General features: G+C 42.5%; 7 protein-coding genes across 10 annotated transcripts in view; 4 read left to right on the forward strand and 3 right to left on the reverse strand.

Moving 5' to 3' along the window:
- Positions 1 to 5,289: 5,289 nt before the first annotated feature.
- On the reverse strand, positions 5,290 to 11,428 carry FAM89A (family with sequence similarity 89 member A). The gene is made up of 2 exons (XM_079298172.1): positions 11,037 to 11,428; positions 5,290 to 7,295 (listed from the first exon to the last, which is right to left on the reverse strand). The coding sequence occupies exons 1-2, from the start codon at positions 11,289 to 11,291 to the stop codon at positions 7,137 to 7,139; spliced, it is 414 nt and encodes a 137-aa protein (XP_079154298.1). The 5' UTR covers positions 11,292 to 11,428; the 3' UTR covers positions 5,290 to 7,136.
- A 36,930-nt stretch (positions 11,429 to 48,358) lies between these two features.
- On the forward strand, positions 48,359 to 82,096 carry TRIM67 (tripartite motif containing 67; the record flags this gene model as incomplete). 3 transcript variants are annotated; one of them, XM_079330732.1, is made up of 10 exons in its annotated part: positions 48,359 to 49,291; positions 54,521 to 54,616; positions 58,437 to 58,559; positions 59,807 to 59,917; positions 61,747 to 61,906; positions 69,460 to 69,605; positions 72,361 to 72,499; positions 73,466 to 73,769; positions 80,612 to 80,774; positions 81,739 to 82,096. In XM_079330732.1, the coding sequence occupies 10 exons, from the start codon at positions 48,359 to 48,361 to the stop codon at positions 81,802 to 81,804; spliced, it is 2,241 nt and encodes a 746-aa protein (XP_079186858.1). In that variant the 3' UTR covers positions 81,805 to 82,096. The 3 variants fall into 3 exon arrangements, with proteins under 3 accessions (XP_079186858.1, XP_079186857.1, XP_079186859.1); XM_079330731.1 differs by having other exon boundaries at positions 61,747 to 61,900; positions 69,448 to 69,605; XM_079330733.1 differs by having other exon boundaries at positions 61,747 to 61,900.
- Positions 82,097 to 90,965: 8,869 nt separating this feature from the next.
- FSAF1 (40S small subunit processome assembly factor 1) lies at positions 90,966 to 96,787 on the reverse strand (the record flags this gene model as incomplete). Its single annotated transcript, XM_079298928.1, has 7 exons — positions 90,966 to 91,095; positions 91,710 to 91,765; positions 92,764 to 92,850; positions 93,477 to 93,572; positions 94,572 to 94,628; positions 96,238 to 96,527; positions 96,655 to 96,787. 7 exons carry the CDS (start codon positions 96,785 to 96,787, stop codon positions 90,966 to 90,968), a joined length of 849 nt encoding a protein of 282 aa, XP_079155054.1.
- GNPAT (glyceronephosphate O-acyltransferase) lies at positions 96,702 to 116,097 on the forward strand. Of its 2 annotated transcripts, none has more exons than XM_079330764.1 (16): positions 96,702 to 97,022; positions 100,283 to 100,474; positions 102,853 to 103,029; positions 103,858 to 103,987; positions 106,106 to 106,233; positions 106,676 to 106,751; positions 107,334 to 107,485; positions 107,575 to 107,705; positions 108,368 to 108,591; positions 110,841 to 111,086; positions 111,474 to 111,553; positions 113,188 to 113,328; positions 114,227 to 114,326; positions 114,413 to 114,506; positions 115,467 to 115,528; positions 115,802 to 116,097. In XM_079330764.1, exons 1-16 carry the CDS (start codon positions 96,786 to 96,788, stop codon positions 115,843 to 115,845), a joined length of 2,214 nt encoding a protein of 737 aa, XP_079186890.1. In that variant the 5' UTR covers positions 96,702 to 96,785; the 3' UTR covers positions 115,846 to 116,097. The 2 variants fall into 2 exon arrangements, with proteins under 2 accessions (XP_079186890.1, XP_079186891.1); XM_079330765.1 differs by having other exon boundaries at positions 100,286 to 100,474.
- Positions 116,098 to 116,691: 594 nt separating this feature from the next.
- On the forward strand, positions 116,692 to 121,342 carry PDCD2 (programmed cell death 2). The gene is made up of 6 exons (XM_079333424.1): positions 116,692 to 117,107; positions 117,187 to 117,438; positions 117,797 to 117,973; positions 118,989 to 119,104; positions 120,312 to 120,428; positions 120,923 to 121,342. The coding sequence occupies exons 1-6, from the start codon at positions 116,807 to 116,809 to the stop codon at positions 121,085 to 121,087; spliced, it is 1,128 nt and encodes a 375-aa protein (XP_079189550.1). The 5' UTR covers positions 116,692 to 116,806; the 3' UTR covers positions 121,088 to 121,342.
- Positions 121,343 to 123,131: 1,789 nt separating this feature from the next.
- TBP (TATA-box binding protein) lies at positions 123,132 to 132,892 on the reverse strand. Its single transcript, XM_079333425.1, has 8 exons — positions 132,797 to 132,892; positions 130,970 to 131,206; positions 129,959 to 130,290; positions 128,816 to 128,903; positions 126,732 to 126,823; positions 125,403 to 125,570; positions 125,018 to 125,112; positions 123,132 to 123,836 (listed from the first exon to the last, which is right to left on the reverse strand). Exons 2-8 carry the CDS (start codon positions 131,021 to 131,023, stop codon positions 123,757 to 123,759), a joined length of 909 nt encoding a protein of 302 aa, XP_079189551.1. The 5' UTR covers positions 131,024 to 131,206; positions 132,797 to 132,892; the 3' UTR covers positions 123,132 to 123,756.
- A 1,729-nt stretch (positions 132,893 to 134,621) lies between these two features.
- Positions 134,622 to 141,484, forward strand: part of PSMB1 (proteasome 20S subunit beta 1) — a 6,901-nt gene continuing 38 nt past the window's right edge. The window contains exons 1-6 of the mRNA XM_079297748.1: positions 134,622 to 134,853; positions 136,079 to 136,186; positions 137,619 to 137,700; positions 138,150 to 138,279; positions 139,798 to 139,904; positions 141,242 to 141,484. The exon at positions 141,242 to 141,484 is cut by the window's right edge and continues 38 nt beyond it. Of these exons, the coding sequence (XP_079153874.1) occupies positions 134,750 to 134,853; positions 136,079 to 136,186; positions 137,619 to 137,700; positions 138,150 to 138,279; positions 139,798 to 139,904; positions 141,242 to 141,427 (717 nt within the window). The 5' untranslated portion in view covers positions 134,622 to 134,749 and the 3' untranslated portion in view covers positions 141,428 to 141,484. The remainder of the gene's footprint in view (positions 134,854 to 136,078; positions 136,187 to 137,618; positions 137,701 to 138,149; positions 138,280 to 139,797; positions 139,905 to 141,241) is intronic.

Consider the following 141,484-nt stretch of genomic DNA (forward strand, 5'->3'; position numbering starts at 1 on the left):
GGCATGGTGCATTGAGATCTCTGTTCCTGGAGAATAAATGCCTCAAACAAACTGCCTTCTAATTTGCATAAGAAGTTGTAGTGTAAATTTTCATTAGTGGGCACACTTTTTAGCAGATGTTTATACAAATAAATGTCTGTGGTAATAACGAGATATGCTTGGCTTCTCTAACTCTGATGTATTCTGTCTGTGCACACCTGCATTTGAAAGCACAGAAAAGAGTATCACTCTCTATGAGAAGGAACACTGAAAGTCTCAAACAGTCCTGCATCTGCAACAGAAATATAAAGGACTTTTTGAATGACTGGCTAGTGATAAGTGAAAAAAAAGCCCTATTGTGTAACCACACAAAGCACTGGAGACAAGACAAACCTATTTACATATGAGAACTCAGACCTCAAGCAAATCCTATAAGAAAGGACATGAGACAGGATAAAAGATATGCAAAATCAGAATTTCTTCTTCCCCACAGAGATTACTGCAAATTTCTACTTCTTTCATTTATCCTTAGAGGTTAATCCTGTATGTAAACAACTATGCAATGATGGTCTCCAAATATATACTAGAACTATGTTCATAAATGTCTTTCCTCTTCTAAAAATGCATACAAATTATACATTAAATAGGTGTTATATATTCCATTCTCTCTACAGGTTATATCTATGATGCAACGTATTTAAGGAAATGCTTCTCCAATTTGGGCATCATGACTAAGTATCAGTCAGAAAGAGCAAGGCTATTTTAAAAATACAAGTCAAGATTTTGCATGATTTGTCCAATGCTAACAGAAGAAAAAGGAATAGCAAGAACCTTGGAAATAATATAGATATGCTGTCTTCATATAGGACAACAACCAAATGGTAACAGAGCTTTGATATTCTAATGCTAGGAGAAATTAATTTTCTCTCTGATTTGATATACTATCTTTTTTGCTGATGCTGATAAAATGTCCTTCCCCTATACCAAACTATTTTAATGTTTCAGTCATTTACCTTTAGTGCAACATAGCATATAAGAAGTAATTTTATTCCACAATACAAACAGCTTTTGATGTTGTTTAGGAGTAATGGAACAGGTTAAAATGTGGTCCTGTTGAAGCTCATACTTTACCTGTTAAAAACTTCTGTTGTTAGCTCACCTTTGCATGCAATGTTTGAATTTTCCAATATCCATGAGACCTTTCAGTACAAATAATTAGTACTTCGTTAAAATCAAGGTTCAGGTAACCAAAGATACTGTAAAAGGTTGAAAGAAAAAAAGACCAACAAAATGTACTGTCCCTGTCACCCAAGTACTTTCATAACTGAAGCAACGACCTTATTACACCGCCTGCCTGTAAATGATTTAAAAGGTTCTGCTGTTTGACAAGTCAGAAGAGTTTAGGCAAGAGCTGGTAGGGCTCAGACAGGCAACTTCATTGCTTGTGACAGTGCCTGGTATCCTGAGCCACAAGGAGCTCACAAACTCCTGCTCATGTGTCTAACCAGATAATCACAGGGACGTTTCTGACCTGTGGAAGAAATGCTTGTGATTTCTGAAAGTGAGTATTTAGCACTGCAAGGAGGATTGAACTGCTAACACCAATTTAAGGCAGTGGTTGACATAGAACTGAACTCTCTATATGCTAACCATTCCAAACAGTCTGCTTCAGCCACTAAATTCTAACAATCCATTATTTGCATGGGATTTCTCATCTCATATTAAACTGAGGAATTCTGAAAGATTACATTATCCTGAAGACATTATCTTAATAAAGTCTTAGCACAAGTGCCTTTAGAATCTGTGGCAGAAGTTCAGAGAAGAGCCAAAATAGTCACAAGTCTCTGTATTTCAGAAGCAGATGGCTTTGTCTTTTTAACTTGCATACCAACCTTATCTGAAAAATGTAAATTCTACTGCTAAAAGCACATTCCTCTGAAATCAGATCTGGGCTTCATTACTTAGGGCTGGTTGTTTCCACATTCATTTAATAAAGTTTTGTGAATAGAACAGATGAAGGAGAGAGGGCCAAAAAACTAAGGGAAGGAGACTTTTGCAGTGACTACTCATCCCCTGCAAAGTTTCTCTGTCATCTAAAACCAAATAGCCAAACTCACTGCTGAGTGAGTCATCTCATGAGAACCCCTTGCTAATCCTTTCCATTGCTTACAAGATGCAATTGCCCCACAAGCTGCAGGTGCTAGTCCAGCACACATCCAGCCTCACCAAGGCTTTAATCCCCAGAGCACATCTGGGTTTTGTGGGGCCACCTTGGCTCTTCCAGACCACCTCAGCTCAGGAGAATGTGCCCCTCCCTGTGCACAGATCCCCCAGGCTCTTTCAGCCATGGCAGAACCCAGCTCTCACAGCAGACCCCGGGTGTTTGTAAAGCTACCTGCAGAATTGGAGTGGCCAGGATCACAGAATAAGCAGTTTAGAGGCTTTACCACATAGAGAGCTTGGAAGCTCAGAGAAAATGTTTAAATCAATAGAAGATGACTTTGCAAATAAGGGAAATCTTTTAATTACTTTGCTAAGAAAACAAACAAGTTATTTCCTTAGGTCATGCAGCATTGCCCAGAGTTAAATGTAGTAACTCCAAATAAACTAAAGATAATGGATGGAAAAATGTACTTCTGTGGAGTTGTTTTCTGAGAAAATGTATGTAGTATAAAAAAGGAATATGAACCTCAAACTGCTGTGGTAATGTATCCTGTACAGGCAGGCATCACAAAAACAGAGTAAATTCTTTCAAAGTGGCTGAAGGTCACAGAGCTGTACATTGTAGAGAAAAGACCTGTTGTTAGGGCTCCCTTTGGCATGTACCTGATTAATCCTTCCATTTCACATTCCTCCCCAGCAGCCAGCTGAACAGCAGAGTGGGGGAATTAGTTTCCTTTGCCCTCAGAGCAGTCTAATTTCTCCAGGAAAATAGATGGCTTTAGCTAGGCAGCTAAATAAAGTCAAGAAAAACATGCTCTTTCCAGTTAAGAAAAAAAGGTGTACTTGCAACAAATGACTGTTACATTCAAAATACAGACAAGTAGTGTAACCTCAGTCCCCAGAAGCTAAAAGGGCAGTTATACCTGTGATCCTGTCCAAGGAATGAGCAGCTAAGTCTCTCTACTCCTCCAGCTTCAAATTCTTACAAGGTTTCTAAGAACAGAGCAACTTCTGTCCTATTAAATCTAGTTTATAGCAAGCAGACTGACAGAAAATGCCTGGACAGATTTACTGCATGTACTTTGCTTCCTTAGGTTGAAGGCTAAATGTGGCACAAAACCCTAGGCTTGTAAATAAGTACTAAGTGGATCAATTATAAACACTATGGGGCCTTTGCTACTCTCTTCATTGCATTTAAAATTTTGCAAACTGTCTTAATTACAAGAAACTGTAAACACAGTTAACCAAAAATAAACTTATTTTAGAAGCCACATAAAATGATTTGGTTACCTATATTGAGGAACTAAATTAATTACAAGTACTACAATAATTTTTGCCTAATTCTTCCCCTAATCTTCCAATTTCACAACTGCACCAAATATTGGACCTAAAGCCTCAATTTTAACAAGCATCTAAACTATGCATAAATTGAGTGCAATTTTTCCCCACCTTTATTGGAAAACACGTCCATGGCAGCAACATTCATGCTTCTTGCAAGTTGTTCTAATGATTGCCTACTGCATTTCAGTGCATTAAAGCAGTACCTTTTAGTAATACATTTGTAGTGTGTATTTGAGTATCTCCTGTATCTTTGCATGCAGCTGTTCCATAGTCTTGGAAATAAACAGCAATTCTAATTTTAGGAGAAGATCCCTGCTTTGAAGTCAATTTGCACTAAAGTCAATAGTACTGACAGTGACTTCACCAGGAGCTGAAGCTGAACATAAATGCTCATCTGTTATATTAGCCATGGTATCAGCCACCCATTACTTTTTGGCACCCACTTTCTCCAAAGTAGAGCACTCCTTCCAGACATTTCTCTTTTTGTAGACTAAGGAAATTTCCAGGGAACTAAACTGTAATGTGATTATGACAGTATGACTCTGCTGTTGTCATAGCAATGGAATGAGGGTGATAAGCTGTTAAGTAAAAATAAAACTTCAAGTACAGCAAGTGGAAAACTAACAATTATTCCTAACCACTTTACCACATTTATAGGCCTTTTGGAGAAAGGCCAGTAAAGTTACCAAGGGTAGATTGCCTTCTGAACTGCTCAACTCAGAGTTTTCCACCTCTGGGCAACAGAGCCTGAGTGTTCTTGTTTCCTTGTAAACCTGTCTTTTTCTGGGCCTGTTCATTATTGCATGTGCTATGTGGGACTGGAAAAGTTCCATAGAGTTCACTGGGTAGAGAAATTTCCAAGAGTTTCTTTCATTATATATACGAGGTACCCTTAAAAACTTGGGAGTTCAGATGAACTGGGGTTACAGAGTCAAAAAGGGAAAGCTGTGTTGGGATGTGGTTTGGACCATGCATAGGAAGCTTTTGTAGTAACAGGACTCCATTCCATGTGTGCACACACAGACTTGCTGCCTGTAGCAGCTAACTCAGTATTTAAGCTACACTTTTCTACCAAGCACCTCCCTTTCAGAGCAATTTCCCTGCTTCATGCTGTTAAAAACAGCTGCAACACCAAGCATAGAAATCAGCCTCTGCAACAACTGCTTGTTGACTTGGTAACAAATTTCTTCTTTTTAAAACTTTCATCTGGCTAGCCAGCCCTTATGGAATTTGAGTTTTCCTTAGAAATATAATTTCTCTCTCCCACAAGATGGTGTTATTAAAGGGACAGAGTGATAAAAACTTGGCAAGTCCTTATAATCCATCCTGTGTTTCAGTCCACATTTTGTGGAGTGATGCTTTAGGACTTTTATTCTTACCTTGGTACGGGGAATACTAGACAATGTTCCATGTTGCCCAAATCATGAGCATGATGAGAAATTTAATATATAATTTTGCTTTTTAATTCATGTAAGAGAAAGTTCTGTGAATTTTGCTCAAGTCCATTCTCACCACAGAATGGCACTGTTAAGGAATGGCACTGTCTAAAGATCAGGATCAGTAGTTTTAGTTGTAGAAACAGATTTTCTTCTGAATTCAAAACCAAGTAAAATCCAGTTAAAAAAGAGGGGCAGGAAATTCCATTCCAAACAGAGATAGGTGGAACCCTTTCCAGTGTAATTTAAAAATTGCTTTCTTCAGTCTAGGGTGATGACTAGCCCTAGTTTTCTTATAGGAGGGCTGGGAAGGGGGGTAGGGTTTGTATTCACTGAAAAGGTAAATTAAAATAAACACAACATTAATAAGTTATGCTAAACATCATGCTTTTTATTTTTAGGGAAAGAGCAAGAAAATAGCAGTACTTCAACAGACTAGAAAAAGCCTCATGTAAATACTAAAAGCACAGCAAATTATACTAAAAGCTTATACATTCTTAAGTCAAAGCATAAAGTTGCATGTAAATATGTGTGTGTATATATATTAATACATGTATACACACATAGGCACACAACTTTTAAGTACACATGTAACAATCTGAATTATCTGTGTTTTCCTTATCATTCAGTTTAGTTTTGGGTGAGTGAAGCAATTAGACCAGAATTAACATTTTAAAAAAAATCCAACCACTGCCACAAACTAGATTAAGAACTTACACACATACACAATTACAGCACAGTCTTTACTCTTGCAGCCTTTGAATTCCACTAAAATAAGCCAATTTTAGAGGAAATGCACCCTGGAAGTCTCTTGGCTTTTATCACTGAAACATCCTAGCCTTTTTTAAAAACTAACAGAGGAGCTACCCCAGAATGTGATCTCCAATTCTTCCTGCAAACTGCATGCATGCCAGACATGAACCATGCAAAAACCCTTTGAGGTTTAAGCCCTTAATTATTACCTTGTGTCAAGATTCAGGCACTGTGCTTTACAGCAATCTTCAGAATTAAATTTAAAAAACAAAAATTGCACTGCGAGTTGATTTTACTTAAAATAGAGAAGGGTGAAAACTCAGATAGTTGGCAACTCTCAGCTGATTAAGCATTTCACACTATGAATTAATAAAAACTTAACCAAGTGCTTTAGCAAGTTCTGAAAACAAAAATAAGTTATATTTCAAAGAACAAGTTAGTATAAAAAGTTTTAACATACGCAAAGTATGTGCTCAAAATACTTATTTCGCATTTTTAAAAAGAGCTGTCAGCTACCTTACAGCAACAAAGTTCACCCAGTATAAAATATTGCAATTTGTCCCATTGTGTCATATGAGAGGTTTCCTTATTCTTCATATGATCAAGAACACTTGCACAAGAGTTCATGTTATCCAAGCCACATAGTGGCAGACAGACTATGTTTGAAAATGTGCTTTTACTATGCAGTGCAGTAAAAGCTAAGCAAACCATTTCAGAGCAGCGTTTAGCAGGTCAAAGAGCTACGTCAATGCAAGAAATCCAGAGAAGAGTATAAAAGTTAATGCCAAGTGGCAGTACCAAGAAAGTGAATTAAATCAACAGAAAAAAAAAACCAAACCTGCTGATTGCATTCACTATCACATGTACAGCTTGTAAGCTAGGAATAAATTAGTTTAAGGAGAAAAAAAAAATTAACTGTGTAAACAATTCACCCAGTACAAAACTGGATGCAGCCGGTAAGAGCAGAACTAGCTTAGTAGTGCTGAGGATGTGCGTGCATCCAGATGCCTGTTCAAACTGCATTTATCAATGCCACTGACCCCCCCAAAAAAACACCTAGAGCTATGTACACCACAGCAGAGGCTTCCCCCCCCCACTTACAAAGTTATCACAATTCAGGAAGTCACTGCTGTCTTCTACAATTAAAATTCCAGTTATAAGCTACCAATGTTTGCAATATGAAAACACCCACCTTCCATATTAAATTGAAAACTCTTGTCAAGCATGTCTGAGGACTCTTCAAAAGTTAAAGTACAGCACTTTGCTCAAGTGGTATTTGCATGAGTAACTTGTACTGACAGCCTGTTAAAATAAGAGAATTTAACACAACTCAGGGTAGCTGGGTGTTCCTCCTCAGAAAGAGGGATCCATACAAATTCCAGTCGTTCTTGCTGAGGTGTGTTACAGGGAGAGAAGGACAAAAGAACCTCAGTTCAATCAGCCTCGAGGGGAATCTTCCTGCTTCTAGAAGTATTCCTCCTCTTCATCAAAAAACCCATTTTCCAGGGCGTACGAGCAGTCTGCGTTAGAGTCAGCTTGGCAGGCACCTTTGTATTCTTGAATGGATTCGTACAGGGAGTAGAGCTGACACAGCAGTGACATATCCAGCTGCCGAAGGCCAACCTGCAGGGGGAACAATTCAAACAATCACTATTACAACTGTCTTCCAATGGCAGTTGTAATGCCACATATCTTTTGTTGCTAAGTGGGAGGATAAAGCTTTTTTCCACCTTAAACAGCTAGGAAATGTGGAAGTAAAATTCATTTTCTAAGGAGACAGATGTCCCACAGGACAAAGTGGACAGAAGAACAATAGTGTGATGCAATAGTACAGAACAAATGCAGTGTTCTTCAAAATGCTGTGTTACAATGGTGTACTTAACTTCCCATAATCACTGCTATCAGAACTATGGCAGATAAATTCATAAAGTCTATATTCCTCATTGTGCAAGGGAGGTATTTTTCCAGAAACACTGTGTGTCTTTCACACATCTTTCTGTCACACCATCACAGGCACTCTGTTTTTGTTTGAAATGGCCTGGAGTAAAAGTTTCAAATTTCCTTTTCTACATTGATGTACATAGGCTTCTGACAAAGCCAGGTATGTTTAGCACAATACAGCACACTACTCTCAGGCAGCAAAACTAAAGCAGAAGTGACACAAGGACAAATGTCATAGCTTGCAAATCTCCAGAGTATTTTCATGTGCCACTCAAGCATAGGCTTGATTATAACTAAACACCTAATATTTTAGTCCTTAAGCTTCTCAAGTATTAGTTACAGAGTGAATTTAAAATTTGAAGAACCACAAAAAACAAAAGGCTGCATCTTTATGTCAGGTACAAAATCAGTATGTTGCACTGCAAAGTGAAATAAACCTACTCATTTAACTCAATTCAGTCTCCCTCTCTGGCAACAGATGGAGAGCTCCCTTGACACTGTCACCTATCCAAGTCAGATCAAATTAAAACTAGGTTTTGTCTTGCAGCAATTAGAGATTTCAGAGAAACAGCCATTTCAGCCTTACTTTTCAAGGAAGCCTTATGCCAACAGACTGTCCTAGTGAGCCTCAGTTTCAACAAATAAAGAGTTTTTGCCACAACTCATGATAAGAGGAAACAAACAAATAAACAAGCAAACAAAGTTAGCAGCCTTTACTGCAACCTGAACACCAGGTTATATTTTACTCAGAATGAGAACTCCTACCTCTCCTTATGCTTCTGAATTCTCAGGACAATACACTCAGCAGACAAGAAAACCACAAGAAGCTAGCTAGCATGAAGACCTTACTTTGACATTGCTGAACTATCCTACGAGCAGCTCTTCCTGAAAGCTTTCAAGAACAACACAAATTACTTGGTGACATCATGAAGCCAAAACATGAACTCTTGCCTCAGATCTATGCTACTTTTCTCACCCATTTTCCTTTATAACCTAAACAAACTGTTCACCTAAAGTAAGAAAGGATGCTGTGAAGCTGGACTTAACACTATGATATACAAACATGAGATCCACCTGGCAGACCTGCATGAGAGCTAAACGTTTAAGGGACAAGAGTGCAGTCCAGAACTGTTTAAAAGCAATCAGGAGTGAGTTGAACCACAAAAGTCAACCTGGAGACAGGTGACCTTTGTCCCCCAAGGAAAGTGGGAGCATTTTCACTAGCTGCTCTCCTGTTTCAGCTCCACGAAGGACTTCAGCACTTTCTGTGAAGTTCAATCCTACTGACTGCCAAATACAAACTTTAAGGCAAAAACTGCTCAGCAGAATTAACATAACAGGTCTTTAAACCAAATGATTATGTTTAATATCTTATTTTTCTGTTGCTGCCACTAATATCAAACAAGTCTACTGAAAAAACTACTCTTCAAAACTTTCAAGTATGATCCCTGATGTAAGAAAAGCCTGAAGAAACATCCAACCCTGATAGCATTAGCACAGTTTTTAATGCCAGCCAAGCTGCTTTTGACTCTTGATAAGACAACCTATAGCATACAGTTCCATGTCTTAATTCAGTTCCTCACGATCACAACTCTGAAATGACCTTTCCTCTCTCCTTCTCCAAAGTATCCAAGTGCATCACTTTCTCATCTTTAAAATCTTACATACACAGTACCTTGCTTCATCATGCAGGGAAAGATGCTCCATCCATTCCTTCCTCACTCACAAAGGAAAATTTAAAGCAAACCTATTACCCAATAAAAAAAATCTTTGACTGCTGCCAAGAAAGAGCATTCAGTATCAGTAATAAAGTGCTTTTATCTTCTTGATGAAAGGCAGCCTATTAGTACACAAGAGCCTCTATAATTTGTACAGGCCACAAAAAAGTACATCTGGAACCAAGGAGCCTGTTGCTTGAAAGTCTTTGATGTGTTTAGAAGTATCTTTTTCTTCAGAAGTATTTTATCAAATTATCATCAAGGATAACAGAGTATTAAAGGAAAGTTTAAAGGGGAAGTCTGGTTATCAGACTTTGAGAAATATCTCATTTGATTTCCCATTAGGAAAAAAATAGGTTAGACCTGCCTAATGAGTTATCTTTGCTTTTTTGGAAAGGCTTAAGACGACTAAGACCATATGTCCTTGTTTCCTTTTCCAGCATTGCAAAAGGAAGCCCCGGCAGTCAACAGGCACCCATCATGAGCTTTAATGCAAACTGGCAATTCTAATACACAGTTTTAAGAATTATCTCTAACTGTTGAAACACTGGTGGCAGACTAAGATTTCAGTACAATACATTGTCCTTCTAAATCCACAGAAGGACCTTCCAAAAGAGCTTCTTGTCCTCAAGTATCTTTTTAGTCTGAGAAGAATAGTCTTGAACAGGGCAGATTTTCAGCAATATCATATTTTACATGCTTCACTGAGTTATTAGAGTTGGAAGACACCTCTGGAGATCATCCAGTCCAACCCTCCTGCCAAAGCAGGGTCACCTCGAGCAGGTGACACATGAATGCGATCAGGTTTTGAGTGTCTTCAGACAGGGAGATTCCACGACTTCCCTGGGCAGCCTGTTCCAGTGCTCTGCCACCCTCAATCTAAAGTTCTTCCTCGTGTTGAGGCAGAACTTGTGTTTCAGTTTATGGCCAGCGCTCTTCATGCGGCTGCTGGGCACCACGGTAGAGTCTGGCACCACCCTCTTGAGACTCACCCTAAAGATATTTCTATATATTGAGATTCTCTCTCAGTCTTCCTGTCTCTAGACTAAACAGGCCCACCTCCTGCAGTCTCTCTTCATAAGAAAGATGCTCCAGACCCCTAATTATCTTTGTGACCCTCTCCAACAGCTCCTTGTCTTTCTTCTACTGATTCTACAGAATCCTCAGCGCGCAAGGCTTAGGCTATTATTAGTCATTACAGCTGCAGCTTGCACCAGCCAAGCACCAACACCCAATTAGTGTTTAATCAAAAGGTGCGCCAGGTCGCCCGGAAGAATTTCGCTATAATAACGCCTCGCTACAGGATCCAAACAGAGTCCTGGAGAAAACTACGCCGAATCACTGCCACTCGGGCTGCAGGGATCAGTGCCGAGCCTGGGGTTATTTTTTAACGCCTGCCTTTGACCGTGGGTGCCGGTCCCGGTGGGTGCCGGTCCCGGTGGGTGCCGGTCCCGGTGGGTGCCGGTCCCGGTGGGTGCCGCAGGGCGCGGTGAGCGGCTCCCCGTCCGCTCCGGGAGCAGCCCTGCCGACACCGGCCCCAGCCCTCCCCCGCCGCCGGCCGGAGCCGGGTAACGGGGCCGAGACAGGGGGCAGCGCCCGGGGCCGGGTAACGGGGGCTGCACTCGCTCTGGCCCGGGGAGGTGGCGGCGCTCCCGCCGCCCGCCACGTCCGCCGCCCCCGCCGAGCCCCGGCCCGCCCCGCTCACCATCTCCTTGCGGAGCAGGGCCAGCGCCGCGTCCAGGTTGGGAGGCTTGGGCGGGCGCGGCGAGCCCCGGCCGCCGCCGTTCAGCTCGTCTTGGATGCGGGACTTCTGCGCGTAGAGCCGCTCCAGGTCCCGCCAGCGCCCGCCCTGGCCGCCGCCGCCGCCCGAGGACGAGGAGTTGAGCAGCCCGCTGAGGCTCTTGGGCAGCGGCGGCAGCCCCGCGCCGCCGCCGGGCCCCAGCAGCCCCGGCCCGCTCATGCTGCAGCCGCGGCCACCGACGGAAGGAGCCGCCTCGGCCCCGTCGCGGGAGGCGCCGCCCGGAGCCCGCCCCGCCTCCGGGCCGGGCGGGGGCGGGGGAGCAGCGCGGGGCCGGCGGAGGGAAAGGAGGGCAGGGAAGGGAAGAGAAGGGGGGCGATGGAGGGGCCGGGCCGCGCCGCAGGTGCCCCGGGGCCGCGCTCGGCGACTGCACTTCGGCCGCTTTGTCTGGTGTGCGGCGAGGCCGTGCGGGCGCGGCCCCTCAGGAGCAGCGCCGCGGCAGCAATCGGTCCCCGGGCAGCGGGAGGCAGCAGGGCCCGGCGGCAGCGGGGCTGAGCCTCCGGGCGCGGCCCGGGGCCGGGGGAGGGATGAAGCGCAGTGAAAGCAGGATGAAAGCAGATTAACTGCTGCAGGAGGAGGGTGACCAGTTCTTCTGTGGCCATGGTGTTACAGCAGACGCTGCCCTCCCTTGCCAGCAAGATGTTTCTTTCTGCCCCGCTTTGGGCTGGGATAGGTGTCTTCTCAGTAGCCTGTGCAGTGCCGTGTTTTTGATTCAGAATGAGAATAATGTTGATAATACGCTGATGCTTTGATTTTTGCTAAGTCGTGCTTATCCTAAGGGCCCTTTTTTGCCTCTGTGTGTCTGTCTCACGTTCTGCCGGGGAAAAGGTACGCAAAATAAACTGGAGGAGAGCATAGCGGTGACAGGTGACCCAAACTGGCCAAAGGGATATTCACCTTTTTTATTTGTACTTTGTTTTCAATTATTAAACTGTTCTTATCTCGACCTACATGTTTTACTTTTGATTCTTCTTCCCATTCCACCGGGGGGACGGCGGGGGGAGGTGGATGAGCGAGCAGCTGTGGTACTTAATTTCCGACTGGGCTTAATCCACGACACTTTCACACCCCCAGAGCCACGTATTGTGCCAAAAGTGTTTTATCTCCAAGCATTGCAACTACACAAACCTGGGTCTATCTGCTTTGTGAGACAAATTTCTCAATCTGGGAGTTGGCTTAGTGTCTGTCTTCCAGCGTTATTCTCGGAGAGGATTATTGCTCTGCTTTAGAGAAATACCCAGATGCTTTCCTGAGAGAACTGTGGAGAGGGAACCATGCTCCAGGCACGGGAATCCCCAAAACTGCCAGTGCAGCCACAGCTCTGGTGCCACAGCAATGCAACCTCAATGTGCCAACTCTGATTTTGTGCCTTTTATGTTTCCCCCTTTCTCTTTGACATGTTTGCATCTCTGGAGTCTCTTAAATAAAAAAAAAAATTAGGGCAGTTTTGGATTATACAGAATCCAAACGAAAGCAGGGTATAAAATTGGAGTTCTGGGAATATACTGCCATTGCAAAGCCAGATTGTTTAGAGGTGCATTCCTATTCCCATGACCCTGCTTTGTTTGTAGAGTTTTCAAGAAATACCCAGATATGGTGATTTTGACTTAAGCCTCTACATACTTTCAGTTTTGTTTGCAGACTCGCATGGCTTTTCCATGGTTTAAATGTCATCAGGCTCTGTTGACAATTGTTTTCAAACTACTTACAGTTGAGGAAGATTTTGCAAATCTTTGTTGATGTTTACATGCCACTTTAGGGATTGATTTTTCAGACAACCTGTTGTGCTTTTCAATGCTTTCTGCCCTGGAATGAAGACTTTTTTTTTTTTTTTTTTTTTTTTTTTTTTTTTCCTATTAGGCATGATGCTACCTCTGGCCAACCTGACTGTGAAAAATAAAATTGTGCACATAGCTTTTATGAAACTAAAGGCATTTTAAACCATCTTTATTGTAGATTAACAGTATCAACCAAGTGTGCCTGACTGCAAAAACTTTGTTGCTCTATGCTATCTTTCTGCTTATTAGCAAATACATTTACTTGTTCTCCATTCAACACCCTCCTTTTTTCTCCCAGATGATAGCTATTTGAAAAAGCTTGTATTATTTTATCTAGACCATCTTATCTTCATTTCTTGTTCACTTTACCTGATCTCGTTAAATTCTGAGTACATTTTCTTCATACTTGTGTCCTTTAGGCACCTTGTTGCCATGTTTACCATAGTAGAGACCTTTATGCTGTCTTACTGCTCAGCTTTGTAATCTGAAAAAGGAAAAAAACCCACTTTTTTGGGTGTTCAGTGACCCTTCTCTCAACTGGAAACTTTATCTAGCCTTCATTCATATTAAATTCGTAATTACCCTTTAAAATCTAAGTCTGCTGCTTTATTTATTCTAACCTAGTTATAACAGGGTGATAATGGAAGCTGGAGTCTTTTACAGTTATGTCTTTTGGTTATGAAGCAAGCTTTTGTTAGCTGTATAGTCTTCTCAGTCTTTGTTGGCTCCCAGAACTGAACTGCAGAAACATGTTACTTGTCAAAACTGATCTTTGCTAAGGACGTTACCTCAAAAAACCCCACATTAAAAATACATGTTGCTATGTCATAAAAAATTAGGAAGTTCCAGAAGAGCGGTGTCCCATAACATCTCCTTATGGAAATGCATTACAGCGTGGATTTAATTTACATTTTCATGTGTGGTGGTTTTCCTTTCCTAATTCACTGGGAGGATACACAGTGCCTGTTCATCATTTGTGCATCATTTACTAACAAGCCCCTCTCCAAATGTGATGATCTGTATACATTATAGAGTACCTTGAACTGATACATTAAGACTGTTCCCTACAGCCTTTTCTCTGGTGCTTTCCCCTCTAATAACTGAGTTATCCACAGATGTTAATGGAATTCCTCATTATGACAGCCCTGTGTTAGCAGGTAGTATTGTTATCCACATTGGAACGAGGACACGGGGAGCTGAAGGTAGGTCGAGGTAAAAAACATCACTAATTTTAAATGCATGGTTTGTGATTCCTAGAAATGATTTTCCACCCAACAGAACTGACAAAAGGACACGTGCCTCTGCTTCAAGCTACCCTGCACAGAGCAGCACCTTTGCTTAAAGATACCTTCATTAGAAATTTAAAGTAATACTCCAGAGTTTGCAGCAATGTGGCACGTCACATTTGTCAGCTGTGCATCAGGGATATCTTAAAACTTGTTAAACAAGAAGCACCAGAGCTCATGTGTCAGTATCCTTTTTGTGTTGGGAAGATGTCTCTCATTGGGTTAACTTGCAGTCAGAATTACTTGTCACAGGCCAGTCAGGATCCAGGTATCACAAACTGGGTATAAGCAAGACAAATTAATAATTTGTTGCACATGCTTTACTTTTCCATTTGCCCCTGTAGTTAGAGTGCCTGCACACACTCTGTTTCTCATGAGGCCTGTGGCTTTTATCACTAATGTGGAGGAACAGAGATCAGACTGTTCTGTGGTGCTTTGGGAATGATGCAAATCTCAGCCACTCCGCAGAAGAGAATTTAGGATTTGCTGGAACCTGATATATGATGCCATATAATGGTATATCCCAACAAAAATTAGATTTTCAGCTAAAGATCATCCAATTCTTAGGCATAATTTTTCATCAGTTTTAAATAAAAATTGTCAAGTCAAAATTAAGACACTTTTTTCTCAGGTATATTTTTATATCTCTGTCAGAAAGGTGAAACCTCAAGTATATTCTAACACATATCACAGGGGCTTCCAACTAGGCCCCTAGCAAAGTGGTATACTCAGATCTAGAGCAGAGATCTTCCTGTTTAGCCTGCCTGAGTAAACAGGAGCAATAGAGCACTCTTACCTTCTTTATAGGTCTGCTACTTCATAGTTACCCAAGAAAGACACTTCAGCCTTTGCAGGGTTCAGAACAAAGTGCTAAAAACACAAATATGCAGGTTTGGGGATCCAAGCTCCAGTTTAAAGTTCTTGATGAAGTGTATTCTTGTGGCTGTGAACCCTGGTACACACCACTTGCTCTCTCAGCCTGCTGCTGTTGCCCTTGTTGTTGGTTTTTCACCAGATCCTGTCCTTGTCCTGACACAGACCCTGTTCCAAATGTCCTCTAGCTATGGTCTCCAATGCCATCGTTCCTATCCCTGCCTTTTCTTGCTTCAGCTGCCACACATGGATGCTCAGTCTGTGTCTGGAGAGGGATCCTTTATGCCCTGACAGTTCATGCACCAGATCTTCACCTGCCCTGCTCCTCTGGGTCTGTTGGCAATTCATGGGGTTCACCAGCACCCCGTTGAAGTCTTTCTCCATGCCCATGTGGGCAGCTCTTATCTTACAGATGGGCCAGCCTTGGGGCCCTCCAGGGTCTCAGCCTTATCTGAAGATAACCAGTCTTTGTATATCCTCTGCTTAGCCATTCATGTTAACAAACAGAACTCATTTAGAGTTCACCTATGCTAATTTGTGAGCAGGACCCACTCACACTAAGCTGTAAGCAAGTTACAATTAAACTTATGCTTACACAATTAAATTCTAATATTCTACACTTCAGCACTCTTGCAGCTGCCTTCCTCAGCTTCTCTGCCATATCTGACACTACCCTTTAGCCTGCTACAGTGAAGTCAAACTGCTAATTCTTCCTTTTTCATGGAGAAACAAACAAAAAAAAGGAAGAAAGTTTTGACAACAGGAGAGAGAATGTGCTTAGGGCATGGGGGGTAAGTGTGACAGAAAGGTGGTTGGCACTGGGCAAAGCAAAGGCAATAGATTCAACAGGAATCAGAGGTTACAGTGAGTGATCTGTAGAGATCTAATAGTGTGTGTTAGTAACTGTTTCATCACTGATGGCAACTCCCAGCTGGCAATAATGCACGTGTAGGGTTGTGTTTTTCTTTGTTTGGATTTTGTTGTTGGTTTTTTTTTTTTTTTTTTTTTTTTTTTTTTTTTAAGTGGTAGCAACTCAAAGCAGAGCTTTCTTTCCTCTCTCCTTTTCACAATGAGAATGGTATGGATTTTTGAACTAACTTACGCCCACCAGTTAAAGAAATGACAATCAGTATGGAAATCTGAAGAGCACGTGAATGGGCAAATAGGGAGTTACATTTCTGCAATGATGAGTGGTCTAATTCTCTCTCACTGTATTTTCTTTACACTGTTCAGTTCCAAGTGCTGCTGTTTTTTGTTGTGAAGGGGAAAAAAGGCTCAAAGTGTGCACTTTCATATGAAAAATTCTGGTTCAGGATTACAGGAAGGATCATGCTAAGGGGAAATAAGGACTGGATTGGAAAGGCAAGTTGATGGGACCTCCAGCTGAGGTATCCAACTATTTGTTTTCCTGATGATGCCAAAATATGTTTTTTTTTCATATCTCTGTTTAACCTTATATCAAACTACAGGTCTTCTTCACAGTACATCACTCAGTACACTCCAACATTGGTTTTAAAATCTCCTTATTCTGGGCTCACACTTTATTGAATTACATGTAGTGGTATCAGTCTTTTCTTTCCCTTACATCTCCAGCCTCATAGATTCTTCCCCATTATGTAAACTCTAGGAAAAACAAGTTGTGATTTAGACCACACCAAATTCATAATCTTATAATGTATCCTTGTTTTCAGCATTTCTGTTGTAATTAAGAAACCAAGCCATTTCAGTATTTCATATCAGCTGGTAAAAGTAAATTCCCCAAAATCAAACAATGGCAGGCTGTAGGAATTTATAATTTCAGTATTATATGAAAAGTAATAGCCATGAGAGAATCCAGCAGAGGTTGTGAGGTAACTGTATAGTAAACTAGCCTCATGCTCAAAGCTCTTAGTGGCTTTGAACATCTTATTACCAGTCTCTGTGGTTAGCTCAGTTTGTTAGCCTCACAACAACTCACTTCTTACTCTCAACAGTCCAACTTGACTTACAGTAACAGCTTTCCTGAATCTGATTACTGAAAGCAGATCACCAAGGGATCAGAGCTACAGGCTTTAAGGGTATTTGTCTTATTATCCCAGTGACACTGAGCAGACCCTTTCCTTTAGTGAGATCTGCATTGGGGTCAGATCTGGAGGATGCTGTCTAAGCTGGGCTGAGGTCACCTGAGGTGAAAATGATGGGAGTTCTAAATCTGCAGGCAAAACAGCACAGTGGGAAGCAAGCTGCTGAGCAGGAATGGCTGCGGGTGCAGAGTAATGGGAAGGACTTGTGCTTGCAGAGCGAAATAAATTGCAGATTCTCTAGCAAATTGTATCTGCCTCAAAGCCTTTTTGAGTGAGGAATGGTCATTGCTAATATTTAAAAAAAGAATTCTTTATTTCTCTGCAAAATGGTCATTTGCAACAAACATGGAAGTTTCTATGTACTGTTATGTCAGCTGATGTTAGCAAAGAGATCATATTTCTTGCTCCTTTCTTCTGTGTTCTCTCTTAGCAAATGTGTATATGAGATTTTTTTTCCAGGCTGAATATATAAATTTGTTGGATAACATATTTTCACTGGATAGATGTAGATTACACTGCTCAGTAGATAAACATTCCTCTTCACCTGTAAATGGCTATAATGTTGGCTGGGGGGTCATACTTTTATATTCAGATGTACCTGTGTTCTTTTAAAATGACCTTTCCCCTCCTTCAATTCAAGTAGACAGATTTGTGCCTGAGCTAAGTTTCTGAATAATTAAGTGCAAAAGTGAGCTTGTAAAAAACCCAGCTTGTCCCCTTCAGTTCAGCTGTGCCAAATGCCATTGTCCCACACTGCCTGCCTGGAGCTCTGCCAGCTGGTGCAAAAAGGCTGCACTCCTCTGCACCCCCTAAGAAGGGAGAGTGATGAGCAAATTTCAGCAGGGCCTCTTCCTCGCAGCAACTGGGGCTGCACAGGATGGCTGAGGCTGTGGGAATGCCTGAGAACACACAGCCAGCCAAACTGAGGCCAGGCCAGTGCCTGAGGAGAGGGAGCATCCTACTGTGGACCTGGATCTCCTTGTCTTGTGCTGAAATGGAGCCACCTCTGAGGTGGGACTGGGGAAATCATTTAACGGTGCATAACATTATTTCTAAGCAGTTTAGAGGAGAAAGGTACTCTATGTAATTGAAAGTTCATTTAGGTAGAGAGGATGTAATTACCTGGCACAGTCAGAGGAACAAAGTTACTATGAGTCTCTGATGAAAACTGTCATCAGTTGTTTAATGGCCAACAAGTGACTAGAATTTTCTTTTCATATTTCATAATAGAACAGCACATTCAGCAGCCCCAGTGACCCCTAAATTCAGTGCAGGGACACTCAGCAATTACTGACTCAGAGGCAGATGTTCTACTAGTTGAACTATGGTCATTGCTTCTTTAGTATGTAGCACCCAATCAGAAATAAGTTTGGGTCTTATTTCGTATGGGCAACCTACTTTTGTAATGGCACAGACAAAGGAATATCTTTGAAATACTGTCAGTATTTAAAAATTAACTACATTCTATGCAGCAAACATAATGCTTGAAAATAACTTCTTGATCTAAGAACATGATACCAGATTTTTACCTGGCATGAACCTGGCAGAAATATTTTATCAAAGCAGTTTACTTTTCTAACAATCTACCCCTCTTTTTTCTCCTTCTTCTCTATTAGAAAAGCCCCTCTCAGGCAGTGCAAACTGTGTGGTTGTTTCTCTGTCTCCTGCCCAAGAACTGTATGTGCCTGCCAGGAGGGAGGGTGATCTTTATCAGCATGTAGTGAGCTCATGTGCCTCTCAACACAATCCTGCTTTTCAGTTCATTGCAGACAGACATGATTGTCCCAGGTTGACACGTGGACTGAGAGAAACCCATCCATCTCACCGGAGGATCCAAAAGTTCAGTTTATCTTCCCTCCTTGAAGTTCCTCCAGCTTTTCAGAGCTGTTCTTTACTGGTAGAGAAATTGAGGAATAACTGTAATGGCAACTGCTGTCATTGCCAGGTGGGAATTGTGCTGGAGTGCAACAATTCCTGCACACACCTTAGCTACCTGCTGTAACATTGGAGACAACTCATGTGACAGGATCAAACCATATAATAATCCAGTCAGTTCTTTGTCATTTTACAACTTGGTGCCATCTGGAGCATGGCACAGACAGAGCCTAACCCAGAAAGCAATCAACAGTAAATGTTGAGGCTGCAAAAGGAAACGAAAACTTAAAGTAAAACAAAAGACTAAAACCCCTGCAGGGGGAAATGCGACAGCAAATATCCGCAAAGAGGGGAAGCTGTAAGTCCAAACATCAATGCTGGAAATGAGATCAGATCAAGCTGATCCCTAATCACTGACAGGAACAAACAGGTACACAAATGAGTTGGAGGGACAAACAAGGATTTATGAAGTATTTTTGGCTGGTCTGGAAAAATAAGTCATTCCATTTGGCAAATGTAATCTAAAGGCTTCTTTGCTTTTCTCTGCTGAGTTGTCCAGGGAAGATGGAAGCCTAGAGAGACTGCCTGAATAGGAACCATCAAAAATAGGATTGCTATCAAGTTTATTTATTCATTTTCACTTGTCAGTTTTAAGGCACATCAATCATTTTATTTCCACTCACATCTCTAAAGGAGATAGAAGATTCTATCTCTGAGGAGATAGAAGTGGATCTTTTGAAGATCTTGAGTTTACAGGTTGGACAGGCAAAAACAACTTCTTCCTTCTTAGTCTCCTCTCTCTCTTAGCTTCTTTTTTAAAACTCTGACAGGATAAACAAAATGTAATTTATACAAGGCCACAAACCCCTATACATGGGAAATATAATGTGGGGTGCAAGGTATGAATGCTTTGAGTCCAACTTATTGTTTTTATATCACTTTCAGAGTTCAATTGCTCTTTAATTAATTATGAGTTTTCAGAATACCAGTGACCTGGAATAACTTAGATATCTCACAATTATTGTCAATTTTCAACTGTAAGAAAAAAATATCAAGAACCATCTCTTTTATTTTTCAATGATTATGAAAACTTTTTTTAATAAAATGAACATAATTTTGTTAGTGCTTCGAAATTAGGTTACTTGCATCCTGTGGCATTCTTTTGATGAAAACATTTATATTTACCAACTTTATTCTTCTCAAGTCACACTTTTCTCTGTTATTGCTTTGAGGTAGAGAGAGAGAGAGGTAAAATGATAATGTGATATCACTTTGGTGAACTATCATAGATCAGAAAATAAACAGTAACTCATAAATACCATGATATTTTAATAATTTCAGAACTGAAATATCTTGCTGTCTCTGCTCTAGCCTTGATTCTGAAAATGAATTGACCTCTGGCATTCCTAGAATAAGCCCCATGAGGCTTAATCCAAATCTCATGGAATTCAGTGTCAGTCTGCCCACTGGCTTCAGCTGTAAAGAGAATTGGGCTACAGCCTGTGTCTGAAACAACAGGAGGCCTGTGGTGTTTGAATGTTGGGTGTTTCAGAGGAGAACTGACAACCTTGCTGTCAAGCTTTTCCTCAGGGGATCTCAGTCTTCAGAGCAATACTGATTTACCAGATAGACCTGGGGAGGTGCACTGTAGTTACATAAACAAGGATGAAGAAAGATGGTGTTATTTGTAATACAAGCCTGTGTAAAGGACACAGTCAGTTTCACAAGAGAAAATGTAGGGAACTTGAAGAAGGCTTTCATTAAGCAGTGTTAATAGCAAAGGTTTATCACATTTCACAAACATTTCACTAAATGTGTGGGGTTTTTTAAGCTGAGGGCAAAAACTAAATGTGATTTACAGACGCTACTTTTAATACTGGCAATGATATGAGAGAATGCAAAGAACTGCAAGTGACCATGTCCTGGGTTACTGATGTATGAGAACATCACTGTTTCACTGCCCAAGTTGTGCAGGAAAGGTGTTTTTCACTCTTGTCCTCACTGGTTTTCACACCATTTCTCCATCTTGCTGATACATTTCAGTGTGGTTCAGCCTTTCTCAGTTTTAATCTTCATCTTCTCAGGAGTTTGTTTTGGGTTGGTTTTGGCTTTCTGGTTTGTTTTGTGGGGATTTCCTGCTAGGTGTTTGTTTGTTTCTTCTGAAAGCCATATAGTAATACCTTTACCATCACAGACTGAAAGGCCTGGTTTTATGTAATCACTCCTTTTCCTCAAACATCTCCTAGAAGTGTTAAGTGCACTGCCATACTCATTTGAACCTCAGCATAGCAGCTAGGTTGCATAATGCACTTCTCTAAATCAACTTGAGCAGATGGGAAGGAAAATAGCTTGAGCTAGTGCAGCACTACCCCTGGGCACTTTTCAGATGGCAGTGGAAGTGCAGCCTGGCAATGCCCTACTGGCTTTATTTTGTCCTCTTGAATGACAGAGGCAGCCTAGCCTGAACCAAGAATTATCCCCCCTGGCTCTCCCTCTCCTCCCAGTTTATACTGAAAGCACTGTACAACTACACTCTTTTAAATATTGCTTGTATGGTAATTTTTCTCTGCCATCACACATTGCTTCATTTCTACTGGTATTTAGGCAAAAAAGAGAGAAGATAAATAAAAAATTTAAAAAGTGAGATATAAACTAGAACAATATAGGTTAAAAGGTGATTTAAAATAGTGGCATTAATAAGTCTTTTTTAAATGCTTATCAGGTAGGAAGCTCACAGGCATAAGAGGAAATTAAACCTTGTCTGTTTATTAAAACTCCATGATCATCACTGGTTAATTTATCAAAAACAGAAGGAACGGAACACTACCAAGCAAGGCTAAATGCATCACTGAATTCAACCTCACTGTAATCAGTGAAGTAATGAATTTGTGTTTAGCTGGCATCATCTGCTCTCTGGTGTAGAAGCAAATGGTTATATAAAAACAGTTCAAAAATCAAGTTAGAACTGACTGTTTTAATGAACTATTATAGAAAACAGGCTCCACGTTAAGACTGTTGTAACAGAATCCACTGGTTTTGAGCAAAAGCTTCACCTGGAAAATTTGTTAATGTGAAATTAATTACATACATAAATGTCAGTGGTGATGTCACAGGTTTTAAAGTACCAGGTCAGCTATTCAGTGAAGGAGGGACATATCCATGACCTGACCAGAGGTGCTGCTTGTTCATGGTCCCTCATGAGCAGGAAGAGCTCAAATCTGTAGTTTAGTACCCTTGCCCCAGAGTAAACCACAGCTGTACCTCAGAACCTGCCCAAATAGCCACAAGATCAGACTTTTCTCCTGCCCTTGCTCTGATAAGCCAACAGAAGTGCCTGTCCTCTTTTTCTTGTACTTCATCCAGAATTTAGTTCACTTCCAGCCTTCTTTCCTCATATAATTTATTGATGTCAGTGGCTGGAAAATTGCTAACTACTTTAAGCTTTTACAATTTTTAAAAGGACTACAGCTCTGTGGGCAAGAATATTCCCTTATGTACGTCCTCTGCTACTTAAATTGCTCTAGACCCAGTTTAGGATGACAGCAAAATGGGCCAAAGAACTGAAAAAGCTACAGAGAGTTTAAGTTATCGAATTCTTTCTAGTGTGGGGACAAACCCTGTTAGAAAGAACCCAGAGCAGCAAGGTGCTGAAACAGATTTAAGTCTTTCTAAGATGACTTGGTCCTGATTTTCCATATATGCAACAGTTGGGTTAACTAGGAATTCACTGTCTCCAATTCCTCCCAGTTCCCTTCTTTTTCCTTGAAGATTCCTAAGTTTTACACCACCCTGCTCTGTATCACACTTGCATCTTAACCCAGCATTGTCTATTTCCTTCACATTTCACAAACTCTTTTAAGTGAGTCATTCTGTAACATTTTGCTGTGCTTCCTTGCCTTGCAAAGGTTGAATGTATTTCTTCCTACCTTTTTGAAGCTTCAGTGTAATGTGAGGCACCAGGGGAGCCCTTCCAGCTTTCATTTTCTCTACAGGAGTCTGTGTTTGGTTTACTGTCTTTGCAGCGAGCAGCAGAGTTCACAATCGATGTGAGAGGCTCAATTGTGCTCCCACTCTCAGCACAGGTAGAGCCAATGCATTTTTCATCATTGTGGCAGGGGTTTCTACGGGTCTTGTGGTTGTTGCAGGGTTCCTTATGGGAAATTCAATGAGGAAAGTCATGGGAGATGTTGGAAGGTGATAAACACAGGGGCAGCTTTGAGGGGGTTGTTTTGGTTGAGGGAAAGAGAGATAATGACATTGAAAACGAATCAGTGAAATAAGAAAAAAGAGAGAAGAAAAGCCTCTTTTGAGGCTAGGTTCTCAGCAGGGAAAAAGGAGCTCAGTTTAAAGGTCATTTAAAGGGCCTTTGCTGGAGCAAAAATAATGAGGAGGAATAGGCAAATTTGAAGTGTGTTTTTGGGGAACACTGCCTCCGTGTTATAGTGAGGCATGTAACCAGCGAGACAATAAAGAAAGCAATAAAAGAAAAATATGGCAAAAGGAAATAAATGTTTCCTGGAAACAGTGCTGAGAAAAGCAGCATCCTTAAAACAGTTAGTGAAATTGTGAACATGGTGAAAAAGAGAAGTCAAACAAAGTGGGAACAGAAAGAAACAAGAATATCTATACTGAAATGCATGTAGGGGAGAGGGGGTTCTGCTTCCTGGTTTTTTCTCAAGCTTCTATTAATGTATGTAGTGAAGAGCTCTTATTTTTCCATTCATCTTTCTTTGCACCTTTCCACATAACTTTTCTATGTTTATGCATATATATCACCTAACCACAGTTGGAAGGGACCCTCAAGGATGATTGAGTCCAACTCCCAGCCCAGCACTGGACATCCCCAAGAGTCACACCATGTGCCTGGGAGCATTGTCCAAACAATTCTTGAACTCTGTCAGGCTGGTGCTGTGACCACGTCCCTGGAGAGTCTGTTCTAGTGCCCAAACACCCTCTGGGTGAAGAACCTTTTCCTAACATACAAGCTAAACCTCCCCTGACACAACTTTCAGGCCATTCCCTTGGGTCCTGTCACTTTTCACCATGGAGCAGAGATCAATGTCTGCCCCTCCTCTTCCCCTCACAATGAAGCTCTAACTGCAGTGAGGGCTCCCCTCTGTCTCCTCCAGACTGAACAGACCAAGTGCCCTCAGCTGCTCCTCAAGGCCCTTCACCATCTTCACTGCCCTCCTTTGGACACTCTCTAAGAGCTTGATATCATTCTTCTATTGTGGTGTGACTTCCAGATGGGATTGTGCCATTTTACATCACTCTGAGGTTTCCAGAGAAGTCACAGCCCCAGCAGAACACAGCTGCATCTCATGCATCCCACAGTTTGGTGTGAGCTGATGATGGGCAGTAGCAGATGGACATTGCTGCCACTCTGATTCTCACCTGTTGGACAGGTTTCTTGTTTTCTTCAGCATATGCCTCTGCATATACCTCAGCATTTGATTTTTGACTGCTGCAGAGTCAAATCTTTCATTAGGAACTTTTGGGGATTTACAGACCCTGGCCTCAGTCTGATGTGCCACAGCTGTGCAACATTTCAATGAAGACCTCCACTGTGCCCTGTCCTAGACAGGCAAGGACTTTCAGTGCCTTTCAGGGAAAGATTACAATTTCCTCTCTTTTCCCTAGGTGTTTGTCTGCAGCAACATGGAAAGATTGGATAGATGGGTACTGTGTTTATTTGGGGAAATACCGTCTCTTCTGCCTCTGGGCTGAGAGGGAATACATTTGGCTGTGAGTTATTGTTAAACTATTTACATGCTCTCTGGAGAGAGACTTGTACACAGGGTACTGTGTCTGTCTGTAGGAGCAATAAACAGACACATGCTACGAATTCTGTAGCAAGAACTCCACTCTTCATTGATAAGGGAAGTGCAAGGGAACATTTACTCAGAACTTCACAGTAGCTGCTCACAAAGTATTACACAGAGAGAGAAAAAACATCCCCTGAAGAAACAGATGAAGATGCATTCCTCAGGGATTACTGTGTGATGAGACTTCAGGAACAGTGGTCAGCACTGGTAGCCAGTGTCCCAAGAGCAATGACAGTTCTTCTGCCCCAGGCACAGCCATCACAAACAGGTAGTTTGACATTCTAAAATTGTGCAGGGGAGGGAGACAGTTAAAGGCAAACTCTGACATTTGGAAATCAGTCAGCCACCCTGTCTTACTCCTGCTTGCCTGCCTGTTTGGCAGCAGAGCTGGCTGGGGAAAATGTTTCTCTGATCACAGACAGCTTGGAAGCAAACTGGCAGATCTACAACTGGAGCATGTATCAGCATTGACTTCAATCAAAATTTTTCACTAAAGAATTCAGTGTAGTGACACAAAAATAAAGGCTTGGGTTAACATTTTGTCCTTCTTGGCCTTGTCTTGCTTTTTCCCCTGGATGAACCTCACACACACCCCACTGAAGGGAGAGTAGTTTAGCAGTAATTTAGTAATAGAACAAGCTACTTACTAAGGACACACCCCTCCACACCCCTCCCAGAGCTGGTACCTTCCTCCCCCCTGTTCAGTCCCATCCCACGGTTCTCCAGGGCATCCAACTATCTGTTCAGGATGAATTAATTCCAATCCCAAAATCTGATTTATGTCCTTCTGTAGCCAAAACATGAACTTGAGGCTTGCCCTTCTTCAAGTTGTGCCTACCTCTATGTCAAACACTGCCTCTGCAAAATTCTCCAGTTAATCCCCTTTCCCTTCTTCCTTCCTGCCTCACTGTTGTCTCTCTGCCATGCCACAAGTGGCTCAGGCTGTTGTTCAGCCTCTTTCCCTGCAGAGATTGCAAGGCTTTAGGATGGAGAAAGCTGCTGCTGAGAGATGAGGAAGAGCTGAGAAACAGTGAACCCCCTGCAAATGTGGGCTGGGGAGGGCCCTTCTCAGTTTTCTGCTCGCTCTCAGACTTCTTGTCAATCTCACAGCTCTTGAAAGAAAGTGGCAGAAGAGCTCTTTTTGTCTCAGTTTCTCTTTTTTGTCTCAGGCAAACAGTCAGTCAGGTAGGGGTGCATAGCTACAGAGTAAAAAACAAGTATCTGAAGACACTGGAATAAAGTTGAACAAAGCCAGTGATTGTAAAACAGAGATTTCAGACAGCTTTGCTTTGTGGTAACCTGAATGTTGAAAAACAGCTTTTTGCTATTTTTGCAATGGAACTGTTGGGTTTTGACAAATATGTCTTTCAACTTCTTGTTTCTTCTTCCTCTGACAGAGCTCTTTTTCAATAATTCAGATAAATTCTCTTTGCATTTCTGTACTGGAACAATTAAACTCTGAGATTATTCCCCTAAAGTGTGGGACCGTGTGGCACCAATCACATCTGCCAGCAAGACTTTGCTGTAGCAGCAGGAGTATTGGCTCAGCAGTGGTCTGTGAAATAAAAACAGGCAACATGGGTAGGGAGACACAGCACCTGTTATTACACCAAGTGACAGAGCTGAGGAAAGACTTCTGTATGAAAAGTTGCTAATTTTCTCCAGTAGTGTGTGCTGGTCTAATAAAGGACAGGATTTCTTCCTGCTAGCCTTGTGTGCTTACATTACCTGTGCTTTGATCAGGGCCTGCAGTTCACTTCAAACACTTCCCCAGGACATTTGCTTGTTTTAATCACCACTGGCTGTTTCTCTTGCTATCAAAGGAACTACTTTTGCTAGCTTGTGATATGGAGAATTCACCATTCTGTAATCAAAGTGATGTTTAGCTCATCCCTGAGCATCTGGAGAGAAACCTTGAACAGCAGTTACTGGCTAAATTTAAAATAGATATTTAGCAGCTGTGCAGACTGAGGGTGGGGTGTATATATATAGTATATAGTACATATAAATATATATTATATGTGTATAGGATATATACATATGTATTATGTATATACATATATATTATATGTGTATAGTTTGTTGTGCTGTGTTTGCATTGCTGGAAGGTGAGGTCAGCTCCTTTTTTTATATTACAGATTCAAGGCATACTGTCTTTTCTTTATGCACAGATGTGAAATTTTAAAAAAAGCAGAAAAAAATTAACTTATTATTTTATTATACCATTCAACTAATGGAGTGTCTTAGAACATCACAAACCCACAGTTTAAGGCTTACAGTGATCTTGTGATTGTCATTGTAATTATTATTAGTGGACTGACAAATAGCTTAGTAAAAATATTTGAAATTTTAAATATTAAAGAGCAAGAGGCAGGCAGAAGGTGAGTGCCTTTATCATCTCACTAGGATCACATCAGAAGCCTCTTCCAGAATTCCTGAAGACTTCATTCACGCCTAATTCCCTTACACCCTCTCTGGGTTGTGATGGAAATACAGAAAAGCAGGCTGTAATTACTCAGAGCTGATCAACAGGTATGTCTTATGTATATACATCCACACAATAAATTGACATGTATAGAAAAAATTCTACTCCTAGTTTGAGACCTCTGTTGTCTCAAATAATGATTTCACTGATGATGTCACTACCCACAGGTAAGTAATACAGGCCAACCTGTATTAAGGTTTTAAGGTTAAAAGTTTTAAGGTTAGGATGCCCAGTCTTTGGCTTGAGCAGGGGATGTTTGTCATGGGCACTTGCACCTCAGATTAGGATATTGGTAGTTATGGCTTCCACTGAAGAAATGGTTGAACACACTGCCCTGCACAGCAATCCACAAGGTGATCCATCTGGTGTTAGTGAGGTACTGAGAAGATGAGGAACACCAGGAGAGAGTTCATCATCATGCAAGAGGCAATGGAGAGGACCAAGTGCCCACAATGGGCCAGTGCTGGGCCATCTCCATGTGCAGGGAAAGGCTTCTCCTGGCTGTGTGCCTGGTGTAATGAATGTAGCAGGGCCAAGGCCTTTATTAAACAGCTCTTTATTAATGGGGGGTCACAGGGAGTAGGCCCTACGCCTGCTGCTGCTGCTGCCAGGCAACGCCGGGAGGAGGTCCTGCCGATCCCGACGAACGTAGGGATGGGAGTCTCAGCCTCACGGACACGTCCGAGATCTCAATAGTGGCTCATTGGTCTGGGGGTGTCATTCTTCTTAACTGCCCTTTAGGTTGCGGTGATTAAACAGTTACGAAGGACATATTGCAGGTGACTTGGCTTGTTAGTTGAGATGATCTGTGAACTTGGGTTCGGTGTTGTTGACTATTTTTGTGAATCTTTTCTTCAACAACAACTTCCGGTAATGGTGGTACTGGGAAACTTCTGGAGATTTACATATAGGGTGTGGCTAACTTGATAGGCAGGCAGCAGCAGGCCGGAAATGAGGTAAGGGAAAGGGCGGAAATGGTAAGGCCGGAAATGAGGTAAGGGAAAGGGCGGAAGGAGGAAGTAACTGGGATAGGGGAAATACAATAAACCAGGGTTTGAATTACATAGGGACTACACATTTAACTGGGGAAAAGAACATAACAACTTGATCAAAGAACCAACAAACGAATGAGTGGATAGAACGATAAGGTAAGCAACAATCTTTTTAACTCTTCTAGCAATGTTGTTTTATGGTTTTCAGCTAAGACTTTTTACCACAATCCCCCCTCTTTCTCTTTGATCGGGTCTTTGACCCGCATCAAATCACAATTTTCGGTTTCTTGGGGGTATAATTTTTGTAGTTCTAGAAATTGGTTTAAGATTTCTTTAGCTGAATCATGTTCTGGGTTTTGGGTTCCGATCATCAAAATTTTAGCTCTCGTTTGATCAGTCATATTCTTTATGCTGGTTTGTATAGTGGTATTTATAAGCCTAATTAGGCATGGGAGTAGGCATGGTAAAAATAAAAAGCTTATGACTGCACTTGCAACTAAAAAGGCTACTTTTTTCCACCATTTAGTTTTTAGGGACCAGAAGTCATCCCACCAGCTAGTGTCCATTAGAGGGGTCCATTGTTGGTTTCCTACATATGCTATTTTTCGGATTTCTTTAGATATGTTTTGTATTACTTCGCTTTTATCATCAATTTCTAGGCAGCATTCGGATGTATTAAATTTTCCACAAATACCTCCTTCATCAGTCAATAAATAATCTACTGCAAGACGAATTTGATAGACCACTGCTCGGGTCTGAGTTAACTGTTCGGTAATGTGGTCTAATGCGAGGGCTGTTCGATTAGATATTATTTCTAATACTGCTTGGAGTCTGATGATTCGGTTCAGCATATAAATGGGAGTACGGTATCCCCACGACCCATCCTGTGCCCACGTAGCTGGCCCATATACTTCCATGATGCGTTCAGGTGTCCACACTTGTCCCTTCCATTTTTGAGTACTTCCTAAATTAATCATACTCCTTTTCTTTCGGTTAGCCTTTTTCAAATCATCGTACAAGGGAATTCCTAATTTAGACCCCGAATTTTTGGGAAGTAGGAAGAATGAAGGTTTTATAATCCCAATTGTACAGCTCCCGGCCCAATCTCCTGGAAGATTGGTATATGCAGTGTCTCCACATATCCAGAATAGATACTCGGGTGCTGTCTAAAAGGTTTGGTTGGTTTCGGTGGGACATGACCAATACTTGGATAATTCCTCTAATCCCCAAAAGGGGTTTATTTTCTTTCCAGCACATTCATGTAAATCATATCCTTTGTGATAAACACATCCTTTTTCCTTTTGGTGTATTGTCCAATATTTGTTTGGCTCCTTAGGTATCCACCTTATAATTGACTTTTTTATAGTTAGGTACCTTTTGCAGGGCATAGTTCCTACAAATGTTCTATATGGGTTTCCAACTCTTTTAATACATTCTTCTCCAATAGGTTTATATTTTAAATTCCATTGTTCTTTCTTTCATTTTTGCTTAGGTAATTGAGATGTTTGGTTAGTTTGCTTCCATTTTAGAATTTCCAATGGGCTTAAACTGATCCCTTCCCATGGCCAAATCTCAGACATTTGTGTATTACCGCATACCCAGCAATTGGTTATATTTAATTCTTTACTAATTCTTTCAACTAAATCTATGAATAAATTTTTCCCTAAAGGTATTTCCAATTTGTTTTCCTTTTTGGTATTTATTACTAATTGTTTTTCTTTGATCAAATCTATTAATTCTCCTTGATTATTCTCATGTTCAAAGCAAAACCAGGCTTCCCCTATAGGACATTCTCCGAGCAACCGCTGCCGAAAAGTGGCAGTATTCTTAGCAATCCAATACGTTTTTCCACTTTCTTGACAAGTGGAGATCTGGGAATGATTGAAACAGCTGGGATTCACGTTGGTGTGAATTCTTATTAGGGACTCTTGGGTCTCCCCATCATATATCAGATGGTAACACTTGCTGCATTTAACCTCTTCGCTGCTTATCAGGTTATTTGTTAGCAAGGCCAGCAACACTCCTCTCAAGAGTCCGGTATGAACTGCTTTCAGTCTCACCCGGGCTTGCCTCTTGGAGGTGGGGGTCCCCTTAGGTAAGATTTTACTTTCCCAGAGTTCTCTCATCCCCTTTGTATACTAATTTAGGTGTTCTTAGAAAGTGTTCTGTAGGGGAATTGGTCTTTATGGTTTGGCAAACTTCTAATTTGAGGATTTCGACAAGAGGATTGAATGATACTTAGAATCGGAGAAGGATGTATGATACAACAATTTTGTAACAACAAGAACTTTAGTGAACTACTGGGAACTTGAAAGACTACTGCAGGTATGCAACAACAACATTATAACAACAACTAGAGTTAACATAAACTGCGTACAGTAACACTTTGCTTTCAAATTGGAACTGTCTAAGTCTTTTCAGCTGTCTTTTTCTTTTCGCTTAAACTTAAGTTGGAGGTCTGTAGCTCCTTTTGTAATGGTCCATTCAGGTGCCTTTGGCTGAAATACTGTGGAGTCCGATTCACCAGGGGGAGGTGGAATTGGTCCTTTAATTTGTGATATGTGAGTCCAACCTTTTTCTTTTGTTCTTACAGCAGTGTGTGTAGTTAGGAGGACTAGGAAGGGGCCCTCATACCTAGGAGATAGAGATGTGTGACTTAAGGATTTAACAAGAACCCAGTCCCCAGGGTTGATCTGATGAGCATTTGAATCTAAGGGAGAGGTTTGGGGCAGGTATCCTTTTTTCTTTAGTTGCTCTATTGTTCTTCCAATGATTCTTAAATACTCTTGGGTGGCAGCTTCTCCTTCTAGATAGTTTGCAGAGCTAAAAGGGGTAATTAAAAAGGGAAGCCCAAACATCATTTCATAGGGTGAAACTCCTATGTCTGCACGCGGTCTGGTCCTAATGCGTAATAGGGCAAGAGGTAGGCATTTGAGCCAATTCATTTGGGTCTCTTCAATTAATTTTGTTAATACATTTTTCAAGGTTTTGTTCATTCTTTCTACTCGGCCGGAACATTGGGGATGCCATGGAGTATGCAACCTCCATTTCATTCCCAGTGCTTCAATGACTCGATGTAATATATGTGACGTAAAATGTGGGCCTCTATCAGAATCGATGTGGCTAATTAATCCATATCTAGGAATAATTTGTTCAAGGATTATTTTTATGACCACTTCTGAGGTTTCTTTAATAGTGGGGAAGGCCTCCACCCAATGGGTAAGATGGTCCACAATAACTAATAAATGTTTATATTTTTGAACTGGGGGCATTTCGGTGAAGTCAATTTGAACACTTTGGAATGGTCTTAATGCTAATTCCCTTCCCCCATAGCTTTTTGGCAGATTAAACACCCTTTAGTTATTGATTTAGCCAGATTATATATCCCAATACAAAAATTTTCTCTGAGGAAGTGGTCACATAATCCTTGAACACCCCAGTGGGTCAGTTCATGGATTTCTGCCAATACCTTTCTGGCTAGACTTTTGTTTAAAAATTTGCACCCATCTTTCATTACCCACTCTCCTTGATTTAACTCTTCTTAACTAAAAATGGGCTTTGTAATTTCTGATTTCTCTGGTGTCTCATTTAATTTAAAGACTTCTATAGGCCCTTCGGAACTTAATGAGACTTCTTTGGCTATTTTGTCAGCATACCGATTTCCTCTTTCTACTAAGGTATTTCCCTTTTGGTGCCCTCTTATGTGCACAACTGCAATTTCTGTTGGTTTGAGCAAGGATTCTAATATGGATTTTATTAAGGTTTTATGTACCAAATCTTTCCCCTTTGAGTTTAAATACCCGCGTTCTGCCCAGATTTTTCCAAATGTGTGGACTATTCCAAATGCATATTTTGAATCAGTGTAAATGGTTCCTGGTTTTCCTTCTAATGAGTCTAGACCTCTTTTTAACGCATAGATCTCACAACATTGTGCAGACCAATTGGATGGTAGCTTCCCCTTTTCTATCACTTCTAGCTCTTTTCCTTCTGCTCTTTTTACTACTGCATACCCAGATACCCTTTTTCCATCTACTACTCTAGATGAACCATCGGTAAACAATACTTCTCCATATGGCAACGGTGTACTTTGTAGATCTTCCCTTACTTTGGTTTGGAAATTTATAAGCTCCAGGCAATTGTGCTCTAGCTCTGGCAAGGGTTCCCCTGAGAGAAATTGAGCCGGATTAATACTTTTAGAGGTGGCCAATTCTAAATTACTTGCATTCATTAATATAATTTCATATTTTAGTATTCTGGCTTCTGTTAGCCATTGCTGGGCCCCTTGGCTGAGGATAGTCTTAATATCATGTGGAGTATATACTTTAAGTTTTCCCTGAAATGTCAGTTTTTGTGCGTCCTCTATCAAAATTACTGCAGCCGCAATTGCTTGGAGACATAGTGGCCATCCTTTTGCTACTGGATCTAATAATTTAGAGAGGTAAGCTATTGGCTTTCGACAACCCCCCCATTCCTGAGTTAGTACACCGTAAGCTACTCCCCCTTCAGTGTTCGTGAATAGTTCAAACTCCTTTGTGAGATCTGGTAAACTTAGGACTGGGGCCGAAGATAATTTCTCTTTTAATTCTTCTAATTGTTTTTCGTCTTGTGCAGTCCAATTTATGGGTTCAGGGTTTACTAATTTTTCATAAAGAAATTTTACACTTTGAGTATATTTGTCTAACCATAATTTACAGTATCCAAACAAGCCTAAAAGTTTTCGAATGTCATGTTTAGTTTTTGGGGTCGAAATGGCTAGTATGCCCGAAATTCTTTCGGGGCTTAACTTTTTGTATCCATTTCCAATTATATGACCAAGGTATGTCACTTCTGGTTCAACGAACTGCAATTTGTTCCGGGATACTTTTAGACCCTTTTCTCCCAGAAAGTTAAGGAGTTTTATACTAGTTGTTCTAACTAGCTGTTGTTCTTTTCCAGATATTAACAAATCATCTACATATTGGAGGATTCGTGTCTCATTTTCAGGGGTGAACTGGTCTAATAGTTCTTCTAGAGCCTGTCTGAAAAGATTGGGGGACTCAGTAAATCCTTGAGGTAGACGGGTCCACCTTAATTGTTGTTTTCTCTTCCCTCCTGGGTACTCCCACTCGAATGCAAACCAGTCACGGCATTCTTCTGCTAGCGGACACGCCCAAAAGGCATCTCTTAAATCTATGGTGGTGAACCATGCATGTTCCCTGGGAATTTTACTCAACAGAGTGTAAGGGTTAGACACCACAGGATGTCTAGCGATGATTTTTTTATTAATTTCTCTCAAATCCTGGACTAATCTATATTTTCCCTCTGCCTTTTTGACTGCTAAAATTGGGGTGTTATGGGGGGACATGCATGGTTCTAACACACCTTCCGCCAGAAGGTGGTCTATAATTGGGGCTAGTCCTTCTCTACCCTTTTCTGATATTGGGTACTGTTTTACCTTGACTGGGGTAGTTCCTTCTTGCATTTGCACTTTTATTGGCGTGATGTCTAAAAAGCCAGTTTTCCCTTCTTCTGCCCATACTTGGGGATTGATTTCACTTATATCTTTTTCGGTCAATTTCATAATACGCACAACCATCTTCCCATTTTCTGGAATAACTGCTATTCCTAACTTAACTTGTAAATCTCTCCCTAACAAATTCTTTTCTAAATGTGGTAAATAAATCATCTCTGCCACACACTGTTTAAAGTTTCCTTTTAACTCTACTCCTTCAATTATTGGTGCTTTGAAGGGTGTCCCTTCAGCTCCTATTACTTCGCACGTTCGATTACTAATATGGACTCCTACTGGAAGATCTTTCAAACTGGACCGATCAGCTCCCGTGTCAACTAAGAACTCAAAACTTAAATTCTGGGGACCAACATTGAGGTTTATCAAGGGCTCATCTAGATGTTTCATTGGGTCCCCTAAAGGGAAGAGCCCCTGACACCCCTAATCTTCCCCTCTCAGAATCTTTTCTAAATTTTCCTGTTCTTTTTCAATTGCTTCATCGATGGCAATCTTTTTACAGTACCTTTTGAGATGACCCACTTCACCACAGTAATAACATCTGCCCTGAAATTTTCCGACCTTCTGCCAAGGGTTGGCATTAGAACCTCCTGCGCCTGGCGCAATCTTAGGTTCTCCTTCTCTAGATCCACATGGCTTCTCTAGCTTATTTCCAGTTGCATTTATACATTCTCTAGCTATCGCTACCATCACTCGGGCGTTCGATTTCGCTTTCTCCTCTTCCCTTCTCAGATACACCCTTAGAGCCTCTTTAAGTAGTTCATTTATCCCTTTTTCCTGCCAGTCTTCCATCTTTTCTAATTTCCTTCGGATGTCAGGCCAAGATTTGGTGACAAAATGTACTCTTAATACTGCTTGGCCATCCGGACTATCAGGATCTATACTAGAGTACAGCTGAAAGTTCTTCCTTAACCGATTTAACCACGCGGATGGGGTTTCATCTTTTTCTTGTACTGCTCCAAAGGCCAATTTGGTGTTACTTTGGCGAGGAACAGACTCTCTTATTCCTCTCACTATTAAAGCTCGATAGTCAATCATATTCCGCCTCCCCTCTTCTTGGTTTGGGTTCCATCCCGGGTCTGTGAGAGGTAGTTTATAGTCACCCGGTGGTCCTTGCCGGTTTTCCCTCTCCCATATGCGTAGGCCGGCTTCTCTAATCATCCTAACTTCCTCTGGGTTGAATAGTATATTTATAACTGAATTCATTTCTCTCCAAGTATAAATGCTAGGTCCTAAGAACTGATCTACCTGTTTGGCAATGCCTACGGGATCTTCCACTAAATTCCCAATTTCTTTTTTAAATCCTCTCACTTCTGAGGCCGTCAACGGTGCGTCTACAAACCCAAGTCTGCCCTCTATTCCTCCCATAGGGACTTCCCTGAGTGGAAACATCCTTTCTGCTTTTGCTGCCCTTGACCTCGTATTATAATATGGTCCCTCTGCTTGTGCCGGTACAGGGTTCTGTTGATTACTGGAGGAAGAGCTACTGTTGGATGGAGATAGACTCAGTTCCCAATTGGAAGGAGGTGAAGGGACACCTATTGGTGAAGGGGCCTGAACCAAGGCAGGAGGAATTGGGGTTTGTGGAGATACTAGGGGTGAAGGCAGGTTGGGAAGTGGGCACATAGGTAAAAAAAGCTGATTTGGAATAGGGGTACTAAGGGAAGGTGGTGACAGGGGAGTTATGCTAGATGCTTGAGGAGGAGGAGGAGGAGAATTGACAAGTGGAACAGAAGAAGGAAAGTAAGTGGGGGTGTTGGTGGGTGGAGAGGAGGTAGGAGGAGAATTGACAGATGGAGCAGAAGGAAGGTTATTGGAAGCATTGGTGGGTAGAGAAACAGCAGGGGGTTCGAAGGAAGTAATGGACGGAAGAGGAGGAAGAGGAGGTTGAAGGGGAGTGACGGTCGGAGGAGGAGGAAGTGGGTAATCGGGGTTATTGACAGGCGGGGGAAGAGGGGGAAGATAATCAAGGGGGTCCCATTTACTTTTATTTTTCTCTTCCTCGTTCCTTTGTCCCTTTTTCTCTACTACTTTACATATCTTTATTGGTTCTTCTTTTGCTCTACTCCCTCTCCAACAAGCTGCGTATTCAAGTTGTTCCACATTTGATCCTCCCCAAGTCTTTAAATATTGATTCAGCATTGTACACATCCATGGATCTTGGGTACCGAACCATGGCCATGCTCCTGGTAAATCTAACTTTGGCCATACTTTAACACAATAATGGATCATTTTTATTTTATCTAACTTTTTAGTAGCTTCACAAGTATCCCACTTATTTAACATTATCGCCAAAGGGCTATCAGGAGGGATGTTCTTTACATTTTTGTTCTCTTTCGCTCTACTCTTTTGACTCATACAAGACCCCATAGTGATTTTTCAAACGGGCCTAACAGAAACTTACTGTGCCTCTACTCGAAAGGAAACAACTGACAGGCAACTAAAGACACACTCAACAAAAAATTTGGCCCTTTCTAACTTAACGTATAATTTCTTTCTTTAAAAAAAATATACGGTGCCCCTACTTCAAAGCAAATTTAATGACGGGCAACTAAAACAGGGCAAAGGAAAGAGCTGGTCACTACTGGGGTTTACCTATATCCCCCTCCCTACGCTCCTTCCTGGCCCACAGTTAAACTGAGATAGAGCCGGTCTCTAACGGGGCCCCGGTCGCCCCCTCCCTCTACTCTTCTCAGTTCCACCGGTGGGAGTCAGGTAAGGTCCCAGCGGGGCCCGGATACCCCTTCCTAAACCCTCGTCCCTGGGGGGGCTCGGTCCCAGCGGGGCGCCGGCTGCCCCTTCCTGCACCCCCCCTTCTTTGAAAATAAACACAGTGGTGGGTCCTAGTGAGGTTCTCTCCTCTTTCCCAACCGACAGAAACCTGGGTCCTAGCGAAGGTTCTCCTTCTTCCCCAAGCAAGAGAAAGCTGGGTCCTAGCGAAGGTTCTCCTTCTTCCCCAAGCGAGAGAAAGCTGGGTCCTAGCGAAGGTTCCCCTCCTTCCCCAACCGACAGAAAGCTGGGTCCTAGCGAAGGTTCTCCTTCTTCCCCAAGCTTGGGCCTAGGCCCCAAGGAGGCGCCTCTTTCACACTGTAGGCCTTGGTAGGCCTCACTCGCTTCCCCCTTTTCCCGGCCGGCCCCCTCGCGGGAGTCCGGAACCGCGGTACTCAGGGGTCCACACTCGCTTCGGGGGTCTGAGCTGCCAGCCCCCGTCTCATCCACACCACACTCGCTCGCCTCCCGTGCCCGCCACCGGTCTACTTACCGGTGCTCCAGGCGTTGTCCTGGTTCCGCGCAGCTCCGGGTCCGGGGTGGCCAGCTGTCCCAGAGGGCCTCTTCGGGGTGGTGCCTCCCCCTCCGACGTCCTCTTCTGGGCGTGGCCTATCCCGGACGAGCCCCCAAGTTGTAATGAATGTAGCAGGGCCAAGGCCTTTATTAAACAGCTCTTTATTAATGGGGGGTCACAGGGAGTAGGCCCTACGCCTGCTGCTGCTGCTGCTGCCAGGCAACGCCGGGAGGAGGTCCTGCCGATCCCGACCAACGTAGGGATGGGAGTCTCAGCCTCACGGACACGTCCGAGATCTCAATAGTGGCTCATTGGTCTGGGGGTGTCATTCTTCTTAACTGCCCTTTAGGTTGCGGTGATTAAACAGTTACGAAGGACATATTGCAGGTGACTTGGCTTGTTAGTTGAGATGATCTGTGAACTTGGGTTCGGTGTTGGTTGACTATTTTTGTGAATCTTTTCTTCAACAACAACTTCCGGTAATGGTGGTACTGGGAAACTTCTGGAGATTTACATATAGGGTGTGGCTAACTTGATAGGCAGGCAGCAGCAGGCCGGAAATGAGGTAAGGGAAAGGGCGGAAATGGTAAGGCCGGAAATGAGGTAAGGGAAAGGGCGGAAGGAGGAAGTAACTGGGATAGGGGAAATACAATAAACCAGGGTTTGAATTACATAGGGACTACACATTTAACTGGGGAAAAGAACATAACAACTTGATCAAAGAACCAACAAACGAATGAGTGGATAGAACGATAAGGTAAGCAACAATCTTTTTAACTCTTCTAGCAATGTTGTTTTATGGTTTTCAGCTAAGACTTTTTACCACACCTGGGACAGGCACCATGGAGAGCCTGCAGTGCCACTGAAGCCCTGGGCAAGGTGCTGGCAGGGGAGATGAAGGGCTCTCCAAACGAGGGTGTGTGGCCTATTTTGGGGTATTTATAGCATAGCCCTCCTTTGTTCTGCTCTGTGTCCTTGAGGGGGGAGAGTCAATTATGACTGTCAGAGCTAACACCACTGCCCACAGTCATCACAGGAACAGAGAGGGCTGTCAGCAAGAAACAACCTGGCACCAGGAGCAGGTGGGGCAGTGAGAGGGGCTGGGGACCTGTAGTGCAGCCTGGCCTTTTGCTAAAGGAGTGATGCCCCCACCCTTCTCTGCAGCTCCCCTCCAACCCCTCACTGTCAGTGCTGCTGTCACTTCAGGAGCAAAGTCCCTGGAGGCAGCATTTCCCACTAAAGCCAGCCTGACCCACCTGAAGGTGTGATAACCTTGCCAGCTGCCAGTGGCTCAGGCAGTGGGCAGCAGGTCCCTGCAGCCAAAGGCACCTGTCCTGTGGAGGGATGAGCCACACTCTCCAGGTGGAATTAATTCCAATTCCTCCATTTCTTGCTTGGGGACTGGTGCTGTGCACAGATCATGGATGGAGACTCCATTTTACCAAGCCAGAAAAAGATAACCCAACTCAGTGGCGTTTGTGCTGGAGAAATTCCAAATATCAGGAACAAATAGGAATCACAGTGCTTTACTTGTACAAAACATTTGTGGTGCAATTAAATGAGCTGCTGCAAATGTTCCACTGATTCTTTGTTACTCAGCAACTACTGTGGTGGTTGAGCACTGGATAGACTAAGCTGAGTTTTCCTAGCAGAAAAATAATGAAAGAAAATTGCAATGAAAGAGACTGATGAGACTGGTGACACAGCAGGAGGGAAATGAGGAGCAAATGGAAGTTTGGCAGCCTGGAAAGGTTAGGTTTCAAGCAGAGCTCCTGGGAAGAGGTCAGAGGTTTACCATCCTATTAGGAAATCAAGGGAAGGCAAGTTGTGAAGCCAAATGGAATAATTTAAAGGAAGCTAGTGAGAGGGAGAGATGGGGACAGAACAACACCTCTGGGGAAGAGATCTGCCTGGTTTGGGACAAAGGAGTTTGGTAGGACTACTATAATCCTAATTTTCCCATTAACTGAGCAATTACAGAAGACACCAACACATACTTTGAAGATACATAATTTCAGCTTGAAATTAAAACTGGTTGAATCTTAGGGGCACTATCTCAAGTTAAAAGGAAAAGCAAATTAAAAATGAACGTTTGGCCAAATCCCTGTGGCTCTGCCTGTGCAGGCAGGACAGCTGATCTCACTGCTGCCATCAGGTAAGGGAGCACTCATGCACAGCCCAGAGCACTGCTCCCTGTGAGCACTGATCCTGCTTGGAGCTGCCTCTCTGGAAACCCATGTGTGCTCATCCATGGGAATACAGCCTTGCTCTAACTAAGGGAATTATTTTAGTTCCTCCACCTGCTTTAACCTATTTTTCATCTTCCTCAAATTCTCCTTAGCATTTTTTTCCCCATCTGTTCTTTTTTTTTTCACTTCTATTTTGCACTTCCCCATTCCCTTTATTGGCTGCTGTCAAAGATAAGGTGGATCAGGTTCATTGTTAGGCTGATCCGATATGGCCCTTTTTAATGTTCTTCCTTGGATAACAGCTTGCTAAAATTAAATCATTTAGTGAAAGGACAAATTAAATCATCAGCTGGAGTTCTTTTTTTCTGTGGATAACATAAAAGGATGTCTGTTGCATTTCATTTGAATTAAGGATATAATCATATGCACATTACTGAAATTATTATGTTTCATAAAGTGGTCTTATTATTTTCTGCATATTTTTCTTTGTGTGTGGAATCTTTTTTCTTTCCTATTAAATTGCATATCCATGGAGGATTTGGGGGCACTCAGCCAGTCAATCCAATTTGGAGTTGGATGGTGGCAGTAGTGGACTAAGTCCCTTATCTGTTCCCTTCAGCTGTTTTACTCCTCTGCTATTGATGGAAACATAAAATTAGAAGTGGAATCAACTCATAGGAAGCAAGAGCCCAGCAAGAGACTTAGGAGGGAAAAGTTGAGGAGGGAGATTCTGGCTAATCTCTCTACAGCTGGGGTAATGTGCTGACAGAATTGATTTTAAATACACATGCAGTAGATTGGGTATTTCACAAATATTGCCATTTTATTTATCTTAGTGGGCATCAAAGCAAGTACAAGAAGAAAATTGAAATCAGATTGGTAATGGTTTGGGGTTTTTTTTAGGAATGTGATTTATGGAATTCTGGTTTCCTGTGTGATGTGTACTGGGAAATTATGAAGTTTGAGGAATGAACAGGAGGTCTGAAAGTGGATTAGCCATTTCTACAGGATGATAGCAGAAGCATGTAGAGGCACTAGGTAGTGTTTATACATGATTCTGTGCATGCTTCATGTCATGTACAGGCTATGATGGAAAAGAAGCTCAAGCACTTGAAATCAGTGGTCGCAATGGTACAAAATTTGATGGTAATTAGAATTAGAATAAGATGGACCAGACTGCCTGGTGTGTCTGTGGGATTCATAGTTCTCTTTGTACCTTTTGATTCTGGACCAGAGAGGGCCTTGCATTTCTTCTACATTGGTATTTCCCAGTAGGCTAAATGGTGACAGCTTCCTACAACCCCCCATGACCCAGATTGCTGGAGCTGCACAGGATTTGAGTGATGTTGCTTTCTTTATCTTTATACAAACCTCTCTGCTGTGCTTCTGTTTTGGGCTGGCATTTAGCACACTGACAAATGCAATCTCTTATGTAAGGGGTTCTCCCCAGGGAGGATGCTCTGCCTCTTGTATCACAGTGACGTGACAAAGAAAACCTCACAGTCAGCATCATACCCATCAGCAGGCTGGTCCTTCTGCAGTGAGGGCAGGAAAAGGACAATCCTTTGTGCTCAAGGGACAGATAAGTACATCTTCCTTCTCTTGTATAAGGGTTTCTTGCCATAGCCAGTACAGAGGACTGATGGGGTAAGCACCACCTCTTGGTAGGATTCATGTCCTTCAGGTCACTTCCCTCTTGTCCATGGGCTAACAAAGATACTCCTAGGGCTGAATTTGCCCAGGTGGGGAACAAGCAGAGCTTTGGAAGGAGGAGGCCAGCAGGGAAGGAGGGAAGCAGAATCTCTGTACTTACATAAGAATGTTAAAAGATGCTGTCATAGATGGAAGGAAAATGTAGCAAAGGGAAAGAGAGGACAAAAGCAGAATGTAGGTGTTTTTCAATTCAGGAAATGTAATACTGAATGAAGCAAAAGAACACGTTGCTGGTGTGAGAGTGATTGATTTGGTTGACTCTGTTTGCTCCCTCCTACTGGGCAGCTCAATGGGCTGCTGAAGAGAAGGCCACATAAATCTCCTATAGGTGAGGTGTGTTGATGAAAAAAGTTGGCATCTTGTGGACTTGCCTCCTCACTTGACTGATGCTGATGTCTCAGAGCACAGACATGGCTTTTTGGATCTTGTCCAAATTCTCAGTGGTGCTGCGAGGGGCCATTTCTCCCCACTCCTGCACTTGTGCAGGCACGGGCACCTCTGAATCACGATGCTGATGCTGAAAGCTGATTGTCCTGGTCTGGATTAATGCCTGTGGTCTGAAAAGCTGCCTGAAAGCTGCCATAAGTGCAGGAGAGGTGATGAGAATGGGCAGCTGGGGGTGGTGTCAGAAAGAACCTTCCTGTACAGTGGTGACACAGATTTTTGCCGGATTACAGCGCTCATCTCATCACCAGCTGGCAGGACACGAGTCTCCATGCTCACAAGAGGCCTCTCCTGTCTTGATTCTCTGGTGCAATGTGGGAGTTCTTGTTTATTTATCAGAAACAAAGCTGAAAAGGGAAGGGGAAGCTCATGGCAGCCTCTGTTTCTGCAATCTGTCAATCTGGTTAAAACTCACCAGTTATAATATCCTACATTTTTCTTGGTTCCTTTGCAGCTTCCAAGGCTGCTCATTTTCATGGTCCTGTACTACATAGAGGAGGCTGTGGTCAAACCCACTAGAACTCCCCGAAAATTTTGTCCCAGTGCCTAGAGTGAAGGCAGATTTCACTGGTCTCTTGGTCTTTCAAAGTACACAAAATATACATTCAGGGTTCACTTGAGCTGCTTGCAGAATAGAAGAGCAAAGCCCATCTCTCAGGGTATTTATAGATCCCTCATTGCTCAGGGAGATTTACTCGCTAGGATTTCTCTCTTGCTAAATAAGGACTGCACTTTTTGCCTTTTATTATATATAGTAAAGGAGAAAAGCTGCTTGGGCCTCCTTTCTTGAAAAGAGGCCTTCTCAGTGAGTTGCCCTTGGATCAGTTCCTTAGCCCTCTTGATAGAACTCTGCCCACCCTTTCAGGGACAAAACTTCACTACCCCCTTTGTGGAAGTATTTTCTTTACATGGGAAGAGATTGCCACATGGTGGCAATTTACCTCCACTTTGCAGTTGTATATACAAATGCCCAGCCCAGTCTAGATTCTTTTCCAAATATGTTTTCCTCCAGCCCTTCCTTTGTCCTTAAGAAGCACTGGTGCTTCAATGTTGAGATTACTCACTCCTTGTTTGGTTTTGAGGGGGTGTTTGTCCCTCTTGTCTATTCCCTTCCACTCCACAACACTTATGATGCCAATACTTCTTTCTTCCCCCTTCCAACCCTCCTACCAAAAGAGGATATTGGGATAGGTTTGGGTTTTATGTAATCTTGACTACTTTCTTAAAAAGCCATGTAAATTTTTCTCTACAGGCACGAATGGGATGACCATAGGAACAGCTGAGGGAGCAGGGAACCCTGTCAGGACAGGTGCAGAGGGTTGAGGCAGACTGCAAGCCCAGAACAGCTTCCCATGACTCTCCTCAAGCTGGCCCAGGGAATAAATGAGGAGCCCTAACCCAGTCTCTGCTGAAATACCACTGAAACCAAATAATCCCTAGGAGAAGTTTGCACAGGTACTTTTTAGAAAGGCAGCAAATGAGACATGAGTGCTGTGTAGCAGTCACTCTGTGAGGATGTTAACCCTTTGGTGCTCTGAAATGTCCAGAGCAGAGCCCCATTCCCTGCTGTCCCTCACATGCAGCTGCTCAGGGTCCAGCGCTCTCATCCTCTCCTCTCAAAAGAGCAAGCACCCCTGAGGATGCTGCTTGCGAGTTGATCTGTACACTGAAGGAAAAGTGTCTCACTCCACTGCATAAAAACAGCAAGAAAGAGAGGATTCCTGGCACAGCAGGAAAGCCAAGATGTCCCTGGAGTCATTCCAAAGTCTTGCAGGCCAATGTATTTTTACAGCATCACAGAAACATGAGATCTTATTTTTCAGGAGTTCTGATTATAGGTTAGTGCCTTTTGTACTTCCTTTGTGCTTTCTTTTAGATATGGATTTGTTAAGAAGTATTGAAATTGACCTCTTACTGAAATTTTTCTGTGTCAACCTACCACTTTTTGTTGGCATATATGTTTAAAGCACTATTTTCCTCTGTTTTGAATTTCATTCTTGGCTGAAATAGATTTAGAAGTGTATTTGTTGAGCAATGTTTAGGATCAAGCACCATATTTTGCTGTTTAACCATTATAACAAGCATATACTCAGCAGACATTCTGAATAAAATTCCATTGTATGGAATTGTCCTTAGCTGTGAATTATATTTTTCATGACAGATTTACTCCTCTGACAGAGAAAATTCAGTATGTAGCTGCATTTCTATTACAGATACAGTCTTCTGCTAGCCAACAGATAAGCTTGTTATCAGCAGCCATGCTTCTGTGGCACTCTTTTGGGCTGCTGCCAAGCTTTGCCATCCTTCCTTTCATGAGCAGATCAATGTGCAAATATTTGAAAATCCTAAATAATATAATAGCGACTTGAATTCATGCTTGAAAAACCCAAAAAAAACCCAACCAAAACAACACAGAACAAATCAATTTCAAAACTCTTACACCAACATAATGTACCTAATACAAATGTAAAGGAAATTAACCCACAAGCACCAGAGGTTTATGTCCAAAAAGGAGACAGAGGAGTCCTTTTTGCTTTATTGGAATAAAGAGAGAGGCCATGGGGCATTCCCCTGGGATCTCTCAAATTTTTGGAGGACGCAGCCTCCCTTTTTATCCTAATTTCCCGACCACTTTTCCCTCTCTCTTTCCCCATTGGCTGAGGTACTCGAGAGGCACAGACTTCCCGGAACGCCTGACACCTGACATTCCCCTCTAATGTATAACCCTCCCTTTTAATTTTTAATTCTTGTAGAATTCAGTTTTCCCCCTCCCCGTTGCTTCTTTCATCTTCTGTTACCCAATTTTATTTACCAGCAAACCTACAGTTTGTTTGTAAAGGCAAATCTCTTTTTCCATTCATCAATCAGTGTAATCCCTCCCATTGTTTCTTTTATCTATAGGTGCTAACTTTACCTACCAACAGATTTACAATTTGTTTGTAAAGACAAATGTAACATTCCTCTCACAAATATACAAAACCAAGAAGCACAGCTGCCATTCCCAAAGCTCCCTGACCCATGGATCATGTAGATCAGCTTTTCCTTCCACAGTGGAAACCAACCTTCCTTTGCCTCATTGCCACATCAGCCCTCAGAACATGCAGTGCAAATGCTGGGAAGAGGAGTCTGGGTAAAGAACATGACAAAGAATAAGTGGACAGGAGAGATCACACTGTGCTGTGCTTTTCACTCTGCATAGGAGCAATGCCAAGGTGTGTGGGGTGTACAGTCACCCGTTAGAATTAAGCCTAAAATCCAGAGATGACCAGCAGGTGCAGCTGTGTTGTCCACTGTGGTTGCTGAGGGCATCCTCTGCTGGTAATTGAGCACCTGCATTTTTAAGGAGGCAGTGAATCTCTTCAGCTCACAGTGCCACACAAGCTGCTGGCTTCAGCCCAAGCGCATTTTATCTCCTCTGCTCTTGTGAACTGTTTCTCTGTTCTCCTCCTTGCAGTGGAACAAGAACCTGTGGAGATAAGATCCTTTTTCTCCCCTGTTGCCCTTCAGATGAGAGGATGTGCACTTGGAGTGATGCCCATTAGCGGAAGCGGTGTTGGAATACTGGAATCAAAAAATTCCCCTTGGAGAAACAGCAGTGGTAAAAGGAGAAAACTGAATAAAGCAAAGTGACCTTGGTGGACAGCTATTGAAGGGGAAAAAATGGGAAAAGAAAGAAGGAAAACTATCTGGAAATGGGTTAATTTGGGAGGGCAATATAAAATATAAAAAACTACAAGAAAAGGAATGGGAAGTCAAAAAAATGTCACAACAAGCAGAATGAGAAGGCATAAGCAATAAAGCAAGAGAGGCAAAAAGATTAATCAAATCTCTCCTTACTGCAGAATTGTACCACAACTTGCCTTATGTTTTTTAAAAAATGTAAATCTATAAATAAACCTCGTTGACTATTTTTTTTCCCTTTGGGGGGATATAAAAGATGCTAATAAGTTCTTACAAAGGGTAAATAGTTTAAGGAGATGATACAAGTATACTGAAGTATTAAAATGAAGATCAAAGCTAGGAATGCCAGTATAGGGTCTCTAGGTTATCCATATACTGCTACAGCTCTAACAGATTAAAGACTCATTTGAACATAAAAAGATGAAAAATCATAGGGATCATAGTAATTATAATAATGCCTTGATTACAAAACATAGTAAAGGCTGATATTTTTCAGGCTCAGACCAAACAGTTCTTTATGAGTAGTTCCATTAAAATTGCAGGAATCATCTTGGTGGGATCTGTTCCTCATCAAGAGTAAGGATTTCCAAGGTCAATCTGCTAAAGCACAGTGATGTTTTTCTACTTTTATACTAGTTTCCATTCTGACCCTTGAGTAGTAAGGGTTACAGTGATGTTTTGACTGTTCACTTCCATCAGCAGCAGCACAGTTATATAGAGAAATATTTTTCATAGGGAGAAGAATCTGCACTCAGCAACTTAAACTCATCAGATCACTGAATATTGTTAAAGTAGGTGCTACTTGCAGCAGCAGTCTCTGGTGCCATGGGGATGAAGGTTTCTGCACTGAAACTCTACCACTCCGTGGCAACAAGGGCTGTTCTGGGACCACTAGGGCAGGTAAACAAGTGTACCTACTCTCAAAGCCATAGCTCTCTTGGGCATTAACATTTCAGACTCACTCAGTAGGGTAAAAAAGGCCCTGAATGATCTAAAAGTCACACCACAGAAGAGAGAAGAACAGATCACCTTTTTAATCTCCATTTCAAATGTCACCTGCTATAGTGATATGCTCTCAAGTCAAGTCAGGTTTGTGGAGAGAAGAAAAGTTGTGTTTGAAAGAGAATGTGCTTCTGGCATGGTTTCTTTCTTGCCATTTCCCATGTCAAGTGTAATGATTCTAGGATTTTACATAAATTCTAGAGTAGGATTGGAAATGGATATGTACAATTCAGTGTATTAGAACTCTGGAAATTGCAAGCTCCAGCTAAAAAGCAGCAGGTTTGGTGTTCATACCTGTGCATTCCTACCATTTACCTGTCTGTTCATTTTTTCTCTCATGTCTCAGACCTGCTGCTAGTATTATGCACGGTATGATCACTGTCACCTTCCATACAGGACAGGTAAATAAAGAAGGCAAAACCCCATGAAAAAGCTACCGTGCCTTCGTAATTTTCTTTAGGATTATGGCTTCCAACATAGACTTGAAATCTGTGGCTTGGATTCCCCTATAGGTCTGCAAGAAATCGTTAGAGTACATCCACTCCTGCTGCTGACAGATGGTAGAGCAGAGAACAGCAGCTATGAAGATAACAGTATTTCACCCACGGGTTTTTCTTACTATGTAGTAGCATAAGGTAGCTGTGAAATCAGCGTGTTTCAGAACACTTCTTGCAGTACTGATTTTTCCGGTTGGAGGTAGCCCCAAACACACAATCAGTCTTGAAATTCTCAATCTCAGCACAGAGGTTAGCACCAAGAAGAAGAAGATACCTAGCCAGATGACAGGCAGGTTTATGTGGGTCACGGCTGTTTCTACTATGTGCCAGAGGTCAAACCTGCTGCTTTTCACCCTGAAATGGGGAACTGCAAAGCTTTAAACCCCTCGGGGATTTTTTCCCCTCAGCTTGTCAAGAGAGTGGCTCGGTGAGATACAAAAAGGAGCTGCAGAGAGGAAAGACTGAAAAAAATTGAAGCTTTAATGTATTCCTACTCTCTGACCCCATTCCTCCTTTTCTGTGCATCAACAGTTTTAATAATCTGCCAAAAGCAAACCCTGAAACTAGAAAACCCTTTCCTAACCAGTGTCACAAAACCCCTTGTCATTTACTGAGAAACATGATGATGAGAGTCAATGGTTTTAATACGTTATCTCTTCTTCTATTTTCTTTTTTTTTTTTCCTTTTCATTCGATAGCACTTAGTTCCTCATTTTTTAATAGCTGTTTTGAAAAGACCACTTTGCATCTTACAACAAACAAAAAATTAGGATCTGCTTATGGATTTGAGCTTAATATGGTTAAGTGGCTGTTAAAGAAGATAGATGAATAGCAATAATAAAAATCAGTGAAATCACTCTTACATATAATCTCCTCACTATGAAATAAGTGCTACATCCACGCTAGGCGTATGTAAACAAAACAGATGAGGGATTTCCCACTGCTGGTCTCTTTCTTCTAAGGGTGCTTATTTTCAGTTCATAAACTCTCGGCTGTCATCCCTGATTTATCTTCGCAGCAGATTCCTGTTGGGGTCACAGGGCTGGGAGCTGGGGCGATGTGGCACGTCCCCCGCTCGCTGCGCTCCGCCGCTCCTGCCAGCCACAGCGCTCGTAGCTGGGGTTCGTGCTTGCCTTTTAACCCCTTTCTCATCCCTCCCTCTGTCAGTGCCTGACATTTTGTGCATCTCGGTTGTGCTCCAACATGGTGAGAGCCGTGAGAAGGAGAGGCACGAGCTTAATTTGTTGGTGAGCATCCTCCTTAAATTCGGTGACGGGAGAGAGGGCTACTAGAGATAACGAAACCCCGCCTGCGTTCAATCTGCTAGCCAAACAATGGCTTTATTTAAAGATACGAAGACATCGCTGTGTAGAGACCCTTTAAAAAATGTTTTAGCCTTTCCCAGCCGTAGAGAGAGCGACCACTTTATTTGCTGGAAAAGGGCTCTTCCCGCCCCTTCCTACCCCTGCCCAGCCTCCGCCCCCGCCTCCCTTCCCCATATATTATTCTCTATGCCAGCGGGGCTGGAGCAGTCCCCCGGCGGTGCCTGCCCGCGCCCGGCCGGCGGGCGGGCGGCCTTTGGGCGCTGCCCCGGCGCTGCCCGGCCGTGCGGAGCTGTCTGCCCGCGCCGGGTGCTGAACCGCCCGCGGCGCTCCCGGCCCGCGGGGAGCCGGCGGAGGGGGCTCCGCGGGGCATGGGGGCAGCCTGAGGAGCCCCGGCACAAAGCCGCGCCGCGGCCATGGAAGAGGAGCTGAAGTGCCCGGTGTGCGGCTCGCTGTTCCGGGAGCCCATCATCCTGCCCTGCTCGCACAATGTCTGCCTGCCCTGCGCCCGCACCATCGCCGTGCAGACCCCGGAGAGCGAGCAGCACCTGCCGCCCCTGCTCCACCCGCGGGGCCCCGCGCCGCCCGCCGCCGCTCCGGGAGCGGGGCCGGGAGCGGGGCCGGGAGCGGGACCCGGAGCGGCCGCGGGCTCCGCCGCCTGCCTGGACTCGGAGAGCGCGGCGGGCGGCGGCGGTGGCGGGGACCACGCGGACAAGCTGAGCCTGCACAGCGAGACCGACAGCGGCTACGGCTCCTACACCCCCAGCCTCAAGTCCCCCAACGGCGTGCGGGTGCTGCCGCTGGTGCCCGCGCCCCCGGGGGCGGCGGCGGCTCCGCGGGGCGCCGGCCCCGCCAGCTCCTCGCTCACCTGCCCGCAGTGCCACCGGAGCGCGTCCCTGGACCAGCGCGGGCTGCGCGGCTTCCAGCGCAACCGGCTGCTGGAGGCCATCGTGCAGCGCTACCAGCAGGGCCGCGCCGCCGCCGCCGCCGCCGCCAAGTGCCAGCTGTGCGACCGCAGCCCGCCCGAGCCCGCCGCCGTGCTGTGCGAGCAGTGCGAGGTGCTGTACTGCGCCGCATGCCAGCTCCGCTGCCACCCGGCCCGCGGGCCCTTCGCCAAGCACCGCCTGGCCCCGCCGCCCGCTCACCCGGGCGCCCCCGGCGGCGGCGCGGACGGCGCGAAGGGGGCGGGCGGCGGCCGCAAGCTGCCGACGTGCGCCGAGCACGACCTGGAGAACTACAGTATGTACTGCGTGAGCTGCCGCAGCCCCGTCTGCTACCAGTGCCTGGAGGAGGGCAGGCACAACAAGCACGACGTGAAGGCCCTGGGAGCCATGTGGAAGCAGCACAAGGTCAGTCCCGAGAGCCGCCTGGGAGCTGCGGTGATGCCCAGAGCTGGGGTGATGCTCAGCGCTGGGGCTGGTTCATCCCAGTGCCCCCACGGTGGGTTGCAGTTTGTGAGACATGAGGTTTTTCGTGACCACCATCCTCTCAGACTTTTCTCTCTTCGGAATGGCACTCTTAGGTTTTTGGCCCCTCCTGACTTCCCACTGACCCCACAGCCTCTGCTCAGAGTTGGAAAACCCAAACTCCTTCTCATGTTGGCATCACCTTGGCCATGAGATTCAACCAGGTCTCAGGCAGATAGCTGGAATTAGCAAGTCCGTCTCACTAGCTTGTTCACCTTCCACAGGGTCCTTGGCCATCCTGTCCTCAGCCTTCCTTCCCATGCTGTCGCAGTGGCAGCAGCTACCTGTGTAGAGACAGGGTGGTTCCTCTTTCTTTTCACCACTCCCCTTTCATCCAGGATTCAGTGTAAGTTTCCACAACGTATGTCTATGAAGGAGAGTGGCCCACAGCCACCCAAATGTTTTTAGACAAGCAAGCATGCTACACATGATCATGGACACTGGGTGTTCTCCTGGGCTGTAAAAAGGTCTCCTCCCACTCCATTCTCAAAGAAACCAGGAGTAATGGCTGGAGGGGCTTTCATGACACAAAGATAAATAAGGAATTGTAGATGAGGACTAGGGACAAGTAAAGCTTTTTATGATTCACACATCATCACTGTCTGATTCATGCTTCTCTGCAAGTGATGCTCCCTATCCCTCTCTGATATCAGAGCCATTCACTTGGCTACACAGGGGTTTAGTGAAGTCTGGTAGAGCCGGTGGGTCACTCGGTCATGCTTTCCTTGCCAAAAATAAGGCTTTGCAACCATGTGAATAAAGAGCAAGATGTGGCCTTAGAAGTTGAAAATGTGTATGAAGTTAGTTCTTTCTTGCTGAGGGTGGTGGAAATTGATTAGTTAATATTATATGAATGTACAGAGGGGACTTCAATACCTAAGAGTTGAGGACAATCCTTTGGAGCTTCCTGCTGTCCTGGAGATAAAGGACTTCTCCCACAGCTATGCAAAGAGCGCTTGATCAGCTCTGCTGGCTGCAGGATTCCCTTCTTTTTACTCTCTACCTGCAGTTAGCAGTAAAGAAAGCACAGAGGGATCCTTTCAGACAGTGCAGGAAAGGTCAAAATCCAGACTGGTGTCATCATCCCTCGATCTTGGAGTGGCTGAGCACAAGATAGGCTAAGGTAATTGACAAGGCAAAAAACTGACTTTCTATTTTAAGATCCAAAGAAGATGCCCCTTGGGGTCATGTGCATTGTTTACCCATGCAAGAAGAAAGACAAACTTCTTCTGGAGGAGTTTGGATGTTCTGCCAGCAGCTCAGCCATCATTAGTCCCTAACACAAGAAGCGTTTGTGCAGAGAAGTTCTCTTGGCCCAGAAGCAGAAGATTAAACATTTGGAGCTGCTGTTCATATCCCAGTGTCAGAATCCACTTCTGAACAGAATTGTTTTGATGAGCAGGGTCTGAGTTCACAGTTCAAATGTGGCTAATGTTTTGGAAAGCATGAGAGACCAGCTTGTGATGTATTATGATCCACCTTGAGTTAAAACTGTTTGATGCCTTTTGGAACATCACAGTCCAGTGTAATCAAAGTTCAGAATCAGTAATTTTCTCTCTTTCCTACTGTGAAATATTGAAAAAAACCCTTTTGGCTTGTATTTTTACTGCATTTTTTTCTGTGACTGAGGTATCACAGAACATGATTTTCCCCTTGATTTGCATATTCAACCAATGTCAAAATTCTAGTGGAAAGAAACTCTCAAAATTAAGTAATCTGGAGCTTCTGAAATTATGCTCTTGTGAATATTACATTTTCCAGAAAAATGTGCTTTGCACAAAATAAATATAATGGAGCTGTATAGCCAGGCAGCCTAAATCATCAGCTCACATTCATTCAGATAAATTGTTTTGGAATTGGATACTTCTGCTTAGAAATAGTTCTCTGATACAGCAATTTCTACAAGTTTATTACCTGCAGTTATTTTGGCCAAACCATAAATTACTTACACTGACTGGTATGCTGAATGTAATTTAAGGTTTATGTGTTCTCTCCTGATGCTCCAGGCATACCTGGTAGAGGCAGCTGAAAGGTTTGTTCCTAGACCAAGATGCCCTTTGTTTTTTTTTTTGTTTGTTTGTGTTAGCCCTTTGGCTCCTCCTTTGTCTGGCCCTTATCCAGTGACACAGAGGGTATAACCTTGTCCAGGCAGGGCAGACCATGCAAAGAAATGTGCACTAACCCTCAGCTGATACCAAAGCTATGCTGGACTGGTTGGCCCCTGTTAGTGGTGCAGGCTCCCCATTGCACTGCTCTGTGTAACTTCTCTTACAGAGAAAGTAAAATTGGTGTGAAATAGCAACAAGGCTCCAATGGCACAAATCCATGAAAATCCGCTGGTTTAGCTGGACTACATTATATTCACTTGCCTAAAAAGTGCATCTGGACCAGCAGTTCAAGGTCATTAACATAAACTCTTAGTCTTCTGCTGAAGTTTAGTCTTTTATGTCTTCTTAGCAAGTACAGTGGTACTGTAATCACATTTGGGTAGGACTTCAGACCTGTGAATATGAGGAATGATGGGAGACACATTTCAGCTCTGCCCATTCTAAAGGGTTAACCATACATGTGTACCAAGATGCTAAAAACACCCACAGCTGGATAGGTCTGTGGAGGGCAGGCAGGCAGGGAGTTGCAGGCAAGTGTAGGAGTCCACATTCCTGCTTTTATTTCCTGACCTAAAGACTTGTGTTCCCAAAAACATGTGGTCTTTATGAGAATTCAACGCCAGGACAAGCTTATCTAATCAATAGCCAATCTGCTGCTAAAGAGAGATGGAGGGAAGGCAGGCTAAATGAGCATGAACTGTTTGGTTGAAAAGGTGCATGTCCATCATCCAGTTCATTTTCTGAAATCAGAGGTCTTCCCTGCTCATCTGTGTTTAATTACTTACCCTTGTAATCTCTATGTTCCTGTAATTGCTGGAAGGAGAAATTTGGTATCCATCTCCAGCCCTCACATCTTTGGTTTAAAGACCAGATATTAAAATTAAGATAACACCAGGTGGAATACTGTTTGTCAGGAGATATTAATTGTCCCAGTCAATGGAGCTTGTTACATCCAGTTCAGCTTACAATAAGTATTTTTGCAGTATGAAAGATTGTTCTGGTCGTTCAGGGCATTTTAATGGCTTGGTTGGTTTACTGAGGACTTAGTCATGTAACTCCACTTGATTTTAATGAGAAGTGCATGACTAAATTCCTCTGACTTGCAAGGTATCTTTTACAAATGCTTGGAAAAACAAAGCTATTATCTCTAAATGGGCTTCACAAATGGAAATCTGGCCTTCCACTCAGCTTCATGCTGCAGTTGAGTTAATGCAACCACAGGTTTTAATGAACAGATCGATTTGCTTATGAGCCCTTTAGACAGTGACATGGGTGAGTTTTTGTTGCAGCTCTCTGTGATGGGAGTGTGCCAGGAGTCACTGTGCTGATTGCCATTGGTGTATGTGCTGCTTACAGTTCATCTGTGGTGGTTTTCTACAGCTGCTGTGATGCCCACATAATGCTTTTGTCTCTTCTGATCTGGTGAAATGCACTTTGAGGTGATTTGAGAGCTGGGGCAGATGTTGGGAAAGTGGAAGTTTTACTTTTGTCAGGACCATCCATTGATTTTGATTTGAAAGAAAAGAACTCTTCCCTCCTTGGGACTATTTGGTCAGGACAGTCAATGGCAGAGAATATAATGATTCTGCTGCTTATTTATTTCTTGCTCATACCCTAGGTGTTTTGTCATGTGCTGCTTTCACCTTGCTCTGTGTCGTCTTGACAAATCAAATGCTCAGATTTGCCCTGTGAGTGGAGCAGAAAGTATGGTCAATAAGGGTGGGATTCAAACTTTGGCAAACATAATCAGCCTGTGCGACCTGACCTCAAGTCCTGATTGACTGATCTGGCAGAAGACAGAGACTCTTTCAAGGACCTGGAGTTTGCTTCTGTGGCCTCCCACAGTGTTAATATCAAACACCATCATTTCAGGTTTTTGTGCATTTGCAAGGCTTTGTGTAGGAAAATAGTAAAGATTCAAATATTGAGAAATAGCCACGGTAATGTGTCTTCCCTTTACATTTTTTATTAAATAATTTTGTAAAGCATATTCTCATCTAGAATTTAACACTAATGTGCTTTCAAGGGGCCACTTTCCAGCCTCTTGTTCCCAGTCTTACATACATCCAGAGCTGCTCCATCCCAGGTGCAGAACCTCGCAGTGACATCAGCCAGATCTTTGAGTACACTTAGTGAATCCTGTTGGGACTCACAGACTTACAGGGATTCATTTGGAGTAGCAAATCCTGCACAAATTTGGGGTTGACCTGGAGTTAATCAGTCTCACAGTCACAGTTCTCCAGCTCAGGGCACTGGGAACCCCTGAATGCATCCCTGGGTCTGGCAGGAGCAAAACCACTGTTTCCATCCTGTCATCAAAGTTCATCCACAATCCTCTGGTTCAGCTTAGACATCTCAGCTGTTAGCTGAAGAAAGGGAAGGCTAGGCCTAGAGTGTGGACTTCAAAAAGACATGTTCTATGTGCCTTACTGATCAAAAGTTAAAGGACGGGTTTTTTCCAACTTTTGCAGAAACATTTGTTGAGTTGGAGCATGGGAAACTGGAGCCCCAAAGGGACATTAGTACGAAATCTGAGAAGGCAGATTTGTCTTTAAAGTCATAGTATTTATCAGGTTTGATAGGATCTACCACATTGATAAAGATTTCAGACTTGGATGAAAAGGAAGTGTCATTTTGGAAAGCACTTGGGGATTTTTCAGCATGACAGATGCTACTGTGTAAGTGTAAGACTACAGCCTCCTTATACGTGTGGGTAGCTGTCTTACAAAAAGGTGTTTTGACTTACCAAGCTGCTGCAATAAAGTGGAACGTGCAGACACAATACTTGACTGCCCCCACATGCATATTTCACCCTCATTAAATCTGGTTACAGTAAAAGTCTTAACTATTCTTTTCTAGCACAAACACTTTGTGGAATTAGGAATACATGTAACACGTGTATTTTAGCACATTATTAATCATCAAATCCAAGGATTACTAAGAAAAACATTTGCATTTTATCACTAACTTTTTCTTTTTTCTCCTCCTTTTTTCTCCCTTGCAGGCACAGTTGTCTCAGGCTTTAAATGGTGTTTCAGATAAAGCAAAGGAAGCTAAAGAATTTTTGGTTCAGCTGAAAAATTTATTGCAGCAGATCCAGGTAATTGTAGAATATTATCTGTTTTGATAATACGGTAATCAATGGAACAAAGTGAATAATTTATTTGATGACTTTGTCTCCTGTGCTGTTCTCATCTTTCCGGGAATCATCTGACCTTTCCTGAATGGATTTGCTAGGTAAAAATTATTCATCAAGTAATGCCTGCAAGCCTCTCTTAGCTTCTAGATTGTTTGCTGTTTGTTGCAAAAAGCTGATACTCAATACTGGACATCTGAGCTGTGTTCATTAGTGTTTGGTTTAATACATTAGCCATGCTTGTAGGCTCCTCCCTGGCTACAATTGCTTGAATTTGGCATTGAGGATGATCTCATTTTAACACATTCAAAATTTACTGCTAGCTTTTCATCTTACATTTTCTAAAAATGCACTAATTTCTGCAAAAAATCCAGTCAACCTGCCTAATGGAGTACTTGTAGGAATGACTTACACATACTCAAAAATACAGGAATATTCTACTAAAAAAACCCAGAGTAACTGCTGTTAAATCAATGTGTCATTTATTGGAGCGTAAGTTATTTTCATGCCTGTAATTGTCCAGATTTAATAGTCAGAACAAGGGCTCATAGTGAGTGCAGTAATTGAGGGCACAAACCCAAAATGAAACAAGCCTTAATTTCAATCAAATTTAGACTCCTCTCTGCTGGAGGTCAGATGATCCACAAGGTCCTTCTCACCCTCTGGAGTGTACCTGGAAATGTTCCACTGTAGTTGGAGCTGCACAGTGTCCAGGAGGGGACACTGGTTTTCTGCTGCAGCAATGCTCTGCAGCCATGGGATATGCTTCATCTGCTCTTCAGCAGCCCACTCTGCTCATCTTTCATCAACAAGTCCTGCTCTGGTTTGTAGCAGGAAACCAAAGCAGAAGTTCAAAAAGTTTATCATTTATTCATTAAAGTATTCCACTTAAAACCCCAGAGGATGAATTAGCAGCACAAGAGCTGCGAAGCTCTTGGTTTGCCTTGGGGCAGCCTAACTACCCACCCTCACAGTCTTCCATGGCCACAGGGAAGGGAACACACCAAAATGAGAAACTGGTGAAATTAAAGGACATTTAACTGAGAGAAACCAGTGCAAAGCCACTGACTGGCACCTGTAATGTGCTGTATTTTGGCTATAGTGTGAGGTTTCTCTCAGCTGACTTACCCATTTAACAGTTATGTAGCTCAGCTAGTCAGTTCATTTAGACTTTTTTCAGTGTCCTAGGAGAAAAGACAGGCACCTCTAGAGAGCACTTCTTCCTATAGGTATGAACAGCTATTTTAGAATGGGATAACCCATCCAAAACAGCAGTCTAACACCAATCTTTCTTGAGTCATCTAGCTCCATTACAAATGTATTTTTCCCTCCTGAAACCTAGAAGTGGCCCATTATGACTATTTATGACTATGCTGTAAAATCCTTTAATGTGTTTCAATAAAATCACTGCCAAATTGCTCTGCATAAGGGAGCTGCTACAGTTGGATCAAAAGACCAAGCCATTTATTTGATGCTGCTCATTGCTTAAAATGCTGGAGAAGAGCTCAGAAAAGGAAATTATATCCAGCAGTCCTCTAACATTTAGCCAAGTCTGGGCACAAATTGAATCTGACCCTTGTGTTGAGCCAGTCTTCATCCTGAGCCTGAGTGAAACGTCGATTTTCAGCAAACCTAAACAGCAAGACTGATCAGCTGCATGTTATATTCCTGAGTAAAACAAGGCTGGGGCATGGCTTCAAGATGATCACCCACACACTTTAACCCTTAAGGACCTCCCTAGAGTGGTTTCTCCCGTGACAAATTCACTCTCATGCAATGTTGGAGCAGCCTTTGATGGCAGCACGTAGCGGGGAATGCTCCTGGTAGTCAGCTTTGGTACAGCCACACTCTTAAAGGGGAAGGGGTTTAGAGGTGTCATGAGCCAATCTGTGCCTTTTGACATTTGGACAAAAAACAGTTGTACTGTTATTTTGTGGAGGAACAGATGAAGCCTTTGTGCATAGGTTTATAAGCAGACACACATCTCAGAGCAGGTTATTTACAGCAGAAATCTTAGGATGGTTGCCACACTTGCATATGGACAATTACCCTTCAGCAAAAATGTATTTTAGTAATACTTTTACACAAAGGAGCAAGCAATATGCACATTTTATTATCCTTTCTCAGTGCATGGCAGACCAGACAGCCATCCACACTCTATCTCCTCTCTGAGTTTGCCAGAGCTAGCAGGAACCATGCTTTTATCTTACCTGGGGCAGTTTGCAAATTCATAATATACTTCTCTTTTCCCTGCTTTCCAGATCTGTTGTTTCCCCCTTTTTTCCCTGCCTTTCTCTTCTCTGAGGTCACGTTTATATCTCTTGGTCTTTTCTTTTCAGATTCTGCCTGTTCCTCATTGCTCCTGTTGCTTCCTTGCTTCTCCTTGTAGCTGTCATGATCTGATTTTCCCATTTTCCCATCTGCTGTAACAATTTCATACTTTCTCATTCGAAGGAGGCATGTCTCCAAACACCCCATTTGATGCGTGAGCAGAAAATGAGGAGAGAAATGATGCACTGCAGCCACCACTGATTCAGGCTCTGTGCACAAACCTGCACTGCAAGAGTAACAGAATGGGAATGGGTTTAAGGGGGAGCTGGGCGTGGTACAAGGCAAGGAGGAGAGATGCAAACAGGAAGAATCCAAGACAAAGCAGTGAGCAGGAGCTGAGCTGTCTGGTGTCTCCCCACCACCAGCTAAACCCCCTCTAAATCTCACTGGCAGGGCTAGGGCTGCAGTGGGACATCTCTGGGAACACTGGCCTGCATCCATCTGGAGAATGGGATGCACAGGCCACAGAGGGAAGGGAGAACAGTGCTGAAAATTTTGAGCTCAGAATAAAGAAGACAAAGCAAATGAGTAGAAAATAAAAGCAAATGAGCTAAGAGATAGCAATGAGTTAAAGGAGTACAATGGGTTAGCAAAGCAGTGCTTCTCCTTCAGTACATGTTTAAAACCTCAGATTTAGTGGTGTTGGTTTTTTTTTTTTTTTAAATTGGGGTGTTTGGGAGGAAAGTTGACAGCTGACCTAAACATGTCCTTGGAAGAGGAGCTTGAAAGTTTCTTCCTTCTAGTCTGATTAGCAGAGGAGGTGAGGGAGTCTTCCTTTGCATGGGTACTACAGCAGCAGTTCCAGGGATTTGTATAATGCTAAATTGTTCCCAGACCCTACTAAAGGCTCAGTGTTATATACCTCATGCTGGTTTCTGCCTAGCAAAGAATTTTACCAAAATGTGAATAGAAACTTGCCTCTTTTTTTAAAAGCTAATCCAGCACATAGCTCCACAGCCAAGTGCTAGCTATTTTAAAAAAAGTACTCGAAGCAATACACAAACCTTAGGGCTTTGTACCTCGTTAATTTCCTTGTAATAAGGCGGTAGACCAGATTCTGGTCCATAATTCTGTTCTAATTGCTGTGGTACAGAGCCAGTGATTTCAAAGTTGCTACAGTGGGATAATTAAAACAGATTGGAGCAGAATCTTCTTATGTATGTATGCACTGTGTATGTTACATTTAGCATTTCAATTATTTGTACTACATCTGTTGTCAGGAAAGTGCCAGTAAATCAAGGTTTTGAATAAGACCATTTGTGGTGTGGCATCTTACTATTCCATTTTATAGCATGCAGCTATTACTGGTACAGCTGTAATGGAATTAGAAAGGCAACAAAAATGCCGAGGGTATTGAAAGGAAATATTTTCTGAACAGAAAAGCAGGTATGAGCAATAGCTTAAGCTGCAAAGTGTGCTTTCTTTGATGGGTATGGCTCTCTCCTGGTTGCAGGAGAACGGGCTGGATTATGAAGCCTGCCTTGTGGCTCAGTGTGATGCCTTGGTTGATGCTCTAACACGGCAAAAGGCAAAACTGCTCACGAAGGTCACCAAGGAACGGGAGCACAAGCTGAAGGTGAGCACTCCTCTCATCAGCTCAGCACAGCTGCTGATAGATGCCTGGTGTGTTTTGCCAAGTTCTCCAACCCTTTACACCCTGAAATCTCCTAGTAACCAAATCCTAAAGTCCTTTAGCAGGTTCCAGTTCAGCAGTTTAATGGAACTGTACCTACGCATGTTAAATGATGGACATACTTCAGCAGTTTGTTGAACCAGCCATCAATCTTTATTTATCTGATGGTTTGGGGCTATCTCTTGAGAGGTGCTTATCAGTGAAACATGTGTATGGTTTGGATTTTGGACCTTCTGTCTGAGCAAACAGTTGTGATTTTGATATCTCCTTGAATCTTTAAATGCAGGTACGCCACCTCCAGAAATACATGAGCTACTTAAAATCTATTAAAGAAATATAGTAAAAGGACATGGCAAGAAGAAATCTAAAACAGTTGAGCAAAGAGGCAGTCAAGAAATATTTAAATAGACACATTTCTTAAAATGCTGATCTTTATGTGATTTTGAGGTACTATAGTGCCATTCACATTAAAAGTAACTAAGAGAGAAGGAAAAACTGAAGTTGATTATCTAACATGTCAATTAACAAAACCTACCTGAGATCAGCATTCAGTTTATTGAACAGGAACCAGAACTTAAGACATACTGCTGACAGCACAGCAAACTCTGCAGCTTCTTGCTGTCACAAGTTGTCCTACAGAACACAGTGCTATTAGACCTAGTCCATGGCTATGTGGCTGCAGAACCAAGGCCAAAATCTGGAAAAATGGGATGCAGCTATTTTATTTCTTAATTCCAGCAATGTGTTCTTGAGCAGAACAGGTTCAATGATAAATTGTGTAGAGAGTGTTAGAGTATGATCTGCAAGAAAACGCTTCAGCAGTTTGCCTCTAAAGTGAAGGACTTTATAAAAGCTCAGATGTTAGGGAAAGTGTGACTGGAAATGTGAACACTGCAAATGCAGAGACATGTTCTGTGCCCTCTTTGCTCCAAGCAAGCCTAATCTTTGAGCAATTAATCTGCTCTGAAAATTGAGATTCCCTGTGCAAAACATTTTGCCAAGCTAATTATCGGTATTTACTATACAGAGCAAGTGAGTGAAGCTGATGGAGATACAGCAATGGCCATATGGCAGCTAAATTAAGCATAGATTTAACACACTCTCCCATTCCTGGTCTCTTCTGAAAGAATTTTATACAATTCACTGCAAGCTGAGGCAGCCATAAAATTGTACTGATGTTTGTTTTCCAGGTTGTTTGGGACCAGATAAATCACTGTACACTGAAGCTACGCCAGTCAACAGGGCTTATGGAATACTGCCTAGAAGTTATCAAAGAAAATGATCCCTCTGGGTTTCTACAGGTATTTTTCTTCCTAATGGTCTGTGAAGAAAAATAAAAAAATTAAAAAGAGAATATTTTAAGCTAGGTCTAAAAATGTGTAGCTTTGTTAATTAGCCCCTTCCACCTCCAAGGCATGTTCACCTTAACTACTATAAGCACTGTCTAAAAACTCAGAGAGCTTGGTGACTGCATGAGTGTCCCAGCAAAGAGGGCATTTTAACATCTTAGCAGAGAGGACTTTAACATCTGCCTGAGGTGGGGAGTTACTGGTCACACCACTCCCCTAACTCCTGATGTCTTTCATTTTGCCAGCCCCTCCTTCTGGGCTGAGAGAAAGATGCTGTGCAGTTAATGATGGCTTTTTGCAGAGTATTTTATTCTCATCTGAAAAACCCAACACAGGGCCCCACAGAGCTCTCTGATTAATTTGAAGAGGTCAGTGACTCAGCAGAGTAGTACTTCTCCCCCCTGTGCTTCTACCCTTTGCTTCCCCATGTAAGAGAGTCCTTTCAACACCTGCCCTGTAAGGAAATCTAGTCTGAAGGAGCTTGCATGTAGCTTTGCTTCACTGAGATTGTTGCATCAAGATCTGTGGCAGCTCCAGGTGCTTTTTCTTTGCAAAATAATTGCCTTAATTTGCCGATATTGTTTCTTAGGTGCAAAAAGTAAAAGTGTCTATTGACGAGGCAAAACATAACTGTGTTATTTTCCTAAAAATTATTTTGCTCATTGTAATACATTTATTAATTATTTTATTTCCTAAAAAGAAAGATACATTAAACAAAATAACCTGCGCACGTGAATACGAATGTCAGGGGTCTGTCAGAGCATCCCTAAAAAACAGGATGAGAATTAGCCAGCCTAAACCCATTAGCACTCCAGACTGATTGTCACTGTCATGTCTGGTCTCAAGCAGAGAAGGGAATATGTGGTGTAGATTAATCTCAAGATTACACAGATTTTAACAGGACAAACAAAACCTTTAGGTGTTACCCACATGGTATCTAGATATATGCTTTACTTTCTTCCCAGCTTGCTTTCCCTGTAACTTTCATGGCTTCAGTTTTTATAGCCACTCTTCATTATAAAAAAAAAAAAAAAAAAAAACTATTTTTGATTTTACTTTTTCCTGGTTTGTCTAATGATGCTTTCAAGACACCCAGCAGACACTCAGGCACTGCATTACTTTGAGCAAGTACTCCTGCAGCCAGGATATTGATGTTGTTTTCCACAGAGCCAGGTTTTAACTTCCAGAAGCATCTGTTGTGATTGTTTTAGTTTGACTTTTGGTCTGATTGTCTGTGGGCTGAGCTAGAGCAAAGCTTTAAAAATTAAATTCAGTTTTGATGTAATGGTAGGAAATCCATCATATATGTGAAAATCTATCTGACAATTTATCACCCTCACTGTGAGTAATATACACCTTCCTTACCATTTGATTTTTTTAATCCTTTAGCTTTCATCCACTGAATCATCTCTACTGAATGGAGAGACTCAAACATTTAAGCCTCTCTTTGTGCAACTTCCTTTTAAACAGGAGAGCAAAAGTAGACCATGCAGATCAGAGAACAGAGTACAGAATTATATGTGGCATTCAAAGGCATGGCACACAACATAATCTGAACAGGCTTTATAAATGCAGTTTTTACTTTCCTAGCCTGAGATTTATCTTGAAAAGACAAGATGAAAGGATGCAACATAAATGAACCTCGCCCCAAAACAACCAGATTCCATCTCATCTGTTTTGCTATCTTAATCCTATTTCCTTTGTGCTGTATCTCACAGGCATTCTGTCATTTTTAATGTGTGCATCTGCCATTTCATTATAAACCTGGTACTCTCTTTCAGATTTCGGATGCTTTAATCAAGCGTGTTCAGGTATCTCAGGAACAGTGGGTCAAAGGAGCCTTGGAGCCCAAAGTATCTGCTGAGTTTGACTTGACTCTGGATAGTGAACCTTTACTGCAGTCAATTCACCAGCTGGATTTTATTCAGATGAAATGTAGGGGTGAGCTTTTATGATTTTCCTTTTTCTGTTTTTCATGCGTGTGTTGAAACAGTGCTGGGAGGTGTGAGGACACTGAAGGAGGAAAGAGGAATAACTTGAATTTGCTGGATAGTTTTAAAAGGTTTGCAGGCAAATTCAGGTTTGGAAAGGTGTGCTCCCCTCACTTGTATAATCTTTCTGAGCTGAACAAGCTCAGATAGAAATAGCAGACGCACTTAAAGATTGTAAAGATAAATTCTACAGAATAAGGCTTTGAAGATTAGTAAGACATGAGCTGCATGAAACTTCATGCCATTTTGCAGCATTCCTCAGTTTGACATGGTTAATTCAAGATACTAATTACCTCTATTTTGTCAGAAACAGCTGAAGTGGAAAATAAATATTGCACACATACACACACACACGTGCTTGAAAAGAGGAAAAAAACCCAGCCTTTGACCTTTGACTTGTATCTGGACTGTGTTGCAAACACATCTTAATAAAAAATCATGAGGAAGAGATTCACAAGGGGAAAGTACCATGGCTATACCACACAAGGTTATACCATCCCATGGTTTCAGGTATCTGGATAAATCTGATGGACAAGCTAGAGAGAACTGAGGTTAAAAAATGTAGCTAAAAGAAGAAGCTAATGAACAGGACATGCCACTTACATTAAAAGAAAAAACAATAACCAAAAAAAACAACAACAAGAAACAAAGCAAAACAAAAAAAACCTGAAAAGTAACATCATGAGGTTGTAATGGGGCTAGTTTATACAGACCAGGATGAGTACTGCATCAGAATTAGATAGATCTGTAGAACAGTTGGATTTGAAAGCTATTGTGGTCCTTGGGAATGGTGGGAATGATGTCATTAGTTTCTCCCAGTGGTGGTTCAAGCCTTAATTATACTTGTGGGTGATAGGATAGAGGCTGCCAGAAGTCAGTGAATGGGTTAAGGATATTTGTGTAGTGATGTCAGATGTGCTTTTTTCTTTTTGTTTTAAGCAAGCATAAAGAATTTTGTTCAGCTTATGTGTTCTCTCCGGGCCTAATTCTGCATCTAAGACACCCAAGATGAAGTAATTAGGGTGGATAATTTGGCAGATATGTGGAGCAACAATGTACAAACAGTTAAAGGCCAGAGTCTGCTCACCAAGAATGCTTTGCATCTTGGCATAAACAGGCTGTGTTAAAGTTATTCAGTAAACTTCTGTGAGCTGCTCTTTTGAAATGTTGTCAGACAGGCAAGTGGAGTCAAGAGAGGAGGAATATCATTGGTAAAACTCCTCTGAATGCTGTCTGCACTTCTCTTTTTAAAATCAATTTATATTTAATGTTAGCCATATTTATTGTGAAATATATTTTAAATTACCCCCCACTCTCCTTTACAAACATTTAAAAAATTTAGTTAAACTAGTTACATAGATTGCTAATTAACCACAGGTTACCTGAGGTGAGAGCAACTTAGGTATTTGGCTTGTAGACATTCAGCTGGCTTTAAGTTTGAAGACTTACAAAACTTTAATTGAGCCAGATTCATTTGTGCTTTCTGAAAGATAATGTTATCTGTTGTGTCTGTGCTCTCATTTATCATTAGATGGCAGGGAAGCTCTAGTAGCAAGTTGGACACAGTCTGAGGAGCAGAGAAGAAGACAGGACTTTTTGCAGCCCAAACTTGTGCAGAGCTTCCAAATACCCTTGGGGTTTGCTCCCCAGAGGCAGGGTTAGCCCTCAGGAAAGGGTTTTGCTTGAGCCAGCTTGGTCTTGACCAGGGATTATCTGCTGTATGTCCCATCAGGTTGGTCAGCACAGCCAGTGTGACTGTGCACATACCATGCAAAGAATAGTGGGAAGGGAGTTAACCTGGCCACCATTCCTAAGGTTTATTCCCTTTCACACCTCTGTGTGCCCAAGCAGGACAAGCCACTGACCAGCTCCAAGCTAGCATTCATAGCCACTGGGAACTCTTAGTGTATAGATGTGTATTTATCTTCATTTATCTTCCTCCATTTGTGACAGCAAGACTATTTCCATTTGAGCATCTGTCTGACACTTTGGCCTGACCTTTTCTTTCCTGAAATTTTACTTCTATGACCTCAACCAACTCTACATTATTTTAGAATCATAAAATAATCTGGGTTGTAAGGGAGCCTTAAGGATCATCTGGTCCCAGCCCCCTGCCATGGGCAGGGACACCTTTCACTAGACCAGGTCTCTAAGAGCCCCATCCTTCCTGGCCTTGAACACTGCCAGGGATGAGGCATCCACCTATTCCCTGGAAACCCTGTTCCACTGCCTCATCACCCTCACAGTAAAGACTTTCCTCCTAATGTCTAATCTAACCCATCTCTCAGTTTGAAGCCATCCTCCCTTGTCCTATTACTACAAGCCCCTGTACAAACTCCCTCTCCAGCTCTCCACTGGGCTCCCTTTAGGCACTGGAAGGCCACAGTCAGGTATCCCTGGAGCCTTCCCTTCTCCAGGCTGAGCAACCCCATCTCCCTCAGCCTTCCTTCAAAGGAGATGTGCTCCAGCTCTCTGATCACCTTTGTGGCCCTCTTCTGGACCATTCCAGCAGTTCCATGTCCTTCCTATGCTGGGAGCCCTGGAAATGGACACAGTGCATCAAGCCATTGGCCATAACTTTTTCAGCACAGCCCTCCAGCCAATTCCTTATCAGCTGAGAGGTCCATCCATTACAATTCTTGTCTTTCCATTTAAAGACAGGGATGTCATGTGGGACAGTGTCAAATGTTTTGCAGAACTCCAGGTAGGTGACACCAGATCCTCTTCCCTCATCCACCACTGCTGTTATTCTGTCATGGAAGGCCACCAAATTTGACAGGCATGGTTTGCCCTTCTTCTGATGCACTGTCTGCATTTTCTCATGCAGAGTGGTCTTCCATCTAGAAATATAGGTATCACAAGGTAATCCACTCAGCATTTCAGGAGCAAGCACCCAAACTAGTTTGGAATATCACTTTTCTGACTGTAAGGAGAAGCTGAAGTTGCATGGTGATGTTTTGCTATTTATTACTGTGAACACTGGAACAGATTGCCCAGAGAGGTTGTGGCATCTCCCTCACTGGAGATATTAAAGAACTGTAGGGACACAACTCTGTACCATGTGCTCTAGGATGTCCCTGCTTGAGCAAGGAGGTTGGACCCCTGTGGTCTTTTCTAGCTTGACCCATGCTGTGACTCTGTGACTTGCATATTTCTGAGCATCCACTTTCACAAAGAAAAAATGTGTATGTCTCTTCACATCTGCTCTTCTTTCTTCAATCCTACCTACACTAGCACACCAACAAGTCATCAGTTTTTGCCAAATGTTGGTGTTGAGGTGAGTGTTATTAAGTAATTTTACTGGCTGATCTGAGAAGACCAAATGCTTTAAAGATGTCAGTAAAGGAAGTTTTGGTGAGATATAGGAGAGCATGGCTTTTCCAACTGTAAGTTGTTTTTTTTCCAAAAGCTTTCCAATGTAATATCTGTATTATTGTTATCAGTGCTTAGTACATAACTGAATTTTTTTTTTCAAACTCTGGCCTCATTCAACCTCATTGAGCTTGCATGGGTCATTTAGAATGAAAGCATGCTTGCAAGTAAACATTGATTCACTGTGTTAGACAAAGAAGAATGAAAATGAGAACAAATCACATTACATTTGCTTTGATGACATGTTCATCATGATAATGACATTACTGATGCACTCTCTATAAGCACAGATCTAAAGCTCATATCAAAAAATAAAGGTCATAGGGTTCTTTTTCTTTTTTACAGAAAGAAGACACAATCTGAGAACAAATTACTTGTGCAGAGATGTGATAGGTGCAGAAGTGATGCTTAGGCTGTCATGTTGACCAAAGGGTCTCACTGAGTCCCTCACTCCCTAGCCCAGCTGACTTGAGAGACACTGACACAGCTCTAGTAGTTGCTGGCATTTTGAACTTTCCCAGATAATTTTCTCTGTCCATGCTTTCTTCTCTCTGTTGTGTTTACTGAGTTCCTTGGCACGGATTTCCTGTCCTCTGATGCCTGGCTTAACCTGTACTTCACATATTCTCAGTTAAAGCTATGGGCACAGGCAAATGCATATTCTGGGTTTGTTTTGATCACACAGCTGTACTGGCATGTAGACTTGATTGGTTTAAAAACCAATACTAGATAGGACTAGGACTAGATTGAAAATAGGAAAATATATAGCTGTTCTACTTTTCTGTACCACCTCTGAACATTCATTCACACACCCATCTCCTTGTCCTGACTAACACCTTTCCTTTTCTGCAAACCATAAAGATTCCCCAGACACATCTGCCACAAATCTTCTCTGCTTCTCCAGGTATGAGCTGTGCAGACCTGATAACTAGAAGACAACTGTTTCATCTTAAGCTTTACTTCTGGTTCTTTCTGCTCTATGTCATGGACTCAGCTGCTTGTGGTCTCTTCTCTCCTAACACTGTTTGTAAGGCACTTGCTACAGCAGTGACTCAGGCCATTCCAGGGCTGTACTGAAGTTTTGGAGGAAGTCAAAATTTTCTTGTTTCTGGGGGTCCCATTCTTTCATTTAGTTCTTTAAAAAATAGTTGGGAAGGTGAATGACATAATTACATCACTTGCTTGTCAAGAGGACAAAAGACAACATCTTAGATCAGCCCTACTGTACCCTGTGAGGGGACTACCCTGATCAGCCATGAGATGCATTGAGCAATGTGTTTTGGGAGCTGCTCAGTTGATAAGTGACATCAGTCAGTGTAACCTTTCTTATCGAAGACTGACCTGAGTGAAGCACTTTTAAAATAGCAAGACATTATTCAGACTCATTAATTAGTCCCACTGTGCCAGTCCAGTATCATTTCTCCCTTTATATTTTTAATATTTTCCTTCAAAAAATCCCTTGAGAATTTTAAATTGGTCAAGAAATGGGACAGAACTGTAATTTAACATTTGAGTCTTTTTTTTCCCTGGCATTTAACCCATATTTTTCTTTTCTTAGTCCTATTCCACTGCTTGTTGTTATGAAGTATATTCCAGTGTCCCGATTATTCAACTCACTTTACACTTTCCTATGATTTTTAGAAGTGTCTGTCCTTTCTCCTCCCATAAGGAATTTGAGATCAAGGCAAATCTCTGCCCATGCACATCCAGTGGAGGAAGCAGGAGGGCAGGCACAGAGAGCATCGTGCAGCAAAGCTGCCCAGCTGCTTGGCAGCAGCTTCTTGCCTCTCCTTCAGGAGAGTTGAGCAGCTCAGGCCACAGGCTGGCTCAAAGAGAGCAAAAGGCTGATATGGATTACTCACAAAGCCTTGAATATCCAGCAACACATTTAAAGAAGCCAAAGCACTTCCCCATAATATGTGAGACTCTCACACATTGGGCCAAAATTCACACTTCCACTGGGAAGTGGGAACAACAGCACTCTACTGGGTGAAAACATATTGTATTCCTAGACAGCATTTTGTTTACATAATTAAAAGGGAACTGTAAAACACATACCCTCCCTCAAAAATTCTGCTCTTTTTTTTCTGCATTGTACATTACATGAACATTCCTGAAAGCCTCCTATTAGGTGTTCCTAGGAGTTCTTTTCAGAGGTTGAAGAGGTTAGTGGTTTATTCAGAGGTGAAGGGGCATTGTCTACTTTGCACCTTATAAACTTCAGGAATTAGGTTTTCATCCAGTCTTGCCAGTAGAAGTCTCAGAAATGAGGAGGACCAGACAAATGCCCCCTGAGGGAGCTAACCTGCTAGCAGAAGTGGCAGGAGTGTGGATGGCTGACAGAGCCCTGTCTTCTCCCAGGCTCATCAGTCACCAGGAATACATAGGGTAACATGCTCAGACAAAGCTCTAAACTTAAAATGGTTCACCTAAAAAAATCCCATTACCTCTGAATTCCTCATTTTCAGGTTTTTGACTCTTGTCACATTTCTGTGGCTTCTCCAGACACAGTGTCTCCCGGAGAAAAGTCTGAACTTTCCACGTGAGAAAAAAAGCAGGTTTTTATTTATGACACCCTCTGAATCATCCTTAAATATCAAGGAATAGGAACAAGGCTTCCTTTTCACAGAAAAACCTTCAAGAGCTAATTTATAAAGCTCTTTTGTTTCATTCTTCTGGGCTACCAACCATCTGCGTTCACTGTGGTGATGGATAATGCCAGCGGAAAGCCGTGGTAGCTTCTGCACTGTTTGTCACAAGTGTGATGTTGACTTTCATGTCACTTCCAAAGTGGGGGTGAAGCCTCAGCCCTTTCACACAGTAGCATCCATTTTCCCACAGTCTGCTTGGTACACAGAACATGAACAGTCCCCTTTTATCCAGAAACATAAAATAGGACGAAAGGAACAGCTCAAGGGCTTAGCTCTCACACAGACAGAAGGAAGAAAATAAACTGGAGCATCAAAGCGGAGTAGATAAAAGAAGGGCAAACTGATATTGTTAAGCCAATGAATTTTCAGAGCACTCAGTTTCTTCTGAGATGTGATTGAGCTTGGCAGAAATGATATTGAGATATTGAATGGTCAAATTTAGCCTTGGGCAAAAGACCAGGCAGGCTCTGTGCATCACTGGCATCCTACTTAACCTGTATGGTTTCCACAGTGCATAAGATGCATATCCAGAAGACTAAATTTTTATTTTATAATTGCCAGGAAGGAATGAACTGTGAGAGTTTAGTTTTGTTTAGGAGAGGTTGGATAGAGGTCTCTTTCCCACAGAGACACAGCTGAAAATTTTACTCTGTTTCTTTTTATTTTTAAGATGCTGGTCTGATAAACAATCTCTTGGTGTTTCTTCTGAGCAAGTCACTGAAAAGGCATGTTAGTAGAAAACTTTGCATTTGTAGTTTCCTTGAGGAGTCTCCTGTGATGCAGAAGTTCCTTTTGCTACCTCAATCATGGGATTTAGATAAAGTTTGCAAACAGAACAATTTGCTTCAATGGTTTATTTTAAGTATGGTTGCCATAAAGGTAACATACCCAAGGTGTTTTTGGTGAAAAACTAGGGGGAGAGGGAGGATGTAAATTACATTTTTAAAACCCTCCACAGCTGTAGTGAAGAATTGTTTTCCTGCTGTTGATGGAGTTCAGGCTGTCTCTGAGCTGTGCTGGGAGGAGTGGCTGCTCTGCTTGTTAGCAGCCCAATTCTTTGTTAATGCACTGGGTTCCCTGGCAGCATTGCATCTGCCATGCCACCCTATGGCCTGAGACACCCCTGCACCTCCTTCTGGGGACAGTGGGTGCCCTGGTGTGAAAAAGAACTCGTCCAGACAGTGACTTCTGGGAAGAAAGCCACACATGATTCCCTGGACTCTGGTTCTTATGAGACAAGACAGTCAAGTCCAGATATGTTTCTGTTTACATATTTCACTGAAATGATTTGTCTAACTGGATAACAACATTTTGTTATGTAATTTTACTGCCTTTTGTTTCAAGGAAGAGAATGGACTCTCTTCCTAACAACACTGGCTGCCCACGAGGGGAAGGAGGTGAGCAGTTGCCATACTGTTTATGGCACAGACTAATGGGGTAGGGCAGAGTTACACTAACCTGTACCCAGTTCCTGTTTCAGTGCCACCTGTCCCATTACTGCAGCTGGAGAAGTGTTGCACCAGGAACAACAGTGTGACATTGGCCTGGAGGATGCCACCTTTGAGCCACAACCCAGTGGAGGGTTATATCTTGGAACTTGATGATGGAGATGGTGGCCAATTCCGAGTGAGAATTTTATTCAGCATTTATTTGTGTTTCTTTGTATGTGAGTTTCCTCCAGATACAGATTTGTTTCTGCTCAGGAGTGGGAAGAGGGACAGGGAAGATGTGGGTTGTCGAAACATCCCAAATTCCACTGTGTTGGTGGAGAAAGCAGTGCAGATGCTGCTTAATAGAAGGACCACTGGCTTAGGCAGGAAGTTTGTTTGAAGTTATTCTCAGGGCTCTTGCAAAGAGGGCCTGAAGGTATCCCATAGGAAGTGGTTCATTGCACAAACCAGAAATTTCTATGAAGCCCCTTCTTTCATCTGTCTGTAGCACTCTGTTTCAGCTGCTGACATTCTTGGTCCAGAAATGCAATTCAGTCTTTCCCTATTTTCTGAGTAAAAATATGATCCTGTATAAAAATACAGGATTTCTAAATCTTTCCCCTGGGAGTGGATTAGACCAGGCTGGTGGAAGCTTTTTCCACTGTCACACTGTGATGGAATTGATATAAACATAGAAAGGCTTCCTAAGTGCTGTCCTTCCAAATCCTCTGGGTGATGCCACAGCATGATGCTCCTGGTTGCAGGTGCAGGATGTTTATGTGCTCCCATACCTTTTTGACACATCCTGATAAGCAAACTAGAGAAGCAATTCAATTAGCTTTCTTCCAGCCATGTCCTCCTAGAAGCTGTGGCCCTTCTGCCTCATGTTCCTGTTGCTCAGGTCCAGGCTGGCCCAGTGCTTTCCCTGGGGGCTGGTGCTTCGAAAGCATCTGGAGATCATTGTGGAGTACAGCTGCTCCCTTCACAAACAGGGAACTTAGCCAAAAACATGTGATGGCATTTCTCTGGGAGCTGCAAACTGACTCCTCCCTGGAAACCTAAAGATTTCTCAAGCTGAAAATGTCTTGGCATGGATCCACCTAAGGAACTGCCAAACCACTCCAGCCACAGCCAGCAAAGGTGCCTGATTTGGACACCCCTCATTAGAAGAGGCAGCAATATTGGCAGGGCATTTTGAAGAGGGCACTGTGGTTTTTGGAAAGTCTCCTCAGTTCCTTGGTCCAAGTAACATTTCAAAGGGATTTGAAAAGCCTGGTTTCCACTACTGAAAGTGTGAAAAGGTACTTTTGTGAATGGCTGCTGAGAGCTGCCAGTATAGTCAATGTTAGTAGGTGAGAGGGTTATCAGTGTGTGATGAATGAAGAGTTAGAATAAGGTGTTAGAATTCCAGTATCTTTTATCCAGTTTATCCAGGATAAGCCTTTTAAAGTATTCATGGCTTGTGAACAACAAGATTTCAGGCTGTTGTATATCCAAGCTCATTTATGTGGCTGAGTTTTGTTACTGCCAAAGGTTTTAGGACTGCCAGCAGTGCCATGTTAAGATTTTGGACTGAAAAAGATAAAAAAAATCTCAATCCTTAAAAATGTAAACTGAAAACTTCTAATGGGAATTGTCTGCTTGCTGTGGTAGAAACATCCTCAGTTTTACCCCTTGAAAAGAGGAAAGGCAAGCTTCTCAGTGATGCTGTTTCAGTAAGGGTTTGCTGACCTTTTACATTGAGAATTCTGTATCTGAAAGCAAAGATGTTGACTGCATTTTATCAGTATTTTACATCTTTGTTGAAGCAGAGAGCTTCAACCTGCATAAACTGAAGCAGTGAACATTAGTAAAACTGAAGTGGATTAGAAAATGTGAGAGTTGTTCAACAAATACAATTTTTTTTTCACAGTCAGTATATCTTATAACATGGAGGTAAACTAAGTTATTCTATTAAAACTCTTATTTGTTTCTGTGAACCATCACCAACTAACTCAATACCCAAGAGATTTTGTTGTTTGTAGCAGCCACCATAGTAGCAAAGAGGACAAACACATGTCCTGCTGTAAACCTAAGCAATTCCTTTCTTATTCATCACATCCCTTTGGGTTTATATGAAAGAGCCTTAATCCTCAAAACTGTTCCTAGGCATTACTTAAGACTTGACTGCACTAGAATCTGAATGGTTTGCTTAGTGACAGGTTTAAGCACTTCGGTGCCTTTACTAACATAAACCTACAGATTTCACAGATTCAGAGAAATTAGAGGTGGAAAGCAATTATCTTTCAACCTGCTGCCAAGACAGGATTTTCTAGGCTTCTTTCAGTTCATTGTAGCCTGTATAATCTGATTCTCTTCACTGGTCTACCTAGATGTTCCTCCCTCTGAAATATTTCACATTACAGGAGCACTTGCTATATGATAAATATTTGAGGACTTTTTGGATGCCTGTTTCTTGGTACTGTTTCATCATGTGGTGCATGTAATCCTAATTATTAGGAGAAAATTTTCTTCTGGATCTGCATTTTCAGGTTTCAAAATTATGTTTTAACCTAGGCATGAGATAACCTTTCCAACAGAACTAAACTGCACTTGTTTTTTTTAATTCTTATATTCCCACTTTTTTGGTCTTATATAAAATAGCGGCCACAGTGTGTCAGATACTAGAACTACTCTCCAAAATAGTGATTTAGAGTAGATATTTAGAATAAGAGGAGCATGAAGATCTTTTTGTGTTGCCCTTTATTGCTTTACCATTCCAGCCTCATCTTCACCTTAGTTTGTCCAGTGCTAACCATCCATAGTGTCTCCCATGTCATGACTGTATTGTAATAGCATAACTCATACATCCTAGGAAACAAAGAGAAGCTGGTCACTTCTGGCTTGTATTTAGAAGTTTTAAGCATGTTTAACTATGTCCTTCATTCTCTCTCTCTCTCTGGAATGTTTAGGAGGTATATGTTGGCAAGGAGACTCTCTGCACCATCGATGGCCTTCATTTCAACAGCACTTACAATGCCAGAGTCAAAGCTTTCAACTCCTCGGGCATTGGTCCTTACAGCAAGACAGTGATTTTGCAGACGTCGGATGGTGAGCTGGGGGTTTGCCACTTCCTAAATGAAAAGCTGCAGGTCTCAGTGGTAGGACACTTTCATCCCTTTACACCCATTAATGTATTTGACACTTACTGGCATTTTCCATTATCAGTAACAATTCAGGCTTTGAGTTGTGTGATTTTAGTTGGCTGCAGAAGTCTAGGATCTAACTAAGATATTTTCTTTAGAGTACAGAAACAGTTATACAACTCATGGGATGCTTTTTGTTCCACTCTGTCTCCCTTTCTCCATATATCTTTGGGATTTGCCTTTTTCTTCACTGCTGCTTCAATTTCCCTGCAAGGTTTGATAATAAAGACATGGGAATTCATGCTTGTTCCTCTGTAATTATACTTGACATCCATACGGACATTACAGGAAGTTCATCTTCATTAATGATATTGTAATGAATTGAGAAGTGCATGCTATTATCACTTCCACTTTTATGCTGTGTTGCCAAAATAGGCCAGTATAAAATATTTACACTTTGAGAGCTTTTGGGGCTTTTTTTGTCTTTTTTTTTAAAAACCCTTCACATTGATAAGCTAGTGAAGTCAGTCCTAACCAGCATGGACACAACTAATCTCCATTTCCATTAAAGGTGGTCCTGAATCAATTAACCTACATGAGCAGTTTCCATGTCATGGAGAAGCCTTTGTCTCCTCAGTGACTTTCTTGTTACTGTGTGTGGACAGAACGTCGCTATCCTTAGCAGCTAAATTTTGGGGGAACAAGTACAAATAACCTAAAGCACTTCTGAGCTGAAGAACAGCAGGGTACCAGCTCAGATTAATCTTGTGCAGCTGCCTAGAGTAACAAGGAAAGATGGTCTTTATTACCTTATAGTGCAGAGGGGTCTTTACAAGGACAGAATTTTATCCTTCTTACTGCAGTAAAGCAGACACCACTTGGGCACAGCCCCTCCTGATAAAATCCTGCCTTTCCTTTTGCCCTCCCCCAGTGGCGTGGTTCACCTTTGACCCCTCCTCAGCTCACAGAGACATAGTGCTGTCCAATGACAACCAGACTGCCACCTGCAACAGCTACGACGACAGGGTGGTTCTGGGCACCGCAGCCTTCTCCAAGGGCGTGCATTACTGGGAGCTGCACGTGGACCGCTATGACAACCACCCAGACCCCGCCTTCGGCATTGCCAGGATCAACGTGGTCAAGGACATGATGCTGGGCAAGGACGACAAGGCCTGGGCCATGTACGTGGACAACAACCGCAGCTGGTTCATGCACTGCAACTCCCACACCAACCGGTGAGTGCTGCGGGCTCTGCTCCTCACAGACAGCTCCTCTGCCCTGCTTCAGGGGCAGGGGTCTCACAAAGCCATTCTCCTGGTTTGGGGGACAGGTGTCTGCCAGGAAAGGCAGGAGCTTCACTTTGAAATGGAGTTTGTAAACCCTCTCCCTCCAAATTATTACAATTTTCAGGCAAAGATATGGGAATTAGGAATAACAGTTCTTTACTAGGAAAATTATAATAGAAATACAGTGTTACAAAGAACAATCCCAACCCTGACAGAGTCAGAATACAACCTGACACCCAGTTAGTCAGGGTGTTGGTAGCAGTCCCATTAAATGGTGGCTACAGTCCCCCTGCAGTGGCAGGTGTGGTTCAGCTGAAGCAGTGCTCCTGTAGAAGGTGCAGTTTTCCTCTGAAGGTCCAGGGATGATGTGGAAAGGTCCGGTGTTCCTCTGGAATCCAGTGGAAAGAAGGCTGTTTGGTGTTCAAAATCTCAGTTTTTATCTAGGTAGGAAAGGCTTGGCTCCTCTCCCTGGCTGGAGCATCTCCCAGTGGGATGATGTAATTTTATCAGTCATACAGTGGGACTTAATGGGCCAGTGGCAGATGATATCTTCCTGGGGGGAGGATGGATTTTGGAAAAGATAAAGATGATTGCTTTACCACTCTTAAAGATGGCTCATTAGCAGATGGTATGTGCCATGGAGATAAGGAATCACTGCCCCACCCGGCTACAACAGATGGTGATAGAATACACCACATCAACCCAACACAGCCATCCAGTCCAGCTCCCAGCTAATTGTACCCATTTCATTCCTTCTTGAAAATCACTAGTGGCAGTCTGTGTTGGTATTTGTTATCGTCACTGTCATCAGTTTTTCACTGAGATTTTGCTTAAATCTCCCTTGCTGTGATTTAAACCCATTATTGTGTGTCCCACCCCATAAGTAGACAGGGGCACAGCACAATGGGATGCAGGACTTCTCTCATTGCTGGAGGGAGAAAGTTGGTTAGTTCTCTTCATTAGGAGGAGTATTGGCTGCAGATTGTACAATAATTGGGCTGCAGGTGTTAGTTTCCAGTCCTGACAGCTATTAAGGGTTTTGCTGTAGGTCACACTGAGGCAGATCTGGATACAAGGGACTGTTTGGCAGTGAGGACTAAGTGACAGCTTTCATTCCAGTGAGCCATTGTACCAAAGAGCTTTGAAAAGCACCTCAACTAGTACAGCCATCTTAGACAGGTGGATTTCAGAATGCCTCCAAGCCTCTCTCTCCCACCATTCAGAGGCTCTGTGTTCTCAATGCAATTGAGCAGTGGAGAGACATGTCCTAGCTGCAGGTACCTCCAGGGATGGATCACACAGAGAGAACACCTGTCAGCACAGATCCTGTGTTGTGCTGACACAGTTGCATGACTTTCAGTGCTCAGGATAGTTACCTCTGCCTAGTGCTGGCTCCTGTTTCATGGAGGTGATGCCAGGCTGTGCAGGGGACACATGGCTGACTTTGCTTGAAGGTATCAGAGCAGAACTGCACTGCTCTCTTTCTGTGTCCCATGAGAGGGTCAGCCTTAGCTGAAGGTCAGCTGGGTACTGAGACCCTTGAGATCTCCTCTGGAGAGGATCCTAAGTCCCTTGCTTACTTTGGAAAATGGTGTATTCATATACCTATCCTACCTCAATGGGAGATTGATGTATGAGTAAAGTGACTGACTAAGGATATGTAGCAGGTCTGTGGCAGAGCTGGAATTAACTTCTGTTTATTTTTCTACTGACTGTCCCAGCAGGTCTTCCACTCTCACTGTTTCAAGTGTTTTTCCTGTTATAACAAATGATTAAAACAAGGTTTTGCAGTGACTGAAATTCAGGTGTCTCCTTAAAGAGATAAGGTTATGTCAACAAGCACTGTATGCTAAGGTTGGTTATAAAGTCTTCCATTGAATAACCATTTATACTCTACAGCATACCTGTGCTTTAAGTAAGTACACTGCAGTTGCTGAGAATATTTGTTGGCAACATGGTTTGATTTTGCAATGCATTACAGATGGAAGAACCCTGTAGCTGGATCAAAAGCTATCTGAAGTCTCTTGGATTGTTTTCCATGGGTCCAAAGACCTTAGATCATGATCTAAGACAATATAGAGTAAAATAACATCAGTGTAATAAATGTTCCAAAAAGTTCTCTGTCCCTTTAACATCTTGATTCGATTCAGGGCGGAAGTAATGTTAAGCTGTATTAATTTTAATGCTCTGTGGAACAGCTTATGTTTTCTGGAAAAAAGCTGGCAACCATTCTGTGCACCACTGTCCCAGAAACCTATTTTATGGACTTGGTCCTCGGCATGCTCCTCCCGGCAAGCAACACACAATTGAAGCAAAAGCTTTTTCTGGGTAGCACAAACAGTGGAAACACTTAGGATTTCCAGTCATCCTGCCTAATCAGGAGAATAAAGTGTTTTCTGTTGATGGTAGATCCCAGTTTTTACCTGATGAAACACAAAGGCGTGTGCAAGGCATGGATAGACCCATGGAATGTCTGTTCAAGGGAAGTACACTTGCAAAGGGCATGTAGTGTTATGAAATCACATGCGCTTCAATGAAATTAGGTCTAGGCATTATATTTTTAACTGTGACAGTCAACTAGGTCAGGTTTTTAACTCATTAGCTGTAATAGTCTTGTGGAAACAGTTATTGCTGCCTATTTGTTTTTCCCCACTGGACATGAGTGCATGACAGCACAGAATCACAATCTAAAGTGAATTCATTGTCAACTTTTAGCCTCTGGGATGTTATTGTGATGAAAATTACACCTTAGTAATAGTTTCTTGCTTCCTAATGTTCATGAGAATAAATTAGGGTAATTAGTAAATGACTAGTTTCAAGGGTAACCTGAGGTAGAGCTTGAAAGACTAATTTGTATGACCTGTCACATTTAGAGGACTTTTCTGTTCCTTTCACTCACAGCATTTGGATATAGCATGACTTCTGTAGTGCTGGGAGGGGCATGAACAGAAACAGAGGGATCCTTCTGAGAACACGATGAGGAAATTTGTTAAAGAAATATTTTAGGGCAGAGATACATGATTGGGAGGCACCTTTAAGTCTTGTTGCTCCCAGAAATCCGAGCCTGGGAAAATCATGGAACAGGGATGAGTGCACAGTCCTGCATCTGGGTCAGGGAAGGATGGAGGATGAAGGGATGGACAGCACTCCTGCCAAGAAGGATGTGGGGGTATTGGTGCCTGAGAGGCTGATCATGATCTGTCAGCATGCCTTTGCAGCCCAGAAGGACAACTGTATCCTGGGCAAAAATTGTTAGAGGGATGGAGCATCGCTCCTTTGAAGGAAGGCTGAGGGAGATGGGGCTGCTCAGCCTGGAGAAGAGAAAGCTCCAGGGACACCTGACTGTAGTCTTTCAGTACTTAGAGAGGGTTTATGGGAAAGGGCCTGTGGTGCTAGGACAAGGGGAGATGGTTTTGAACTGAAAGAGAATAAATTCTGACCAGCTATAAGGAAGACATTTTTTACAATGAGGGTGGTCAAACACTGAAACTGGTTGCTTAGATAGAGGGTGCATGTTCCACCCCTAGAAACATTCAAGGTCAGATTGGATGGGCTTTTGAGCAGCTTGACTTAGTTGAAGATGTTCCTGCTTTTTGCAGGGGCTAAATGACCTTCAAAGGTCCCTTCCAACCCAAACTATTGTGAGAGGTGCTGTATGCCCATTAACAAGATTCACTGACATTCAATGCAATTGATCTGTTCCTTGGCAAAGTTCCCAAGAGCAGGACCACCAGGTGCTACAGGCAATACTCCAGCCACTGCAAGTTTATGGAAAGAAGGAGATGTAAATCACACTGAAATATTTTATACTGAAAAACATCAGAAAGTTGAAATCTAGGTATTTGCATTTTAATCTTAAAAGTCCATTGCAATCAGGAGAGTCTCTTCATTGGCTTCAGAGAACTCAAGAGCAGGTTTTTTCATCACACAAAAATGCTACAACCGAATGAAAAATGCTATAATTGGCAACAGAGATCATAAAGCTGTTAAGATTCTGTAAAGTTAGCACTTAAACTATTAACTGAGAGTTGAACTAATTATTCAGTTTATTTTCAGTTTATAAATAGTTAATTTTTTAAAATTTTTTTTTTAATAATAGTGAAACTACCCTTCTTAATTCCTCAAGCCCATTTATGCAGTTGTATTCTGCACATTTTCCAGGCTGTTGCTGAGAGCATCTAGGAATAACAGCCTCTACTGCCACAGGCAATGGCATTTTCCATGGTAGCCAAATTCCCCTTTCTGTACTCTGACCTTCCATGCTTTTGCACAGCACTTCTACACTCAGGACTTACTGTTGCACACAGAAATCAAAATGTGCAGGACAAATGGGATTTACTTGAAAAAAAATGAAACAGTGTTGCCTCTCTCCAGATTTGGATTGTTCTTTAACAAATACTAAGTATTTATTAAGGGAGCATTGCAACAAAAAAGTTGTATTTTCCTTTCACGTGAAAGGTTACTGGGGTTGTGTGGTGTAAGTGTCATTAAGCAGCTTTAAAATGCATTAAAAGGAGCAGGTTTTTTACATTGTACCACAGAAGTGTACCAGGAGGGAGCAGTTTGTCTCTTGAGCTATTTGGCTTCTTTTACCACAACAAAGGCATTTATTAGAAAAATTATCCTGTGATGCTCTCTAAATGGTATGCCTAAGAGTGAGGAAATCTATTGCATAAGTTTTATCATAAAACACTCTCCTCCTACAGAAGGCAACCAGAAGAATAGTACAAAAAGTGCTGGAGTCCTCCATTAGTGTTTCCAAGGAAGGCATGGGATGCTGAGTAAGAGCAGCTGCTGAGCCCCAGAAGGAATCCAGCCTCCCTTTTAGCAGTGAGGGGAAGAGCTCCTGCCTGCTTCTGCCCTCCCTTAGTCCTGCCAGAGCCAATTCCACATTGCAGGGCAGGAATGGGGCAATCTACCTGCTGAATTCCTGCAGAACTTGGGGCAGGAATAAAGGGAGAAGGGCCCCATCCTTCTGCTCTGCCCCCAATACCCCTGTGGCTCATGGAGGGGCCTCAGCTGGGTCCTGCCCCTGCCTGGGCTGGAATCTGCAGCAGAATCCATCTCATCTTTAGTGGGCTGTCCCCAGGGGCTGCAGAGGAGTCACTCAATGTCACTGTGCAGCCCACAGCTAATTAGCCCATGAGAAACAAATTAGCTTGTCTTATAGAGAAGAGCATCATCATCTCAAAAATGCAAAGTTGCTGCTTCTGTTTCCCTAAGAGAATCAATGTCATTTAAAAAGATGTAATAAAATCCATTTTAAGCAGGATTTAAAATGGGGTGTCCTACAATCAAAGCTGTTCCTAAACAGCGATTAAAAAAAGTAATTTACTTGTAAATAGCTCCAAATCATAGTACTGTTGCTTCCCACAATCTCATAGTGAGTTTTATGATTCAGGTTTTTTGATAAAAGCAGTCTGTATAGTGAGATGAGGGTAGGTAAGCATCTTAGGTGTTGATGGAAAATAATTTATCTTGTAGTTTTGGAGAAGAGCTCAGGGAGAAGCCTATTAATGCTTATAGGACCAGAAATCAAATCAAAGGAACTCGAGAACAGAGAATTTTCATATCTCTCAGAGTCAAGCTGTGATTCTTAGCTATACTATTATTGTTTGAAGAGCTTTAAATGAAGGTCAGAACAGTTTTGTATAATCTACCTTCGGATGAAGTGCCAGGTGCCACATTTGGTCTTAAGGAAAACAATTTGTGACACCTAGTGGAGAAGAGGAAAATTTCTTACCCTGCATTATATTCTTTGTAATCTTATTCCAATGCCCACCCCCTTTTTTTTTTTTTAATGTTTTGCCTACCTATTGTGATAAATTTTATGATCAAATACCATTAATCTTGTGAATGCTGTGTGCCTGAGGCAAGTGCATAGGACAAAAGACAGCTGCTTCCTTTCCTACTGCAAATTACTTGAAATCTGATTTACCCTGAACAAATTGTGTCAGGCTGTAAATCCATTGCAGAGCCCCATGATATCAGCAGAATAGCAGTGCCTGTGGCCAATCTGCATATCTATGGATATTTTTGCTCAGTGCTCTTTAAAGTAATACTGAGTTTGACTAACCTCCAAGTCAAAGTGCATTAATGTCAAATCGCTCAAGCGTGGAATGGCTGGCTGAGTCTGTCCTGGCAAGCTCTGATACTACTGTAGCTCTCAGCAGCTGCTCCTGACACAACCAATTATCACTGCTATTAATAACTGTGCCTGCACACCCGAGACAGCTCCCAGTCCTAGAGCTGAGCACTTTGTCCATCAGAAGCTACACTTAGCCCTAACCAGTCCCAGCTTCCCTTCTTCCCCAAAACCAGTGTGTGTTGTGGCTGTGCTGGCTCCCTGGGCTCTGGAAATCTGGGTACCCTTAGAGCATGCCAAGGTGAGTAGTGGAGCTGGAAGTCTCTCTCACAAGCTGTTAGCAGGCATATTGATTAGAAATGAACACCTAGCCAAACAGCTTCCTGCTTTTTCATTTCCTGCCATGCATCACTTCACTGTAATAGGGTTACTCAGAGGTGCCAGTCTGCAGGACTCCACTGGCTCATATCCTGATTTGTCATTAGCTCTGGACTCCATTAAATTTCAGTTGTAGAAGAGGTGAATCTAATTTCTCTTTAGGATCCTGTCATTAAGCTCCCATGGATGTGGGATAAAGGTGTGGATCAGTCATCAGCAAATGCCCTAGGGATAGTCATTTACCAGCTTGGTAAGGCTGGCTTGTCCTAGAGAGAGCAGCACAGTGTAGCCCTCTGCCTTCACCAACAACATGCCCTTTGTACCTTAGGACTGAAGGAGGAGTTTCCAAAGGTGCCACCGTGGGTGTTCTCCTGGATCTGAACAAGCACAACCTGACCTTTTACATCAATGGGCAGCAGCAGGGGCCTCCAGCCTTTGAGAACATCGAGGGTGTCTTCATGCCTGCCTTGAGCCTCAACCGAAACGTCCAGGTAAATCTGCTGCATCCAGCCCCACTCTCCCTTTCCAACTGAAGCACCAGCCATGGCTAGTCAGTACAGACAGGGCTTCTGTCTGCTCAGGCTTACATCTAGGCTGCTCACACTTATTGAACTATATTTGACTTTCTGCCTTGCCTGACCAGTGTGAGGAGTAATGCTGTAAAACAAGTAAAAGTACCTGCACACACTAATTCCTGCTCTGATTTTCCTGTGATGCTCCACTTGGAAAGCAGTGTCTCTAAAGTTCTCCCCTGCCAGTTTAACTAAAAACCACCTTAATTCCTCCTAGATCTTATGTTTGGAGATAATTAACATTGGCAAATGGCTAAAATGTGAGCAGCACACTGGTAAGGACAGCAAAGGCAATATAGGTCAGAGAATTAGCACAACACAGAAGACCCAGTCAGCACATCATGTTCACAGTTCTGTGTGCAAGAGACTTTCCTCTTGGAGGAACTTTCTTTAAATATAACACATATTTACTTCAAGACCACAGCTTATGGCTAGAAACTGGGTGTGGTATAAGAGAGAACCTGTGGAAACACCCAGGAGCCTGTGGACTGAAGGAGGTCAGCTTAGGTCAGGCAGGACCAAGACAGCCAGGGTGGAACACTCATCATATACATGGGCTGCACTGTGTGACCTCTGTCCTGAAGAACTGGGGGTTCCTCATCCCATCCACCTTGGACCTAGCAGCACTTCTGGGTACCTAAAACTGGTGGCTAGATTTGGAGAAGGATTCAGACACCTGGCTTCTTGGTCCCAAAATATTCAGGAGGAAGGAGACTTGTTTATTTCAAACATTAGATATCATCTCCATTAATGGTCTTGTTTTAAACTTGGACCTGCAGTCCCACAACCCTTTCCATGTCATTTACCTGCACTTTGCCTTCACAAATGCCCTTTGCTGAGGATGTCTCAGTTTTGAATCTAATGTTATTTCTTCTTTGTGCAGGTGACCCTGCACACAGGACTGGAGGTGCCACAATCTGTAAAACAACTCAAGTTGCCCAACAACTAGTGAAGCCCCCGTCTGACACTGTGCTGGATTCTGTAAGCTTTCTCAGTGTGTTTTGGCACTTTTCAGTAAGTCAGTAAAAAAGCATCCTCTTCCCTGACTTCAAACACTGTGCAGCATGCTGCTCACCGGCTGGTTAGAGCTAGGCCACTCCATTTTCAATTTAACAGCCATAGCAAGCACATCCACTGGACTGGCACTCGACTGCAGATGGGTACCTGAACATATCTACTCTGCGTTGCATCCGTACGTACACTTGTGTGCACACACACACCAACACCTCTGTAAAGCAAAAGGCTAATGAGTGTATTTTCTGTCTCATGGCTGGATTTGTGCTTAAATATTGGGGATGCTGGAAAAAATGGGTGAGGCTGAAGGACAATGGATGTTGGAGCAGTTGACCAGTAAGATGAACTGGATTCCCTTGCCACCTGAAGTCCTTAAATAAAGAAAGCATATGTTCTGACAGCTGAAGTGAAGGTTATATGCTCAAGAATTTGTGGTTGTCAATTACATTCAGGTGCTCAAATGGCCATGAATTATTCCTTCTGGCTCTAGACTGCAGTAAGCTATAGGATAGCGTCCCCTTAGAATTCAGTGGCAGAACTTATTATCTGCAATGGGAACAAGATTAGTTCCCAAACACTGTCATGAAATAGCTGGGCTCATTGTAGCTAACATCATGATGCATGCAGAATTCAGGTACAGAAAGTCAAAAGAAAAACATCCTTGATGCATTTTAGTGTTTGTTATTTAGGCATGACTGTGGAGACACAGAAAATCTGATTGTGGTTATCAGCACAACTCTTGAAAAACAGTGCATGGGAGATTCCTTTGAACTAAAATGATAAGAGATTGATTTAAATATGGCACATGCAACGTCTCCCACATTGAGAAATGCTGCTTTCCAGCCTTGATCCTGATAAAACCTGTGCAGCTGTAGTTCCAATGTAGCTTTGAGATTTGAAGCCTTAATTTTCTAGTAGATTACTGTGAGCTAATTAATGTCTTGATCCTAATGAAACACTTGAGAGAGATTAATAGCAGCAATGCAAAACCTGTCCCTAAGAATTTTTCTGGATTGGGACATAAATCTTTTGCAAGACTTGACCTGTGCCTGGCATCTCCCACGAAAATGAGCAGCCATTTCAGGTGCTGCCTGTGACAACTGGGGACTGACTGACAGTGATCTTTTCTCACAGCCATGGCACTGTCACCTGCACACAGTTGTCAGAAAGCCAAACGCTGGTTTGCCTGTGTGCTTTGTTCCTCTGAACCCGGTTAATGTACACAAGTGTGTGTGTGTATAGTGGCAATGCATGAGGACCAGATGCAGCAGATTTGGTGAGCCCATGACATCTTGGACTCTTGCCACTCTAACCCCATAGAAGTGTGGTGCTAACGAACAAGAAAAGCATAAGCTCTCAAATCCTACCAATGTACTATTTCCTTTTTTAAAATCCTGCTGCTTATACAAGTTTTCCTCTTCAAGCATACATATACGCACACGCATATTGTTATCAGGCAAGTAACTATTTAACCTGAAAACAAAGATTCTAAACAAAATCCAGCTTACCGCTTTGCATTAAAGCACAGCCACAGGACAAACAGCCCAGGCCTGCCTTCAGGCAGCCTGCCAGTCCCCAGATATCCTACTGGAGGCCACTTCTGGTCTCTGTCTGGAGCACATCACTCAGGTAGTGCTGAGTGATGGCAAGGCTTCCCTGTGGCCAAGCAGCCAGAATCCTCCCTTGGGTCATCCCACCTCACAGCCATTGTGGGAAGGGAAAGGCAACCCAGAACAGAGCTGGGCTATTGCACAGACACAGAGCAGTCTGCCATCCTGCTGCCTGTAACCAGCCAAGCATCCTGTAGCCCACCTCTCCTGCAGAACAGCAGTGCACCTTCAGCAACGTCAAGACTGAAATAGAAAATAAAACCAACGATGGAACAAAAATAACATATGCTTTTAAGTGAGGAAGCAACAGTGCTTCCTTTAAAGTCTGGAATGGATTGTATTAGTAAACTTGTAGACAATGGAATAACTGTGCTATGCTTATCTTGGTTTTGTAAAGAATGTCAGAGACCAACTGTGTTATAATCTTCGGTTTCATTCAATACCATACGAACTCATGCAAGATTTTCTAATTAGCAGGTCTGTTTTAACCTACCTCAGCTAGAACGCTACCAGACCCCACATTTCCTTGAGTGTGCTCTTCTATGAACCTAACAGTTGTAATCATAGCATTGGCTTTGAGTATTGCCAGTCAGAGTAGTGTATGGGAATATTGTACATAAATTGCACATAGTTTTTTATATTGGGAAACATCCTGTGATAATTTTGATATGGAAGGCACTCCACTTTTCACTTGTATTTAAAAAGTCAGGGCATTGTTTGTTTTGGGACAGAATCTTTGTCTTTACTCCCAACTTCTTGAGTAAAGGAAACTCAAATGAATTTACATATTTCTAATCTTCAGCCATTGCCAGATGTTTAAAATTAACTCTGAATGGGTTTTAGAAGCGTTTGCAGTACTCAGTTTTGTTTTCATAGTTGCTTTGGTGTCAGTTCCTGGTGTATTGTATCTTGGGGAGAACACACTGAGTGACATGTTGTTAATTTCTAATGAATGTATGGACAGTAGGTAGGAACAGTGAAGAGAAGCTCAGTTTTTACCCTCCATACATCAAACATTCACAAAAGTAGGGTAGCTACCATTAAAGCCTCCTTTTAACCTAGCAGAAAATCAAATAATTTAAAAGGAATACAGTTAGAAGTAGGCTACCTGCATTATTAAGACTACTTTACCTTAGGTCAAAAACTAAACGTGTTTGCATGTATTGGTTGTGTACACAATCAAGGACTTACATTTGGCATGGCCTGTAGCAATAAACCAGTTATCCTCATAGAGTGCACTCTTGTGACTTCAACTGAATACATTTTCATAGTTTGATTAACAGAAATAATACTTAAGTTGTTAAAATTACTCTAGGAAACTAACACATGAATATTTATGCAGAGCATGCAGGGGCTATCTGAACACAAAGCAGAGCAGAACTTTCCTTTTGCAGAACAGCCTTAGGTGGGGAGAAGGGGGACACTCCCACTGCTCTCCTCAGGCTGTAGGTAGTTTACTTCTCTGCAGGCAACTTCCCTAAGGTTCATCTCAGAAACTCATCAGTTTGCATATTCTTTACCTATAGTATCTCTTATGCCAGTTTTTGTTTCTTCCAAATCCTTTCTTTAGGAGAGAGCCTTTAGTCCCTGCAGAAGCTCTGTTGCTGACTGCCAAGGGAGAGCCCAGTGAGCAGAAGAGTGGCATAGATACCCAAGGGAACCACTTTGTGTGCTCTTCTGCTTTTTGTTTCCTCAGAGTATTTCTGCAGCTCCCTGGGGCTCCAAGCTCCTCTGGCACCTGGACCCACACAACACTGCCTGTCACAGGACTCTCCAGCCCCTAGGGGCCAGGTTGCTTCTTATAAGCAGGAGAGCAAAAGCTTTTTGCACTGGGATGAATCCCATCCACTATAGTACAGAGCCACACAAGTAGCTGTAAATTGACTTGATGTTTTAAAAAAACCCACCAAAACACAAACCCCACAAACACAAACTCGCCTTATTAACAAAACAAAGTTTGACTTCTTCACCAGTATGGAACCTCTGAACAGCTGCAAAATAAATACAGCAGTGAACTTTCTGTCCTGCAGAGCAACAAAGGACTCTCAGTTTTCACCTACCCCAGGGAGCCCCAACCTTAGCCTTTTGTAAACCTTCTTCCTGGCTCTTTCCTCTGTGAATTTCCATTAAGTTCAGAAGCACTGTCAGACTTCCCAAGGCATGCATTCCTATACAAATTCCACTTCCTTCTTTTCCCTCATCAACTCGACAAAAGCTCACAAGATCTCTTAGTAAGACTTATGTCAATATAAGCACACATGTAGCTGACAATCCTTTGCTCCTTCTGTTGTGGAAAGGTATGTGCTACAAAATAAATCTCAGTGAGGACAGTAGCATACTGTGATGTATTACAAATTTGGAATGCAATTTGGTTTCTAAAAACATAGAAAAGATAGGCAAACAGCACTGTCACCTCCTATACTTGCCTATGCACTTAACATACATAGAGGAAAATATATTGGACTGAACAAAATAAATTAAATAAGCATGAGCTTACATTTATCAGAGTTTAAGAGGAAAAGTATTAAATGTAATTTATTATATGCATAACATTCCATCATGTTGTAAATAATGCCATGTTAGTGTATTGCTGTAGTTTGTTCTTGGCTGGTGATAGAGTTATGTGGTAGTGCTGTGCAAGTTGTTTTTTATTTTATTTTTTCGCCCTCAAAGCATAGTTAGCAAAGATGGCAGAGACCACCCCACACTCTGGTTTCCCAGTTGTTCTAGAGCAAGAAGAAATGTGAGATGCAGCTTTTTTTTTTTTTTTTCTTCCTTTCTTACATGATAATATTTCTTAAGGTAAGAGAGATGAGATTAAGGCTAAGCTGCCACCACCATGGAATGAAAACCACTGTGTTTGCAACTGCCAACAAGAGGTAGTACATTTCTGGGCCACAAATCAGATCACCTGTATGGAACCTCTGAGAAGGGATGAAAAATTCCACAACCTGGGAACAGCAGCTTTCTGGTGCCATCTAGCATGTCCTTTGGTCACAAAACAGAAAGATGAGGAAGGAGAGTTGTTAGACCTTATCTCAGGCCTTACCAGCTTTGCAGCATTTTGCTTAAATAGCAAAACCAAGAATTCAGTTTTGAACCAGGCAAGATAATTTGAAAACACCAAGCATCTTGGCTAGATCAACTTTGGAAGGGAGATTACAGTTACAAATAAACCACATTGCAAATGTAAAGGGCACTTGTCACTGAAAGTTACCAGGCAAAGATGGAGAGTCCTTTTATTTTTTACTTTTTTTTTTTTTTTTTTTTTTTTTAAGTGAGCTGCTTCTAGTTTTTACTGACAACATTTCTGGTGGTTCCTCTGCCCAGCTCTACTGAATGCTGCACACACACAGCCAGGTGGAGCAGCAGCCTGAAGCACAAATCCATCATTAATAAAACACACTTGGTCTTCTCAGGCGCAGAAGCTCATATGCAAACCTCAGAGACTGTATGTGTGGGGCTCCTGCATCTTTGCACAATACAGGAGACAGACGTGTGTTTCACTGACAGAGGCACTCAGCAGCATTTCCCCCTTCTGTTAAATGACCTTTTGGTTACATTTTTTTAATTGCAAACAGTTCCAAGTGGAATTAATTAAAAATTTATTTTCATGCTAATTGGAGAATTTCTAACATTTTCTTGTGAAGCAGTAGATAGAAATATTCCTGGATCCTGATTGCATTCCTGTATCCTCCACCTCCCTTAAATGTTGTCAATAAAAACACTAACCTTTCTAGGTAGCATGGTGAGAAGACATTATGTGATGAATATTAAAAATAAATGCATGAGGTAAACCTGCTGTTATTTCTGATTGTTATATGAAGCATGAGTAACACTAATTTAAATGTTGGCAACTAAAAAACTGCAAAGGAATCAGAAAATGGTGTTCAATTCCAGTTAAATGAAAGACAAGAAGTTGTTTCTATGTTTTCTTAACTGCACATTTTTTTTCTTTACTGTCATTTTCCATAGCTTATATGAATTTGGAGCTGGTGAAATATACATCTCTGCTATATGTGTCTGTCACCAGATCAAGAGGAAAATACAAACTTTTTATAATTTTGTACCTGTAGCAAACGTTTGTATTTTTTGAATTAGAAACAAACTGCTTTTTGTCTTTTGGTCCAACTAAAACTTTGTGTATTATTACTATTATTACCCTTTTGGAAAACCTGACATATAAGTTTATGCTGTTTTACAGTTTCTAAATAAATTCTTAAAACATTGCCAACAAATCCAGCATCAGTACTGTATTTATTATTATAAATTATGATTTAAAATATTATGCCATTTTGTAGATGAGGCATTCATACAGTTTGCATGCCTATCTCCTGCTGTTACCACAGTCAATAATCCAGTAAATGGAGAAAGCCAAGAATGTCCTTCCTCAGAGCAACCTCAACTTCAGACATACCCTGATTCAGTGGCATGAAACATCTCTCCTCCTCAGCACCACTCTGCTAGCTCTGGCTCATGTTGGCTATGGAGCACCTATATACAGAGCTGTGACCCACCTCAGACACTTCGGGAAATCACCCAGTCTCCAGAAGTTTCTAACACTGGAATAAGCAGAGGCTGGAAAGAACCATAGCATCAGTAGGTTGTCACTGGAAAGCCCTTTGGGGTGAGTGTGAGACTGTGCAAAAAGCTTGTCAGGGCAGGGAAGACACAGACTGAGAGATGGTTTGAAATGACTGACTTGGAGCCTTGGAGCAGCACACCTCTATCAAGCAGATGGCCTGTGAGGGACTCAACAGTGCTTCAGAGGCAGCACAGCAGCCCCTGCAAAAAGGCACTCACAAAGATGTCTGTCAGCAAGGCAGAATAAAGCATTCTGACACAGTGCCAGCAGCACCAGGTAAGAAACAGGAGCCCAGCCAAAACAATCAGGAGAAAGTACAGACAACAGACTGGAGACACCACCAATCACAGCCTTTTTTTCTCCTGCAAGAAACACACCTTGCCATCAACTCCTTTATGGCAATGGGTTTGACTGGGAAAAAAGATTCATCACATGTGGCTTAACACAGAGGGAAACAGGGATAACTGCAATAGGAAAATGCATGAGAAAGAGCAGATAAGGAGAAATCCCTGAGTTCTTCCTTCACACCTCATTCCTCTATGCAACTGCAGACAGAGGGCAAAATTAGATGTGCCCTGCTCTCTTCTTCCCATAATCAATGTTATTCAGTCAATACTGGATTTCATGTATCAGCACATGCTCCAGAACCAACACAGCTTGCTGTGTTGTGTTAGTACACTTGCACATTCTGTTCATCACCAACACACACCAGCCCAGAGAAACACTCAGTGCAACAGATTCTCAACACTCTCATTTGCCAATGTTGTTGATGTATCTAGTAACAAAACAGGACTGAAAGTGCCATGTTTACCTGAGCATGGCATTCCAAAACAATGTTGCATGCCTAGCTCAAAATACCTTGGAGACATGATATGAAAAAACAAACTCATCTCCATGTAACAGAAGTCTCTTAATGCATACACACAGTCAACAAGGGTGAAAACACCAAACTTCAAATAAACTTTTAATTTCCTTCCCCAAAAAACTGTCATGTTCCACTTTCATGTTCCACTTAGCATTTCAGTTTTCAGCTTTTCAGTTTAAGAACTGATTTTTTTCAATTTTTTACAGATCTTGCAAGGTCAGCTGCAAAAATTATGCTCCATTCTGACCAGGTTGCACTCCCAAATAGCTTTTGGAAGCTATAGAAAGTGAACATTTTAACTAACCAAAGCTGATGGAGAACATAAAAGTCCCATATTACACACAAGGTGAGCTGAACAAAGCTTTATCAAGAAGTGAACAGCAAAAACTAAGCTCAAGGGTTAACCAGGAATTATAAAACACAGGTTATCCCACAACATCCAAAGCCTATCTGTTGCCTCAACAAGTCTTGATGCTCTGTACTAAATTCTTAGTGGTTACACCTTCACATGCCATCATGATCTGACATTTCTCTAATGTCAAGTAAGTCATTAAGCCTGTAACCAGACAGGAATTTTAATTCCAGTTTGAATCTGCAACCAATACGAAGAAGAAATCAAATTATGCAATTATGAATTGTGATAACAGCATTTAGCAACAAACTCTGCCCACCCCTTCTCTTCCTACATGGCTCCAGAAACAATCCCTTGTGCTTTTTATCTGGCACTTGACCCCTCCAAGTCCTCTCCCTCCTCTTGGTCCTCTCTGTGCTGGCAGAGCCCTCCTCCAGGACCTGCAAGGTGGAAGGTGTGGGGGAAGCAGTGTGCTAGAAAGCATCCCTGTTCACAGTGTGGCTCTCCCTACCCCAGAACACTTTCCCATCCTGGGAGAGGGGCAGCCTCTGATGATGTTCTATTTACCTGCTGCAAGCTGACACAGACCTTGGGGGCAGGGATCACCTTGCCCAGGCTCCCAGCCCACAAGGGTACCAGTACACCTAGAACAAGCACTAAAGGCTGTTTGCCTTCCCTTGTACACATCCTTCACTGCCAGAGCTATTCCAACAAGCTCATCTCCTTGCAACACAGAAAAATTCTGTTAAGTTATCCTTATCTTTGTCTCCCCCTGGAAGTGTTACTAACAATTGCCATTTCTAATGGATGGACCTTAAAAGCAACAAAATAAAATATTTAGTTACAGAAGACAAACAATGCTGTTCCAGAAACACCAGACTGCTGAAATCCAAATAGCACCAAAAGGCAGTTTTGGTAAAGATTTCATAGAAAAGCCTTAAGAGGCATGGAATCAAAACAAACACAAGTTAACCAGGAACAACCAGTAGCTATTGAGTGTCCATGCTCATTTGGCTCAGTCTTCCATGATTTTGTTTTTAAAAAACAACCAGCCAAGCAAACCACTATTCCAAAGTTCTTATTTGGAGATCTCTACAGAGATATACAAGATGAATGTGTAATGTTTGCTGGGGACAAAACTTCAGAAAATTATTATTTTCATTCTGAAGTGGGTAATTTTGAAACATTAAGAGGTTTTGCTGGACAGAAAAACTATTTTGCAGTTCCACTATCCACAAACAATCCATAAGGATACAGAAACAGATTTATGTCCAATAAATGTTTGGAGAACACCCATTTCTGGTTCAGAGTGAGTAAGATACTGCTTTTTCCATATTTCTTCCATATAAAAGTAAAGATATATATATTAATCCATTAATTCATCGATTAAATTAGTATTTTACTTACAGCCAATAAGCTGATTACACAAAAAGAAATGTTTTCTTTAGCACATATTGACTAATAAAAATAGCCAGTATAACCTTCTTAATAAGAACTCTAATTTTTATTTATACAATGGAAAATTTTAATATTTGTCCAAAGGCAGAATAGTACAGAAAAATCCTGCAATAAGAAGATTAAAAAATTAGGATATGGTGAATAGGCAAAAGGCCCCAGAGGTCTGTGTTGGTAGCAATGTGTATTCTCTTATGCATACTGTCCATTTCACTCTGTATCATGAAGTTCATTTGCTAACTTTAGATGATTTAATTTTCTTTATGTCACGGCTTTGCAGAATCAAGGTCCCATTTCTGAATTTTCCAACTTGTCCTGCAGGCCAAATGCTAGGCACTGATTTCTTCTTTTTGGCCTTCCTGAAACAGGGAGAGGAAAAACAATAATTAAAATAAACAGCAGAAACACACATAAATGCTTAATATGGTAAAAAAAGTCACCTATTTCTGCAGAGTTTGGTATTATGGAGTATCAAACCACAGAACATTTTTCCTTCACAGACATGCAGAACTTGCAGCACATTACAGCATGACTTACATTTTTAAATGTTTAGAAACACCAAGATTTTTGATAGAGAAGGAAGATAGAGTACAGAGGGAACCTGCTGCATTAGGATTAGGAAATGTTGGTTCACTTTCAAGCCACTGCAGACTGTTGCCTGTGCTTAGCAGAAATTATTTCTTAGGGCAAATGCTCTGAGCAAGTGGTGTCTCATGAGTCTGCTCACAGGCATTTTTCATCCCTCTGACTTCCAGCTGCAGTCTTAAGACATGCTGGAGCAGAACTGATATACTTCCAAGTAAAGCTGTGAAACTGAAGCCTCTGGTACTGCTAGGCATAGAGCAGTGTCACCATTTTTTGAGAGCTCAGCCTGGAGAATTTTGTTGCACTGTGATGTGCATGATTTCTGGAGTAAGACTGTGCAATTCCATAGGGGAGATACAGTGGGGAGACCATGTTAAAAACACCTCACCTCTCCTTCTGTTCTTTCTGCTTCTTCTTCTTCTTAACAGAATCACCTTTATGTTCCTGCTTTTAAAGACATATATTTTAATGAAAAATAAACAGAGTATGTTGGTTGAACAACCACCTGCACAAATAATGTGCAGTAAGTAGCCTTTGCTTCACAGAGCAGCAGGCACTTAAAGCAAGCTGGGAGACCTGACAGAACAAGTGATGCAACACATTATGGAGCCACTGCCAGGAGTGCCCAGAGCCCTTCCTAACACCTTACAGGAAGCACAGCCCACTCACGACCAACGTGCCATCCTTGCCACGTGCAGAAGCAGAGGCTTCCTTCTCGGGCATGTGACAGGTCCTGGGGTCAGAAGATGGACTTGCTAGGAGGCAGGTGTGTCCTGTCACCCAGCTGAGGGCAGCTGTCAAATAACAGGGTTCAGCTGTGACTGGTCATGCACTGGCTGCACTTTGAGCCACATGACAAGAGGAGAAGTAGGTCCCTGGGTAATAGGGTGACAGGAAGCCAGCTGATAGAGCAATTATCGGCCCCACCAGCCTGCTCCCACCTACATGAGAATGCTCCATAGGGAGGCAGAGAGTAGGCTTAGAGCCAGATGGGCTGTCCTAGAGGATGGATGCAACAGAAACCTCACCCTTGCTTTAAATAATGAGTAAGATCTTAGATGGAATCATGCTGATAAAAAAGCAGTTGAAGATCCGGCTCTCTGTGGTTAGACAACACGCAACAAACTTTAATTGGGGACCATTTCATTTCCTCTTAAGAGGAAAGGATTTAAAAAAACCCTGTTGATTTTGTGTCATCAGTCCATCAGCCTGGAAGGGTGAGGCAGTGAAACTGACCACAACACAATCCTAATTCTGTGCCTTCATACTGCACACAACCAGCTTTTACCAATAAGATTAATCCTGTGGGAGCCAGGAAACCCATCACCAGGGAGCAGCAGGTGTCAAGCTCGGGCACTCCTCCTGCACCTGAGGCCTTATCTGTCAGGCTCTTGGGCTGGCTTCTACATTCTGCCTTTCAATACAGAAAAATTCACACAAACCTTTTCCTTATCAGCATCCTTCTCTGCTTTTTTCTCTTTCAGTTTCTCTTGGTAAATCCTGTAGTTCACATGTGCCTTTTTGGGGGGCTGTAACAAAGATTGGGAGGGACATCTCTAATTAAATTTTCAAATAGGTTTAAAAATTATCCACAGACATGCACAGACAGTATTTTTCATGTGGCGGTGGCAAAACACTAATAATGCTTATTATTTCCTTTTGGGTGAGAAGAATGGACTTAAGGGATGTAAGGTAGACACAAATTGTATCTTGGTGAAGACAGTAGAGAGAGGCAATAATGCTCTGCTATCAGTCCTACAAGGTTTACACATACACTGAAAAAAACCCCACTTCCTAAACAACACCTAAAATATTATGTTTTTCTTCTTCACTGGGAGAAAGAAGTTTGAAAAAGTAAGCCCCTCTCTCCAACTATTTATTTTTGAATGGTCTGATTAAAAATTTACAAATGTTGGTTTTCACCCTGATCAGTCATATTTCATCTATACTATTTCCCTGATAACACAGCTGTAATCATCTGCAGAAAGTAGACAAGACAGAATAGATGATGTAAAACTAAGGATGAAGTGGGAGCAGGGTAATGATAGGAGATCTTGTGTTTTAAAAGAGCAATACCAAAGCCCCTCACTTTTTTTACTGCTCTTCTGCACTGTCACAGCTGGGTGACCTCCAGCACAAACCAAGGGACAATTACCTTGGCTCCCAGCATGATGGCACGCTCCTGTTCCCAAACACGTTGCTCCTCCTTCTTGTAGCCAGTGATCCCAAACTTGTGCACTTCCAGGCGAGCCTAGAACATTACAGGAAATTGCAGGCATTTCATAATGTCCAACTTGTTGTAAACTAATGCCTGGCAGAGTGCAACAAAATCATACTCCTGAGGAAATCCTGACTAATACTGGAAATTGGTGCACTGTAAAATAAAACTGATCTCATAGCTATACTGCAGAGCAGTTAACCAGTGTCCAATTAATCTCTGGATGGTGAGGACTGTCAGGTGGACAATTTTCAATTTTCCTAATTTCACATAAAGTAACACATGGAATGGATTTCCTCCATGTAAAAAATGAGCTCTTAACCACTGTGAAACATGGATGGACAAATGGTGAAGTGGTTTGACTACACACATAGAGTTAACACTACACACAAACATCTTGGCAAAACCACTAATGAAACCATATTTTTTTTTTAAATCAGTGATTAAATCCCTACTCAGCAGTACAGAGGTCCATGCAGAATCTTCAGTGAGAGATTCCACTGGATCATAGCATATCCTGAGCAGATATTAGACACATAAAACAACTTGCAGAGATCAAATTAGTAGCTAAGGCAGCCAACATTAGTTATGCTCATGTAAGAAGATATGAGAATAAAAAGACAAATGGAAAAAGCCATTTTTTGTTCCAAAAAACAGATGCCAATACACCTTTTTCTCCTTCCCAAATGAGATGCCAGAGATTTAACACCAGGGGCTGAAAGAACTATGCTAAACACTATGGGAACTCAAGCTCCTTTACACAGCTAAAATACAGTGATCCCCCTCAAATTCTCATTGGAATATCAGAAAGGTCACAGATTGTAGCATGCCTCTCTCCACATGGAGTTGACTGCTGCCAGCCTGCTCCTCCTTTGGCATGGCATGTAGCCAGAATTACATATTAGGAAATCCTCACCTGCAAGACACAGCCATTTCTGGAAGGGTTTCCCATTAGTCCCACTGTAGCTTTCTGAAGTATACACATACATGTAACTCTACACTAGTGACATTAGACTGAACCTACTGACTTACCTTTTCAAAGTTAAATTCTTGTCTGACTTCATTTTTCTCTTCATTCACTATTTGGGTCTAAAAACAAAACAGAACATTTCAAATTAATATAACACCAATAACAAATATAACAAATAACACCAGTTTAAATGCTGACTGTGATAGCTTTTTGAAAAGCAGTGAAATGTAAAGTCAGTTGTATAGAATATTACACAGGTTTCCAGTAGTATTTTTTCCTAGCATTATTACCTGGATCTATTAAAAGAGACAGTTTCAATGGCATTTTTCTAGGTAAGTAAAAGAAAAACTGCAAGTGTATCCCAGGGTTATTTTAGACTGTCTGCTTTCTGATTTCAGGAAGGATGTCCTGAGCCACCTGAGTGGAAGCTCTGCCTCCTCCCAAGCATGCTGATACAGGCAAACAGCCATCTGCTCAAGAGATGACCCTGTTCACCTTCCCCGCTTGCTCCCAAGCGTACAATCCACTCAGAGGAAACAGGAGAACTACATAACCATTAAAGCTGAACTGAAATACATTTCATGCATTTCCTTTTCACTCTCCAGGACCTCAGGGCACAGTGAGTCACAGGTTCAAGCCCAAGGGTTACACCAGGGCTTCCCTCTGCATCCACCACAGCCAAACTCCTCTCAGCTCTGCAAAGGCTTCTATGTAGAATTGTGATTTCAACCACAAATAAACACAGTTATCTTCAGAGCATTTTGTTAACAAGCCTAACACCAGTATTTTCAGGCAGAAAAGCTATAAAAAAACTTCAGAAAAATTTTAGAGGAAAACATGCTGGAAAAAGCACCAAAGTTTATGGATTCAACCCACTGTTTGAGTCTCTTGAAGTTTCCAATTCCAAGCAACCAAACTCTCAGTATCAGCAAGTTTCTCTGAATTCAAGACAGCCTTATGTTGGCCCATCAGAGCTTATTTTAGAATGGGCTTCTGATCTTATGGCCATAAAGACAACTCAAGGAGAACCAGAGAAGATGTACAACCTGGAGACTAATCAACCCTTCTGCTCAGCTTTCAGCCAAAGCTCTCCAGACCTCCCTGTTGAAGCAACTCAGCTACAGGTTTAGCCAGTGCAAAGCAGTTCAGCAGCGACAAACCAAAGCAGAGGACTGAAATCTAATGCTGTTATGCCTTCCCCCACCGAGCACCCAACACGGATCCTCCAAGGCAAATGCTGCTTGTCAATGGCCCAGTGCTGCTGCCATTCCACAGAAGAGGAGCAAGTTTTGGCACCTCACATCCACAGCTACTGGCAGGAACAGAGCAGCACACAAAACTCATGGGCACTGAAGTAACCAAGAGGCTTTGCTTTCCATTTCTTTCCCCTCCTACCATAACATCAGGCCTGTCAGCAAATCAATTTATTTTACTGAGTCAAATACATGATTCTTATCCGGAGATCTGAAATTGAAAAACCGGTCTTCAAGTCCTGCCCCCTCCCCTGCTTGAGCCTGCCCTATTTCCAGCAGCCCCACTGGGAATCAGCAGGACTAGATGCCATCGAGCTGAGCACGCGGATGGCCAAAGCATCCGGATTTCCAGGCAGCGGGATCAGCAAGCGGGACAAACAGACCTGGGCAGGGCCGGGCCGGGGGCTGGCGCCGCGTCAGGGAGCGCACCCCGCCCGCCCTTCGGGAAGGGGCGGCTCGGGCCCCTGTGCCCCACCTGTGCCCGGCCGGCGGGCGCTGCCGCGGGGCCGTGCCGCTCCTTCCTCTTCCTCGCGTGGAACACCACGACCTCCACGGCGGGCGGGGCGGGGGCCGGCGGGGCAGCGCCGGCGGCGCTCAGCTCGGCCCGCAGCTCCCCGAAGAAATCGCGGACCCCGCGCCGCCCGCCCGCCGCCGGCTGCGGTTCCCGTCTCTCCTCGTCCTTCTCCTCTTCTTTCTCCGCTGGCGGCGGCACTGCTCTCGCTCCGCCGTGCTCCGCAGGGCCCCGAGCGCCGCCGGGCTCCTCACCTGTGCCGAGCACATGCCGGGGGTCAGCTCCACAGCGCCCACGCCCGGCCCTCCTCCCCTCCGTTCCCCGGCCCCCAGGGAGGATCGCGGTGTCGGCGCAGCGCCGGGCCCGGCCCCGCGCACCCACCCAGGTCGTAGAGGGCGCCGAGCACCGCCTCCAGCCGGCTGCGCGGCTCCCGCGGCCCCATGGCTGCCGCGGCGGGCGAGCGGGCGGGCCGGGCCGGCGTGTGACCCCCGGCGGCTCCCGTCGCAGCCGACATGGCGCCGCCCATGGCGCGGTGCCCCCGCCCTCCGCCGCCGCACCGCAGCAGGCAGCCGAGCCGGGGCGGCGCGGGGCCATGGGCGCCGCGGGAGGCGGCGGCGGGCGGCAGGGCAGCGCGGCGGGCTAGGGCGGGCGAGCGGGGCGCGGGGCGGCGCGGCGGAGCTCGCAGGACCATGGCGACAGCGGCGGCGGCGGCGCCCGGGCGGGCGCGGCGAGGAGCGCCCATGTACTCGGTAGGCGGCGGCGGGAGCGGTGCCGCGGGGAAGGGGCTGCTCACCTCACCGCGCCGCGGCGGTGCCGCTCGCTTTCCCTGAAGCAGACTCCGCTTGGCGCAGTCTGCCCGTCCGCCCCTTACCCCGGTGTGTGTCCCCGTGGAAGGCCTTTCCCCGGCCCGGCGGGTCCGGACGTTTCCCGTCACCAGTTCGCATCCCGCGCGCCCTTCTCTGCCTCGGCCGCTCCTTCCCTGTCTGTCGTGTCGGTCGCGACGGGCAGAGCTGCGGCTCCGAGCGCCGCGGCTCCGCTCAGAGCTGTGCCGAGGCCGCCGGTCAGGGAGCTGGAGGTGTCTCTGCCGACGGAGGCAGTGTCTCTGTGCGGGGCAGCTGTCCGGGCACCGGGCACGGCCTCAGCCCCGCAGCAGCCTGGCTGCCGGCCATGGTGAGCCCAGCGCGGGCAGGGAGGCTCTCGTGGGCATGGAGTGGCCGAAGCGGGTTTTCGCGTGTTACATAGTGAAAGTTACTCTTTGACCTTGTTTGTTCCCTGCTGCTCTTTTGCCAGCTTCAGACAAGGCTGGTTTGAGTGTGGGGTGCTAAATCTCACCTCTCTCTACAAGCATTTGGAGGAGGGAACTAGGGAGGGAGGGAAACTGCTCTTTGTTCCGGTAGAGATGCCCAAACTTCTCTTCTGTGTCTTGTCTGCATGCTGGTATCCCAAGGGCATTGCCAGCACCATTGTTAGATTGCATAGCCTAGTTGTGTGGAAGCAGAGGAGTTCCAGGCTCCTGCTGCTTTGCATCCATACTTCACCACTATTGCAGTAACAGTACATGCCACTGAATTTTCAGATGTCCGGGTTTCTAACAGTTGTATTTTCTAAGTGTGTTCTCTATCAGCTGGCAGTTGAAGCTGGAACAACAGTATGGCTGTAAGCACAGTTACAAATCTTTACTATTTGGTAAAGTGTGTGGTTTGGCTCCCTCAGTGCTCCTTCAGAACAGGGCGTGAAAATAACTATTGCCATGGAGAGAAATCGATTTCACGTCAAGTCTGAAAACATCAGATAAAGAGCAGAGGCAGACAGGTGATTTTTCAATGGGCCATGACCCTTACAAAACTCTGCTCACCAGAGCTGAGCTCTGGAACAGCTGTAGCAGTGCAGTGACTGCTGATGTGGCTGATAATGCCCGTGCTGAGGGCTGGATTTCTTTGTCTGGAGTTCATGTAGTTGCAGAGTGCAGGATTTGAACTTTTGTAACTGGCATGAATGTTGCTTAGATTTTCTGAGCAATGACTTGTCACATACTGATCTGAGTAGGTGGTACTTAGAGCCAAATAATATTTTCTGCTACTATTCTGAGCTATCTTTTTTTTTTTTTTTAATTTATTATAGAGAATAAGGGATTTATTTCTAGTTTATTTTTAATCAAGGGAGTTGATATAAGGTGTCAACAGCAACAGATGTCTAATAGAAACTATTTCCAGTCATCTTAACAGATCTTAGCTTACTCATCTCTTGCAAAATACTAACCAGTTGAAAGCTGTGAAAGAGGAGAGGTTGAAATTTGTAATGCTAAATCACACAGGACAAAAACCCCTAAAAGTTTTATAGTAATAGAGGTCTGGGTTTAATACCTGTATGGGATTGTTTTGAAAATCCCTGGCAAGTTGGCTCTGTAGTTACTGTGAGGTAATAATCTAAACTGCGCCTGTGGAAAGAAAAGTTATACAGTCTACTGATGCAATTATAATAGAGAGATGTTCTCCAAATTTGCCTGTCCTGTGTGGGCAAAAGAACTTGAGAAGGTCAAACTTTACAGTAGGAATTGTGTCCTCCAGTAAAACAAAATTGACTTTTGATATAGATGAGGCTTTGATTGATTTTTTTTGTCTTTCTTAAGTGGAGATATTCCTGATTTGAGTTGTTTTGTTTTATTCTGCCTTGTGGTGATGAATGGACAGGAGCTAAAGGTTTGCTCTCTACTAAATGTCAGCTACTCTGATAGTGTTGCTGATGTGGCTCTGGTTGGCTGTCAGTGAAACCTGACTCCCTCTCCCAAGGCTGAAAACCCACCTGCCACTGCTGGGCATTTTGTTTGTCTGTTGCTGGTGTTCCCCTGTGTGTTTGCTGGCCAGGCTTTCCACTCAGCACCAGAAAAGGTCACTGTAAGAGCCCATGAAACATGTTTTATCCTTCGTAATCAGATTGGTACCGCATGGGTCGTATATGGAAGGAGGAGGTGGATTGAATGAAAAGGTTGCCAGTGCTACCCTTCCTCCTTCCTGGAGGAAGACATAAGCATTTTTATTTTTAGTATCTTCAAATAAATGTACTTGGTCATAACTAATACTTTTATATTTTTGTTTCACAGAGGCTTAGTCCAGTTGTCTTACTTACCTGGTGGCTGTTGCTGGTGTTTTGAAGTTTAGAGAAATACAATTTCATTCTTTGAAAGACTGAGGGGTTGTTCATACAAACTGTAGTGATACACGAGATAATAGGAGACATCTCTCTCCAGTGCAAGGGTCTGCTGGCTCAAAGGGAAGATTTTTGTCTCTGAATTTTTTGCAGCAGGGTGGATCTACAATTAGTTCTTGATGTCCTGGGGTTTTTTCCCCAGAGGCTGTGCTTTCTTTTTCCTACGTGTACACCATACTGCATTCACGTGGCTGACAGGTGGTTTGTTTTTTTTTCTTTTTTATTTGTTCCTGCCTGGTAATGTTTCATGTACCTTACATCCAAGCTTTGTGAAAGCCATAAGTCGCCAAAGCCTCGGATGCAACTTTTAAGTAGATTATTTTCTGTGTGTTGATGATTGAGTTTTTATAATGTCAATAATGGCATTGTCTTAATGAAGCTGTAAGAGTTGGAATCAAAGGTCTTTTAGTTAATACCTGTTAATCATGGAGAGGCTGGAGGCAAGGCACTTCAGCTTTAAAGCCCATGTCTTCTCTCGGTTTCTTCCTGTTGGGTGGAATTAAGTAACATGGCTTAGGGTGGTTTGGAGATCTTTGCAGTTGGAAGGGATTCAGGTGGATGGCTTTTTTGGGGGAGGATGTTTGTGTGTTTGTTTTGCTTTGTAGTTTATTTCTGGATCACTCTTCCAAGCAGGTAGTATTGGTTCCTGCAGTCACAGAGTGTAGCCTGCAGACATTATTGGAAGCTAAGAATAAACCCCAAATGTTGCAGAAGTATTACATATCGTTATTTTGGTGCTGTAGCCAAGCAGGTCACCAAATAGCTCAAGACAGTGTCTCATTCTTCATTTGTATGTTCCTAGCAGAAAGAGCTCACATCCAAGAAAAGAGATGAGTTTGAGGATATCTTGGAGGAAAGACGGCTGTCCAGTGACCTGAGATACGCGATGAAGTGTTACACCCCCGTGATCTACAAGGGGCTTTCACCCTGCAAGCCAAACGCTATCAAGAGTGCTGTGCTCCACTCAGAGCAAGTTCAGTATGTTATCAAGCAGGTGAGTCTGGACAGTGAGCACCAGCATGAGGTGGACTGAACACAGCCAAGCTTTGTGTGGCAGCAGGGAAAAAAGAGATGGTTGCTCATCTCCTTAAAATGATAATTGTCATTTGGAAGATAGTAAATAAATAACTCTCTTTTGGCAGGAAAAAAACAAAACAAAACTGGAGTTGCCACTAAAACTGTCAAGTTCATGAAACAGTGTTTTGATTTGCATATACTTTGCATATACAACACTTTGCCATTAATTTATTTTACTCGGCTTCTTTTTTTTTTTCTTTCTTCTACTCCACTGTTCTCACCACAAAGCAACATTGTAGAAGACATTAGCACTTCTTAAACATTTTTATACTTTGAGGGTGTCTTGTAGGAATTCTATGAAGAACTTATGAACAACTCCTGAATGCTACTTTCACTAAACTGAGAATTATATTTCACAGATAACTCTTTCAATTAGAAACACTGTTTAAGATGTAACCATAGGGCCGCTACTACTTTAAAACAAATAAAGTATTTTATGGTTAGACTGACTGTTACTTTGCACTGTATTTAAATGCCTGAAATAAGCACGTGTGTTAGTTAGCAGGGTAATTAATTTCAGTATCCATAAAAAATAATTCCAAGCATGTAGAAATAGGTAAGATGTTTTGGTTAGTCCTGAGTCACAGGCTACTGTAAATTTTTCTATTTGTTTCTTTTAATGGTTAGTATTACCTGTGATACATCAAAATGTGTTACAATGTGACAAAGTAAATTATGTCACTTTACACCACAAAGTAGCTCTGTTTCTGGTAATGGATTGCTAAGTAGTATGAAAGCCAAAAAAAATCTTTCAACTCTAGATACATTAAAAAATTTACTGAAAAAAACCCACTTTGCAGAGGATTTGAAAGATGTTTGTGTGATGCTTTCTTCTGAAGTGCTTTTTTGATGGATATTTTCTGGGCTGGCATCAAGGGATTGAACGGAGTTAGCAGACCTGCCATTGGAGCTTGGTTACCAGCTTTGCACTAGAGATTAGTGGGAGTTTCTAACTGAAAATGTCCTGGGCAGCGTGCCCAGCAGTCTGTGATTAGGGTCCCTCCTGCCTGGGCAGGGTTTGCACAGCTTTACACAGGCCTACTAGAATTTGTTCTTGAGCCAAATTGTTGAGGTTACTAAAGTTCAGTGTGGGAAGTTAAGGTCATTTGTTTGTTTTAGCTTGTTATATGTGACTGGTCTGGTTTTTTGATTTCTGGTTTTGGGAAATTCTTTGTTCCATAGTGGATTTGCTTTTAAATCACACAAGTGGACCAAATGGCAAGCCTTTTGCTAGTGAATGAGAACAGAATCTCTTCCTGCTGAATAACAAGAAGAATTTTTTGGCTTGCTAAGCAAGACTGATCTTTTCAGGCTTAAGTGGAAGCAGTTTTTGGCTTCTTTAAGTAGCTAAAATAATCAGTTTAAACTAGATGTGGAAATACTTAGGATGGTAGGTAATGCATTTAAGAAAACACAATTGACTTAGTAGATATGATAGTAAGGCATATGGAGGTAGATTGGAGGAGATGGATTTTCTCATATGTCACAAAATGAAAAAACAGTAGCACTGGCTTCCAAATGGAGGTATGCTTTTTTGGAGGCTTTTCCCTCTGCCATTCCTTTCTTTTCCTCCTCTGTGACTAAAAGTCATGTTCCTTATTCCATAACAGTAAAAGGCTTAACTTTTCATTTAAGTATTTTTAGATGCAAATACCACATTGGAAGAATGGCCATTATTTAAGTCTGTTTCAAGGAACTTCAAAAGGGAATGTGCATGGCAGCAGAGGAAAATCATTGATATGCACAGTTGGTAGAGACTTGTGTGCTTTGTATGCAATTCAGCTTTCCATTGCCAAAGGAATACATTACAAAGAAATGGAAGTGTGATAGAGCTGAGGTTCTTTGGAAACTCTAACCCAAACTCACTTAAAATATTTACATTTTGACCATCTCTGTAAACATAGGCTTCATTTTCCTGTTGTAAGAAAAATGTACAGAGCCTTCTTCAGACTGATAATATAGGAAATAGTCTTTGAATTTAAATCTCCTCTGAATATTCAACAAGTTAAAACATTCATATGATGTGTTTGGGGGAGGCTTGTTGTACACCTTCCCCCCCACTATTGACATCTAAGCTTATTTTGGTTTTTGAGCAGCTTTAACTTGGCTTAACTTGCCAGCTTGTGTTGGCTGGCACCAAACAAATTCTGTATTATTAGATCCATGCCTATCACATGAAACGAAATCTTGAGGAATATTGCAGTAGTTCTCCCATAGTAGCTGTGGCACATTGGAATGGTGTGCATGAGTAAGGAAAAGGGAACAAGTTGTCACTGCTCTTTTGTTTCTCCTTAGTTAGCAAAAGAAATGGGAGAATCACCTGATATTATTCAAGAAGAAGCTACAGAAATCCTGGATGAGATGGGCCACCGTATGCAACTAGGAGCTGTCAGATTTTTTGCCTTCACTCTGAGCAAAATATTTAAACAACTTTTCCAGAGAGTTTGTGTGAATGAAGAAGGAATGCAGAGAGTGAGTATGGTGGGAGGAAAAAATTAAAATATTTTTCAGACCAGTCACTTGGACAAGAGCTGTAATCATCAAATAACAAATGTGAAAAATACCCTCTGGGGAAAAAAAAAAAGTCTACACTCACTTTTGTTTATTAGTGCATTTCTTAGTAAATGTGGGAGGAAAGACAGATGATATGTAAGTATTTTAGATGCAAATAGCTATCAGGATTTTTTTGTATATTTTTCAAATGCTTCCTATGGTAAGGAATACCATGTGCCTGTGATTCTGTTAGATCAGCCACTGAGAAAGTGTTTTCTATCTGATATTTAAAATAATAATGCATTTAGCTGAATTGGGTCACAATATAATATTACATGGCTGAGTGGACTGGCTGTCCCCACTCAAAACCCTCATACAACTGAGAGTGGTGGAGATGCTTTAGGTTTGCCTCAGTTTCTAGGAACTGTTGTCCCCCTCTTTCATTTTAGGATGTTGCTGTTCTAGAGGGTGCAGTGTATTCCCTGCAAATCAGCAATGTCAGTCCTGGCAGCCCCTATTTGATTTCTCATCCCCATCAAAAGGGCTTGGAATTAGACTATCCTATGATGTGATGCCCCTAGTTTTTGAGTCCTGTGATGCTTGTGAGCCTCAGGCTGCTACTCTAGAAACAACTACTCCAAATTGCCTATGGGTTTTGTGCTGAAAGGGGTATTGATTGTGTAGACAGAGAAACAACCCTCAAGCAAATGGGGTTTTGTTTGCCTTAAGCCCTGTGCAGGTCTATATTTGCAAATTTCAACAGTCAGTAAATATTGGGACATGATTGTTTGCACTGTTCTTTTCCAGTTGCAGCATGCCATTCAGGAGCATCCCGTGGTGCTGCTGCCCAGCCACCGAAGCTACGTTGACTTTTTGATGCTGTCTTATTTGCTATACACATATGACTTGGCCTTGCCTGTCATTGCTGCAGGAATAGGCAAGTATGTTTTTAACAATACTTTCAGGATTCAGAGAATTGGTAGCATTCTCAGGCAGCTGCAACTATGAGTAGTTGTGCTTAACTTCTGCTCCAATTATATCTTGTTAAATCCTCCTTGCGTGAGGTGCTTACAATGTCTGAAAGCTTCTCGTTGATGCTGAGTCCTGTCAAAGGAGAATTTTTTTCATAGCAAGTTTACCTAGAAGTACCCCATCTGTAGACCTGAGGCTGGGGCAAAGATAAGGGTTGTGAAGAATACTTCTATTTGCTTTCATAGGCTGGTAACAGGAAAAAACTTGCCCAGGTGCTGCTGTGGATGCAGAACTTTTTGTGAAATTTCATACAGTTTAAAGTGCAGTCACAGCAGCCAGATATGAAGTACCAGACACCTCATGCTTGTTTCTGATGCGACTGATTCCTTTGAAGTATTGGCTGAACTTTGTGACATACTGAGAATAGAGCTGGCAGGTGAATGATATGTCATATCAGAGGTCAGGATTTTGGGCATACTTAGTTGTAAAGCAGATGAAGCCAGTATATTTCTGGAAAGCAATTCTTGAGGGCCTGAACAGTAAATGTCTTCTGAGTTAATGTGCTTTTTGCTAATCTGGATGCTGTCAGCACTTAGAAACCTTTTCTTAGAAGTTGTGGGTATCAAACAGGTTATCTAAGTTGGCAGAAAACCAGCTCAGGTCAGTGCAGCACCGGAATATGCCCAGATAAGCAGAGATCTTGGAACCTGCTGCTTTACTCTAGTCTGCTTTTCAATCAAGAAGTTAGGAAGACTGATAGAAGCTGTGAGAACATGCTTGCTATGGAAGATGAGATTTCTCTGGTCTTTGAGTTTGCTGCATCTGGGTGATGCAGGGTAGTTTCACAAGTCAATGTTTCACAGCTGATAAAGGTGTTGCAGTTTGCTTGTTTTGTATTGTTCAGCACCTGCTTATATGTTATAGATGTTGGTCTGAGTTTTGGACCTCAAAATAGTGTCTTAAGATACTATTAATGTAGCTTACAAGGATTTTTTTTTATGATTAACATTTTTTGAATGCTTTGGGGCCAAAGTTCTAAAGAATTAGGGTCTTGTAGCTTGATGCTGCCTGCATGTGTGTATTATTTTAAATACCTCTGGAGAAAATACAGTTCTCTATTGTTGTAGTTGTATTTCATAACTGCATATCATGTTAGAAGTTCACAAGATGTGGTTTACAAACTCACTCTCAAAGCAGCACTTATGCTGAGTGGAGAGACTCTCCTGATACAGGGAGTAAGTGCCTTTGCTTTGTAAGTTACCTCTTAGCTTCAAGCATACAGATAGCTCTGTGGGGATTAGCTAAGGCAAGGTAAACAGTTGCCAATAACTCTCCAGTACATCCTCATACAGTACATTAGCACCAATCTAGCTGGTGCTGGGATGATGTTTCTGACACCTGTGACATCTTCAGGACAGTCATTGTCAGTGTTGCAACTAGAAATGTGAATTTATTTATTTCACTGAGAGGATATCTGTTCTGCAGTGTTTCATGGATTGAGGTGGCAGGGAGGTTGGAGTGGCACATTGCCAGCTGATGTGTGGACTTGTTTTAAATGCTTCCATAAGAATTTTGTTAACATTAAGTGTTTTTTCCTGCTTTTGACAAGCTAAGCATTGACTATCATTGCTTAAAATTGGAAAACTATAAAATAATTTTAGCTGGTTTGGTGTACATTCCCCAAAATGATGAGTCAGATCCATAGATGGTCTAATATAGTTTAATTGGCTGCCTAATTTCTGTGGCTTCTGGGATACATTCAGTAGGAGCTGCTGTTTTTTTTTGTAAAGATGCATGAGACAATGTACTTCAGAAGCTTAATCATTATTATGGCTGAACTTTGACCATCTGAATTATGAAAATAAATTGCTCTAAGTGAATGCAGCTTAATACTCTTGTCTATAAAAGTCTTGCTAGACAATTTGAAAGCAAATAAATGTGTTGGCAACAAAGGAATCCTTGAAAGAGATCTTCTGTATTCTGGTAGTCAGGGTGGTACAAATTTTGTGGTTGATTTTTCTGGCTGATATTAATCACTAAATTTTGTGTGTGTGGTTTTGTTTTTTGTCTGATTGTTTTTCAGATTTCCTAGGAATGAAAATAGTTGGTGAGCTGCTACGAAGGGCAGGTGCCTTTTTCATGCGACGTTCCTTTGGTGGGAATAGACTCTACTGGGCAGTGTTTGCTGAATATGTAAAAACAATGTTAAGGGTAAATAGCTTGCTGAACTCTCAAAATGTATTCTTAAGAAATGCTCTGTTGGAACAATTCCTGTGAGATATGCAGGATGTCATGGCTGTGTGATTGAAAGTCTTCATGGTGATCTGGTTAAGTGCTTTTTACCTCAGATTTGCTGTAGGTGAAGACCATGTGTGCACTCTATTATTATTACACAGTTCAGTAAGTGATAAACACATTACTTCTCATCAGTTGCTTTGGATTGTGTGCCCATATCTCATGACAGAATATTTTCATTAATTAAACTATGGTGGTGCAGCAAATACAATGGATGAATACAGGCTTACAGATGAAGTAGTCTTTCATTAGAATCAACCAACTTACTTATATTTGAAGTACTTAAAACTATTTGTGGACAATAAAGAGGAAATGTTCTTTTCTGACTAGCTTTTTGTTTGTTTGTTTACTTTTGAAGAGTGGCTATGCCCCAATTGAATTTTTCCTTGAGGGGACTAGAAGCCGCACTGCCAAGACTCTGACTCCAAAATTTGGTATGTTTATTTAAGATTTGGAACTTTTAATAATATTAACATTTTCATTAGTGGCTATGTGCTTTGTAAGTTCTTTGGATAGAAAAGGATGTTAAGGTAGAGGGAAACTGGGGAAGTCTGTCCAAATATGGAAAACACCATGGCTGGGTTCCAAGGCCATACAAAGAACAGCAATATGTTTCACTTACACTCTACTGCTTTTGCTCCCTTTGCCCCATTGTGTACTAAATTCAGTGACTCTTCACCTTTTATTTCTAGACAATAGGCATCCCTTGGCCAGCAGGATATATTGTAGTTCTAACTGTAAAACCAATGGGGAATCTTTGAAAGCAAGGTGCTGTTTAAGCACAGAGCAGTGCTACTGGAAAGGGCACAAATAGCTGTCCAAGAGTGTTGCTTTCATTTACACTCTGTTTTAAGGCTTGGGCAATGTCTTTTGCTTCTGCTTGTTTGAAGAGAAAACAGGCACACTTATTAGCAGTTTCTAATATGCAAAGATAGACTTTTCAAAATTTAATTGGAATTGCTTTTCCCTCTTTGAAAGAGACTGATAATTCATGGGTTTTTTTTCCCAATTGGCAGGTCTTCTCAGCATTGTGATGGAACCCTTTTTCAAACGTGAAGTCTTTGACACATACCTTGTTCCCATCAGCATCAGCTATGAGAGGATATTAGAAGAATCTCTCTATGCATATGAACTCCTAGGAGTCCCAAAGCCCAAAGAATCTACATCTGTATGTAAATTCCTTAACAGCAGAACATAACTGGGTGTATACACACCCTGTAGCGCCAGAATTCAAGTTTTCCTCTTGTGTTTTCATAGGGGTTGTTAAAAGCCAGGAGAATCCTCAGTGACAATTTTGGTACCATACATATCTACGTTGGCCAGCCAGTATCCCTTAGAACCTTGGCATCTGGGAGGATCAATCGGTGCCCATACAATTTGGTTCCCAGGTACCACATCTTTCCATGGTGTATGCACAGGAAAAACATTTGTTTAGTCTACACCTATGTGAACTAACTAAGATGTTCTCCTGTACTTTGTTTAATCTTCCCTAACCTCCCTCCATCTGACTGTTCAGACTTGGTTTGAGCAGAGGCTTATTTTGTCCTTATGATTGGGTTTTTTTGAAATTAATTGTTACTTGTGGCTTTGCCCTGTGTTGAGAAGAGGCCACTTTAAAATTTAATGGTGATGCATGAATCAAGCAAAGCTCTGTTTTCTGAGAATGTGGTGCTTTAAATGCACTTCAAATGTTCACCTTTCTCTCTAGTCCTGCAAGCTGTTAAGTGACCAAGTGTCAGGGAGCTGTAGCTGTGACTGGATTGTCTTGCTTTTGCAGTTTTTTCTGTAAAATATAATGCTTTTGAATTTTGTTTGAAGACAGCAAATGTGCAACATCAGTAGAGAGGTCTGTGCTTCAGGTTCTATCATGTAGCTACTGATGCTTTGCTCTATACTTCTGTGTTAAATAGCACATAGAATCATTCTGCAGAGGTAAATCACCCTGCTGTAAAGTTATGGATCTGGGGGCAGTATGGAAGAAATAAAGAGGAGGGTGATTTATATTTGACTTTTTGAGCTCTTTATCTTAAATTGCATTGTTTTTTTTCAGGCATCTTCCCCAGAAGCCATCTGAGGATATCCAAGAATTTGTCAGTGACGTAGCTTATAAAATGGAGCTCCTGCAAATAGAAAACATGGTTTTGAGCCCGTGGGTGCTAGTTGCTGCTGTCCTGCTCCAGAATTTGCCAGCCATGGAATTTGAACTTCTAATAGAAAAGACTCTGTGGCTTAAAGGCTTAACACAGACTTTTGGAGGATTCATTGAATGGCCCGGTATGCAGAGAAAGTGTTACTTCCTTTCCTCTTGTTGCTTATGAAGGCTAAATTATATTTCTATGAGTGCAATGTATGGTAACAGATTCACAGAATCCTTTGAGTTATAAATGGATTTTAGGATATACTAAAAATCATGTTGAAACCTGACAGGTGTTGACTTAACCTGTTGAAGATAATACTTTGAAAAACAGGTGGAAACAGAACAGATATTTTACTGTTGTATCATGAAGTGTGGCAGGAGAGGAAAATTATAAGATATTTTATTAGAGTATTGAGCTTTATGTAGCATCTGTCTTCTGAACTCTATGTAAGTCACAGGCTTTTTGAAATTTATTTATCTATTTTTAAACTAAGAATTTGCTTTTATCTCATGCTCACTGTTTGCAATAAATGATAATACACATCCTGATGTGCACCGGTTACCTCCATGTAATGCTACATTTCCTGCTTGGTGCTGACTTCAGTGTGAGTTGTTACTGATGCAAAGAACTAGCAGAAACAAATGGGTGGAGGAAATCAAAGCTCTCAGTTGTCTGTTTATTTTTAAATTTCACTTTATCTCTATAAACAATGATGACTTTTGAAGGGAAGGCTTCTTTGGTAGTTTTATTAATATACACATACCCCTTTTTATATACAAATGTATCTATATATATATGTATAATGTATATATCAGCTGCTGAAAGGTTGATTGTGCTTTTAAACTTTGTTTGAAACTTCTTCCTGAGAGCCAGAGTGACACAGGCAATTTTAGAGCCTCAGGATGTAAGTGGTAAGGCTAGCAAAGAACAACATTGTGTAGTGCAAGTACATTTAGCTTTCTGCTGTTGGTAGACTTAAACTGAGGATTTTTGCTTTTGTAGTCCTGTGTATAATCAATCCCTCTCACTACTGCAATAAAGAAATAGGAGCAGGTTACTGGCATAAAAGAACTCTGTCACCTCTGGAAAAAAACCACATTTCTTTCAGAGATCAGCACTACAGGGAATTCAGGCAAGGTTTGCTTCTGCCAGACTGGTAAAAGCAAGAATTTCATAGCAATACTTAAACAACATTTAGAATCTTACTACGCAGTAAACTGAAAAACATGCCACATTCAGGTTTGCTTATTTATTTTGTTTATTTTCTTAGCAACAGTGAGTAAGCATTTGCTTTATTAGAGTTGTAATGTAGTCAGGGAATAGCAAATAGACATGATAATGAAATGGAGGAATGACAACAGCTGAGTGGATTTTGTTGGAGTGTGCTAGCTGTGCTCAAGGCATCAGTTCTGTAGAAACTGAGTTTGTTGTTTTGGTTTGGATTGTCAAGTTGAAAGAAAAAATACATTTTAAAGGCCAATTTGCTGATGCCAGCAAGTGCATGTACCCTCTCCATTCTTTGGTCTCCAAATAGCTGGTTATTTCTGCCTTTGTCATGCTGGTTGGTTGTTACAGGCAGAACATTTGCAAAGTTTTATATTCGAAACAGGAACTGTAAAATTACTTGCACAGACTTCTGCTTCCTATTGCATTGGGAAACTTGGGAGCTTTAGCAAAACCACAACAAAGTAGGTTGAAGGAGTAAATAAGATGCAAGGAGACTTTACATGAAATCTGTACTAAAGAAAAGAAAAATGATGGTTTTTTTTCTGTAAGAGGCTGTGTTGATTTGAAATGCCGGTGGTGATGTGAACATGTAAAGTGTATTTTAGCATTCAATATGATGCTTTTATTGCTTGCTTGTCAAATTTATTCCAATTTGATGGAGGGAATGTTTCTCATTCAGTAAGTATGTTATGTAACAATATGTTAAGAATTTTTATAAATTTTAATTTGGGATGAGGCCTTGCTTGTGTATGAGAGTTGATGAAAAAGTTTATGAAAAGACCTTAAACTCTGATTCAAAATTTGTAGTGTTGGAAATGCTTAAATAGAAGCATAGTCTCCATTTCCTTACTAGTGAATGTATCCATCAAACAGATATTTGGAGGCTCAGAATACTTGTTCCAGTGAGAAAGGAACAATTTCAATTTATAATTGTTAATAGGTGGAAGAATTAGAAGTGTTTTAATTATAGGAATGTCTGAAATTTGTCCTCTCCGTGTCATACTATGCCTAGTTTGCCAGTTCCTGTTACGGATTATATTGGAACATCTCACTAACTGATTGTTTGGTGTAGTGTTTGAAATACTGGTGCATTTCAGGCTGTTTCAACAGAGTTATGCTCCCTTTTTCAACTTCCTGAGTGTTGCCTCTTCCTCCTAGATAACCTGTGTGCCAAAAAAGCCGTGCTGTCTGGCCTGACCCTGCATTCCAACATCGCCAGCCTCGTCGATGGCCAGGTGGTCCTGCACGGCGGGGCGGTGGCGCAGGGCGCCGGAGGGGAGCTGGTCTTCAGGCACGCGCTGGCCGTGCTGATGTGTGCCACCTACAGGAACCAGCTGCTGAACGTCTGCGTGCGCCCGGCCCTGGTGGCACTCGCCTTGCAGATGGCACCCAGCTTCAGGAAAGGTACCCTGCGGCTCTCAGGAGCTGCTCCTTGTGCCATCAGCTGGGACAGGAGCACGAGGTTCTTGTGACTGCTAGCGGGAGCTGTCCGAGACTCTTATACTTGGGATAAGGTGCATGTGTTGGGAGGGCATGGGGATATTTTGCTTGCCTTTTTGTTTGTTTACCTTTTGATCCTTTTGTAGGATCTTATCGTGGCATTTAATGCATGTTCTGAGAAGCTTTTTCCTTTTCTTAACAGTTGAATCAAGTGCCTTGAGTACTTGCTGTTCTTTTGTGGTTTCTACCATTGCATGTATGCTTTAAATGTTAAGTCCATATTTTATTTGAAGTAGGTATTCTCTTAAATAAGAAGTGACTCTTCATTTGTATTTACAATATTTTTTTCAGAGGAAGTCTATAGCTGCTTCAGCTTCTTGAGGGATGTTTTTTCTGATGAGTTCATCTTTTTTCCTGGCATTTCATTGAAGGTAAAACATCCTTTATACAAAAATACTGATAGTAATGCAACCAACTAAAATAGCACCTGATCTGCCAAACAAGTGAGAACTTTTTGAGAAACACCTACAGGGATATCACCTTGATCTGTAAATGGGAGGGAGAACTTAAAAGGGGTCATGATGTAGGTTGCAAAATACTCTCTGGATCCACAAAGTTGCTAATGCAATTTTTTCCCACATTCCAGTAAATCCCTATTCTGAACTATTAAAATTAAGTGTAGCACAAGTTTGGCTTTTTTGCATAAAGCTACCAGTCTTCCAGCACAGATCTGAAAATACGTGTTGAAACAGTCTTTTCAGTGAAGTGTGAATGCTGTCAGGGGTGCAGCCTGGGAAGGTTTTTGATGTGAGAGCTTTCCTAATGGCATAAAAATTTTTTTCTTAGAGTCTTATGGAAGCTTTACTTGCATCCTTTTTTGCTTGAAAAGACTTTCCCCTCATTTTACCTCCTGCCCCATGCAACCATCAGTCAGACAAAGCCAATATTGTTCCTGCACACTATTCCAAGGCTCAGTGTGCCTATGTGCACCCCTAGCAGCTGAACATAGACAAACTGGGAAAACTGCAGGCTCTCTGCAGGACTTGCTCTGTCAGTTTGTACAGAAGCCTGCTGGGTCAGAGCTGGCTCTGGTCCAGCCTGCTTGAAATGCAGGTGAAAACTAGTTTATCAGTAAAAAAAGCTGGTTCAGCCTCATGTCCAATATAAATTGTTATGAGTAGTTTTTATTTGGATTTTAAAGTGATCACATATGATTTTTATCAATGCTAAGGACAAATATATGATGGTGATCTTTCCTGCATTAAAAAAGAGATAAGTATAGTTTTGACAAGAGAATTGGGCCTTTTTAAAAGGCTCATTGGCACTGTTATGTTAAGTTTTATTTGTTAGCCATTGTTGCCTCTCGCAGCTTTTTTGGAATAGCAGAAAATAGCAGGGAGCAGGAAGATGGTTGGCTGTGACTGGCTTTGCTAGAGTCAGATGAAAGAGTTGCTGTGATGCTAAGGGATCTTTTACCCACCCACTCAGCCTTTATTCATTCATGTGTCTGTCATGTTCTTGTCCCACCCCTTTGTGTTATCTGTCCCCCTTTTGCCCATATTGGCAGTAAAATGGTTTTGTCCTTGACATTTCCATACTTTGTAACTTTTTGGCCATTTTGTTTTCTGTTTGATAGAGGGCAGGTCAGTGATCTGTATTATCATTTATTGCAAACAGTGGACATGAAATAAAGGTAAACCCTTAGTTTACAAAAAGATAGATAAATAAAAAACACCCACAGAAAAAAACCCTAAACTGGACAACTTGACCCTCTTTTGACAAAATCCTGAGGGAGCTCAGGCTGTCTGTTGCAATAGCAGCCACGGCCACTTCTTTGTGCCAAGGCCTGTTGTGCATTGTGGAACTGCTGTGTTTAAGAATATGTTCCCATTGCCTTTTTGTAAGGGTGTTTTTAGGAGACAGGAAAGTTTTGGTTCAAGTCTCTTCAGAACTGAGTTCAGAAATTAAAATTGTGCCCTATTGTGGTTTCTTTTGTTGATTTTGTGGGAAATGGTAGCTGCACTTCTGTAAGTGTTAGAATTTTAGTTATGTATTTCTCACCCAGGATTTTGAGGAAGGATGTTTTCTACTCACAAAATGTGATGCCATTCAAACGAGTCAACAGGAGATTTACCCTACTGACAAAGGAAGTGGTACAGTGTCTTTCTTGTCAGCTATGTTCAGACCTTTTGTGGAAGGTTATCAGGTATGTTGTCCTTCAGAAAATGGTTTCTTTTTTTCCCTGTGTTTTATAGGGAAAGTAGGAGCTGTGATACTTCAGTGTAAAAAGGCTGGGAAATGCAAAAGTTAAGAAATAGCAGTAATAAATCTTAATCACCACCCTCCCCCAAGGATCCCAGTTTTAACTTTTGGCTCAGCCTTGTCCAGTTTTCTAAAGCAGTAACTACTGTGTAACATGATGGCTCATTGTGGGTTTATAAGATTCATAGGGAGTGTGCTGCTACCAGCTTCATTGTTCATTTTTATGAGAAGCTCTTGCTTAATTTGTTTTATGTAGGCTGTCCTGCCAGGTGTGGAAATAAGTTTACATCTCCTATCTGATAGCTTTTATGGGAGTTATTAATTACATCCATATCTCTTTAAATTATTCTGGCTTTTCCAAGGTTTTAGTAAGATTAAACACTTATATATTCCTGTAGTAAGCAATGCATACAAACCCAGAAGGCTAAAATCTCAGGTAAGTCAGTATAAGATTGGTGAGATGTACATATTTAACGTAGTGGAATCTAGTTAGTGATCTGATATGTGAGGTGGGTGGAACTGTACTGATGTGTCCATTTTTTCTCATCTTCAGAACAGGTATTGCTTTAAAAAACGAAACACTTTTTAGTTGTAACAAGAATATAAAGTTAATGTCTGAGGTAGCTATTACAGAAATACTGAGTGTTATTTTAATGTTGGGATTCTCTTACTTGTAAAACAGCAATAAAACTGTCAGATGCCCTATGCAATGGTACCTTTAGAGTTCCTCTCCTATGCTTTTCCAAGTAGAATAGTATTGCTTACAAGAACACATCTGTTTATAATTCATTATAAACTGACAATCTAAAAGAAAGGAATGCTCATTTTCTTGAAAATGTTAGTTAATTTTCAGATACCTCTCAAAGGAAATGAAAGAAGCATTTACTGAGAAGCAGTTTATACCCGCAGTCCGCAACTTTGTTTTTCAACTTCTCGAGAAGGGTGTGTACAGCTGTTATGATTTTACAAGAGTAGCCTGTTAATTGAAAATTATGAAAATTCTAATTGTGTTTCTGCCTTCTCCATAGGGAGTACCCAATGTTATGAAGCGCTGTCTTCTGACATGCAGAAAAATGCCTTATCAGCTCTTGTGCAACTGGGTGCAGTGAAGAAGAAGAAAATGTAAGTAATGTTCGATTTCTGGTGTATAGAAATCTTAGTGGCAATTCTTAATGTCTGAGCTCCTAGTAGAACAGCAGACCTCAACTACCTGAACACCAGAGGTTGACTGGATTTACTTCTTTGGAAGGAGATCCAATAGTTCCTTCCTGTACATGATGTGGAAGTGGAACAGCACGCTGTCATAAGGAAAGACTCCTGTGGGATCTAACAAAAAAAAATCATTAACTCATCCATAGGCTGCTTCTAATTCCCTTTACCTTTTGGTTTTCAACTTTCCTCCCAAGGCTCTGATAGGAAAAGAATAGCACTGCTTATTTGTAATTCTGTGTGCTACAGTAAACCTTGTCAGGCAATGTAAGCAACAATCAGGAATACTGCTAGTTTTGGGGGACTTCAGTACTGAACTCATCTCAAAGCAATTTAACTGAAAGCTTAATAATTTGAGTCTTTTTAGACAGTTTATGGTTTATAGGCCTAAGATTAAAACCAACCTGTTGCTGTACTATGCATTATTCTCTTATCAAATGAATTTGTGTTGTGGTGCTTCTTACTGTGTTTAGAAGTATGATCATGGAAGTCCCCAATGCAACAAGTCCCTGCAGTGTCTTGAGTGTTTGACAGAAAACAGTTGGCAGCTGAAAACCTGAGCTATTTCCTTATGCCTCTGGTCATGAAATGAATAGGTTAAGATAGATGTCTATAGCTATATTCATCTTTCAAGTAAAGGGAATAAATTAAGCACAACAGAATTTGGGGACTGTGAGCAAGAGAGAAGATAGAGAAACCATGACTGTTCTTGCATAAAAGTCTGACATGTCCTTAAATTTGATATGTATGCTGGTAGGATAAAACAAATTACATAATTATGAAAACATTTTAAGACAGTTTATTTGTGTAGAAGTGGCTGGAATATGAAATATTTGTTGAGTAAACTTTTTTTTTTTTTTTTTGTAATTGTAGGCCAAATGGATTAACTTACAATGTAAATCAAGAGGCTGTTAGTAAAATCCTGGACATGTTTGGTAAGTGTTCTCTAATTAATTTAAAGAGAGTTTTACTTTCCAGTGCACATATGTTTTCCCCTAGTAGTTCCATAGATTTAACTGCATAAAAATCCTAGTAATATTTTTTACAATGCTTTTTCTGGTGTCAAAAAGCTGCAGCTTTGAATCTCCCTCCTTTATTTCACATACTGTGCAACCCAGTGGCTGAGGGCAGTAAAGTAAGAAGCAGTTTATTGGTGTGGTGTTTACAGCATGTTGATCAGAAGTATTTAGTGTGGTTTTTTTTGTTAGATGCTCGGATACCTGTACAGAAACCTGTGGCTGCACGACTCTAACTGGTTCCTGATGCTGTGAGTGGCTGTAAGCTCCTGCTGAGAACATGGACCACAGCCCTGCTGGAGCAGGGGTAGGAACAGATGAGGTTCCCCTCTTGCCCAGCCAGCCTGCAAGCGTGGGAGGCACAGAAGTGTTTCTTCAGCTGGACAGCTCCCCATTACCACTTTGGAATTGCTGCTGAGGGGCTCGGAGGTGTAAATACATCCTCACCATGATTTGTTTTTTAAAACAAATTAAACATTGTCTCTTTTTTTAATAAATATTTAAAGAGACGTGCACAGCAATGGCTACCTAAATACATTTTTCTAGACTTGTAACAAGGAATGTGATTGGTTTCAAATATTTCATTGATGTGAAAATGTAACAGGGAATTAAAAGACTTGCTATTAAAATTAATATTTAGAAAAAAAAGTTACTGGCTGGCTAAATTTAAGTCAATGCCTTCATGAATGAAGAGCACAAATCAAACCCTGGGCAATAACCAGCACTGATACACATGTTGGGTTTTGTGTTTCGGTATTTTGTGTTTGGGTTGCTTTTGGTTTTGTTGTTTTTTGTTTTCCTTCTTTTTTCTTTTTTTTTTTTTTTTTTTAAGACAGCTTGGCATTATTTTAATTACTTAATGAATGTTATATTTAAACATTGAATTAAAGCACCGTCGATAATGTGTCTGTTCTCTCTTCTTCAGTCGCACTGACTGCCTGCCTCGTCTTCCCAGCCCGCCGATACAAAAGCGGAGCCGGGACAGGGGCGGGGCCGAGGGCGGGGCGGGAGGGGGCGGGGCCTAGGCCGAAACGAGGCAGAAAGGGGCGGGGCCGAGCCCGGAGGGGGCGGGGCCGAGGCCGGAACGGGGCCGGCGGGGCGGGCCGAGCCGCGGACGCTGCCGGCGGGGCCGGGCCGGGCCGGGCCGGACGGGGCCGGCGCAGCGCCCGCCCCTCTCGGCGGCCCAGGGGAAGCGGCATGGCTCCCGGCGTGGAGCTGGGTTTCGCGGCGGTGGCGGAGGGCCCGGGCGGCGCCTGGCGGCTGCGCAGCGCCTGCTTCCCCAGCAAGGTCGGGGGGCGGCCCGCGTGGCTGGGCGAGGCCGGGCTGCCGGGCCCCGCCGCTCTGCGCTGCGGCCGCTGCCAGCAGCCCTGCGCCTTCCTGCTGCAGCTGTACGCGCCGCTGCCCGGCCGCCCCGACGCCTTCCACCGCACGCTCTTCGTGTTCGCCTGCCGCAGCCCCGCCTGCTACCGCCTGGCGGGCCCCAGCGGGCCGTTCCGCGGTGAGGCGCGGGGCCGCGGGCGGGGACGGGGCGAGGGCCGCCGGCCGCCGCCCCGCTGACCGGCTCCTCTCGCCCGCAGTGTTCCGGAACCAGCTGCCGCGGCGGAACGACACGTACTCGGAGGAGCCGCCCCCCGAGGAGCCGCCCCCGGGCCCGGCCCCCGCGCCCCCCCGGCGGCTGGGCAGCGGCGCCGCGCTCTGCCGGGTGTGCGGCTGCCTCGGGCCGCGCAGCTGCGGGCGCTGCCGCCGCGCCGCCTACTGCGGGCCCGAGCACCAGGCGCTGGACTGGCGGCGCGGGCACCGCCGCACCTGCGGGCAGCACGCCGCCGGAGGTGGGTGCGCGGCCATCGGGCACCTCTGCAACGGGGACAGCTCGACACGAGTGCCGCCTGTGGTTAATACTGCGCCGAGCTGCAGCTTTTGAGTTCTTAAATGCTGCTGCTAGCGCTGTCTGATCTGCCTTCCAGACCACTTGGCCTTACAGAGGTTGTTCAAAGCAACGGGACACCTCTTGCAGTTTTCCACTGTCCATAACGTAACAGTGTTTCTTACCGTCAGGTCTAGCAGTGATGTGCATCTTTCTTGCTCATGCAGTGTTTCTGCTGTGTAGTTTGCTGTGTAGCTTTTGGAGAGAAGGACATGAAATACAGAGATGACGTTGTGAAGTGGTATCCGTCTTCTGTTTTCCAGATGACTCGGCAGATGCAATTCCAGAGCATAACGAATTCCTTTTTCCAGAATATGAAATTTTGATAGAACCTGAGGAACCAGAATCTCCTGCTGACAACAATGAGGATGAACAAGGAGCTGAAGATACATCAAAGGACACGAAAGAACAAGAGAAACTTGGAGCTTCAGGCGTTGCAGGTCAGAAATAAAATTGTGCCTGTAATTTTTCCCAATGATGCCTGTTATCACATCTTTAAAATATCAAATACTGTGATTTTTAAGCGTTCCTTGTAAACTACTGGTGAAAAAAGGCTAAATGTGTGGTCATTTGCAATGCTAGTTTGTTGTAGACATCCCATAATATAAGTTGCTTGTATAGAAGAGATTTACTAAGCTCTGACCCTAGGAGCTGTTGAAGCAACAGTGCTGCAGGTAGCTCAGAGTTACACTCTGTTCCCGTGCTTCCAATAGATAAGGAACAACTCCGGTGAGAAGTCCAGGACTCTGAGCACCTGCTGCTGGATGCTCTTGGAATCAGGAGATGGTTAGATTGTTTGGTTTGGCTTAGTTCAATTTTTCTTAATTTATGGAAGATAAAATTTCCTTCTCTCTACTAGCAGAAAACTAGTTTGAGGATATTTGAACTGACTTTGAATTAAGCAGCTGAAGTGCAGGCTCCCTCCTCCCCCTAAATTCATGATGGGTTTGCTGCGACCACGCTGGCTTTGAACACACCCAGGGTGGAGATTTTGTGGTGGTGCCAGGGAAGGATGCTGGGTTCCTGGTGGTCCCCTGTTGTGGTCCAAAGCTGTCTCAAGAGGGTTTAGTGCCCCAGTTGATGTGTTTGTTGAAGTGTAACAGATACACTCGTCAGTGCTAAAAACTGAAGTCTGGCACATGCACAGCATGCGGGGCCTTTTTCAAATGTCATATCCTGAAGGTTCTGTACTCTCAGTGACACTTGCTGGGAGCCACAAACTTTGGTAGATCAACTCCTTGCCTCCAGTATTTCAGTCATGACATCTATGTTTAAAATGCAACTAAAATACTAAATGGACCTGTGTATGACCGAATCTTAACATGCCATGAAAAGAAAAAAAAAAACCTAGATTTATGCCAGGAATTATTTCTGCAGCAAGATGAATTTACTAGTTTTTAATTTTTAGTGTCTTCTATTAGCCTGTAACTTTTATCGTTCTCTTTTCTTGCTTAGATGAAACATTTCAGTCCTTAGATGAAGAGACTTTGGAAGCAATGGCAAAACATGAGACTGAAGAAGAAAAGATCTTCCGAATGTTTAAAAAACAAGTAGCTGCTGAACCAGAGCAGGTCAGAAGATGAGGTGGCCTTTGAATGCAGCAGCTCTGACACAGCATCCTGCTGCACATGCAACATTTCACTGCCTTTTGTACCTAGTTAGAAATGGGGATGCCTCCTCATCCTCCACACACCTAACCCCCACACTCTCATCTTCCTTATGTGCTGAACTTAATTCATGCCAAAATAAAGAGTTTAGCACCTGCTCATCCATCTTCAACAGCCACTGGTCAGGATGAGATGGCACGAGGGTGCTGAATCCCCCACAGTGTGGAAGGAGCCACCATACTGCATGTGGTTCTAACCAAAGGGGAACCACTGCACTGTTCCCAGCCTGGCCCTGGTTGGCCTTCCTTCTCAGCAGAAGAAAAACTGCAGAGAAGAGCTCTGTCACTGTCACCAGCTGCACTGGGGGATGGCTTGGATTTTTTTAAGGGGGAAGGAATTGGTGATGGGTTTAAAATTTCCACTATTTAAGACAGAAATCTTCCCCTCATGCTATGTTTTATTACTGCAAAAGGGTAAAAAGCTACATTGTAAAACAAAACCATGGTCCCTGGGTTTCATTCCAAGAAGACACAGGCCTAAATCCATCAAAGTTGTGAAGAAATTATCTCCATGTTTTGCCTGGTAGTTGACACATTCAAAAAGTAGCAGATTTTGAGTCTGTTCCCTTCTCTGCTTTAGGTATCTTTCTGACAATCTCTGTACTGTCTGATCTGTCCACATGTCCTTTTTCTGGTAATTCCTGATTTGCTAGTAACAGAAAAACAAAGGTTATATTTGAAAACACCTACTTGAACATTAGGATTTTCTGCTTGTATGCAGAACTGCAGACAGAAATACCTGGATTACATTCCTGACTGTGTGCAGGTCTGTGTGGTAATTATTGTGTTGCTCTTTCTCAAGACTGTAACATACACAACCTTGCATTTCTGAGTCCTTGATTAGGGAAATACAAATCACTGCAAATGATCCCTGGATCACTGAAAAAAATGGGATATGAATACTTGCATGATTCACATAGTTAAGAAAACTCATATAAGCAACCTGTCTTATATAGAATGCTGCATTTGCAAATTCTATGTTGCCATGGTTATTACTTCAAAGAACTGACCTTTTTCTGCTCCATCTACAGCTTTGTCTGTGTCACTAAACACCAATTTTATACCAAGATTAAAGGATAGTCATGGGAACTTAAAATTCTGCTGTATTTCAGATTATTAGATACTGCAGAGGAGAAGGTGGTCCACTCTGGGTGTCAGGTGAAAATAGGCCTGAAGAAAAAGACATCCCAAATTGTGTATGTGGTGCCAAAAGGAAATTTGAATTCCAGGTACGTAAGCTCATTTAAAAATAATACAGCTCATGTATTTCAGACTCAGGATCCAATTGTGTAGGTATTGGCTTGTAATTCCAGCAAGATTGAAGTTGCAACAAACTAACTATTCTAAATGATTGTGTTGAGCCTTTACTCTTAATTGCTTTTTCACTTCATGATGCACATTATAAATAAATGTGGCTGGAAGTATTCCGCTGTAGAATTTCAAATGCTGGAGGTATATGTATGGTGAACACAATGTCATGTGAAGGCAAAATAGTTACTAATGGAATTCCAAATGATGGGAGGCTCACAGATCAGGTCAAATAAAACTTAACCTAGAATTCCACATTTATTTTAGCTGCCATATACATAGTAGTAGCTTCAGTTGTGAATTTGGTGTAAGAGAATATAAATTCTTATGCCAAATGCAGGACTGCTCTTCAGTAGAAGTTGGGATAGGGGAGAAGTCTGTGGCCTGCCTCTAAAACTTTTTGTTTTCTTTGAAGATTATGCCACAGCTCCTGAATCACCTTCAGGTTGACAGCCTTGGAGAGAGCATTGACTGGGGAACGCTGGTGGTGTACACTTGTGCTGACAGCTGTGGTGGGGCAAACGAATACCTGGAAGAGTTCATATGGAAACAAGACTATTCCATGGGCTGTACTATATGAAGTTGAGTCATCCAAATGGAATACTTGATTTGTTTCACTGCATCTCTGCACTATGCAAACAAGTAGTTGAACTGAAGTCACTGATAACTGTGCATCTTGTAACATGATAAAACTGCTGTAACTAGACCTTGACAGCCTGTCTTGTGTCCAGAGGAGCTTCTACTTCAACCTGATAATGAAGCCAGATGCATTTATTCAGAAAGCTTCATTTCAAATCTCATTTCTGGAAGTTCATTAAATAAAGATGAAGAACTTTTGGATTGGTGAAAGTATCATTTGTTGGGAATACAACTTCAGAAACTTCATTGTAGTCTGTCAGGATTTTCAATGGGCTACTCAAAAATTAACATTCATTCGAAGAAAAACAGATTACTGTAAACCCACTTGAGTTGAAGAGCTGTACAGGAGTCAGCTAAGACAAAGCTACATAGCCTTTAGCTGTGGAACTTAAACTTGCTTTCCTTTCTCAACAGGTACACTAAACCTAACTTGGGAATTTGTCACATGTTCTGATTGAGTGGTTACTTGAGATAAAATGCACAAAAAAATTTTTATCTGATTTAAAACTATGAGCCCCATGCAGAAATAGTTTAACTTGGCTACCTGGTACAAAAGGAGTTTAAACCAAGTCAGCCCTACCAGAACACATTTGTCTTGTTGTACACTGCCTGTAGCAGCAGATTTTCAGGCTGAGTTGTACCTTAAGTTTGCCATCATTGGTGAAGTTTAAAAATAAGTGTCCTTTGCAGGGATTCTTCCACTTTATGACTGCCATATAGTTGAGGCAAGAGAAAAGTGAAACCATAATGCTGAGCTTTACTGTGGTAGTTGCTTAACTACTGCTATGGCTGTATTTGCAGAAAAGGCTTTTTGTGTGCTTCCGTATAGAATTGACTTCAGCTACATATGCCCTTATCCTGCTCCAGCCATTCATGGCTGCTTACCAGTGACTCTGTGGGGCCCACTGTGGGGTTTCTGAAATCATTTAGATATTGAAAGTACTCAAATAATCAGGCACAGAATGCTGTGCCTGGAAGTGGTTTTGTTATAACAGAACTTAATTTCTAGCAGGGTAATTTTAAGCCCTGGTCCACGTTATGAAACAGCAAACTGTCTTAAGTCACTGTAGTACAGCTTGACTGATTTTGTTGAAAACCATCCTATGGTTTCTTAGGACTCCAAGCTTTCTAAAGAGTTGAAGAGTTTTCAGGTCCTGCAAAAGCATGGACAGCCATACATTTCTAGTCAGGAACTCTCAGGAACACTCAGGAGCTCATAGCACAGAGTGGAACAGCACTGAAGGCAACACAATGTTTGATTATATCCTGCACAGCTACATTAATAAACAACATCTTTCTGGTAAGATCCATGAAACCAGTCATTAAGACACCTGGAGAGACACTGGTGTAGAGAGAAGACTGAAAATTAAGGTCACTCAGGATTTGCAAATGGAGCAGTATCAAAGCCAGCCAAAACTTAATTTTGTCTGGAATGAAACACCAACTTAGTAATGCGACCACTGTTGACATCTGGGTTAGTTTCAGATAAAAGCTGTTTGAAATAATGTGTAAGTCATAGAGAGGTTACTATTATTGGAAATTTACTGAAGAAAAATTTATTTTTAGTTTTCAGCCCATTAGGCTTTAAGCATAGTTCAGAAGGAAGATTATGTACATGCTGACTCCAGTTGGAAGGGCTTTGACATTTTACAGGAACACTAATATAGTGAGGCTGTCACAGCTGGTAAAATACAAAAGTAGTAATTTAAAGAAATTCTAGAAGCTAAGCAGGGGTCTATTATTTCAATTCAGTCAAGGGCAGTTTGCCTAAATCCCATCTGTTGAGCATAAGACAACACATACTCAAACACAAGCTTCTTTAACCATCTCTCCTGCTTTAACACACTGGAAATATTCAAGGTAAACATTGCCAAAGCCAGAGCACTGCTAAGATTCTCTCAAAACAACATGTCATTTAATAGCAGTGCATCTGCTATAAAAAAAAAATCAATTAAAAAAAAATCAATGTATTTCATTCTACCAGCTGGGTAATTTTAAAATTTATTAAGACAGTTCCCATAGTTGTATAAACAGGGTTTATTGTACATGTGGAGTTGAAGAAGGAAAGAGAAGAAAGGAATATATTATATATATATGTACAGTGAGCCATTTTAATTAATAAATTTATTCTATCTTGCTTAATACTGGAAAGAGGGAATGTGTCTGGCACCAAAGAAATGTAAAATTGAAAAATTTCAAAGCTAAAGTTCTGAAAATTATAAAAACCATGGTCTTATGGAAGGAACTTAAAACATATATACATGGCAATTTAAGTGGTTTATACACTGAGTGACACAGTTGCATTTGTCTTTAAACCAACTTACAGATTTTCTATTAATAGAACTGGCATTAAAACTATTTAAAAGCTAGAATATAAATAAAAGTTGGAGGGGCTGCTCCAGGAACAGCCCAGTAAAGCAACTCACAGTAACTCAGTAGACATATTCAAGAATACAGTTCCCCTTGAGCATCAGGGAAGTAGGCACTAACTGGGAAATAGTCCAAGTCTTGGTGTTGCAGTTGCACTGGAAGTCCATTTCTTGTTACTGCTGTGCCATACACAATACCTTTTAAAATATACCCCTGATTTCTCTGAAGCTGTAGAAACTGTTACGTTGTCTTTCTGAATCCCTTTAAAATAGGATAGATGTTTTCAAATGCTTCATAGATTTCTGCTCGTACTTTAGCACCTGGAAAAAGAGAAGGGATTAAATTAGTTTGTACCTTTCTCCAAATACTTAATTTGGGCTTTTAGAATGTGTATTTGAATGCAACTCTATATAAAACCTACGTGTATCCATACATCTCTATTTTTACAATCCTTTTTAACACATTTCATAGAGAGCTTACATTACCAGCCTTCTCTGTTTAATCTGACAACTGCTAAAACTTCCACTGGCATCTCTGTGTAATTTTCATATACATAATTTCCACAGGAGATTCAACAACAAAGCACAGCTCTGTAGGATGTTTGTGCAGAAAGGACTAACTGGTGGAGCTTTTCCTGAGTGTGACTTTCAGGGGGAGGAAGGTCTGGCAATAGAGACCACTGCAGAGGACTGCATTTCCCCACACTGCAGGGACATGATCCTTCTTTTGTCTGTGGGTCTTGTGGGTTTTTTCTCCATAGTAAGACACAACGTAAGAGGAAGGGAGTAGGTCCAGCACCCAAGGTTGAGGAAGTCCTAGAGCTCAAGTATCTCCCCTTCTTTGGTTGCTGTGTCAGAGCATAGCAGCAGCCTGCAGCCAGGCTGCCAAAGAAAAGCTAGCTCAGTCACACATGCTCAGCCACAGAAACAGTCTTTCAGATTCTGCCAGAGATATCACCTGTATTCTTACAGCTTTTTGGGCACCTGTATACCTGACTAGGGTTCATGATCATTGTTGCTTTGACCTAGCCAAATGTGCTGTTGCTCATCTGTTAAGGAATATGGTGCAGGTAGCTCTGTGTGTAGTGGCAGTGCTGTGCTGCAGGCTGAGCTCTGGGTGCAGGATCCTCAGGCAGGAAGCCTGCTGAACTGCTGGATCTTTGCATAATACAGCCTGGTGCTGAGCCCTCAAGAAAACCTGGTCTGACTGTGTGAGTGGGGAGTGTAGGGAGTCAAGCAGGGCACCTGTTGGCTTTGCTGGAGCTGCCCACTGCAAACAGGCTTTGTCCTGCTGCAGCTGGTGTGGCTCCAACTGCCACAGTGGCTGCTGGATGGCTGCACAGGGAAGTTTCCTTAACATTACCATCCATGGAATACTCTAATAACTCTCCTTTCTCAGTATTGTCATCTCTAAAGGAAAAGTACCTGGCAGCTAACGTATCCCTGTGTGTTCTCTGTAATACAGTCCAAATCTCACCTCTTGGAGTACTGTCTTCACTTACCAGTTAAAACCACTTTTCCAGAAACAAAAATAAGCAGAACAATTCTTGGCTTAATCATTCTGTAGATTAAGCCAGGAAACAATTCTGGCTCGTAGCTGTAAGAGAACAGAGTGAGTGTTTAAATGTCTTGCAGACCCATGCTCCACCCTATCTTCTGGGCCCAGTCTAGGACTGGGCAGAGCAGATGTAGACTTCCCTGAAACTTGGGGAGGGTAGCAGGTTTTGACAGGTTCACATTGGGCAGCCTCAGTTACACCTAAGGCAGTGCAGAGATGGGAACAAAGCAGCAGGTTTCCCTGTGGTGCAAGGGAATGATCTAAACAGATGTCACTTCCTAAGACAGAATGTAACAAGAATGAAATGTAAGCCAGCCTTTGTTTTTTACCTGCTGAACTGCTGGTGTGTGAGTACCAATCCTTCCAGTCTAATGGGAAATTTCACATCACAGCTGCCCACCATATTCTGAATCTTAAAATCCAAAAATTTTGCAGGAAAACCCAGTTTCTGAACAACTCTTGCATACTTCCTTGCTGCCAGTCTGGATTGCTCCTCACTGGAGTGAGAAAAGGAAATATGTATTACTGCCTCAGTTAAGTATTACTTCAAGCAAACAGCATTAAACCATAAATACCTAAATGGAGAAAAAAAGTCTGTGCGGAGGGAGAGGGGTGTTCACATGCAAAATTTTTACATCCGAAATTAACAGCTAGCACTGACTGGTTTTCATGCTAATTTTGGTAATAGTCTCCTGGACACCATTAGTGTTGCATTTACTGTTCATGAGACACAAACCAGTAAATTATAAATCCATATAACTTACACTTTTAAAATATTGACCGGTGTCCCTCTAATGAGACATTAAGATTGTTATTTAAGTTTTCATCATAGAACCACCTCTATTGCTAGAGAACTAATACTGCTAGAAAATGTGTATTTCTATAAAAATTTGTCAACTGGCAAAATCTTCTGCTTGATTCAGCCCAGGCATTCCAACATGGGTTTAACACAACTCCACAGCCTTACCCACTGTTGCAGAATTCACTTTGCTTCAGGTCTGTAAACAGCTGAGCATTTGTTTGTTCCTGATGCAGAGTAAGACAACCTGAATTTCAAGTGTCACCAGGCAGAGAAAGTGTTTCCCTGTACAGATCTATTCATTTATCTCTGCTTACTAGTTTATTCCTTCTGGATTCCTAGCAGACTTCTTTGGAGCAGAATTTCTGTCCTGCCCACCAGATTTAAGCTTATGTTTAGTTTTTAATTCTTGTGTTACAATGGTCATGTTAGGAACAGATCAGACTACAGGAATGAGAGATTTGGAACTCCCATCCTGTGATGAATGAAGCTATTCAAATATAAAATCCTTCTGTCACCATCCTTACTTTAAGCAGTTCCAATGCATTAATGCTGTTGTTTTTTTTTTTTTAATTACTAGAAACAGCAAGTAACTGCAAAGCCAAAAAACTGAATATAACCTCTGCAAACCAGTCATACTGAATGAAAGTGCTTCAGAAATAGAACTACAATTTCCCTATAAGTTAGGAAGTCCCTTCAATCATGAACAAGCATTTCCTGTAGAAGTGTATACAATCTGAAGCAACTGTGAAGCAAGATTAGTTGTACCTGTAGAGCTTTGATGTGTATATATAAACAAACATCACAGTACATGAGAAAAGACAGCCTGAATTAGTTTGCTTGTAATGCCTAAACATACCTTTTTGCTCCTGTGCACACCATTTTTCCAGAGCTGAATATCAGTGCAGTAGTACGTGGTTCTCTTATTCTCATAATAACAGCAGCAAAACGCTGAAGTGTGAGCATTGAGACTGTTAGTGATATACTGCTGTCATTACATTAAAACCAAATCTGCATCATCTAAGTAGCAAGTAACACTGTAGTGCAAGGAAAACCAAGGTCAAACAAACTTACAGATCACTCAAAGTTTACTTGAAATGCCTAAACCTTCAAGCACACATACTGAGAGGTAGAGCCAGGTAGGAAGGATATTTACCACTGCATTCCTATTCATCTCTCATTAGTATATATGCAACATACAAATAACTCTAATATATAAGTAATATATATATATATAAAAATATTATTTATATATATAATATTATATTATATACATTATATATATAATTATATATTAAAATATATATAAATAATTTGCATCACAGCAGTAGAAATTTAAAAAATTTAAAAATAATTTTTAAAAAATTCCACTATATGTGTTGAAATGTTATCTCTTATAAGTAGGATGGAAGACTATCCAAAAAAATGGACAGTGTTACAATACCAGCAAACAGAACAGCTGGAGATCAAAGTCCTGTGTAAACAGAAGTCACCTCAGCTACCACAGCAGGACACAGCAGCCCGATTAGCTCTAGCTTTTCATCCTAAGTAAGCATTTCCAAATATTCTTAAATTCCTTGAAGTAAGAGATACTGGAAACTGATGTGGGCACACACACACACACACACACACACACACACACACACACACACAAACAAATCCCTGTTTGTTATATTTTACTGGGAACAGCTCACCCTGCAGTCCCATGAATTGTTCTGCTGACATAACCAAGGCGGTAGCGTGGGTTACCCAACAGCACATTTGTCAAAATATAACTTAAATAATATAGCCAAGCAACATCTTTCTTTGATAGATGAATGTACTGACTAAACGTCAGGAGTGTGTTACATAACCTTTCTATCCCTCTGCCATGGAAAACAGTGTTTCATATTGATTATTCTAGCCTACAAGTTTTACACAGCCACCTACCCCCTACCTTAGGAGTTACCAAGGCATGCTCAAATTTTTGCTGCACTAAGATCTTACTCACAATTATGTAACAGCATCACTAGTATAAACTTACAGTAACAGTCATTAATCATATATGCCTGCATGCATGCTTTAACCTTTGACAATACAGTTCAGGTCAACTGCAGCAAAACACTAAATGCTAAAACAAAAAAAAAAAAAAACCACACACACCCCAAGAAAACTGAAGCCTTCCCTAGACAAGCCAATTCAACTATGTGACATCTAAACTTTATTAGTGTCCAGCTACTGTTGTTGCAAAGATAACATTTTTGAGAGGAGCCACACAAAAGAAGCCACTTATTTAGAACCCCACTACTATTAAGAAGCAGCAAGCAACTTTGAAGTCAATATGCAAAAAAATCAAATTAATTTTGCTCCATTTTAATGTTCCATCAAACTTAACCGTCAGAAGGAATGAGATGGCAGAAGTACTGGAGGAGAACATGAGAGAACAAAGGGTAAGCAAGACTATGGAAAATAAGTGAATGCCCTGTGACCGTAAGAATTCCAGAGAGGCAGCTAGGTGGAGGAAACCACAGCTCTGGCAGGAGCCCAGGATTTGAATTCTTCTTTCCTTTCTCCTTGTTGGGAGATAGGGAACAAGATTTCATCATCAGACATTTCACAGTAATATGCAAAAAGAGCTCATTGACCACTACAAACAAATACACCCATATGAACTGCAGCAGAGGCCAGTTGTACCACAAAAAGCTTGGCCAGGCTATTACATTGTTGGTTAAGGTTTTTCTAAATCTAACAACTTACGATCTGGTGCACATCACAGCTACCTCAGCAAAAAAACGCTTTTTAGTAATTTGAACGTCCCAAGTTTATTAAGATTTCTCTTTCAACTACAGTATAAAACTGCATAAATAGCAGGTAGGTTTTTCAGTCTATTGCAGCAGCCTGCAGCCACAACCTGTGCCTTTAATTTATCTGTTATAGGATGAACTCTTAATACATTTCTCTTACCTTGGGATTATATTCAGCATTTCGGGCACGAAGTGCAATAGTTTTTAGGTCAAGTTTGCAACCAAGATTCACTGTGGACACAATATTCCTAAGGACAGATCAGAGAAATATATTAAAAAGACAATAAGGAATTCATGTGTCTTCCTCATTTTTAACCAAGCCCCATCGATTTTATTTTTTTATTATTTTGTTTCTCCAAGTGAGTTTGAATGGCATCTTTCCTACTAACAGAAGCACTGAGCAGTGTTTTGGCTCAGTGGAACTTCTTTTGTAGGGCAGAAGCTCCTAAGGCATAATTGCTGATTCCTTCTTATCTGTCAGCTATTATGAGAAGTGTCCCATGAGAAAGAATTTCTATTTTAATTTGGCAGGAAAAATTACTGATGCTGAGAGCCTTCACCACAATCATGGAACCTGCAGGAGAAAATTAGATAGTACCATCTGAAATTTTCTTTGCTATGCCCTTCAAGGAGGAGGATGCAGAAATAAGTGGGAGTGACCCAGGAGGTAAATGCATAGCCAGGAGATGGGATAGCAGGTCTCCAGAAAGTGTAAAAAACTTACTAGATAATTTTATTTTTTTTTCTGGGAAAACCCTGAAATTTAAAGGTCCTCAGGGTGGGAAAAAAAAAAAGAAAAATATAAAAAAATACTCTTTCAAATCCTTGTATCAACCATTTCTCTTTGTCCTTCCATAAATTTCTGAAATAGTCTCTTTAAAACTGAAGTGCAATGAAAATACTTCCATACCTAAACTTAAAACTAGTTCTAGGGATTTCTCCCTTCTCAAAACTCAGTGTTAGCCATGCACTGGAAAAGGGAACATCATGAACTCCTAAAGTGCAAGTAGTTAGAAATGACGATGATGTTAAATGAAGATCTATAAAACCCTCCACTGGTATGCTCCAAAGATGCACCGTTGACAGATCACTAAGAAACTGTTTATATTACTAAGCGGTTTAGTAATGAAGCTAAGCTAAAAATAAAAGTAAAAATTACTCACATTGCTACAGGAGACTCATAAATTCTCAGGACCTCCCTTCCCACCAAAATGCAGTACCTAACTTCTGATGTACTTTGGTCCTAAATCTTTAAAGGTCTGTCTGAGAAAGGACACGATGCACTAACACATGGGGTACTCACTGTAGTTGTGGCACTATGCCAGAGCTCTCTGACGCCGGTGTTGCAGGAGTTATTGGAGTCATTGGAGTCATTGGGGAGGGGTACAGAGGGGTGGTTCCTGGTAAAGGGGCTGTGGTAAGAGTCTGTGAATGGAAGAGCTGGGGGGTTTGACCAGATGTTCCCTGTGTGGCTTGCTGTGACGTGGATTGCTGCGCTGCTTGCTGCTGCTGCTGCTGCCGCTGCTGCTCCTCCAGTATGGACAGACTGTTGGTGCTCTGGACAGGCTGCGGCGTCAGTCCTGTGCCATACGGCATCATCGGGCTGAAAATTGGAATTCCTGGAGTCATTGCACCCTACAGGACAAAACATGACACGAAACACACAGATCATGATGACTGCATTTTGTTTTGAGAGACAAAGTTTTTGGGAGGAGTCTAAAAATAAATCTGTGTTAGCCGAGTTGCTAATACCAAACCTGAGGCGCATATAGTACTAAATTGTTAAAAACAGAACAACCTTGGAAATGCAGCTGTTCTATAGAATAAAGTACTACCCAAATGAATATAGGGACATGACACCTTTCCCACACTATCTTGCAAGCATGTCTCAACTCTGACCCAATTTAAGTTGAAATTGTCTGAATACTAACTGTGCTCCCTGGACCCAATGCATCCATAGCCCAGCAGCAATCCATTATGTACACAGTTTAGGGAGAAATCACCAGAATTATATTAACCTATTATATTCCAACCTGTCGGTCATATTTCAACTTAAGAGGAACCCCATTAAGAAATCCCACATGTTTCTTACACTCCATGTACAAGAAACTGTGTGTTTCTTACACTTCTGGATATAGACATCAGTGGTTTCGAAATTCTGCCTTATACTAAATCTATTCAATACCTAGCAGAATTATTTTTTTTCAGATCTGCAAAAAAAAAAAAAAAATGGTGAAGCTAGATGCAATGAAGAGAAAACATGTTCATAAAGGAAATTCAGATCATAGTTAACATCTTAAATAATTGTTTTTACCTGAGGGGAGGCTAAGCCTTGAGCGTAGGGTGGCAAGCTGTTGTTCTGATCCATGATTCCAGTTATTTCTTTGGTGAGGCCAGAAGTATTTCCTTCGATTAATTTAAATAAACTTCAAATCCTAGAGGTTTATTAACCGTTTAAAACATTCCAGCAAAGTAGCTTTTAAAGCCCAGCTGAAAGTGTTAGGATAACATCAGCTTCAGAGAAATATGAGTCTAAAACACTAACCAAATCCTGGAAAGAAAAAAAACCAGTAATATCTTGAGAATAATATCTAAACACAAACCCAAAAGCAAACCTATCAGCTGCTGACTCAGAGAAGAGACACCCACGTACAAATACATATAAGAACATTCACGCGTACGCACACACGCATGCACAATCCATAAAAATAACCTGTTTCAGGCACACTCCTTAGAAATTTTGCAGTGTGATTCTGCTGAAGTCTCTGGCAGGTTACCTGACTCACAAAGGCAGGTCTCTGTCTAACCAAACCCTCCTGCACAAACAGCTCAAGCTGTTGATGCTCACTCTACTCCAAGCTTGCTTTAGCTGAAAAAGCACTGATTTTTTTTAGAATTTAATTTCCCTGACTACTAACTGACAAGCTTACAAGCCACATTGCTTGTAAGTCTCTTCCTGGCCATTTTAAGGCTTGGGCTTTCAAAAATTACTTTTTTCTTTTATGAGAAAAGCATCACCGCTCAAATCAGAGCTAGGAAAACCTCTTCCATCCAATTCCATAAAACAAAGCACTACCAGATTTCAAACTGTAATGACATGCATTTCTTGAGGAAAAAAGAAATATGTGAAAACAAATTTCAAGTATACAGGTGAAATATACAATGATTTTATTTTACTTTTTAACTATACTTCTGCTGCTGTGTTATGGAAATAAACAACAGAAGCGGAGAATCTAAATGTTATGATACCAATGATATAAAATATTATGCCATTAATTTCTAAGTTTCTTAACTGTTGCTGAGAAATATTCAAGGTCATTATCAGGCCTGAGGTAGGCCACCTCAAAATCTGAAGACAGCCTATTCAGCCAATCTTTTTTTTCAAGACATAAGAGCTTAGAATTACATTAATATTTACACTGCAGCTAAAAAGGCCTGCTATTTTCCAACCATGACCATAAGATAATATCGTCTTTACCCTCACCAAAGGTATCAAGCAGAGCACCCAGGTTTTACAACGCGGGTACATTGGAAGCCTAAACATTTATCCTGGAAGAAACAAAGTCAACTCCTCGACAGCCGGGCTGTTTAGTAAGAAGGCTGGAGACCAAGCGTGCCAAAACCTGCAGCCAGGGCAGCTCTACAGAGATCCCTGCTGTCTGCACCACTTAACGCCGCTGAAGTGCTCGATCTCCGCTACACACGTCGGGCGAGTTTCGGTGCAGGGAACAGAGTCCAGAAGCAGGAGACAGCCCGGAGGAGTCCCCGACCCACCCCGAGGCCCCTCCGTGCTCGCCCCAGCGGCGCTCGGTGTGCGGCCGCAGCCCGCCCGCGCCCCGCTCCCTCCAGCACCGGCCCCGCGCAGCCCCCGCCGCCCTCGCAGGGTCCCGCGGCCGCCCCGCTGGCCCCGGCAGGCACGGAAAGGCGGCCGCCGCCCCCGCGCCCCGGGAGTCCCTCCCCGCCTCTCCCGTCGCGGCTCAGGCCGCCGCGGAGGTGCGGAGCGAGCCCGGCCCGCGCACCGTCCCCGCCCTCCAGGCCCGGCCCGGCCCGCCCCATGGCGGCCCCAGCGGCCCGTCCGAGGGCAGGGGCCGAGCGGCGGCCGCGGGGCAGCGGCGGGTACTCGGTACCTGGCGCTCGGTACCTGGCGCTCGCTCCGCTCCCGCCGCGCTCCGCGCCCGCCGGAGCCCGGCCGCGCCCCGCCCCCGCGCCACCGGCGCGCCCGGCGCGTCACTTCCCGCCGCCCGCGGGACGGGACAGGGCCGCGCGGGGAGGAGCCGTGGGGACCCGAGCAAGGGCGAGGGCAGGTCCGGCACTGGCGAGGCGTGACCAGAGGCACCGCGCGGGCTGGGGACACCCGCTGGGCAGCGGCTCTGGGACACCGTCCTGGCTCCTCATGCACAACAGGCTGTCCTGAGCCAGCAGGGCCCCTGTGGCCAGGGAGGCCCGTGCTCCTGGCGAGGCACATCTGGAGTGCTGTGTCCTGTTCTGGGCTCCTCAGGACAGCAGAGACGTGGAGCTCCTGGAGCAGATGCAGCAGAGGACTACAGAGATGATGAAGGGATTGATTGGAGCATCCACCTCTGAGGAGAGGCTGAGGGACCTGGGCCTGTTCAGCTTGAGAAGAGACGAGTGAGAGGGGACACCACCAATGTGAATAGATATCTAAAGGGTGGGTGTGAAGAGGATTCAGATGGGCTCTTCTCGGTGGTGCCAAGCGATGGGACAAGAGGCAATGGGCAGATACTGATGCACAGGAAATTCCACCAGAAATGAGGAAGAACTTCTTCGCTGTGCAGGTGACTGAGCACTGGAGCAGATTGTCCTGAGAGGCTGTGGAGTCTCCCTCACTGGAGATGTTCAAGAACCATCAGGACACAGTCCTGTGCCAGGTGCTCTGGGATGACCCTGCTCGAGCAGGGAGGATGGACCAGATGCCCCACTGTGGTCCCTTCCAGATCCTGTGAATGTGTGGGGTCCCTGTGTGTGCACCAGGCCCTCACAGGGGCTGTGGTTCCCCACCTTGGAGCTGTACAGAGTTCCGCACTGCTGTGCTGCCATCTGTGGCTCTCGCTGCTGTGTGCACGGTGCCCATGGAAACCACGGCTGTGCTTCCCAAGCAGGGCAGCACACTCCTCAGGAGCACCACATGTGTCCCCTGCATATCACTGTCCCTGCCCTGTCCCTCTCCCCTAGTACCTCTCCGAGCTTCTGTCCCAGCCCTTCCTACCTGGTTCCAGTTGTGCCACGGTGCCTGACACCACACCCCACAGCCCACCTCGAGGACCTGGTGAGATCCTGTCTGTGTCCAGCTCAAGAAAGACCTGGACCTGTTAGAGCAGGTCCAGAGGAGGCCCACCAAGATGCTTAGAGGGATGAAACATCTCTTGTACGAGGAAAGGCTGAGATAATTTTTATTATTCAGTGTGGATAAGAGCAGGCTTCAGGGTGACCTACTACAAAGGTGGAGAGGGACTTTTCACAAGAGCATGTAGTGACAGGATAAAGGGGAACGGCCTAAAACTGAGACGGTTTAGATTAGATATTAGGAGGAAGTTCTTTGCTATGAGGGTGGTGCAATACTGGCACAGATTGCTCAGGGAAGTTGTGGATGCCCCATCCCTGGGAGTGTTCAGTGCCAAGCAGGATGGAGCTCTGAGCAAAACTTGGTCTAGTGAAAGTGTCCCTGCCCGTAACAGGACTAGATGATCTTTAAGATCCTTCCAACTCCAACCACCCGACGACTCTATTATTCCCGACTCTTGTTCTTCGCAGCGGTTCCAAAGGCACTCTCTCCCACAGAGCAGAGCCACCCTGCTACGCAACGAGGGGTGTGCGATGGCCTCAGCACAGCTACCGATCAGCCTGTTTCCACGAGCTGACAGGGCAGCGCTTGGACAGGAGCCGGCGCTGCCCGGGGGCCCAGGCACTCACGGGCGGCTCCGCTTCACAGCAGCCCCGCCGCCCTCCTGCCAGGCTGCGGCGCTGCCGCCCGGCAGAGCAGGCGAGAGGAGGCGGCGCTGCCCTCCCAGAGCGGCTCGGCTTCCGCTGCCGGTGCCGCCATTTCGCCGTGAGACAGCAGCGCTGGGCGGCCGCGATGCTGTCCACCGCGGGATACGGGCCCTGCCGGCCCGAGGCGGGCTGCGGGCTGGAGGCGCCCGTGCAGCGCTACCGCTTCTCGCCGTACACCTTCAACGGAGGGTGAGGGGCCCGGGCAGGCGGCGGGCGGGAGGGGGAACCGGGGCACGGGGCCCAGAGCAGAGCGGCGCCGGGGTGGGGCTGCCTCGCCTTGCTCCTGCCTCTCCTCGGTGCTCAGTGCGGGTTGATGTTCCCTCACGGTCTCCTGTTTGTAGGGAGAGAGCCGCAGCGCAAGGACGAGCTGGGCTCGGGCTTGCCTTGAGGCCTTGCAGCCTTTCAGGGTGTTCTTGGCTGTCCGTGTGGCTTTCTGAACACCCAGGCTCCCTCAACTTCAGCTGATCTTAAAGTATCTCTTGTTCCCCAGAGGGAAATAGAAACAGTCCCCAAGGGTTGTTTCTTTGTAGTGGCATAGGAAACCCAGATAATGGTCCTGTTAAAGAGTCACAGAGTTGTTAGGGCTGGCCGGGAGCTCTGGAGATGATCCAGTCCAACCCCCTGCCAAGGCAGGATCACCTCGAGCAGGTGACACCAAAGCATCCGGGTGGGTTTCGAGTGTCTTCAGAGAGGGCCTGAGCTGCCTGGGCAGCTTGTTCCAGTGCTCTGCCACCCTCAGCGTGAAGACGTTCTTCCTTGTGTTGAGTTGGAACTTCTTGTGTTTTAGTTTATGGCCATTGCTCGCCACCGTGCTGCTAATAAACGTGTTACTGGGTTGAATGCCGTCTTGCTGTAACTGTTAAAGGCAGGTGATGTTTTACACACTTGAGTTGGTGACATGATCTGGCCAAGTAGGTTTTTTTTTGTGATGACTACTGCTTTTTAAAGGGAATGTCTTTGTCACTTAGTGGTAGTAGACCTGTGATGATCACAGAAGTAGTTGTTAAGAACTAATAACACCAGATTTTAAAAGTTATGTTTATTTAAGTGTAGTGATACTGTTGTTCAGTACTTTGCTTGGTTTAGGAGGATGAGTCATTATCAGGCATATAAAGTATCTCATCCATTGAGTCTGGTTCTTGCCTGGTGTGGAGTCTCTGTTTTACCAAAGTTCCATGCAGTTTAAATCAGAGTAGAGAGGGCTACATGCATACATTTTCTTAGTCTGTCTAGTGTCTTCTTCCTTCAGTGTTGAATAGGAATGTACATAGTTGTAAACATAACAAGGAATATAAGATACTTGACAAAATGTGAGTGTGGTGTTGACTTACTATTTAGCTAGTTTCTATGTTGCCTAAGAAGATAATTGTGCTGAGGGTCATGACTTAGCAATACTATTTTTACTCTTTTTAAGGACTGTGCTGGCGATTGCTGGAGAAGACTTCTGTATCGTTGCCTCCGACACGCGACTGAGCGAAGGCTATTCAATTCACTCCCGGGACAGTCCAAAGTGCTACAAGCTGTAAGTCCAGATCTCCTGGGATTGAAAAAGATGAAAAATATTCTTATTGCTGACCATGTCACCTGCCTCCTGCTTTAAACGGAATTCTTGGAAGAACAGGCACAGCAGTGAAATAGATTTTGGAGTCCTGGTGACCTTTTCTGTAATGGAGGGTCTGATGTGATGTTGTAAATATAGCCAGATTTCTTATTTCATAAAGTTAAGTGACTACAGAACATTTTTAGCATGATACAACACTTAATGTAGGGGTTTTTTTGCCAGATAATCAGAAGAATTTTGCACTTAACTGTAGAAAAACAATGCTATGATAACTCATTCTGCTTCTTGAGGAGTTCTAGTGATGGTACACAAGTATGCCCACTGCTGCCAGTTGTACTATATCTCTAGTTAATTACCTGACACTTTAGAGAGGTGTTTGTTTTAGGTGAGGTAAACCTATCAGTAGTTCCATAATTGAACTTTCTATGCTTATTTTATGCTTAGTTTGACTCACTTGGGTAGCATCTCCTTAGTTTACAGCTACACATCATTTATGTTCATTTTACTTCAGCAGGTGCTTGCCTTGTAGGTGGTCATCAACTAAGGAAATTTTTTTTTTCTTCTAGCTTACTATTTCTTTTTCTAAATTGATGACATGAAATCAAAATAACATGGGTTTCTTCTGGCTGACTTGTTACTGCTATGTGTCAGACTGTCTGATACTGTCCAGATGGAGATTAGTCTGATACAGTATACATACTGCACATGGTGACTTTGTGTAATTCCACTGACAGGCTGAGAGAAGATTTTATTCTAAGGTGTTTTCTGAATTACTGCTTTGGGCTGGTGTCTGTGTGTTAATGTTTCTAGACTCTCTTCTCTGTTTCCTAGAATTAAAATTTCAAGTGTGTGTTGCTGTGGTTAGGGTTCATAAAACATTTCAAAACTGAGCAGAGCAAAGTATCTGTAGTGCATCTGCAGCCAGATAACTTCTGTTTGTGCTGGCACAGAAGCCACCAAAACCGTAAATGTCACATCACCATTGTACAAGTTTAATGCAGCCCCCTGGTCTGATGGAGTAAAACTTGGGCTGAGCAATAGGATCTATGGCTCCTCAGTGTAAAACAACAGATCTTCTAGCAAGACTAAATTGCTGCAACTGGAGTCAGGGGTTCATGAAGAAATGGAGAATTTCTTTTTGTCAGTCTTACTGACAGCCCAAGAAGGAAGTGGGTTGAATAAAGACATCTGCGTGGTCCTGTGTTTAATGAGTCCTCTTCAAGATGCAGATTTCAGGTGCCTTTTGTACACCATAGATCTGTTACTACATTTTAGACAACTGTTTTTGACAGCACTAGAAAAACTGAAAATACTTTTATAATAACCTACTGTGTAAGAAATTGCTGTAGCTCATGCTAAGTCTAAAATTGCAACAAAATTTTACATTTTCCAGAACAGAACAAACAGTCATTGGATGCACTGGTTTCCATGGGGACTGCCTTACCCTTACTAAAATTATTGAAGCCAGATTAAAGGTAACTACATATCTTACTGTATTTAGAAACTTAGATTCTTAATGTTATACTTTAGACCAGTAATATGATATGTTTTAGATACAACTTCTACTGGTTTTTTTTTGAAGTGTTTGTATCAGAACTGTTTTGCTAGTAAAAGATATGACAGGGAGAATTAGTGTTGTGTTCTTTCTCAGTGTGACACCACAAATTATGGACTGGAGGAGGTGGAGAAGATACTGTAAATGAGGCAACACCTGTTAATTACAAAAATTTGAAGATAATCTTTAATCTTTGGCTTGTAAAGATGCTTTACATTTTAGACCAGCGTGTTTTCACTAGTTGTGCTGGTTAATAATTTTGCTTAGTGTCAGATTCTTCTGTAGTGCAAAATTGCAGAAAAGGTAATTCTGATTGAATTGTCAACTTTAATGTTTGACTTTTTTCTTGATGTGCTCTACCACTGGCAGATGTACAAGCATTCCAACAACAAGACCATGACTACAGGGGCTATTGCAGCAATGCTGTCCACAATCCTGTACTCTCGACGTTTCTTTCCCTACTACGTTTACAATATAATTGGTGGACTTGATGAAGAAGGTAAGACTTTAAATAGAAAAAGAAAAAAAAAAGAGCCTACATTTCTGCAGGGTGGACATCTATCCCTTTACATCTCTGGTGTACTGATTGAATAAAAACGTTTGTGTTCCTATTCCTAACACCTGCCTTTAGGCATTATGGTACTTACACAGATCAGATACATATTATGTATCTGGCTTGTTTCCTAGTTTTTTGTTATTCACTTGATTTTTCATTTCTGAAGGCCTGAAAGTCTAAAAGCTATGTTATAATTATTTGATTACAAATAAAATCTCTGCAGTAACTCGTACTTCAGACTGGAAAATTTTACAACTGTTTTGCTGGATTTTTTAATTGCATCTTTGAAGTAGATGTCACCAGTAAAATTGTATATGTTTCACTCAGACCTCTGAGTGTGGTAAAGACTACATAATATGAAGACGTACTAGAGAGACAGGTTTCTACAAAGTTATTTCTAAATGTTAACTAACCTCTAATGAAAATCATTACTTCTACATAGAAGCTGTAGTTTAATGTACAGCCCTTCCAGAGCTTAACTGGGCTCCTGTCCAGTAATTTGGTTGAGTTGCTGAAGTACTGTGTTCTCTGGCTTTGAGAAAGAGCTCAGGGGTGGTCTTGTTTGGATAATTTTAGCCATTCCCTGCAGTTTGTTTTTACCATTTAGTTATACTGTTTTCCCAGTCTTGCAAAGACTTGTCTATGATTGGTGGGATCTGGCAGGGGATTAGTCTGCTCTGCATAATGGTAAATCTCAGATTATAAGGGTGCTGTAGCAGCTGATAGGAATCAGAGGTTTGCTTGCATGGACTAAATTTGGGTCCAGCTACATCGATTTTTGATTTGGCTGGCTTTCTCAGGACTGTTCAGCTCCTGTGCTCTGCTGCCAAGGACACTGGCCAGGTAATTGAGTTGGGTGCTTCCTGTCTGAACAGAAGGGCTGAGCTTGGCCAGCTGCTGCATTCTGACTGAAAAACACCCGGGTGCTTCAGAGCTACAGTGTATCTGTGTCTCTGGTGTTGGTGCAAGTCAGCAAACTTTGCACCACCTGGTTTGGCTGCAGAGGGAAGTGTGCAAGAGACCAGAGCATCATCCCTGGTTCTGGGAGTGATGCAGAGGCATCCGAGCATGCTTTCTGGAAGTAATTCAAGAAATGTATCATTCAGAAACCATGTCTGAGCTGCTTGTTTGTGTTAGCCTTGGAACCCCTGGGGCTCTTGGTGCTGCACTAAAGCACATTTTTCTGCTTTGATTATTCTGCATCAGCACTTTTTCTGTGGTAAGTACTGTAGGAAACATCTGTTGAAGCATGGTTGTGGCTTAAATAAAATGACCTTGCATATTGTACCAGGCCACAGCCATAGCGAGTCTTCTGTAAAAAGCATCATCTGAACATACTCAGTGTTGTTTGGTAAAGATTTACTGGGGTCTGCAGTGTTCCAGGCACTGCTTTGTTGAAAATGCTTGTCAGTATTGAGCATCTTTCTGAATTGTGACTACATACTAATTTTTTTTTTTTAGGGAAGGGAGCAGTTTATAGCTTTGATCCAGTGGGCTCCTATGAGAGAGATTCTTTCAAAGCAGGTGGATCAGCCAGTGCCATGTTGCAGCCTTTGCTGGATAACCAGGTAAAATAGCTTGTTGGCTTTTGTTTTGGTTTGGTTTTTTCCTTATCTCAGTAAACATTTGTGACATTCAGATTACTGTAGCTTTACTTCCAGAGAATATTACTTTTGAGAGAAGTTTTAAATCTATTATCCAGATAGGATCTGGTAATCCATACATTTATAAATTATATGGCTTTACTTTCTCAGGAGAAATCAAAACTTTGTTTTGGGATCTGTTCAGGTTTTTAATACGTTATTAATAGTGGAGTGTCTGTTTAAAAGACAGAAATATTTTAATTGAGGAGTTATATTTATCCTAGAAGTTGTTTGGACGGGTTTTCTTCTGGGTTTTGGGAGTCTTTTCTTGGCTGATAACATAAATATGCCTGTTACTTAGTATGAAATAAGGAAGATAGAATTAATACATACATTTTATCCTTTAACATAGACTTTTTAAGTCCAGTTTTGTACACCTCAGATACCATTTTTCTGTAAGAGTGTTTTTACATAAAAGTACTGAAAACTTACTCAGCTAAATTTGCCTGAAATACTTGAGGGATATTTTTGTATTTAGTTAAAGCTGTTAATGATTGAATGGGAGAAATACCAAAGCATGTTTTACTAATTTTATTTTTTTGACATTGGTGTTGGTATTTAGTCAATTGAACCTGATGTCAACACAACTTTTGTGCTTAGAAAAGTAGTAAGCATTCTTGACTCTTACCAGATGAGAAAGGAATAGAATACTTCCCTTTTTTTTTAAATTTTAAATTTATTAACTGAGGGAAATACGTTCTGCAAATATCAAGTTGTCGTAAGTAATTTTTTATTGCTTGTGGGTTTCAGGCAAAACATGGGACTCTTGTCCTTTACCTGTTCTGATGATTAAGTTGACACTTTCATTTATGAGCTAACTTACACTATTTAGTAGGACCAGATGTGCTCCAATATAAACTTAGTTTTGAAGTCTAGGTATCTTAGGGAATATCTGATTTTAAGAAATGTTCCTTACTACAAGTGACCAGAGGAAAAAAGGCTCATGTGCAGTTCTGGTACTGCCAACTTTGTGAGAAGTTTGTGAAGAATTAGATTAGATCCAAATGTTCATTGTGATCTTGTACCTGCTGAATGAGCAGGAGAAGCTATGCTGGCTGTTTATTGGACCTGCTTCTAGTTGATTTTCTAAGAGTATCAGTATTGGCAAAGCTCTCAACTATTAACTGGAAAAATACTTTTTCAGTTTTGGCGTTTTAAAATAGACAAGCCATTTCTTCTTTTTAATTAATCTAAATCTGTTCATTCTAGTGCAGAGACTGAAACAGTTTCCATGTATAAAATGCATTTTCATCTTTCCTTAGATTGGTTTCAAGAACATGCAAAATGTGGAACATGTACCTCTGACCCTGGAAAAGGCTTTGCAGCTGGTTAAGGATGTCTTCATTTCTGCTGCTGAGAGAGATGTGTACACTGGGGATGCACTGAAGATTTGCATTGTTACAAAAGAAGGAATTAAAGAGCAAACTGTCCAGTTACGAAAAGACTAATTCAGTTAATGTGTAAGCGAGTTATCTCTCTGTGATGTACAATTTACCTATTATGAA

This window comes from Erithacus rubecula (genome assembly GCF_903797595.1).
Source record: "Erithacus rubecula genome assembly, chromosome: 2".
NCBI lineage: Eukaryota > Metazoa > Chordata > Aves > Passeriformes > Muscicapidae > Erithacus > Erithacus rubecula.

Coding starts and splice junctions, on each gene's coding strand:
- GNPAT (XM_079330764.1), top strand. CDS start 96,786: ATGGCGCCGCCCATGGCGCGGTGCCCCCGCCCTCCGCCGCCGCACCGC. Junction 107,486..107,574: donor AGCCCAAAGAATCTACATCT/GTATGTAAATTC, acceptor GTGTTTTCATAG/GGGTTGTTAAAAGCCAGGAG. Junction 111,087..111,473: donor GGCACCCAGCTTCAGGAAAG/GTACCCTGCGGC, acceptor TATTTTTTTCAG/AGGAAGTCTATAGCTGCTTC.
- FAM89A (XM_079298172.1), bottom strand. CDS start 11,291: ATGAGCGGGCCGGGGCTGCTGGGGCCCGGCGGCGGCGCGGGGCTGCCG. Junction 7,296..11,036: donor CCCTGCTCCGCAAGGAGATG/GTGAGCGGGGCG, acceptor TTCCCCCTGCAG/GTTGGCCTTCGGCAGCTGGA.
- TBP (XM_079333425.1), bottom strand. CDS start 131,023: ATGGATCAGAACAACAGCTTGCCACCCTACGCTCAAGGCTTAGCCTCC. Junction 125,571..126,731: donor GTGTGCACAGGAGCAAAAAG/GTATGTTTAGGC, acceptor TTCTCACTCCAG/TGAGGAGCAATCCAGACTGG. Junction 123,837..125,017: donor TGGAAAAGTGGTTTTAACTG/GTAAGTGAAGAC, acceptor CTCTTTTTCCAG/GTGCTAAAGTACGAGCAGAA.
- PDCD2 (XM_079333424.1), top strand. CDS start 116,807: ATGGCTCCCGGCGTGGAGCTGGGTTTCGCGGCGGTGGCGGAGGGCCCG. Junction 117,974..118,988: donor TGGAGCTTCAGGCGTTGCAG/GTCAGAAATAAA, acceptor TTTCTTGCTTAG/ATGAAACATTTCAGTCCTTA. Junction 119,105..120,311: donor TAGCTGCTGAACCAGAGCAG/GTCAGAAGATGA, acceptor GCTGTATTTCAG/ATTATTAGATACTGCAGAGG.